The sequence below is a fragment of the Ostrinia nubilalis genome, chromosome 2 (assembly GCF_963855985.1).
Source record: "Ostrinia nubilalis chromosome 2, ilOstNubi1.1, whole genome shotgun sequence".
Taxonomy (NCBI): domain Eukaryota; kingdom Metazoa; phylum Arthropoda; class Insecta; order Lepidoptera; family Crambidae; genus Ostrinia; species Ostrinia nubilalis.
The window spans coordinates 4,392,225-4,536,403 of NC_087089.1; the positions used below are offsets into that span (position 1 = coordinate 4,392,225).

The 144,179-nt window shown below is 35.6% G+C and overlaps 9 protein-coding genes across 11 annotated transcripts; 3 read left to right on the forward strand and 6 right to left on the reverse strand.

Moving 5' to 3' along the window:
• Positions 1 to 14,208: 14,208 nt before the first annotated feature.
• Positions 14,209 to 15,778, reverse strand: LOC135086147 (lipase 3-like). Its single transcript, XM_063980953.1, has one exon. It carries the CDS (start codon positions 15,769 to 15,771, stop codon positions 14,503 to 14,505), a length of 1,269 nt encoding a protein of 422 aa, XP_063837023.1. The 5' UTR covers positions 15,772 to 15,778; the 3' UTR covers positions 14,209 to 14,502.
• A 5,285-nt stretch (positions 15,779 to 21,063) lies between these two features.
• On the forward strand, positions 21,064 to 21,546 carry LOC135078242 (uncharacterized). The gene has a single exon (XM_063972846.1). The coding sequence runs from the start codon at positions 21,064 to 21,066 to the stop codon at positions 21,544 to 21,546; it is 483 nt and encodes a 160-aa protein (XP_063828916.1).
• Positions 21,547 to 32,222: 10,676 nt separating this feature from the next.
• Positions 32,223 to 47,469, forward strand: LOC135080287 (protein obstructor-E). 3 transcript variants are annotated; one of them, XM_063974980.1, is made up of 5 exons: positions 32,223 to 32,341; positions 41,640 to 41,849; positions 42,830 to 43,018; positions 44,030 to 44,240; positions 46,840 to 47,469. In XM_063974980.1, exons 1-5 carry the CDS (start codon positions 32,296 to 32,298, stop codon positions 46,892 to 46,894), a joined length of 711 nt encoding a protein of 236 aa, XP_063831050.1. In that variant the 5' UTR covers positions 32,223 to 32,295; the 3' UTR covers positions 46,895 to 47,469. The 3 variants fall into 3 exon arrangements, with proteins under 3 accessions (XP_063831050.1, XP_063831049.1, XP_063831047.1); XM_063974979.1 differs by lacking the exon at positions 46,840 to 47,469 and adding an exon at positions 45,541 to 46,262 and having other exon boundaries at positions 44,033 to 44,240; XM_063974977.1 differs by lacking the exon at positions 46,840 to 47,469 and adding an exon at positions 45,541 to 46,262 and having other exon boundaries at positions 32,224 to 32,341.
• A 42-nt stretch (positions 47,470 to 47,511) lies between these two features.
• LOC135080319 (SH3 domain-binding protein 2) lies at positions 47,512 to 49,603 on the reverse strand. The gene is made up of 3 exons (XM_063974982.1): positions 49,468 to 49,603; positions 48,095 to 48,425; positions 47,512 to 47,814 (listed from the first exon to the last, which is right to left on the reverse strand). The coding sequence occupies exons 1-3, from the start codon at positions 49,588 to 49,590 to the stop codon at positions 47,723 to 47,725; spliced, it is 546 nt and encodes a 181-aa protein (XP_063831052.1). The 5' UTR covers positions 49,591 to 49,603; the 3' UTR covers positions 47,512 to 47,722.
• LOC135078252 (uncharacterized) lies at positions 49,590 to 54,766 on the reverse strand. The gene is made up of 4 exons (XM_063972854.1): positions 54,602 to 54,766; positions 52,237 to 52,361; positions 50,515 to 50,811; positions 49,590 to 49,607 (listed from the first exon to the last, which is right to left on the reverse strand). Exons 1-4 carry the CDS (start codon positions 54,699 to 54,701, stop codon positions 49,590 to 49,592), a joined length of 540 nt encoding a protein of 179 aa, XP_063828924.1. The 5' UTR covers positions 54,702 to 54,766.
• A 5,652-nt stretch (positions 54,767 to 60,418) lies between these two features.
• LOC135086156 (protein obstructor-E-like) lies at positions 60,419 to 68,188 on the forward strand. Its single transcript, XM_063980964.1, has 6 exons — positions 60,419 to 60,595; positions 63,353 to 63,512; positions 64,721 to 64,839; positions 66,662 to 66,862; positions 67,392 to 67,587; positions 67,993 to 68,188. The coding sequence occupies exons 1-6, from the start codon at positions 60,550 to 60,552 to the stop codon at positions 68,144 to 68,146; spliced, it is 876 nt and encodes a 291-aa protein (XP_063837034.1). The 5' UTR covers positions 60,419 to 60,549; the 3' UTR covers positions 68,147 to 68,188.
• A 1,813-nt stretch (positions 68,189 to 70,001) lies between these two features.
• LOC135086167 (protein obstructor-E) lies at positions 70,002 to 92,558 on the reverse strand. The gene is made up of 5 exons (XM_063980976.1): positions 92,450 to 92,558; positions 82,401 to 82,459; positions 81,059 to 81,221; positions 71,336 to 71,530; positions 70,002 to 70,780 (listed from the first exon to the last, which is right to left on the reverse strand). Exons 1-5 carry the CDS (start codon positions 92,493 to 92,495, stop codon positions 70,563 to 70,565), a joined length of 681 nt encoding a protein of 226 aa, XP_063837046.1. The 5' UTR covers positions 92,496 to 92,558; the 3' UTR covers positions 70,002 to 70,562.
• Positions 92,559 to 97,778: 5,220 nt separating this feature from the next.
• Positions 97,779 to 106,123, reverse strand: LOC135080333 (protein obstructor-E-like). The gene is made up of 7 exons (XM_063974987.1): positions 105,987 to 106,123; positions 103,191 to 103,277; positions 100,657 to 100,770; positions 99,937 to 100,001; positions 99,395 to 99,533; positions 98,638 to 98,851; positions 97,779 to 97,918 (listed from the first exon to the last, which is right to left on the reverse strand). The coding sequence occupies exons 1-7, from the start codon at positions 106,027 to 106,029 to the stop codon at positions 97,861 to 97,863; spliced, it is 720 nt and encodes a 239-aa protein (XP_063831057.1). The 5' UTR covers positions 106,030 to 106,123; the 3' UTR covers positions 97,779 to 97,860.
• Positions 106,124 to 120,078: 13,955 nt separating this feature from the next.
• LOC135080343 (protein obstructor-E-like) lies at positions 120,079 to 136,834 on the reverse strand. Its single transcript, XM_063974998.1, has 5 exons — positions 136,696 to 136,834; positions 124,682 to 124,876; positions 121,548 to 121,751; positions 120,706 to 120,919; positions 120,079 to 120,206 (listed from the first exon to the last, which is right to left on the reverse strand). The coding sequence occupies exons 1-5, from the start codon at positions 136,736 to 136,738 to the stop codon at positions 120,149 to 120,151; spliced, it is 714 nt and encodes a 237-aa protein (XP_063831068.1). The 5' UTR covers positions 136,739 to 136,834; the 3' UTR covers positions 120,079 to 120,148.
• Positions 136,835 to 144,179: the final 7,345 nt, after the last annotated feature.

The following is a 144,179-nucleotide window of genomic DNA, read 5'->3' on the forward strand; positions in this document are numbered from 1 at the left end:
GATGATGACTGTGTTCGGACGCTATTTAATTGCATTCCACATAATTACCAAGGTAAATGTCATTACCGAACTCGTAGTAAAGGTTGCTCCAACGAACGGAATGTCGTGGTCACCAGGTGGATTGAGCACTAATTATTACATCATCGATTTAGGCAGCTTTTAGTCAAATGCCTTTGGAGATTCGAATTAGATATTCCAAAATAAATCATAAGGTATACCTATTGTTCTACTACGAGTATACGACCATGTTTATTTTTATAGAGATAACCTGGAGGGCTATTTATGCATTTCAAACGTCACAAAAAGTATTCTCCTCAATCAGTTTTTAGGTTTTTATGTTGGTTTACTTTCCCTTCTTTTCTTTTATCTAATTCTTCCCAATATTTCCTGGTTTTTCCTCATGAACTACGTTTCCTTACCTTTTTTTGAGAAAATTATGCATTATTTTTGGCTCGTGAAACATGCTAAAATCAATACGCATGACTCATGTAGATTTGTGCAGATTTAAATGAAAACTAATCAGGTGTTTCTGCTGAGATTCTTTTCCAAGATAACATGCAGCTTGTTATTTGTTATCAGTGATCACTAGTCTATTGTATTCGGTCATTGATCTAGGGCAAACCACGTGACTGGATTGTAATGCAATCTAGTTTTCCCATATACACATCTAATGGTTATTTAGTTACGATAGTTACAATTTTAAATTAAATTTTCGCTGAACGAAAATGTACGTTTCTCTTAGGTTTGTCATCAATATCCACAAAAGCTGCTATTACTGAGTGTTACTAACAACTATGGAGAATGCAATAAGACATGAGTCACATTAAATAATGTTCTAACAAGATATTTAGTTCCTAGTGCATGGAATAATTAAAGTTACATTCCATTCATTGTATCACAGTAATTTCGGTTCATATTGACTCAACAACACACTAATAATGATCTTATTGAGTCAATACTCTAAATTACTATTGACTTACTGTTCCTTGCTTTGCCTTGAAATCAGTCAGTAAATTCTACAGAATGACCAATTTGCAAAGTAATAATATGTTCAGTTCTTCATAAATTCCGATACTCTTCAGTCATGAAATTTTACAACACCTACCTATTTTACATTAATCCAAAATGACAATGACACTGACCTTGTTCCCGAATATAAAGTAAATAAATAAAAAAGTAGGTCTTCCTATGTCGTAGTGCAATCCGATGCGCCACCATACGAGTAGTATATCGAGTATCGAACATCGCCAGCAGATTAAATAAATTATTAGGTGTTAAATCAGTCATCCATCCAAATGACCAGGGGCTATTCCTGAGTAATATTTTATCCGTGTATCTCCTTATACATTATTCGCAGAGGCGCTATAAACCAATAGATAGGTAGCGTCAATAATGATAATTTATATTAATCCTAGTACAAACAGAAATGAGTTAGATTCTAACTTTCAATCTAGATAAAGAACTACACAACTAGGTCTTAATTGTCAGTTTATTATTTATATCCACTCTGTCATCGAATACTTATCGAATTCAATAAATCACAGTTTATCTGCGACAGATCGACCGGTTTGACAACTCACTCTTAACTTGTGGACCATAAAACATTATCGCCAACTTATTTTTGGACAAAATAATTTACCCACCTGTAAGAAAACCTATTAAATTAACATTTTAACTTCTTGTCCCTTTAAATCGAGGTCACCTGTGAGTATACCTGGAGTTAACATACTAATTTGTTTGGTGAATCATTACAAACAGGGTGTAAAGTTAATAATGATTGTTATACTTAGGCTGAGTTGCACCACCTAACTTTAACATTTAACGGTAACTATGACGATAACCGGTGCATTTTGTATGGAGTTTGACAGATTTTTGACGTTTGAAAAAGTCAAAGTAAGATGGTGTAACTCAGCCTTAATCTTTATTTACAACAAAATGCAGGTAGAACACAATACGAATTAAAGATCTTGAATTAATTACAATAGTAAATAAAATAGGAATCGCTTTAAAAGTTAGGAATATTACTTATGTTAATTTTCCTAACTTACTTAATATTCTTAATAAGAAAATAATAGTAACTACTTTCAGTAGTTTCCTTCCACCCTGTATAAGTAGGTATACGTATAGTAATATGAATGAACCGGACCGGACAATCCAACGACATAGTTGTGTATCGTTAAAATGTACGTTACATGGAATCATTTAGTTCCGCAATTGGCTGTATTGTATTATATTTAACGAATTCTCGTTATTTTATGAATGTCGGCCGTTTGGTGTAGTGGTTCAGAACGGACTACTATGCCGAGAGGTCCCGGGTTCGATTCCCGGCCGGGCAGAAATTGAAATGATGAATTTTAATTTCTGTGACGGGTCTGGGTGTGACTATGTATATTATGTATGTATTTAAAAAAAAAAAGTATATAAGTAGTATATCCGTTAAGCTAGCACCCATAACACAAGCATTAAGTTGCTTACTTTGGGGCTAGCTGGCGCTGTGTGAAATTGTCCAATGATTTATTTATTTATTATTTAATTCTTTTATTGCATAAGCATCCGTAAACATGATTTTCCAAGTTTTCCTCCTTTTCAATGTGTGACGTCATCGTTCTCAATATCCCTGAGCATGTACAGTTAGCTTCAAAAGAAATTAACAATCTTGCAAATGAATAGAGCCAACTAACATTTACTCCGTGTTGTGTATGTAAGTAATGAAGTGAAAAAGCTTATCCTTTTTTACAAAGCTACCGCGATTTTAGAAGATTTTTTCACAATATTTTACATCTATTTTGCTATTTTTGTTGCTGACTGTACTGAGCGCCTGCTGGGCATGCCAAAACATGATTTAACACATAAAGTGGGTCACTCTTTTTGCACAACATAAAAGTCCATGTGTTTTCTTTGAAATTTGTTTCGCAATAGTATTGTGATCAATGTAAGTCAGTAAAAGGTTTTTCGCATGTAAATTTTTTGTGAATCAGTAAGATGAGACCATCCTGTTACTTGGAACTGCCAACAGAAGATGATCATATGTACCTATTCTTTTTCTGAAATTGTATTGGAACTGACTGATCTCTACAAAGAAAAATGGGAGTTCAAATCAGTCGAACTTAATACATAATAAGGTCTCTCACTCTTAGGATCAGTTTAGCAGTGCTAGATACTAGTGAAGAACTGTTGGAATTTGACCAGCAGAAATGGCTTCTCTTAGTAAAAGGTTTTATAATAGGCTAGTTTCCTAAAAAAAATTTTTTTTGTCCGTCATTTATAGTATAAAAAATATTGGACACGTATATTTTTAATTGTCAATCAAACAAATAATTACAAAGTTATAGTGCGTTGAAGTTCCGCGCGACGTCACAAAGTGCTGCACTTTTACGCACTCACTGACGTCACGGGCCTTTTCTTTAGAACTTTGGAACGCTTTATCTCTTTACATTTTCATTAGTTTTAAAAAGTGAAAAATACGTGTTGAGTAGTTTTTGATAAGCTAACTGACGGACTAATTAAAACTCTTGCTTTTTTACCCAGGAAACATCCCTATTGTTTTTATTGCCAGTTGCCACTTTACTTTTGTCAAATATAACTCCATTATCAGTGCTCCTAGTACATCAGCTTCGACATATCCTCTTATCTACAGCTTCCGTTCTACTTACCTTCTGTCTTTTTTAATTCTTAGAAGCAAATCATGTCAGAGTCCAAGGGTACGAGTAAGTGCCACAAATAGATCTTATTTAAATTGTCCTGCCTTATTGACGCACTTTATAATTAGTAGAATAGTCGTTGAGTCGGCGCAGTCCACTCACGCGCACAGAACTCGGGCTCTGTATGCGGCGCGCGCGCCGGTGCAATGACTCCGCGGTGGCACAGATTTCTTCGGCGTCTAGACAAGCGACTTGCCTACGGATCGCTTTTGTAATAAATACCATTTTCCTGTAAAAAGAAATAAGATTTATCCTTTCAGGAGAATGGTTTGAGGTAGCGACTCAAAAAAGAGTCAACATTTTGGCTTAACTGGTTCAGGCAGCAGATTTCAGTAACAAACATTGTTTACAGTGGGAAAACGATAAGTAAGTCTATTAAATGGATGACTTTTATTAACGTTTTTATTGCATTGCAGTAAATAATATAAATTGAACCTGGGAACTGCTTTCAAGGCGATGTACCGCGCTACTAAGCCATAAAGACCTCATTTAATGGATATTATATCTAAAATGCAACTGTAGATAATTTTGGTGTTCATAATAAAATTATCCTCCTTTTTTATTATATGTAAAGGTCAATTTCATAATATGTAGTTTTAAATAAATAAAAATATGAATATTCAAGACAAGTCCATAATGTGATATCCCACGAATCTACGCAAAGCGAGCTATTGTGTGTGATCGCATTGTCTCCTTCAGGGTTGTCAAAGTATCTATGTATGTCAATGTATCGACAATCTGTATAATTCAGGTTCACTCGCTCGTTTCAGCCAAATAACGTCCACTGTTGGACAAAGGCTACCCCAAAATATTTTCACGACTACAGTACTGCGCAGCCCGCATCCAGGTACTTCTCGCGACCTTCACCAGATCTTCGGTCCACCTTGTTTGTAGCAATACCTTGGTAATGTGTTGAATACCTGAGGCTGAGGCGTCAAAAATATTATGAATTTGGGGGCACCGAAGACGAAGACGAGAGACGACGAGAAAATATTAATTTTATACAGCATGGATTCAGTCCTGTGAATGGTCTAAAATATACATTTAACCAATTGAAGGCTCGAACGCTGCTTATTATTTAATCAAGTTTTGAACATCGTTATGATTTTTCTGCAAAGAATACTCTGGACTCTCCCTTTTGCTAACCCTGATCTACCACCGCCTAGCATTGATGAGTAACAGCATCCTTGAGTTCCGATGCAACTCCTGCATACATTAGCACATCGTAGGTATTGCAGATGCCATTGTTGTCGAACAATACGTTTGTACACCCACGCGCTTTCTGCCGTCTTATATGAGGGCGTTTTGGGCGGGTGTTAACACCTTTGACGCTGAGAACTCTTTTTGGACAGTCTTCTTAGAATCATTGAATGCTTACAGCGTGTATTACTATTTAATCGAAGGCCTAGAGCGGTTCATGTAATGTTATGTAACCGCAAAATATGGTTTCACCACTTATTTCAGAGAAGACGCGTGGTGGATCTCAATTTTTTTAAGCGAATTAACCGGATATTACTTTTAGATTTTTGAGATTGAGACTTTTCCTCTATACATATATTAACTAGTTAGTCTAGTTTTTTCCTGTTCTAATAACATAGAATACTTCGATAGAAATCGTTTATCGATCGATCGTTAACTTCGATATCAAACTAGACTACCTATATGATGAGTACTATCATAGACGCGTGCTTATCCTATCATTTAACTTCTCATCCTCATGCTACTCACTATGCAAGCATAATCCAGCACAAGATGTTTCAAAACATATCGACTCATACATACAAATATCTGTTCAGTGCAATACTTGGCATCGTCTTGAGCTATAACTTATCGAACGTTGGACAAGCGCATTCTAAGCTCGCAATGCAGCTGGCCTTGGCTCTATGATGTCATGATGTCTCTAGGAAGCTGGTTGACCACTGATCAGCCGCTCACGAATTGGAGCACAGACTTTTGATAAACAAGCAAATTCAACTATAATACAAAGTAAGATAGAATAGATTTGAATGAAGATAATATGGTAATACGGGTGACGAAAGGAATGCAAAGATTTGCAGTCAAATTGGTCCAGAGCTTATCGTAAGGTATTTTGCTAGGTTAGGTGTATGATTCAATAACAGCAATTTGAAGTTTGATATTGAGGTACAAAATCAATGTTAATATTTTATAGACATATCATACTGATGGTGCGAAGGTGATTGTGTAAGAATAGGTACAGAATTTTATTCATGATATCATCAAATAAACATAGTGAATCCATTGCTTCTACATACTAGGTAGATAGGTATAGGTACTAGTAATATTTTTATGTTCATTTTATCCTCACGTCGTACGTACATTGTATATTTATATTCTGCTAATATGTTTGTCATAAAACTATTACCATTAATGTGTGAAAAGCTCATTCGAGCTTTAGCTCATTGCCTACATCAAATCATAAATACCTACACAATGTTTGCATTATGGCCGTGTCGAAACAAAGTTTGCAGAGGCGAAAGATTATGAAAATATAAATAATTTAATATTACGTTTGCATTACAAATAGATGCCATGCTGAACCTAAATACCAGACAGTGGAATCATCGGTTACTGAGGCAGTGGGTTGATGTCTAAGATTAATTGAAAAGAGACAGGCAATTTCGCGGTTTAAGCTCTCAACTTTGAGATGAGTCAAGATATTAATATTTAATAGTCCTTAAGTAATAACTACAAGTCTATCCAACTTTATTTTATCGCAATACACTGAGAAGTTATGGGCAACTGTGAGTATTGTATATTTATGGTTGATGATGGTATGGTATGGCGATAACGGTATTGTAGTGTGGCGAATCAATTTAATCATAGGGGACTTGTAGCTTCGATTAATTTCGTTACATTTTTCTTGAAATCCTCATCTCTCCTTTTATTTTATTTCATGTTTTTTTTCTAATAATATGTTAAGTATGATGAAACGTCACTATACATCGTAAGCTGTCAACGCAAGTCGTAACTCTACTTTTACAAAACTGACAATCGACTTTGCGGCGCATATTTATTTATTTAAATTTAGTGCATTCATAAAACACATCGTTGGTAGGCAAAATGCACGCTGTGACACTTGCATCTTTAATCTGCGATTCTCCTCGTGATGTAACGTTGCGCAGACGCAACACGCCGCCTCAAGCTTTCTCGAATATGATCGCACCCGCACTTTTGTTCTACAGTTGGCGGGCGTGAAATCGACACACTACCACTGAATATTATAGTTGTCACAGCTTGTTGTGACAGGGTGACGAATCGGTGTAGAGTAGCTGGACGTAACCGAGTTTGTGGTACCGTTGCGCTTTATGGAGGCCTAAACTCTATGGCGAACGTTAAGCAGGTCGACGACAATGTTGAGATTTTTGACCTTTGTAAATGAATATTTTTTGCTGTTGTAGTAAAAAAGAGTGTGCTGATTCTTTCTTGAGACTTCTCAATGTCGTTATTCAGATGATTTCACAGATAAGCTCAGTAAGTAAGTACAGATTTCACACAGCAATTAAGTCCAAATATTATTTTTATTTCCTTCTAAAACAGATGACATTAAATTCAACAATAACTATATCTAAATAGCTAAACGTAATTTTATTTATTTACACTATTAAACTACCTTTGATGCAGTTTACAACTTTGTGCTAGTAATCTAAGGGTAGGTATATACCTAATGCACTCGTATGATACACAATAATAAAAAACTACGAGGCATATAAATTATATAATTTTATGGAATAATTTTGGTAGATTTAAGATGAATGAGTAATGTTAGTTGCAGCACTTATTTATCAAAAAGTGAAGACATTTATAATTACGAGATTTAATTTATAGACAAAATATACAAATGAGTACTGCGTATATGACATGTTTTTATTCGATCGGTGATTTGTCAAGTAATTACCAAATTTTATGACTTTTAACCAAGGTCTGATTCTTAATTATAAATGTAAGTCGGTCAGATATTTGCATAAAGAAGCATCATAAGTTGATATTAATGAATAATAAATATTAGGCCATTTTTATCAGTCTTACGTTTTGCCTGGTTAAAAAAAATTAAATTGCAAGGTAAAAAATCTAAATAATATATTATAACTGTCAAAGGTGACTGATTGACTGACTGACTGACATAGTGATAATTATATCAACGCACAGCCCACACCACTCGACGGATCGGGCTGGAAATTTGGCATGCAGGTAGATGTTATGACGTAGGCATCCGCTAAGATAGAATTTTACGAAACTCCACCCCTAAGGGGGTAAAACGGGATCCACGTGTACGAAGTCGCGGGCGGCCGCTGTATAAGGTTGGATGACCTAACGCTCTATAATGGTTCTATAAGGTTGGATGACCTAAAAACATCGATTTGAAGTGAGTAATACTGACATAGATGTAATATTTATGTACTAACATGAACAAATCAACAAACACCTATTCGGAACATACGGTGATGTATGGGCTTCTGAAGTTATGTAAGGGTGCGGGGACGCACGTAAGTATAGACACGGTCGGCGACCTCTCGCATTTTTGCTAACCAAATTATGAGCTTTAGAATGTGCGACTAAAGTACACAAACAGTTTTTAATAATGGATGTATTTCAATAAAAAACCCCAGGGAGAAGGATTATTACGAGCTAAAGATATTTCATTTGTACTTACTTACTTAGCATTATATTTTAGATTCATTTCCTTGTAAACCATGAACGAAAGATGAAGAATAAGTGTAAACTAAATGTAAGGCAACTAGAAAAATAGACTATGTATTTACAAATGTAATCCTTTTGTTGGAAAACACAATAATTTTTACTTTTTAAAATGTAGAGACTGAATTCCTAGGGTTGAGGCTATAAATTATAAATGAACCTATAACACTAACATCATACTCTGAATATTGAAATTAACACATTTGTTATAGGAATCTTCGAATCGATTTAACGTCGTGTCAAAGTCGTGTCGTCGAATCTAAAAGAACCATTCCAGTAAACTTTCGTAGAGTTCCGTGGATGAGATGCTATCGCCAATACATACATTAGGTTGAATACTAATGCCTTCAAAACCAATACGATGGGCCAACGCATTACGTAATACATCTCTGCGGGATTGTATGGAATATAAATCGAACAAAGGTTATTTAATTTGGCATAAAATGGCAAGTTTATGCGTATTGTATAATATTTGTATATTTTACATAAAATATTAGTATGTCTTACGCCCTTCTATGCTCCTTTAAGTACGATCAGTTTTGTAGCTTCACATGCAACTGAAATGACTTAAAATGACACATTTTTGTACCATATCAATAATGTATTTGAAAGAAAGAAAAATCATTTAGGTATTTAGTCCAAAATCCTTAGACTACAACGTTAATTTGTTTAATTTGAACCAAAATGGGAACCACTCAGCAGATATAAGATACTAATGACTTAATATGCCTTATCGTGTCATTCGAAACATTTTCTTCGGATATTTGCTTTTATATGAAACCATTACACAAGTCTATAATTTTACTATTTTCGGTGGCCCTACCATACAAATGATTACCCTTCGTAAGTTCTTGAATTAGTTTACGTAATTGGCGTTGTTTATTTGGTAATTCGGAGAAATGCTATTCTTAAGATTTGGCATTCCGGTTTCGAACGTTCGGAGAATTATTACGAGCTTTTTATTCAAATTTGCGAGAGACGAGAAAGTGAATTGCGCCCGCCCAAGAATTTTCAGGTACCAAGTTATACATCAACTATTCGCTATAATATTTCTTGGAGAAATTAATTAATTCATCAATTTATTCAAACTTTAAAATAGGTCCTGTACTCGTATGCTCTAAGCCCAATACTTACAGGGTTGAGTTTGGTTGCCATTGGAATCTCTTGCACCATTTTCTTTTTCCAGCATGACCTATCTAAGTATCTATGCCCACCGATTCTACACACAATATTGTCTCGAAGTGGGAGTACATTTTATATGAGTGTAGTAGATACTATTCGTCTGAGTTGAAGACATAAAAATAGATTTTTATCCATACTATTAGGTCAATTAATAAGTCCACAGACTTTCACGATTAAATTCGGCGTAGCAATAAACTACCGTTGGGCGGTCAAGTGCGCGTATTGGCAGGCTGTGCACACGCCGCTTCCGTTACACTGGTCTGATATAACTATGACATTTTGCCCATAGGGACCGCAAGTGTGCCGGCTTAGTGGGCCACGCAATGCGGGCACTCGATTATGGCGGCTGACATATATTCCAGCTACCGCGTGTGTCTAAATCTAACTAATAGAAGATCTTGGTAAGTCATGAACTAAGAAGTTTTTCAGGATTCTGTCTGTACTATTAAGTAAAAAGAAAAATTGAAAATCAAAAATAAACTATTATATTCCAGTCATTTTAATACCAACGTTTATCAAAAAGTGAAATCGTGAGACAGTTTGATCTCTGCCATACTAAATTTTTAGCATCTACGAGTTTAAGATGCTAGATTACGAGATTGTTAAATTTTATTGGCGCGGCCTAGTAAAATCCGAGTGGTAATAGGCTTTTAGGAAGCTCTTCCACATGTCTAACCAATACAGCCTTTCACTGCTACGGAAAATGTAGACTGCTGAGAAGACTTCAGGAATATTTTATTAGCATCTATTATTAAGGTTTATCTACAATTTAAGGTAGCCAATTAGCCATAACCATATAAATTCCACAAAAACAATTGCCCAACTAAAACATAAAAGTTATTTTAGTACTCGAGGTCTTTAAAACCGTGCAACCACTTATCCCGCGACTCTAGAATATTTCCGTAACACTATTATGCATAGTGCACCTCGCACGCATTGTAATGTTAACAGTAAAAATTCGTAACGGTCTCTTGAAACGTTTTATCAACATTGTTCCCGCATCGGAACAATTTGGGGACCTTGGACGGATCATACATATTCAGGAGCGCTCCGTATTTCACAAAGGTGCCACGGTAATTTGATTCATGATGTGTTCCAGTCCGTTAGCTAATAGACATATTCCGATGGCATTTAATGAGTTGCGTAGACGGTGGTTCCAGTTTTTAATGTGTTTAGGTAACACGATTGGCACATCATCGCCGGATATGTTGATCGGCGAATCGAGACGGCTCAGAGAGACGTCATATTAGTGCGTAAACGCACGTCAAAATGCCAGCAAAATATTTTCAGATTCAGTTTCATTCAGTGATAATCGTAAATGATAATGATTTTCTATGTTTACTCATGGACAGGTTAGGTTAGGCAATAACGCAACATTGTGATTGAATTACGAGTAATACCTAATTTCAGTAATTGATTAAAGAGAGATTTAAATAAAGGTTTTTTTACCATATGTAAATTAGTTGATACTAGAACTCCTAGCCTGTTTTCTGAATAATCTATTCGCCCAAAAGTACCCTTTATTTAAGAAACTAAATACGAGACTGATTTTCATACATCATTGAGATGGATACGTGTAAGATTACTAACGTTACAGTTTTTCTTTATTTATTTTACTCTATGTTTTGTTTATTATGTCTCCTACTCGATCTTTTACTAAACTGTCTACTCTAGGACAATAAAAATATTCTCATGCACTATTAGGCCCTGCGCCTGATACGATGTGATTGTAAAGTAGCCGCTCTTTACTAACACCATGCATACAATGGAAGGTATTACACTGAATAGGTATATTTACTGATACTAAACTTGACCCACTGCGGCTTGCATGTTTCGGACATGCGCATAAAATAATTAAATATTCTTGGACATAATACACTGCGCCTTATGTCCCAAACTGAGCAGAGCTTAGCAAGTTATCGGATATAAACATACAAAAAAATTCAAAGTAAATGATTTTGATGTTTAGCTGCATATTATTATTCTATGCAAAAAAAAGAGACTCCATAAGAGCATTTTGACGATTTACAAGCTAAATGTAGTTAATTAGTTACTCCATGACAAATCAAATTTTTTATTTTATTTCGTTCACTCCTATTCTTTGTATGTTGCCCGGTTGGTAGCGGCCTGCGTCCAGCGCCTTCCTGATGTCGTCGGTCCACCTTGTGGGTGGACCAACCTGGCAACATGGAAAGCATTGGGGGGCCTATGTTCAGCAGTGGACGTCCTATGGCTGAAATGATGATGATGATGACTCCTATTCTTCCCGTGAGTGTCGTAAGATCTGATTAAGTGACAAATATGCAAAAATATGGACTCTCTCAATCTGGCCGGCGCGCCGCGGCGAAGGGAGTTCATGTCCTCCATTTTCCTGTGCAGCTGTGGTACCTGAATAAATTAGAGAGGATGCAGTCATGCTCTTCATTCTCCTGCAGTGAAGAAATGACCTGATAATGAGAAATCACTAATCAGGATTTGTTGATTAAGTCGCACGATCACGTGTTTATTAGTTTTATTACTTTACCGAAGCCACCGACCCGGTAACCTACCGGCACATGTCGTGGCATACTTAATTAATAGAATGTCAGATCCAATTATATTCGGACGACGCCGACGCTGCGAGGGTTCATCTAGTGAAACATTATTGTAGTTTATAAAGTTGTAAATGCTATTTTGCTACGAAAATGTATGATCTGATGGGCTGTCCACTGTTCACGTTGGTCTTGGTTAACATTTTGGTAGTTTCCTTATGTAGAGTGCTTTAAGCTGTCGCTAATTGTCATTACCATGTATTGTACGAGTAGATATGCATTGTAAATTGTTACTTATTCGCACGAAGGGATTTGTATGTGCTGGGGACAATTAGATAAGTAGTGCAAGTATGCACTACTTTATTTTTTGTAGCTTTTGCTCGAGGCTTCACGAATTCACGATAGTAGGGATCATCCAAGACCTGTAGTTCTAATTTAACGTTGTTATTTACGTTTTGGATAATTTATTCAATATAGAATGCTAAATTATAAAAGACTGATTAATTAATAGACTATTATGCTCAATTAACTTCTATTATTAGGTATTCAAATATTCATAAATAATGCAGAATTCGACACGCAAAATTATAACGTGATTTGACATACAATAAAATATGTATTGAATTGTTGAAAATATACAAGTTATTACTGTTAAAATATTTTTTTTAATGTCAAGGTCCATTAAAAGCTGCCTTTAAATTTTGTGTTTAAATATATTTTTTTATTGTTCTCAATCTTGTTGCTACCTACTACTTTTAATAATAGCTAAATATCATGGAATTATTAAATAACATCGAGGTGGTAACCAAATCTGCTACTTCTAATTAAAATTGATGTTTTTATGCATAACAAGGCAGGTGACCACAATCGCACCTGGTGTTAAGTGGGATGCAGTGCAGTGTAGGATGGTACATACGAGTATCTACCCTGTAAGTGCCTATTCACTCTCGCCTTGAAAAGGCTCGGATTGTAGTCTTCGGGAAAGACAGCAGCAACAAAGTTTATCAACCCTACAAAAATTACAATGTCAGTGTTTGTTGTCAGCACAAATTGTAATATTTTTGAAATTGTATACAGCCGAAAGATATGTCAAATCTCTCATAATTTCGTACCTGTTACACAGTACAAAGGCGCGAAAAGACGTTCGTTGATGCGTTGTTTATTGTGTGTTCAAAAAAACTTGCCTCTTAATTAGCCATTATAATTACTCGGAAGAATGCAGCGTGATCAGTTTCACTTGCATTGTCGCCACTAATAGGATGGAATCAGTCTAGTCGAGGTACATGCAGTAGACTCAATACTAATATGTACGTTTAGACTTTTGAACATTGTGACACTTTAAGTAGATGCGATTTTAGCGACTGAGTTTCTTCCGCCACCTCTTCTAAACACTAGCCCATATGTGGTCCCGAAGTAGTGGTAGGGTAAGCTATATTTGGGAAGTGTATAAGTGCCCTGGAAAACGCCTATGTACTGAATAAACTATTTCATTATTTCATTTCATTTCATTTGCATCAAAAATTTATAGTCTTATGTGCTGATGACTGTAACTAATGTCAAATGATTAGTAGAATCTTGAAGTTCAATTAGACGGGCCAGCTGGCCTAGTGTCTAGTCTACACACACTATCAGTGATGATGATATCAATATTACTGTTATTCCTTCCTTCGTTAATTATGTTAATTAATATTAATTTAATGTCACTATTATCATTACTGATAGAGTCTGGTCCGCTATTATTACAACAAACTTCAAACAAATATTCAAGATCTCGATAAGTGATTCATTAAATGATAGTCGCGCTATATTTAAAGGAAAAATACATAGGAAAAACACAGGAGTGTTTTGAGATTTGAGGAATTAAATTAATAAAATGCAAGTTCCTTTTTTAATTTCATTTACTTCTTTTTTAAAATAACTTATACTTAGTTAACTTTGTAAATATGTATAATTTGAGCTTAATTTGTGACACATTCCTCTGGAATATATTAACAGTTAGGTATATTAGGTATATGTATGTCATAAGAGTGGGTATTAAATGAACTAAAATGATAATTGGCTAGACAATTAATTAACCTGCCTTATATTAAATAACGATTGTTCAAAAATAAATAAATATTTCTATTAAGGTATCATTAGTGCTGAAAATAGACGCGCTTAAATTAGATATCGTTTAATAATAAGAGGTAATATGGCTACGATTTGGTTCTACCAACCAAACTATAAGTTAAGAAACAAATTAAGTAAAGGTTCATTTCAATACATACCTGTGGTAATGAGATTTTACCTGTAGTTTACGAGGAATGACATAATTACGTGAAATATAGTGTGGTAATATAATTCACCAGCATGTTCATCAATGGAACTGATCGCTAAGTATTGTATTGTTCTAAATAGTCCAATATTTTAGGTACCACGTACTTCAGCGATCTCACATCCCAAATGTGATTGTGGTGACTCCATTTTGGTTCCGGCACCACGTAATTTTCTACTAAATTAGGCAATTTTGAGCTTAAAGTTGCAACGTCTTTCAAAGACGAAAGCCAGTCGTTTTTACCTGATATCAGCACAACTGGCGATGTGATATTAGACACATTATACTCTGGCGGTTGTGTTTGCTTATACCTCTTCAAATTTCCATCTTTACCCTCATCGAAACGTTTGAATTTCCTAGAAAGAATTAACTGCCCGTAATGAGCTAATGATTTTGAAGAGGAGCCACTTAATAAGTGACCGAAACTGATGGACAATACTTTGGAGTCGATCGTCCCTTGTTCGTAACCAGTGGATAATGCCAAGGCCGCACCGCACGTAGGTTCCGGCGCAGCTTGGCATAACACTTCCAGAACTAAATGCTCCAGTTGGTGCATTGCAAGTAATTCTACCAGGCCGACTGCATCCAAAACCTCTTTTAAAAAGTCCACATTTTGCGCTAGAGCCCTTAAAATCGGACTGTAAATGTTTGTCATCCACGCTACAGGGGCCAATTGGAGAGATAGCTGAACTTTCTGATTGTACTCAGGCCTTAAAGATGCCATGGCAAAAAAGTCTGTTGTGCCTTGAGAGTGGCCCGCGTAAAAGACTCTTGGTCTATTCGTCACTTTCAAAATGTAGTCTATGGCTGCTGGAACGTCAAACATTCCGATTTCGTCGAACGAATAGTTCCAGAACGCTATATCCTTGTCGGGATCTAGTGTAATATGCTTACGGGAGTATCGGTTTCCTCTACTGTTGACTGCCCACACATCGTAGCAGTTTGAAGCCAAAATATAACCGAGTCCTAACTTTTCTCCAGCAAGAATCCACACGTCTGATGTATCTAAAATTCCATGCATTAATAAAATGGGGTAGCGTTTGAGATTTCCTGTGCATTTGGGTAGTATCCTGAAGCATTTGAGGATGTATCCATCGTCTGTTGTGATTTTGTGTTCCTCGGTTTGATATCCGTTTTTAGTAGTAAGTTCAGTGAAGTTCAGGTAGATTTCTTCCGCATATCCTAGGGCCATTTTGAGTTCGCGTGCTTCGGGCAAGGCGTACGAGAGCGGGCGGGTTGCTGGAGTAAGTTTCGACGTCCCGACATGGTTCTCTGGTAGTACTAAAAGTAACAAGTATAACACCACAACACAATTGGTCACTTCCATCTACAATGCCTACTTTATACACGGAAAGTTCAAAAACGTATGTTTTCATTGTAAACAAGAATCTACTTTTATAATATTCGATTGACCTCATGTTTAAGGTCTCAAAGCAGCCCTCAGAGTTAATCGGTTGAAGTACTGTCCGTAGAATACGTAGCAATCGTAAAAATATTTATGTGTGAATCAAATATTTATTATGCACGAATAATGAGGATATAATTTTATTGAACGCAATACAGTTTCATAGCACAGGCTATTGATTTAGGTTATCAGGTGAATTTGGTCAAGATCATACTATTATTACTCATTACAATAGAATCTGTATATTCCTTTGCTGACTTATCAGTCAAATAGTTCGTGACACCCAAAGTAGCCAATAATTTAGCAGCACGTCCTTGTTACAATTGAAATATGGTTGTGTTATCAACTTTTTGGCCACTTTGGGTGTCAGGAAATATTTGACGCTGACTGTATTTAACATTGACTTTGAAAAGGATAACCTGTAACATAATAACGATCACAAATTATTATTTATCTATAGATCATCTTAGGCTGAGTTGCACCACTTAACTTTGACCGTAACTTTGACGATAACAACCGGTGGTTTTTGTATGGATTTTGACAGATTTTTGACGTTTGTCAAAGTTAAAGTAAGATGGTGCAACCCAGCCTTATTGTTCACGTCATTGTGAAGAGCAGCTAAGGTCGGAATAAATTGTCTATATTGAATTGCTAAGTCGAATTATTACCTAATTATCATAAATACATACATATACCTACTTACATAGGTACATAAATGTGATATTTGAATGATCAAGGCAGTATGGGAGGTGTACCTATTTGTATCTTCCCATATAAAATAGGCTTGGGTCTAAAAAGATCTCAAAGGGTAATCTTCTTTCCTATTGTAGGATGATTTGCATATAGTTATACCAGTATTGTCAGGTTATATTATAATCTGAATAATTATATTGTATCTTTACGATATTATGTGATATTTAAGCTTTAATATCTATTAATATCCAGTTAATAAAGACTGTAGACACCTTTAATTATTTCCAAATTCTTAAGCACCTAAATATTTCCAAAGTCAGAACCTGACGTAGTTCATGTTGTTTAGCTACCGATCCACCAATCTTCAGCTTGAGCTTCAATAAACACTGCCCAAATCTTTAGGGTGGTACTTAAAGGGTATACCAAAATATGCCTACTGTTATCATTATGATTAGATCATCAAATCCCAAAAATTATTATTTAAAGACATAAATTTTAAAATTTGGGAAATTAAAATTTCAAAAGATGGACATGTCTTCTTCATATTTTTTTAAAATATGAAATTCTCTAAAAATTATAATAATAATATTCTTTGAAACCCAGAGTAGGCATCGCGTTTGACCCGCACTACCGGATTTTTCCGTGTCCGATGAATAAGGTTCAATGTCAAGCGCACACGCAGACGACACTGTTAAAATTATTGCTTCTTCTCAGCACTGGCCCATTTATTGTCCCGAAGCAGTGGTAGGGTTAATATTGGGACGTGTAAAAGCGCTTTTTTAAAGCCTATTTGCAAAAATAAATGAATTTTATGAATTTTTAATTTTATTGTGACGTCATCTTCTACTTAATTATTTCATTTAGGGTCTAACAGTATCAAAAATGAGGCCAAGAGTCTCACAATGTGGACAAAATTAACGCCATTGTAAAAATGAGATATTGTTCCCATTGATATTTTCAAAATGGAACATTGGCTGAGTTGCACCACCTAACTTTAACCGTAACTGTAATGATAACGGGTGCTTTTTGTATGGAGTTTGATAGATTTTTGACGTTTGTTAAAGCGAAAGTAAGATGGGGGCAACCCAGCCATTGACTAATAATGTAGGGACCTTGGGCCTTATAGCTTTATAGCTCTAGGTGCGACTTTAGTCACCCACTACAGTAAAATTGAAATAAAACAATTTAAAAATAAATATTTTTTTCGATAGTAACGCAATTTCATTTTAATTTCTAAGCTAAGTGTGGTCGTTTTCTAAGAGATTAAATTCAATATTGAAGAAGTAATCTAGGCTCTAGAAAATTACCTTTCCTGTATTTTTAAGTACATAGGTATTCTAACGTTCTTGAATATTAAATACGAGTACATGGATGCGTCAACGGGAAGGAAGGAAGCAACTTCGTCATTGAATATAATTGAAAAGATTAAGTATAACGTACGGAAAAACTGCATTATATTACTTTTTTATGCACATAACCACTGGATTTATACAGCTACGGGTCAAGATGATGAGCAGTTGCAGTTACACGCTCTTCCTAAAAAGATATAATTTTCAAGGTAGACAATAAATCGTTCTTCTTCATGTCGTGTCGACAACAAACCTACACAGTGTCAGCCCAAAACTCCGCTACAAGAGTGGCGTTATCAGAAGCATTCATTAAATCTTTGTTTGGGCACGCAGGGCACGACATCATGGTGCCTCATCGACTGGACATTTTTCATTCACACGTTTATTCCTTTTACCTATATTTTGATGTGTTTCGAAGTAACCATAAATAGATTTAATACCTTATTCACCTGATAAAAATATAGTAAAAATAATTATAGGAAAAGGTCAAAAATGTTGCATCGTCTTCACACTCAGCATCTGTTGCGTGCAGGCCTCGGATGCGCGCCGCCATAAGCGTTTATCGCGACAAGCGACACCAAAGCACTAGTTATTAAAATAATGATCTAAGTACTTGAGTGATACCGTTAAATGTCTTCAGAAGCTGGATAAGCACATCTATTATCGTGTGATCTTAATCCTAAAGCACGAATGATCTTTTATCAGACAATCAGATAGACAAGATATAACGGCCTATCCATGACAGACAAGTAAAAGTACACTTAAAACACTTCCATGCAATTAGTGCAATGTTATTTACTTTCAAAAGTTCAGTGCTCATTACAGCATCATTAAAACTTTTCGATTAATGATTACGGATTAGCCGTGATTATTATTTCATCACGTGCCGCAGAGCCGCGTAGGTCAGTAACCACAGACGCGCTCTTTCACTAGTGACCTTTGCGCTGGCGCATCCTCGCAAATGTCAGATTATTGAGTAATTATACTCAACTGAGCACTCCCAATACGACACTGACGAAATCCTCTTGTGTCACATTACCTAGTTATCTAAGGATGAGCAACGGATTATAAGACTTTTTTGAGTTTAGAGAGTTGGTGCGATGTAAAGTTTCGGAAAATTGTTTATTTTCCAATATTAAGGAAGCAGGTATCTACAAGAGTAGAATATAAGAACATTAGGAGTAATATTAAAAAATATGTACAGTTGATGGCAAATCAAACGTCACATTTTATACTTAGTAGGGCATACATAAAATGCTACGTCTTTACAAGTTTGTAAGTTAAATGTAAATATTTAGAATCGCATACCTATCTGAATTCAAAAACAGACTTAAAAGTAGATTGCGTTTGCATTAGATAACTTTTGATTTTGCAAGCTCATGTTTCATCAAAGAGTCAAACTGAAATCGATTTGGTATTTGCCTTAATTTGTTATGGTCATTAAGTCAACATTATAGCAATGTAGAATCACCTCAATTTGATGACGTTTTATTTGTATATTGTATGGTCTCGTCTTGGCAAAATTTTCATGAAAATGTTTTTCTTTGGATATCAGTTTTCCCGACTACAGTTTATGCTAATAAACGTAATGGATCTAAGTGTAACAAGGTGTCAAATCAACCACACATGAGGCCCTGCGACCACAGGCGATGTGACCACGCGTACCGTGAGACCACAAGCGCAATGGTTCATTGACTTTACACCTCCCTAATTGTCATGATAGGTAAATAGGACATAGAATGCAGGGTGTGCACACTTGCAAACATAATGTTACATAAAATCTAGGATATAATTTTATTTTATTAGATATGTGGTCCTGGCGCCTCAGAACAAGGAGAGCCGACCCCAAATAATGGGAAAAAGGGCTAGGGAAAAGAATAAGAAGATATTTTGTGGTCTTAACTAAGATGAGTTTGACCGTTACACAGAAAGCAGTCCCATATGAATGAGAGATCTTGGTTAACTGGACGTCTGTTTTGAAAACGATATAACCGTATGAAGTACAGTGCCGTATTATCCATAAGGCACTTTAGGCCAGTGCCTAGGGGCCCACTATGACCAGGGGCCCAGCACTTCCGATTAAAAAATGAAAAAAAAAGTCAAAGATTATTTTTATGCAACAAAATTCAAACCACCTCTAAACTTCTCCTTATTTTGGTTTACACATTCAATCGTCATATTTCGATATTGTGGAACCTAAATCATTTTCCGCGTTGGCATTACTGCTTTGGTTTACATGACAGATGGACAGTCGACGCAATTCTGAGGTTTAAAAGACTGCGGAGGCTAGGTAGAGGGGTGAGGGTGTGTCATTCGATATAGCCAACGCTTTCAATACCATCCCTCATTCCACCATACTCTAGGCACTTCAACATCACAGAGTGCCTCAGTACCTTCGAGCGCTGCTGGCCGATTACTTATTCAGCCAGCTCAAACGGCGCGGCGTAGCCAGCGGGGTTCCGCAAGGTTCGGTGCTCGGTCCACTCTTGTGGAACCTAGGCTTCAACTGGCTCCTCCGGGGCGTCCTTCTCGCGGGCATGAGTGTCATATGCTATGCGGATGACACATTAGTCGCTCGCAGAATACGCCACCTCGGCCTGAAAGTCGCGCTGGAGAAAACTGAGGCCCTCTTCTTTCCGGGGCCTCGCCAGCGCGCCCCTCCCGACGCCCACATTGTGGTTGAGGACGTTAGGATCGACGTCAAAGGCCAGATGAAATATCGGGGCCTCACGCTTGAAGGGAGGTGGCATTTTAGCCCGCACTTCAGCGGGCTAGCGCCACGCCTCCTCAAGGCAGCCGGCGCACTGAGTTGGCTCCTCCCGAATTTGGGAGGGCCACAAACGAGGTGTCGTCGACTTTATGCCGGCGTTCTGAGGAGCATGGCGCTGTATGGCGCCCCAATCTGGGCGGACGCACTCCACAAGAGGGAGAATGCTGCCCTTCTGCGCAGGCTCCAGCGGGCCATAGCGCAGAGGGTCACAAGGACCTATCGCACGGTAGGGCACGCTGCGGCTTGCGTCCTCGCTGATACTTCTCCTTGGGAGCTAGAAGCTGGGGTCTTGTCTGTCATCTATCACTGGATGGCAGACCAGAAGGCGCGTGGAAAGCGCCCGGCCCCGGAGCGGTGCGGTGCCGTCAGGCTGGAAGACCGCGAGATCATGATCGAGAAGATATGACTCGCGCAAAGTTTGGCCGCCGCACTCTGGACGCCATTGGTCCTGTTCTGGACCAATGGTTGGTACGACCGCACGGGTTCCTCACGTTCCGTCTGGCGCAGGAGCTGACCGGGCATGGCTGCTTCGGTTCGTACCTGCATAGAATCGGGCGAGTGGAATCCCCGCTGTGCCACAAATGCGGCGCGGCGGATGACACGGTGCAGCACCCTCGCGGTCTGCACAGGCTGGGAGGAGCAGCAGTCCTCACTGCAGTCGTGGGCCGGGATCTTTCGCTTCCGAGCCTGGTCAACGCCATGCTGGGAAGTGAAGGATGCTGGAAGGCGGTCGCCTCCTTTTGCGAAGAGGTCATCCTTCAGAAGGAGGCAGCAGAGCGCGAGCGGGAGAACGATCCTTTCGCCTCATCGCTCCGTAGGCGGAGAAAAGGGTGGAGAAGGCGGTTGTACGACCGTTCTACTCTGCCCCCAGGTGGCGGCCAGTAGGCCGGAGGTGCGGTGCCCACACTTGTCACATCCGTCTGACGGGAACGGCTTGGCGTTTCGGGCTATTCCCGTCGGACCCCCACAAAGGGGGCGTGTAGGGTCCGCCGTGTAGGCGAGCTGTCGCCGGTGGTATCGCGGAAGTCTAAGGCTACGGCCGGATACTCGCGACACCCCCACTTGGGTGATCACGGAACGCCGCGGAGGTACTTTTAGTGGGTATACCCCGTCCTTTTCAGGACGGAGCTGCGCCCTTTTTAGGGCACCGGGAGTCCCACGCACCACCTTGTCCCCCGGCAGTGGTGACGGTGCGCAAAGCATTTCCTCCAAAGCGACAAAAAAGGGGGGCCCGAAACGAGCTGTGCCTAGGGGCCCCTAGATGGTTAATCCGGCCCTGATGAAGTATGAGGCACAGTTATAAACTAGTTACGGAATAGTCGTTACGTTTCTGACAATTCCTAAATTATTCTAGACATTATTTATAGATGTAATAATATATTGATTATGATGGACTGAGAGTATGGTTACAAAACATGCTTAGGAAACATAATTAATAACAATTTCCTAAACTACGTAATTTCCTTAAATTGGTGGTTGCAATAATGAAGTGAAATGTAATTCGTATTAGTAAATGACTCAAACCAGTTGGTTATTGACTTGTTTGAAACATTTTTAATAGTTGATCGCTTAATTAACAATAATATTTGGCAAGTTCATTTGCCAATGATGTTTATTGCAACAAAATGCATTGCCTCATCTTTACAAATATGTTGTTGACTATGTTAAAGTAATTTAGACATAAACTCAACTAATCAAATATAGGCAATTTGTTTTTGTTTTGAAAGTTTTCAAACATATTTTATTTTATAAACAATACAGTGGCCAGTATTGTTATAAATGAGCTAGACTTAGTCACAATGGTGCAGTCAATAGCATCACACTATGCCTACATTTTTGTTCAAATTGGATTCTAAACAATAAATTAGGACTCCACAGTGTTCAGCTTGATGTCTTGATGTCTTTTTAGTATAGTCAAAACATAAAAATTTTCATGAACCAATTACCGAAAAGTATTGCAGTTATATCGTCTATACCTGATTGATTACGATCTATGTTTGAAGCCTCGAAATGTTGTGTAGGCTATGACCCACTTTTCCTTCCCTTCATAATTTATAACCCACATTTCATCGTATGCAACACTATTGAAAACGTAAAATCTGAATTCATAGGGAACTGAAGTCTGCAATCCATTCTATTTCTGCAAGCCATTACTCACCGGCTCGCAATTTTTAATGCATGTATGGAATCGGCGAGACGCGAGAGGAAGTGCGTCGCCCGCGCAGCTATATCGTGCAGGGCCAGTCCATGAATACTAAATGCGAGGTTCCGTTATCAGAAACTTACTTTTGTAAGATTTATTGATAGGTGTTGAGTTTGACATCGCAATAGTAAAGTTTTAAATCTGTATGTTTAAGAATATCAGCGAAAGAAGAGTTTTCAAGACTACGAATTGTTTTCAAATCCCTCCTTCGTCTAGCTTTGTTCCGTGTTTGTGTTTTAGTGGTAAAACAGCTGTGGTAGTCAGTCGACTGGTTTGGAGGATTCGATTTCTAGATGGATAACAGAGGATACGAAGTATCATTTTGACTCAATTTAGGACTCATGATTTATTAACTTTAAAACGGATAATAAATCATAACGTTTTATTTGACTATTATTATAGTCAAACATCAAATCAATCACATTTTGTAATTACAATGATTGTATGAAGTAATCGAAATCATAGGAAAATCATTTTGTCGTACACATTCATGCATCAGATTTAATTTTGTTGTACACATTCATGCTCTACTGTGATTTGGCTCTACCGTGCCACCTGATCGAAGTATGTCAAACGTTCATTGGCAGCTAATAAAGTCTGACATGAGGGTTATTACAGCCCACTCGTAAGACAAGGAAAACAAGGGTTACTGTAAGGTCGAGGACACACTACGTATTCGCTTCGATCGATGATTCAAATATTTATGCACACACCTAATCAATTTATATAGCATGCATTAGCATGGCTTAGATTAACTACTAAGTTATTGAAAGCAAAGGTGCTTTTATTTGACCTATGTGCGGAAGTCAATCTTCCGGTTCAATAGGTGAATAAGCCAATCGACCCAATCAGTATCTCATCGATTGGTATTCTATGGAAATCAAAGTGATATTAAGGTGCAAACTATTCTTTATTCATCTATTCTATAAGGTCTGCTTATCAAATAGATGTTATGTCACCTGCCAATAAAAGATACATTTTTGCTTTATAAAATCCTTGGAGTGTCATAGGAAATTAAATAATACGTCATTACATACATGAAATATTTTTGTCAATATTGTGAGAATGTGTGATTGTGTTGCTTGCGAATACATTCATAATAGGTAACTACGGGTATTTTAGAGTCTATCGTAGGCGAAGAACCGCAATTTCTTAAGATATGGCGGACGCTTTGAAGAAAATAAAGTATTGTTAGATTTCCAATCCTAGAGCAGTCATGATTCTCTAACAACAACAAAAGGAGGATAATTCCTTTCTTGTAAATCGTGGGTCGATTTTTTATTTTGAGATATTTAGGTAGAGTCGTTTCTGTCAGTCAGACTAAATTCTTTGGCATTGAAGATCTTAGCACCGGTAATAAAACAGACGATCAAATTACACTTGTTGTTTCATATTAACCTGTCAAAGCCATTATTTCAAAGGCAAGAAAAGTAAACACAATAATTGAATGTACTGTGAAAATGTTTTGAAGTGCTCAATTGCTTGCTGCTTCCGCATACCGCGCATAGCGGCGCAGGCGCAGTGAGGCAAACGTCGCGGTGACAACCGACCTGTACATAGATTATGCATTCAACGAATAGTCGAAACTGAGTAAAAATAAGTTAGACCCGGTAGCCACCAAAGCGTTATGTCCACATTACCACTCCGCTTAGCTCTGAGGGCTTAGTGTGAGTTTACATCAAACGTCGTCACTGGTGAGCGCGTAAAAAATTATTTTAAATGTATGACGGATTGTACAGCGCCCCCAGTCGAAACTTTCAAGAACTAAAATTTTCATATATTTTTAATGCGCTCACTAGTGAGGTACGTTTGATGTAAACTCACACTAAGCCCTGTGGTTCGGAAATCTGACTAGTTATTTAAACACCTTATTATAAGCCATGGTTTGCGTTATTCGAACTTAATGAATAGACTATTCGAGTTATAACATTAACTATATTATATTTTAAACTATTATGTTGCATTTTTTACTATAAGATTATCACTTCACGGGATTTTTGCAACAAAATCTTTTTAAAACGGTAAAAGGGCAGACTGCCCGCGACCATGACTCGTGCAACCGAGTTGTAACGTCGGGACGGTAAATATATTATTTACCGTTTTAAAAAGATTTTATTGCAAAAATCCCGTGAAGTGATAACTCACTATATTGTAAAGAACTGAAGCTTGTTCAAAGAAGAAACCAGATTTAGCTGCTTGCAGCTGTTCAATTTAATTTAGGCACATTACCACTTTGATTGAGTACTGTACTTGCTTAGTGTTTGGTATCGCTGCAAGCGGCAGACCTTCGCGGCGGCCGCGGACGGTCAAAGACTTGGCGAAGTACCTCTTTGTCCGAAATATCCAAAACTTATGCATCATACCACATCAAGACTTTACACTTCAAACTTTTTTTATATTTTTTATAATCCCGTTAGCCCCCCGTACTATGTTCGTATCACGAGTGAGCTATAAACTTTGCATATGTTTGCGCTTTAAGAGATTTCTCTGTATTTGTTATTACTCTGTATTTACATGATATTTCATTCTGCAGGTCGATCACTCATCAGTCTACACTTTTATGTTACATATTAGTTACAGTAGGTAACTGTAATTTATATACATATGATGTACGCTGCTAAATACCTATCAATGGTAAATAGAGTTAAAATAGATTTGTGCTTTAAGTTGCATTGATCAAACTTTTATTAAATTAGACTTTTCTATAACTACACATACCCTCGTTTTTAAGTTTATTTTATTTATTTTATTTATTACGGTATACCAACAACATTACATACAAAGTAATTACATGAAAATCTTACATATAGAATTTATAATCTTACTTATATTATTTACTTAAGAAATATCAAGCTTAAATGCTTATAGATCATCCATGATTTATATAATAGGTAGTGAAGTTAAGTCGTGATTTATAATAGTGAAGTCAAATCGTAAAAAAATGGTTTGACATTTGCACCGCAAAAACAAGGATGTCATTCAGTCCTTTCGTAACCTTAGAAATGCCAAAACGACGAGTCTAAAATATGCTCATAAATAACACGACTAGAGAACCTAGCCTTGAAGAAGTTATACTGAAATAGCAGTAGAACTACATGCATTAGTTACAATGATTTCATAAATAACACAAAAATATAACTATTGTTTTACTAACTTCAGGTAGATAATCTAAGGATTACATATGCCTCTACCATGAGTTTACCTACCGAGCATCTCGCTATCGAGGGCGTAAAAAAATGTATGGCAAATTGTACAGCGCCTCTAGCGGTTAGTAGCTGAACCACAGCAAAACTAAAAACACTACCATGAGTTCATCTCAAATCGTTAGGTAAAAAACCTATCTAAATGAATACGATAGCGACTAAAGTTTTTTATTAAGTTTCATACAAATAACTTACCATGAGTTGCAATTTTCAAAGATGTCATCGAAAAATACCTTAGCTGTCACAGTAACGTAACTCACTGGCTTATTGACGTGTGAAAAGCAAAATAAAATTGTGGTTTTAGGTCATTTTAGGTGTTTTCTTTATTAAATTATGTCGGAAAGAAGTTTATTACGATGGAACATGTTATCAGCATGTGGGCAGACCTCCCACTAGGTGGACCGACGATCTGGTGAAGGTCGCGGGAAGAACCTGGATGCGGGCACATTGTGGAGATCCTTGGGGGAGGGAGAGGATGCTGCGTTTCCCAGAGATATGCGAGGGAATTGTGTCGTGCGAAGATGTCTAGCTGTGCTGTGAAAATGTGTGCGGGTTTCCACCAAAGCTGTGCGAGGAAAATGTATCGTATGAGGATGTGTAGCAGAGATTTGAAAATGCTCATTAGTGTTGTACAGCCTGAGCCTTTTCTACCAGAGATGTGCTGACCGAGGCGAGGTAAATGAAGCGATTCTATTGGTTCTTTACAAACACATCCTTCGCTACGCATCCTCGCACATCTCTGGTGGAAACGCAGCCTTACTAGATCATGATAGAAAGCTAATCCGACAATGAATATGTATTTTCATAAGTTGAAATTAACTTTTGTTTTTAATCAGTCTGTGTATTATGTACCTATTAGGTTTTGTGAAATAAATAGTCAATAAAAATTAATCATTTTATTTTCAACTAGCTTTTGCCCGCGGCTTCGTCCGCGTGAAATTTAGTTTGTCACAGATCGTCATAATTATAGCCTAGTTATACTGGGTTATAAACAATAATACTGTAAAGTTTCATCAAAATCCGTTCAGTAGTTTTTGCGTGAAAGAGTAACAAACATCCCGACATCCAAACTTTCGCATTTTTAATATTAAGTAGGATATCAGTAGGATATGTATTTACTTAATTATTATTACTGACGAGATTGCTACCATGTATGTTTAGTGACCATGAAAGATTAAAACAATATAATGTATTTAATTAATTATAATATCTTAAGTTTTACAATAATAAGGTAGGTATATCCATCCAGTTACCCTAGGTCTTTATTATGGATTTAATTTACAAGTAGTTATTTACAAGCACTCTGCCAGGCCTGGCTCACTCCGCGCGGTACATCCGATAATTACCTACAGCGAAGCGCCCCGCCGGCGGGTATTATATCAGTCGAGTGTCACGCGCGCGCCCGTCAGGACGCTGGCGTGCGTTGTAGTACCTAATTCTATGATCGAAGTATGTATTATTTAAAAATGGACATAAAGAGAAAGAAATATTGTGCGGCGTTCGGGTGTTTAAATTCGAAAAGAAATCTACCGGATTTATCTTTTTTTTCGCTTCCCAAAGATGCTGAAAGGTATGTTGGCCATGTAGGTAATCAATAATTCTTAGGATAGTATAGGAACCTAACCTACCATGACTACTGCTCAGAATGCGTTCGTTCGTTTCAGCCAAATGACGTCCACTGCTGGACAAAGGCCTCTCCCAAGGTTTTCCATAATGAATGCGTACTTACATACATACGTGTCATGAGGTACGTACCTCATGACATATAAGTAGATTAATTATTTTTTTCACTAGACAGCAACCCTAACAGCGTAAGAAGAGTTCAGAGGCACGCGATAGAAAGAGACAAAACTTGTAGGTGAATAAAATTGTAGGTACGTAGTGCTGTGCGAGCTGAATTCCACTGTATCGCGTCGCAGCAAGACTCGCATTTATTTAAATCGTCTTGCGGAGTAATCCTTCTGTACCTGTACTATTACTTATTCTGTGACTCTGCTCTAAATCCTTTGGCTTCAGGGAAGAACCTGGACCGCCACCAGTCCAGTGTTCCCTTGGCAGCTCTGTGTATGCGAGTTGCCTTCTTCTTGATGTTTAAAGTCACTCCACACCTTAACAAATAAACATTACAAATAATAATGACGAAATAAGATAAAAGCAATCAAAATGAATAAAGTAGTAGGTATTTATACACACTTTTCTCAATTTCTCAGTAGTTTTCGTGTCGCCGGTGGCATCAGTATTTCACGTTCGCGTGTCCGTTAGTTCTACCCACCGTTGACTATTGTTGGCTCTTTCTTGGGGCCCTTCAGTGGGCTTACTCAGATCGCCATATCTATAGAAAAACAACTTTATTGTATCTAGAAAATATAAATCTAGCACTCATATTACTGAATTTTAGCTAGGCACGTGGAAGTTATGCTGGAAAGGTTGTATTTCTCCAAAAAAAACCAGCTCAAAATTATTCGTTTAATTTCGAAATTCCTCCACTACATAGTATGTTTATTTTTACTTAACTTACCTTTCCATAAATTCTACGATCGGTTTAAACGGATAGGCGCAGGTTCTCATTTTCCTATCGTGGTTAAAATCCAATTTTTTGTGGAAAATTATTCATCAATAATCCTTCAACAAAACATGTTTTGTTATCTGTTGTCCTGACAACAGCTGCGTCAAAGTCGCAATGACAAGAAATAAACAATACAAATTTAAAATCATCATGTTAATTCAGCTTTAAGCACTGTTCTAGGACACTTAAATTTTGCAGTGTTATTTTTGACATTTTTGTTATTTCCTACTCTATCTTTTCTATAAAGTTAGAAAGGAGCGGCATTCGTTCTTTCATTCATCCATTCATAGAGTGTGAAGTTGGATACGTTAACATGTTCACCAACATAACATCACAAAACCATCGAATTATCGCTGGCGAGTAAAGTATACGGTAATTGAACTCATGGTATGATTTTAATGCAAACTTCATCGATCCACGTTTTAACTCTATCGACTGTAGTATACGAATACAAGTTTTCGATGGCAACTCATGGTAGAGGCACTGATTGTATGTGCCAAATACTATTGTGTAGAATCGCACATCGTTGAATTAGATGTAGAAGTTGATGTATGTAGTTATGCTATTCCAAAGTGGGTAGTATTTTTTCAAGCAATTATTTTCTAATTTAACATTATCACTGACCGTAAGATATTATGTAGGTTCTGTGTGGTATGACCTCTTCTTACCAACGCCTTTTAGTAGTTTGCTAAAAATTACGTTACGTATGATGTTGTAACTGATTTTTTGAACAAATAAAACTCATTATTTTGGTTTTTAAAGCCTCTACAGTCAACCATAAATTGAAGGGAACATTTTTTGGACGAGAAGAAAAACCGGCCTCACCTTTGTTGTGGTGAAACAATCGCTCATTTATGACAGTCTCGGTTATCTACCACTCGATTATCTTCGCCGATGGAGCCTTCGAAGCCGTGGACAATGTATGATGTACCTACTTCCTAATCAGAAAACGTAGAGTGTTTTTAATTACTTGCAAATTGATTACAAAATGATAATAGCTACGAATAAAGTACTAAAGATGAAAAAAGTATCTAATTCGATTGAACAACCTACCCATTGTTCTCAAGGGAGTAAAATTGAGTTGTAACATTCTACGAGTATACTCGACGTATCATTTATCGAAGACGATGAATTAAATAAGTATAAAATATAGGAGTTAACGCAACATAAGTTTAGCTTCAATTTATTTAAACTACTTTATCACATAAACTATTCTTGATTTAAAAAGTTTTGTTTGCTTACACGAATGTACTTCTGTTTTAAACACACAAATCAATTAATATCAATTTATTTATTTATCGGTTCATAAAGTACATTTTAAATACTTGTAAAGTAAACTCGGTTCCTGGTTCAAAGATGTATCACAGCAAGGTGCAAGGCATGAGCGATGAGTCACGATCTCAGAACAGATTCACTTTCCCTGTCTGTTGGCTGATCAACAACAATTTAGGGTCAACGTCCACTGGCGCAGCTGATGAGCTGGAAAACAAATGAACACTCACTCTAGATTGATCGATCATAAGATTAGATTTGGTCATAAATATCAAGGAAAGTGTGACAATACAAACAATGAAGAATTTATGAATTACTTTCTGTATATTATAGTTCAACTTTGCGACTATTTATTAACGATACGCTCTATCGTTCGTTTCAGCCGAAAATTCGTCCACTGCTAGACAAAGGCCTCCCCCAAGTATTTCCACAAAGACCGGTCCTGCGCCGCTCGCATCCAGGCACCTCCCGCGACCTTCACCAGATCGTCGGTCCACCTAGTGGGAGGCCTGCCCACGCTACGTCTTCCGGCTCGTGATACGCTCTATAAATACTCTATAATCTTGTATTTGTAATACTTGTACCTATGTCACATTTCCGTAGAGAAAATAGTAAATCTTGAAACGTGTAACAATTCTGTAATACTTTTAATGACTCCTTACTGATAGAAAATCATAAAGTACCTACATGTATTTTTTATCCCCAATATTGAGAAATTTAAATAAATACAACTTACTTGATTACTCTTGGTATTGAATTAGTAGAGTCTCTGCAAGCCTCGTATTCTACAAAAATACGATTTCATTCGCAGTAAACTTTAAACATAGCTCTTACAATCTTATAATTGTTCTACAACATGAAACGCAGACAATAATTTCATTCACACGGTGAAGTGCACCGATCTCAATGGACAGCGAGGCTTACTCGTATATTAATCGTAACTAAGATCTATTTATAACATCTTCGAAATTGTCAAGAACTCGGTCAGGGTACACTACAGGAACCAGTTTTTCAATTTTATAGATCGAGTAGCTCGTGTCGGAAAATGGTGTACGTGTCTTAGTAAAATGTTTACTGTTAATCTTAATTTGACTGTTTGTTATTGGTTTAATATACCAGGTGTTGATTTCAATCCTCATCATAACAAATTGGACATAATCAATAAGGAAATGATATAGACAGTGTAAAAATAAATATGTACAAGTCTATCACTTTCCTTGTTATCTATTGTACGCTTTTCCTTGAAATTATATTAACTGGATATTAAATATGCAAAGATACAGCAATTAACCATAGGAGTGATCCTATGGTTAATTTCTGTATCTTTGCAATATTCATCCAACGGTGGTGAAATTATATTTGATTCAGATTTGTATTAAATTTAAATGCAGCATGATTTGATTAAACAAAGTCAATAAATTGATCATGATTTCTATCTGTCTATGTATAAGTCACTGCATATTTTTGAATAATATTGACTAAATATGCTACGAAAATTCGAGAATAGACGTTTCTAGCGTTACTAAGCTAAATTTAGAACTGCTCGCATTGAGTTCGTTGATATCTAATGTATGAAAGAGTATTAATTTACTTCTGTGTTCTTCTTATAATCTACATTTTAATAACATAAACATAAAATGATGTTCAAATACATTTTACATAATCAAACCTATGTACATAAATATAATTAAAGTAATTGAGCAGAAAGTTATTCCTTGATTTAAGCTACCTGCCTGATGAAAACGAATCTAAAAAAACATAATTATTTAAAAAAAATATTGCACGCTCTGCTATCTATTATTATGGTTATAATAGTAGTTCAAATACAGAAAAATATGAAAAAGTAAAAAAAGGAGTTCGAGAGAGAGATTCGCAAAATTCTCTGAACTATTAAGTTTATCAATCAATAGCACGATGTTTTTTTCTTCAAGTAAGCAATAAATTAAGCATAGTTTATTAACTTAAATCGCTCACTTAAAAGGAAACGGACTTAATTTTTCTTACCTACTAAAAAATCTTTTGAACTCACAAATCTTTGGACTACAAGGTTCAAAGACTCGGGAACTTTGGCTGTGTTTCACCAACCTACTTTAACCGTAACTATAACAATAACTATAGAGTTTGACAGATTTTTGACGTTTGTTAAAGTTAAATCCAAGTCCCAATAAGTATTATAAGGAACACAATATCAATTGATACTAATAAAGAATCGTAGCGTAGTTTTCGGGCGCGTCGTGGTTCCCGGGAGCGCACCCTCCGCTGCGCAGGCGCCGCTTTCCACGCGCGGCTCACGCCCACCCAATATAAAAGCCTCCGTCGCCCGGTCACCCGCCCGCAGTCAGTGCTCACACATAACAGTGTCCACACGTACAAGGACTTACAGTTCAAACATGAATTCACGGTGTTTACTTGTGATAGCCGCCGCCCTCGGCGTAGGTACGTACAAACAAACATATTTAACGCGCTCGCTATTCAGTGAAAAACGTGGTACAGTGTTTCCACAACAACTTAAGTGTTGAATAGAAATTGCAGATAACGTGGTGTAATAGATTTTTGTGCGCTCGCTTATGTGCGAGGTGGCGAAATTCTAGAGCGGTCGAGAAATTTACGAGCGATGGATAAAAAATAAGTGCAACAACTTCTCGGAAAGTTGTGGAAAGCTCTGTAGCTGAGGCTTGTGGGGAATATGTGTTGCTAGTCTAGTTGGTGCTTGTGAAAGCTTGAGTTTTATGAAAGGCCTGTGAAATTTTAATTTATATTTTTAAGTAAAATTTCATATTAAATTAAATTTTAATTATAAATTATTCATATTTTTACAAGTATAAGATTTTAAGTAACTTTTAAGCCAATAAATGTCACAAACGATTAAGCATATCGTAAGTTCAAATGCAGCTGATTTATAATCGAAAGCTGCATTTGCCCGAGAACCCGTATTATCTGGGGACACTTTCACTCGAGCTTTATCACTGATTTTGCACGTCATTTTGCAATTTAATCCACCTCCAGCGGAATTACTTCCGATAAGACATTATGGGAGCTTTATATTTATGAAGGAAGAGATATTGTTCACACAAAATTGATAGCTGCACTCAATATTGCACATAGGTACATTTTATTATTTTTGTAAATTTCTATTTAGTCTATTATAATCATTAAATGATCTAATCTACTAATTATTAATTAATAACTTGTGTTGAAATGTGTTTTACTCATACTTTAAATGTGTCATTAACGCATATTTTCGTTGCATCAAACTTTGGACAATAGCATTTTTGTCATTAATGCTCATTAAGACACTTCTAAATAGCTAATTTTGGGCACAATTTCAAAATCAAAGTCATTAATTAGCATGTTTCTATCGTAACCAGCCTAGTCGGGCCCGAGTGAGTGGGTTCATATTCTAGGTTAAACTCATAATATTCCTTTCGCAACTATCGAATGGTTTAAACTGTCTCAGTGTTGAAACAATACAAGTTTAGTTGGGAAATAAATCATTATAATGAGTCAAATTTTTAAAATATTTCATTTGGTTAATAGCACATTTTAACGCAAGTTTAGGTACGTAACATAATATTTAATTACATATTTTCATAAGCTTTTCCTGTTTTGTACGATTTGCAATATGAAGCAGTTTTCAGGAAACTGAAATTTTTACTGCATTAAGAAGACCCAAATAACCAAATCGTTCAATGACCCGTGGCTAAATGTGTTCATCGTAATAATAATTGCGGTAACATAACGAGCGACTGAAAAATGTTAATGGTACATGCTATTTTCGACCTTTCTGCTTAGAAATGAGAGAAGTACAATCAAGCATACCCTGCAGGACGCTCTGTCTTTTTTCGTTAGAGCTACTCGCATAAGCCATTGTTTAGAATTTCTAACACGTACCTGATTCTCACGAAGCGCCTGTGTAGCTTGCGCAAGGGCAAATATTCAATAATGCCACTTTTCTCACATCGTACTTTGATCTATTGTAGTCTGCTAGTAAGACATTGAGTTTATTTACAATAGTGTACACAGATCTTGAACTTTCTTTTAAAGATTTATCAATGTAGTGTAAGTGAACACCCAGCTTTAGATTGTACTTAATATTCATTATGTTATTAGAGTGAGCGTGAAGGTATTCAATTATCGAGCCCCGTGATGCGTGCGCGCGTTTCACGAGAAGAAAACACGGTGAAAATCGCAGCTTCAGCGCGTGCGCTCTGATCTATGCGATTATGTGTCGATTTTTGTGTCGTAAAAAGTAGAAACTTAATAATAACGTGCCATTTGTATTTGTTGCTATTACGCTTTATGACGTGTAGCAGAAATGATTTGTAGTAATGTCTTAAGTACTAATTATGTAACTACCCATAATGGTAGTACAAGGCATAGTTGTAATTAGCGCGTTTGTATACATAATAATTCATGAGCACGCAATTTAACGTGTGCACAAAATGAGTACTATTACTTTTGAGTTAATTATGCCCAAGATGCGTTTGGTATAATTAGATGATATAATTTTCAAAATTAAATGCAGCAATGTAAAAGATTGCTAAAAATAACTTTAAGATGATATGAATAAAAAATGAAAATTACAAAGGCACTTTACCCTTTAATTGGGGTTTTAACTTCATTTGCCAACAATATTTACGAATTCCAGATTACTACGACTTTTCAATGAATATTTGGACTGATGAAATATAGTTTTCAACTTACAACCACTCAATTATGTTTACATGAAATGACATTAAAATTATTTGCATCATGATTCACCAAACTTGGCACTTTGTAATACTTAATCTTACGGTCTCTTGTCAGTTACGCCTCTCCTATTTATCAATATGGACTAATAAGGTGAAAACCTCATTCACTTCCACTTTCGTAGAGGCTATTTTAAGGTCATATTAATTATGTAAGAGGTCAGCCATAACGGAAACGCATTCGCAATTAACGATCTCGCGTACGTACAATGCAACGGAAATGTCTTTGGTACAACATCACGATAGATAAGTCGTTATACCATCCAAACAATACATCATAAATACGAGCGTCTAGGTTTTGAAGACAACCTAATTCTTATGTAATTTTTAATGAGAATGGTCTGACCGTTCGAGATACTTTTTCGTAATTATTTTTATGTATTTATTTCGTTTCGTATAAGACGCATTTTACACTCATTGTTTTTAAGGAAGTTATGCAATTACTTATCTCAATTATTTAAATTATTTACTTAGAATTTTTGATCTGATGAACTTGAAATCGCAAGAAGATGTAAGATAAATTCAGGTTTAAAAGGATCTCATGAACTTGACTCATGTTATTATTTTAGTAGACTTTTTGTGTTCCTCACCAAGTGGTTTACCCTTGAATAACATTTTCCTCTCACCTGAGGTTAAATATAACGATGAGGTCATGCAGAATCAGGATGGAATGGGCACTTTCCTGTTCAATAAAAGTACTTATCATATTATAATCAAATATTTTTGGAAAAGTTATACTAATAAACAATTAGGTTCGATGCTGATGCCAAATATTATACGAAGGAAATATTTGGCAAACCATATTTTAAAGTACTTTCAATGAGTGCCATACAAATTCTAAAAAATTAGTACTTTGCATCTTATTATCTTGACTTTTAATTCATGAATGAATGAACTGTAAGTTACAGATTCTAGATTAACCCAAGGCCAGAATCGTAAGCGATCTTCTGTGATTTGGTTCACGGATTTACATGCAAAGTTGGTTAGTATTCTGCCATTTGCACTTAGTTCTATTGGCCTCGTTACTTGTGCACTGTGCCCTTAAGGTTACAGACGGGTCGATTGTAAGTTGTAAGACTTGTAAGTTAGTCCCAGTAGATGCGGTCTCGCGGAGATTGTCTGACCTTCGGCGTGATACTCGCATGTAGGGACATTGTTTTGTTTTTAAACGTCGTTTACCGGCGCCGAGGCTGTCACTGAATACTTCTTGTAGGCTTGAATGAGGAAGTCAGTGGTCTTGAATATGACATAAAAGACATGCGAAAGAAATAATGTAAAGATTTCGATGCAAAATTTTCCTCTTAACTGTCGTAAATGAATCAGTATTTATTTAGAAACCATCAAAAGCTTTTATGATTTTAATGATTTGGGAATCATTTAAAATGTATTTGTGATAAGCTTCTAAATCAACTTCAAAAGCAATTTCAAAGTGAGTTAATTGCACTTTGAAACTTTACTGTGTCCTTTTAAACTCTATGCATGCATGTATCAAGTATTGTCATAAGTAGACATTAAAACTCCCACAAACCCATATGGTGCCAAATTGACAGTTGTGTAAGTGTTACGCGCTTGCGCACCTGTCGACGTGAATTCTTATGGCTGTTTAGCTTGTTATGTCATGTCTGTCGCGTACTACACGCACCAGTGTACACTTTAGGACAACTGTCACGTTCGTGTCTATTTTCATGGAAATGACGAGTTGAAGCGTAGTAAAGTAGAGTTCCTAAATGTCTAAATCTTGTTATTTTAAAATTGACTGCACAAAAATGCCGTAAACTCAAACACGTAGCACGAAAATAAACAAGACATAATAATTTCAGAGCGCGCCGCGAAAATGTGTAATGATTATGTACAATGCTATTTGAAGTCATTGACCTATGATCTAACAAAGAGAACTAAATTATATTTTTTTAACAAACTGTCAGCTGTCAGTTATAAAAAGTATTCTAGTTTCAAAATGCCCACATTAGGCCGTTATGAATGCGTTCAAAAACGATCCCGAACTTTCACCGAGCGTGTTCAACAATAGTTATCTAATAGTATTTTAAATGTTACGTCAGTGCTTCTCGTGTCGTGGATCACAATTAAAGAAATTACCTACACGTACATTGCGTGTTGTTTTTTGTTTAGCTTTCTTTGAAATAATGTTGGACGAGTGATCCGAAGGCGATCGTAAACAACAAATCGATCTAACTCACATTTTCATATATTTTCTTTAGTTGCATGCTGATTTTCAATTAGTGTATGAAATGGTTAAATGAATACTGCACGCCAAATCTAGTTTACTATTATTACAAGCACGCTAATTGAAATAACTAATGATGATCACCATTTAAATTATTTTAGTCTTCTTTTGTTTTACAGTGTCAAATTAGGTAAGATGATGTTAGTTAATCTAAATTTAACACATCGCGGTTACTTAAATGGTTTCGTTGTTTAATGTCGCGGTTACGTTACTTAAATTCTAGTTTAAGTGTAATTGAGTTTTATGATATTTATGTTATTAGATCAAAACATTTGGATTAATTGTGTCATGTTTACATATTTGGCCAGTTCTTAAGTTAATCAACATTAGATGTTATAAAAAAAATAAGAAATTATCGAAACTTAGATGCAATGTTTTGTGAATTCGCCATGAAGGTATTATTCAGTTAGGAGATGTTATCTACCCTAATATTACACTCATATGGTTCGTAGGTATTCATGAATCACACCTTCCCAATCATGCTAATGAGTCTATTGTAGTAATATGCTAAGTGAATCTGAGTGATAAAGGTTAGCGAGTTGCACAATACCAAGCGCATCGAGAGCGAAAGTTCGCCCACGGCCCACATTGCTGGGTCAGCCTCAACTCACACGGGTTACTTAACGATTACCTTTTTGCCTACTTAATACTTATGCAATCGATGCTTCCGATATGATAGGCTTTTATGAATATTTGACACACTTATGCAGGTTTCGGGCTGATTGCGGTTAATGGCATATCTGTAAGGGTGTTACGTCTTTGTTTGTTTGTTTGTGCGTAATCTTGGGGCGCTATTTGTGAAACAGTCCATTTTAAAATTGATTAAGTCATACTCACTAATAAAATAAACGTAAAACTCTGAGGTTGACAACCCATATTTGTTACTCTTTCACACAATGTCTGAATGGATTTTGATGAACCTTACGGTGATGTCCAAATATTTTTGACAGCCGTTATTTTAAACTAACCCTACAAAAGCCACAAATGGAGCATTTTTCATGATAATTCAAAAACTTCATGTCACTGTTTTTCCAACAATACGTTTCCCTAACCCACTAACCTCATGCATTCATACGGTTATATCTGCCTTACATCACGCGTTATGACAGCCGGTGAGAATCTATAATTATGTCATGTGCAGGCGCATACGAGTACGACCTACGCCTTGCGCAAGCGATCGGGTGACAACGGGCCGATGGGCTTGAGTGATCGATGTAGGGTGTAGGCAGAGTATTATGCTCTAGTTTGTTTTCTTTTAATCGAGGGTACTCTGTGAGGGGGCGTATATTTATTCTATATCGTTTAGAATCCTTCTTTCTGTCATCGTTCTCTTTACGACGTCCTAGCTTAGAATTCTTCTGATATTTACCACGTCATGTAGAGCACATAGTCGCTCCAATTGTCTATGTTTGGCAACGTGAAGATTAGCCGATGAGCGCACAATTACTCGGTGGTTAATGCCTAACAGGCCAGAATAATCGCTGTAATATTTTCCGAGTAATGATTACTTTAATAAGTCCGATTCTTGCTTGTTAATCGAGTTACCGTTGCGGATAGCATGTAAATGTTTTAGTAATCGAGTTCGATAATCGTCTATTATTCGGGCCGTTAAATTAATTTTAAATAAAAAAAAATATGAGCGAGTTCGCTGTTACAACCGGTAATAATGAAAGTTCATTTTTATTTAATTGTAATCACATTTCTAAAAATGCACGTGTAACTAATCGTTTTAAATGTTCAAATTGGAAATTGTCTTATAACAATTCATTTTATTGTTCACTTCACTGACAATCTCCGAACAAACGACAATTTTATAGAAAAGTCAAATGTCAGTGATCGTTCACAAGAACTAGGCTGCCTCTGAGGCACGTCAGGCATTCGGTCGACCAGTTTGCCTTGCTATTTGATTATAATAGGAAAGGTTGTCTAGACCGCAAGTAAAGCGAGCGACTCAGGATTCGACATTCCGCAAATGTGTGAAAATTTATAATGTATGCAAAACAGCGCTATTAAGTCAACAAGTTTTATTTAAATGAGTAATATGTCAGTTCTGCAATTTAAGTTATTGCATATTATCGGGTTATGCAGTTAATTTGTTATGGATGTTTTCAAAAGTGCTATAAATCTCCTGGTAAAATAAGCTGAGACAGCTTAGCAGGACATTTTCAGGATAAATTCATAATTAATAAGTATGTAATTAGCAAGCTTTTACTATAATTTTTAGCTGTGTGTATCAAAGAACATTTTGTAACCATAACCAATAGAGCAGAGCAGCCTAAAATCGATGTTCATAGCGATTGCATAAGTAATTAGCGATGTTTTCATCACCATGTGTTTAGTTTTGTAACCAATGAGTGCGATTGGATAACCAAGCCATAGGGAAGAAGTCCATGGAAGCATTTAATTGCAGTTATGAATAACGCTCGTTATAATTCCTCTATATTCAGTACTAGAGATGTGCGTATGCTACGTTATTTGTTTGATGAAAGTTTTGTTAAAAGATCGTATCTACAGGGTGTTAGGTAATTGGGTATAAGAGCCGACACTAGCCCATGTTAACATAGTCATATAAATGGAATGGTGAAGTCAGAAAATTTATAACTTCATTTTAATTTTCATACAAATCGGATTTAATAATATTTATTTTGTATAAAAATTAAAAAAAATAAAATGATGATATCAAATTTCTGACTTCACCATACCATTTATATGACCATGTTAACATGGGCTAGTGTCGGCTCATATACACATTTACCTAACACCCTGTATATTTAAAAAATCTATAAATAAATAGCTATAGTAAGACAAAAATAGATCTAGATTCAGTATTTATAAGTAACGTACTGCTTTGAACAATATAGAAAAGGTTTATGTGCCCATAAACTTTAATAAAGTTGTTCACACTGACGCAATAATCATAAAAGATTCCTTTTAAATGAAACTGTGAACATCACTAGTGGCTGTACATTCTGGAAGTGAGAGTGGCTCTTGCGCCACAGATTAGTTTCTTTCCAGTTTCTGCGGCAAATGTCACCGGCTGTGCCACTGGCATATATGTAAACATGACATAAAGTGACATAATATGCGCGCACACGCAGCTTTTACAAGTAACACGTGTTTAAAGATGTTTTTAAAGTGACGAAAGTGAATCGAATATTTTTAAAATAAGTGGAATTTTCTATTTTTAAAGAGTTTCGAGTTGTTTTCGTTAACAGAACAAGGAATCGACATTTCACATTTTTTAACTGTTAAAAATATACTTAACAAACTTTTTATACGTAGGTAAAATCAACAATGCATCTTTCTGTAACGTCGAAAACGAGCTAAATTGTATTTATTTAAGGACACTGCAGGCGACTGTCTTTGATCCAGTTATGGAAATCTAGTTTATACAGTGATTATATCTTGACACACCTTGTTACTCGTAATCGTAGCAAACCATAAATAAATGTATACTTCCGTAAAGTCGACAAAATGCAGTTTACCCCAGATAATCGGGTAATTTGGAAATGTGTCTAATTGAACTTATCGCGAAATGAATTACATTTTATGCAAATAAAAGCACTTAGTTCTTACAACATCTGAGGTTAAATTGTTGATAAATAAAGTCAGCATACCAAATTACCTCGATGACAAGATTTATGTAAAAGTTATTTTACTCAGATAACTTTTTGTCTTACAGTACCTAGCTGATTTCTAGAGCGTACAATATTAGTGTTAAGTTTACAATTTGCCTTTTACTAATCGTTATTATGCTTACGTTGTTCTATTTCTTTTCCAAAGTGTTCAACATAATTGCATCGATAGTTTTTGACAGTCAATTCTGAATTCGGTAAAAAATCAATCATAACATTCCATCTTTCACCATTTTCCCGAACAACTCAAGCAAAACGCAATAAAGAAAGTGGTGAACACGTTCAGCGACAATTATACAAAACCACGAATGTGCCAACTGCGGTGACAGCTTGCCCAAGCGCATTCCGAAGAAAGAGCGGCCCTGCCCGCGACCGGTCTTGCAAAACCCCACCCGGGCTTAGCAAACTGAGTTTTGTAATTTTAATTAAAATTCAAGAGGACTCGTGCTCTGATGTGTTGTTTCCTTCTTTATTCAACGTTGACAAATGTCATTGTGCAGCCAAATTACGCCGTGAAGCGGAAAAAGTGAGATTGCGATGAAATGTTTAATACTCGAAGCGAATTATCTTAGTTTTGCATTATGCACAAGAGAAACTTAAAAAATAAAATAACAAATTGTTGGTAATATAATATAGGTAGTTGGGTAACATAAGGATAAAACGAACTCTACTATTTCTTTTGATATACGGATGAAATAATAATTCATTTTAAAAGCTCGTATTTGAAGCATTGGTGAATTGGTAATAGCAACCAATTTTGAAATGACTATAATTGATAGGAATTTGCAGTATTACACAGGCCTATTAAATGTTTCAATGGCAATTGCCGAAAACGCGTGTGAAGCAACGTTGAAATTGATGTTAGAAATAAAATCGATTTGCATTTCACGGTCTCAAGGCAATCTTTTGAGCTTCTGTTCAAGTTTTCACACGAATTAGGTGTATTATTTCACAATGAATCACGGTTATACGATCCACATAAGTGGTTATAAATTAGTCTAATACGCGAGCTCACAAAAATGTTTTATACCCACAAATCTTCGCACCACATTCAACTTTCCTTTGTTTTGATCCTTCCCAATTCTGACCAGTTATTTTTTCTCCAGCTGCGGCGCAGGAGTCGTTCAAATGCCCAGACGACTTCGGCTTCTACCCCCACCACATCTCTTGCGACAAATACTGGAAGTGTGACAACGGTGTCGCTGAACTGAAGACGTGCGGCAACGGTCTGGCTTTCGACAACAGCGACACCAAATACCTCACTGAAAACTGCGACTACCTCCACAATGTTGAGTGCGGAGACAGGACACAGCTTGGTGAGTTACCCCATATATCTTCGTGTTATCATGTCCTGAGTCCTATTGTTCCTCTGAAGTGTGGACTAAAACAGGAGATAACTTGAGGTTAAACTTTTGGAGGTCGGTAAGATCTATTAAGAAGTTAACTCACGATTCCTTTGTAAAAATAACATTGAAATCCCTGGATTTACCCTAAACACACTTAAAACATAAACCTATCGAAAGCTTATGCTTGAGCACTAATCTTAGATTCTCACAGGATCATGACTTCGTGATGCATGCTCTTAGATTCTACATTCTAAAATATCCAACATCCTTTATAAAAACGATCCGACCAATACAGGTCTTAAATGCTAAATATTCTTCCAAAGAGTCTAAAACATAAAAAACAATAATATGTAAAATTGTAGAATGTCTAGATCGTTAATGATGATAGCATTCTCGTTGGTAACAACGAAGAATATTTTGTGGTCAAGGTGACAATTTGCATAATATACTTCGCGAAGCAAGACCAGGATGTGTTAGAAGGTCACAAGACCAATACAACAGAATCTATTCACATTTGCGACGGAGAACGGATTTATAGCTGTGACATATGTAAAGCGATTACATATACATAAAGGTTCACCTTGAACTAGAACCGCTTTTTGGTTTTCCCATCGATGGTCATTAATATCTGCCATTTTTGCCATAAAAAGATTACGACCAACGAGTATTCTTGGAAGTTTAGACCTTTAGATTTATGACAGATCTTATTGGTTAGTTTTTTATGCAAACTAGTTTGAAGTTGAGCAAAAAATGCATTTCTCATGAAGTCGGTATTGTTTTCGACAAAAAATCTAATGAATAACATCCGTTGCAATTTTAAGTTTCTACTAGATTGTCGGTCGAGTTAGGTGTTTATGCAATGATTTCATTTTTCGACATCGTGCTCATATTTTCCTTTACTTTAAATTCTCGAAACTTTTACCAACACTAACCAAATCTCTTAATTCCAGAGCCCCCAATTTCCACCCCTCACTGCCAGCGGCTATACGGTATCTTCGCCGACGAAGCCAAATGCGACGTCTTCTGGAACTGCTGGAACGGAGAGGCTTCCCGCTACCAGTGCAGCCCCGGACTCGCCTACGACAGGGAGTCCCGCGTGTGCATGTGGGCTGACCAGGTCCCTGAGTGCAAGAACGAGGGTACGTAACGGAGTAATATTGTCAATGATTACGGCCATAATCTGCCTAAAGTTTTTTTTAAGATAAAGCGATCACTTTTTAAATAAGTTCGAAATTTAAGAGTTTATCCTTATTGCTGTTCGAATTTTAAGAGTTCATCCAGGCCTGTTCATCTCCGCGAGTTTACATCGAAAACAAAACACGCACGATTGCCCCCTACAAGAGTACTATTCGACAAGGCCTCACATACGAGCGAACATTGACTCACGCACGCGTATTCTTGTGTATGATGGAAAAAAATAAAGAAAATGGTGTACTAAATACTGTGCAGTATTTAACTGCCTAAATAATAATAAAAACACAGAATGTACTTTTTTAAGTTGCCTGAAGACACTGAGAGGTAAATAAGTAGTTAATATTATTCATGATAATTCATGCTAAATCATGTATTTCCTCCGCCATTTTCTGCAGATTGGCACCTCACGTCACATCATTTTACCGAAGTCAGCCCTATAGCTTCGGCGCAGTACCGATCACTGACGTTTGTCAACAAAACTTCTGACAAACTTGCTTGACTCTTGAGACAAGCTAAATTACACCATATTGTTAATGACATTGAGCATACATTTTTTTAAATACCTTCGCGAAGTAAAACTTCTGTACGTAGTACTTATTATTATTCTGTGGTTCATCCTTTAATGCTGTTCGAATTTGAAGTGTTCGTTAGAGAACTCATTTGTTTTTTATCAATTAAAAATATTTAAACTTTGAAGTTACTATTCAGATAAGAACTTAGTTTGTATCAAGGAAGTTAGTATGATAACTTGAGAAGAAAATGTGTTAATCTGTGTCTATTGGCATGTACTTTACTTTAAGTCGTCATCACCACAAACTGTCTTGAAGATCTACATTCCTGCACAAACAACTTTGAGCACACACTCCGCTCATTTCTCTCCGACTGCTCACCGCTGTTCTGGTCTGGTTTCTCCTTCCGACCTCTTCACTCACGTAACCTTTTTTGGTGTTTCCCAGAAGTAGCGAACGGTTTCTCTTGCCCTGCTCCCGGTGAAGTGTCCAATGCTGGCTCCTTCAGCCGTCACGCCCACCCTGAAGACTGCCGCAAGTACTACATCTGTATGGAGGGAGTAGCCCGCGAATACGGATGCCCCATCGGAACCGTCTTCAAGATCGGAGACTCCGACGGCACTGGTAACTGCGAAGACCCCGAAGATGTTCCCGGATGGTGAGTTCTCTTCCTTATTTATCACATTCTCTTCTTTAATTGGATGCTTTTGGGAACAATAAGTACCTTTGTATAAAGGTACTGTGGATATCCTTGAAAAGAATTCAAACCTCTTTCCGCAACTATACAAGTAATACTGACACAACAACTTAAACAGTTCTCTTCCAAACTCACTGGTTGGATATCACTTATTCCGTGGTGTTTGATCAGCTTATGTAGTACGTTAACACTTTCGCCGCGTCTACTGAAATGCCTTACCGTCGCGATATTCACTGCTGAATATATGCCTTTAGCACGCCACTCTGCGAGCTTTAAACCTCAATATTACACTTCAGCAATGCTACTGTACAAAATGGTATTTCAGTACGACGAAGCGTATATTAATCTACTCATAAATTGTAATAATAAGTCCCTGTAACCACTCCCACACAACGTTGTCCCTGTGACTAACACTACTTCTGCACTATACGAATAGAAACACCGCACGTAAGTGTCATAGGCGCGCAGTAGTGTAATTGTAGGTAGATAGATCTCGCCCACCTAGATAACAGGCGGCAAGTATGCGGTTCGGAGCCTTGCGCTTACGACATATTTGGGTCAGCACTGAAATTAACATGACTTAAGGTAATTCTACGCTTGCACAGTGATACGACCGTGGTCATTGCCGACCGGTGTAACGGATGCATAACATATGGTAATAGCCGTTTGTGTACGTAACAGTACTTTTTAGACGCTGATTTTTCATGCCTCGCTTTTCAGACGAACTGTTCACGTAAACAGTTAGTTTGAATCTGATTTCGGTTGTACACGTCAGCAACGCTGGCCGACTGATGTTATCAATGGCTGTCTTTGTGAATACAACAATGCAAAAGCCAGTTTTACACATACTTTAGATAAAACTAGTTCTAGATCCGAAACAATGAGGAGACTTTCAAAATCGTTGTCTCCGGTTCATGGTCTGTCTGCCTTGAACAATCACATTCGGTCCAACGAGATCCACCCGATCAAGTTTCGAACGAAGGTCGACAACAAAGTTTCAATTTTCTTAAAGTTTTTGCACGGCATATAGCGCTCCGAACCATTCGAGAAAAACAAACGTTAGATAACATTACCAGAAAAGCGAACGGATATTATCTGGTTTCAAGGCAGTTTACTAGTTACACAATTCTCTTAGTCAGTACTACAACTTAGTAAAAGTTGCTAGAAATTTTAATATGTCCGCGAGCTAGATAATGATAAGAACGTAGAGTTAAGAGCTTAGTATGATGAGGCAGGCAGTAAGGAACCCCTACATTTTCAGCGAGGACTACTACGGAGACCTGGATCTGAAGACGATCCGCAAGAGCGAGCTCCTGGCGGGATACAACCAGGACGGGCCCCGCGCCAACAAGCCCCAGCTCAAAGCCCGCCCCCAAAAGGAGAACTAAGCCCTTCCCCCACCTTAACCTTTAATACTCACATCGTTCTACAAAACAAAACTTTTTCGCACCGAAAGCAACAACACTAACGTAAATAACACTGGCATGTTTTAAAAATGTTCCTTTTGGTGCGCGAAGATTTTGTTCCAGGTTCAAATTTCAAATTCGAATTTGGTTAGGAGTATGTATTCGTTTCTAGTTGCCAAATACTTTTTCGTTGTAGCCTTTTTTAAAGCAGTTTCAAGAGGCAGGTTAGAAAATTAGTAGAAAATCGTACAGCGATAGAAATATTTATTTTTTAATATTGTATCATAGTTTTGATAGTTTCCTATGAATCAGAATTAGTTTTACCCCGACAGTTACAGTTGTGTATATTAGTTTTGTACCTTAAATAGGGAGTACATATTGAACAGGTTTGCATTTAAAGCTCGTAGCTCTGTGTAAAAGTAGAAAATCGTTGTTCCATTGATTCCCAACACCCATCACTTGTAAATATTTTTGTACTGAATTATTTCGCTGCGACTGAGTGTTGTTGTTTGATAGAAACTGTAATACTTAAGTTTTATTTTTAGTGATAAAATAAACAAAAATATAAAAATTTAAAGTTGTGTTTATTCTGTAAGTAGTGCTGCACTATTGCACAGTTGTCCTAACACCTTCTGTCACATCTTTTCCTTTTCGATTGCATTCACTTTCTAATAACAAATAATCTTCTTGGTTCTGTCTTCAAATAATTTTCTTCTAATAAACTGTAAGCGGTTCAGTAACAGTCGATGGACTGTGACGGCGAATCCGCTTTCCTTGGGTTAACCAGGTATGTTACCTTTTTATAACAATAATTGAATAATATACTAGTAAAACTAATAATATACTAGTGCTCGTAACTGGTTCTTCAATAATTTACAATTTAAAAATTGTTAACTACGATTATGCAAGCAGAAAAAATTTAATGCAATTAATTCTAATTTATTTGGATTAAATGCACTAATAATAATTTAATTTAATTTATTAACAATACGTAACTAGAATTTAACTTATTAAAGTAAATTATAGGTTTTTTTGTTAAAATTAAATCATCGGATGACTTGAACTACCTAATCTTTTTTTAATGATTTAAAAAAAATGCTTTGCCCGAATCTTTTTAGTTAATAGATGCTAAAATTAGTGTAAAAATTTTACAGCGAGGATTACTACGGCGATGTAGACCTGAAGGCTCTGAAGAAGTTGGGATATTGAATGACAAGGAGCGGCTCCAAAGGCAGACTGAATATCAACCCTTTTGACTTGATTTAAAGTCCAATCTAAAGCAGCAATGTTATTATTTATTTTACTACTACTTTTGTTTAATACAACCCGCCTAAAGACAGATAGATAAAGTTTGAAATAAAATAGGTTAACGTTAGATGATTAAAAATGTTACTAGCTGGAAAGAAATAATAATTGTCGAGAAAGAATTAATTTATTTTTAAAAGTTCATAAAAGGAATGATCTGTCTGAAGAGGCGCTCGTTTGATAGCGATCAGTCTTCGAATCGCTCGAAATATATTCTAAAGTCAATTTTAAATGTTGTTTAACAAGTATTGTCAAAATTGCCATTTTTCTTAAACTAAAATGTTCATTTTACTTTACTTGAGTCTACTTTGAATATTTTTGGATAAATTGCTGTTGCCAAAAACTTCAGAGGTTACTTTGACGTGGCACCAACGTTTGTGGTTGGTGCAACGTCGAAATGTATGTTGTTTAGTCATAATTAGGTAAGCTAGTGGTAAGGCTTTTATGTGGATTTATGTAAATAAAGTTCTTATAATTTACGCGTTCATTTATTTTTAGATATTAGGGAAATAAACAAAAGGTAATTTATTAAATTTTATTGCATTTCTTCGTCTATTACATTCAGACTTGGCAAGAATAATATAAATGCTTGGAAGATGACACATTTTTAGAAATTATATCACACATGCATTAAATAAATGTACAAAAATGAAGATTAAATGGCATCATGGCATTTCTTAGTTAATCTAAAATCATAATTGCACGAGATTACTTATTATCACAGGGTTCTCTTCATTGTGAGGAGTTGACTTCTGGTATATTGTTCAGCTTTAGGTAGCGGATAGCATCTTGAGGAGACATTATGGCCACTGGCGTTGCGAAGTCTGAAAAACATAGATATTTATGTTAAAAAGACTAATAGAATACTAGCTAAAGAAATAAAAAAAGGACAACAATAAATTAGGAACAAATTTCAATAGCCCAACAAAAAAGAAGCTATCATTATCAATATTATTAATTTAGTCGCAGTAACCGCACAAGTCTAATTTCCCAATGGCAAATTGAGGATTTAGTCTACTCCCTACGTTGATCAGTAGAAGTAGAAGATATTATAATCATACTTATTACAATATTACATCCTAACTGTACGAAAATAAAACTTACTGTGACTATTGTAGATAGAATTCTGCATGAAAATAGCATTTCCATCTGACAAGTTAGGATTAAACTGGAATCCTGGAGCGTCAGTCTCCTGGGGTGCAGGTCTGGTCCAAGATCCACCAGGGAACTGGCCGATCTGAGGAATAGTGGGTAGATTGGCTAGGGAAGGCTTATCAGGCCGAGGGAACAAGAGAGGCTTGGTGGTGAGAGACGGTGGCTCAGAGGCAGCTGGTGCGGAAGTAGATGGCGCTGGAGGCTGCGGTGGACCAGGTGGTATGAAGGTAGATGAGCTGGAGCAGTCTACTAGAGCTGGGTAGTCGCAGACGCCGAATTTCTGAAAAAATAACCCGATAGGTTTTGAACTCTGAAATAAACTGAACTTTGACCAAGTCTTAGATCAAAAACTGATATATAATTGTAGGTAATTCATAACTTCAACTTTGGATTGGCAGATTAATCCGACTGTTCAGAAAAACAACTTCAAAATAATAAGGTATAAACCTGTGTAATTAAAATAAATAAATAAATAAATAAAAATAAATAAATAAATGGTGGTAAGCTAGTCGACCAGCAGAAAGACGTTGAATTTGACAAATGTATTGCTATTGAATTATTTGACTCCTTTTGTATGTAAAATTAAAATGATAATTTTATTTTATTTTTATTCAATCAGAAAGCACAGCTCTTAAAATAATTACATTAAACGTTAATAAAGTAAAATAATTACATTAAAAGTTAATAAAGTAAATAAAAAAAATAACAATGGACAATATGAATGCTTAATGGGCACTATCCTGCAGCTGACCTCAATTAATGGCCATAAAGAATGCGGATGACAATAATGTGTATTCTTAAAGTTTCGAGGTTGACAGGACGCTCGAACTCTCCGATATGTAATTCATATTCATTTGGGAGATCTCGCTTACCATAATTTTTGTCACGGTGAACAACTTTTTCGGATCGGATCGATGGACAAATACTTTTTTGAAATGTATGACGATGATTTTGATAATGATTGCGATTAAAATTACAATTTAACATACAAAAAATTATAAATTAAATGTGTGATTGCTAGATGAATAAAGATTCTTAATCTCATATCAAAATAACAGACACCTAAAATAGCAAAGTGAAGGAAGTACTTATTTCATACGGTAATGAAAGTATCAATCGTTTATTTAGGTATTCATAATATGCTTTCGTGTGCGAATTATAGTTCTAGCGTTTCAAAAATTCGTGCTCTGTTCTTTTGGCATTCAAAACAGCGGATGTGTAATATAGTGCAGTAGTTATTTTACTCTAGATTAAGCTACTCTGTATTTTTAATGTGTTTTGACATCGATAGTTTTATTTTCTATTTACATACTGATACATACCGGACTGTAGGCCAAATCTGCAGGGCACTGGAACTTCACTGGTTTGCGGTTGACGCACACGAAGAACTCATTGCAGTTCAACTCGTTGCGGAAGGTCTCGAAGTCGGTCTTACATTGCGGCATTACGGGGTTGGGGATCGCTGGAATTTAAGGATTTGACATAAGTAAAACATAAAGCTGTGTTTTTACTGAGAGAACAAAACATCCTTTAGATTGTTTGTCATGTAAGGATATAGAGTAAATTAAAGGTAAAAAAAAATTAAACAAGACCTACATAAAAGTAAGTAATTATTTTGGAGAATCATATTAAAATTTTGTTGACAGTGTTACTGCTGCGCTTTACCTCACCATAGGTCTTCTTCATCACACTTTATATTATTTGAAAATGATGATGCAAAAACCTTGCAATCTAGATATCTAACTTTCATTGATCATAACATCCTGTGCTGTCAATTCTACTAATTTTAAACTTAGAGAGAGGTGTTAAAACTTAGCACTTCAAAGTTCAAATGTCTGTCATCTCTACGAAGATTGTCTTGACATAAACTTTTCAAGTTGCTTAGCATGCATAATGTGAAAATAAAGGTCAATGTATTATGCAACTATTTGGACGACCAGATCGTTTTACATAACTCTCTTGGCATTTCCATTTATCTGACGACATCTTAAAGATAGCATTCTTCTTTACACAATGCTAAAAATTAAGTACCTATAAAGTATTATGCACCATCAATACAATTATTTATTTATAGAATGAAAGGATGATTCTAAAAGTTCATCGAAAATAAACATTTAAGATGCCACAGTACGTCCCGTGAGTGTTGTTCATTCATTTTAGAAATAATGACAAATAGTAGGAGGCAATTGCACTTAAAAGCTCCTACACTTATATTTACGCCCTCAAAGATGAGTCAGGATTGCAGTTTATTTAATGCATACTGCTGGACGAATTTGCAAGATGAGAAAGAAGTAAGCTAATGGTAAATATGATTTGTAAGAGAGCTTCAGAGGTAAGCTAATGGAAAATTGTTGTTTACACTCACCCACAGACCTTTCGTTGCACTGCACCATATCAGCATAGTCACAGAACCCTTCGCTAGAGAACATTAGCCCTTCAGGGCATTCCAGCTCATACGCCCACCCATCCCAACAACTCAAGAAGCTGTTGCAACTGCTAGGCGACGGTATCTGCGACCGGCGGCCCGCACACAGAGGGTTAAAGTTGGGTCCCCTCTTCGAGATCGTTAACCTGTTCTGGTACACTGGATCCTTGTTAACCTGTTGGATCACGTCTTCGGAGACAGGTATCATGTAGGCGGCGGCCGACGCGTTCATAAGTAATGGCTGGAAGAAGATTAATGGGTTAAGATAGGACTCTGCCTTGAGTAATTACAACGTTAATACCTTGTTATGTTTGACTTATAAGTAAAGTAATGATGTATTACTTGGCAAGTAGTTGATACCGGAGACATAAATACGTATTAAAAAGTCACCTTAGTAAAAATAATAATAGGATAATTATAATAAGGTATGATAATAATATGGACCTTTGCCAAAACCAAACTTGTGACTATTCAGATCGGTCTAGTTTGGTGCAGGTTTGCATTCTTAGTGACCAATTAGATTTAAACGTATTTTTAACATGAATATAGTTACCAATATTTTTAACAATAAGATAAAAGATAGCAATAAATCGAAGAATGCTACTCAAAGCTAAGCCAGCAAAAAGTTATTGGTTAATGTCTTTCAAACAACCTTTGTATAAGGAAAACTATTTACAATAACTTATTTATTTTTCGTTTATCTATGAGCTAGGTACAATAAAAGTATGATGTGCAAAAAGAGTGACATTACCACAGGTTTTGTAGGTAACATGTCGGGCTACTCACAATTATATCACAGCATAAAACATGGCATTACACTCGTAACCAGCTCGACTACAGCTTACATTACGGATGCACGGCTCTATGTAATAATTATGCAATTTCCTTCGGCGTATCTACTGTCAAATCTCGGGAAATAATGATATGTCCATGCAAAAAAATGCTAGTTGCTTTACGAAAGAAAAACACATGGAAGCAGGCTGTCTGGTGTTAAGATTCACGCTTTGGACGTAATTGTCTCCTAGAGTTATTGAATCATACAAACTCTTATAAGACATTATTCAAAGAATTTAATTCAAAGTAGGTGGTCATTTTGAGTTAAAAGACGATCTCAAATTCACACAGAAGAATTTGTCTCCCAAATGTTATAAATCATAAGATATTATAGATTAAAAGATATAGGATATTCGAAAAAGATGCAAAAAGGTGTACTTCTAGATGCAGGATTATTTCTATACTTTTTTCGTTCACTGCAGCTGACAGATCAAATACAAGTATTTATAGCGATCTGCCAGTTCAACAGAAATAGTATAAACAGATTGTAATCTTAGATATCTGAGAAATCCTTTACTTAAATAAACATCTTGATTTCAAGTGCAAATGGTATAACATTCTATTTTTATAAGGGGTTTGTTTTGTCCGGCTTCCGTTTACAATGCAAATATTTACGCAATATGCATAATTTCTTGATATAAATTCAGACCAGACCATAGAATAACATTCGAAATGATGAGATATTTTGACTGTGGGTAACTAGAATATGTACACTGCAAACTGTCCTATCTATAGGTAGCAAATGTTGGCATTGAAACTGGATACTTGAGATGGGGAGATCTTTGTCCAACAGTGGGACAGATATATTTTTACAAAGAAAGTATATACTTACACGCAAGAAATTGAAGAAGTACTCCAGAAAATTGGTTTGCTCCGGCCTGAGAGAGGCGTATCGAGCCAGCATCTGCATGTAGGGGTTCGAAAATGTCTTCATCAGGTTGCCATTGACGTCGAAAACTAAAAAATAATAATTATTAAGTTATTAATATTATTAGTAGGTAAGAAACTGAAATCTAGATTCCATAGATTATCTGTGTTCTAGTAGTAGTTTAGAAGTAGACTTAATTTTCAGGTGTGGCACATATTAGTTCATTTGTGCATTTTACTTCAGTTTCATCATCATCATCTCAGCCATAGGATGTCCACTGCTGAACATAGGCCTCCCCCAATGCTTTCCATCTTGCCCGGTTGGTAGCGGTCTGCGTCCAACGCAAAATTACTTCAGTATCTATTTTAATCACGATTGTCAAAAAAAAAGATCTCGTGCTCCGAAGGTCACCTCAAACCGTTTGTCCGAAAGTTAATGTGAAAAACCTAAAATGTCTGACAAGTTGTTACAGGCCGCAAGATAGAAAACCTCGCAGATCGATCAAAGTGATTTTAAAAATAATCACCAGTCTCTATCAGTCAATTAATCTTTATCACATACTGTATTGGAACTGTAGGATTCTCAACAAGAACATTATCGTGCATTTATTGTTGCAAAAGGATCATATCGAATGAGATACATTATCGTAGAGATAAAATAAATCTCAGTTGCAATAAAGATACAATTGTTTATTTTTAGAGAGTTTAGATAGTACTTTCTCTGTACGATTTTAGAAAGCCGACAAAGGATGGATAGTACGAGTAGAGTACACCATGAAAAACTGATAAATAAAAAATACAAAACTTTGTAGTAACAAATTTTTCGCGCATATCTTAGAAATCAATGTAAATAAGATATAACTTGTGCAGAGGACAGTTGGAGTTGTTTTGGATAAAATAAAATAAATTGTTTGTTGGTTGTAATTAATTGTTCAAATACAGAATAAATATAGTTATATTTTTTCTAGCTATTCAAGCAAGTTAACCTGAGCTAAATGTACTTCTTGCGCTACATCTGAGAAATAATTTTTTTAGGAAAAAAAACTGTATCCACTAGCTCGCAGATACGTTCCGGTTGAAAAGCAAATCAACCAAAAAGGTTTTGTAATAACCAAGATTCATCCATTTGCAGGCATTACAGATGCGCTGACAGATGAATGCGGAGTATACTTATTTATTAGACTGTACACCCGTACGGACAAGCTTACTCTCATCGTGTGACGTGAAAGGATTTATTGCTAAGGCTCTACTACACTTTTGTCGATGAAAATATTAAAATATTTAAAATTTTAAAACAATTAACAGAAACAGAATATCTTTAGTAGGTACTTTTAACCTAACATTATTTATAATGTGCAAAATAGTTATAAATCAATATCATTATTATCAAACATGATTATCAAACATAATAATCTTATCAGTCTCTACAACCAAAGGAAAAGCCCTTTGGTTGCAAAATAGTCTTCCTAGCAATAGCATGCCTAAGTTGTAATAGTATTACAATAATGTATCACACCTAAGTTTTATCTCAAAGATAACTTAAATTTAACGAATGAGATGGTAAAAAATCATAACAACTTTTTTCCAACTTTTTACACAAAAAATACGTTAAATTATTTGTTAAAACAAAAATACAAAGGCTCAAACTTTCAGTATCCTTTCAGTTTATACAGTCATAAAATAAAAATGATTGGATAGCTTCAACTAACATCTAAAAAGTGTATATCAGTCTTAATTTTGTAACCTGCATATCCCCATAAGTCTCAGCATGAAACAAGTGTGGGAGCGTCGACCGAGGGTGGCGAACGTTGGCTCCATAAATACAAATCAAGAGTCAAAATCTCTGGTTCGCTTCCCGGAAGAGTCAATGCTTTACATGCACCATTAATAAACTGAGATTATGTTTCAGTCAGTTTCAAATTGATTGAAGACCGCATCAGTAAAATGTTTCATGCCAATTTGTTAATGTTACATATCACGTGGAGTCAGCTTTACTGTATCGTATCGTATATTAAAAATATCAAGTCTATTAAGTTCTTTTATTTATTTATTACTCAACTGAAATGCTTTAAGAGCTTTGAAACTACAAAGCTTTTTAAATTAATACTCTTTTTTATTACTTAACTTAACTTACGTAATATGGTTTGCAATGGGGTTTTGGCTTAATCATGATTATAATTGACGTAAAAACAATATAGGAATTTTCTGTTTTCTGAATATCTGTTTCAAAATGCACTATTTTTAATTTCAGGATTAACTTTCAGGAAAATTTTTAATTACTTGATAACTATTTCCACCTTATTTCCTAAATAAAAATAAGCACTACTCACACAACATCGCCCTTTTCTGCCTCGCGCCCGTTTCAGTCGAATTGTCATCTGCGCGTCCGCACACCGCGAGGACAAATATCAACACAACTATCTTGATCATTGCGGGAAGGATCTACCTACTACACCCGTGGACACTGTTCAAGCGTAGGGCAATGTCAGGGATCCTGCACGCCCTAGCTTATATACCGGCCGCACGCAACTGCCCTATAACTACCTACGTTTCTAGTTTAAGCGAGGATGCCAAAGGAAGCCTAAAAGGATATGCTTGTTCCACAGTGAGTGCAAATAAATGGCAGCCACAATAAAAAGTTTTATGATAGTTTTATGATTTTCTGGACCGTTTTTGTTCTGATCGTAAAATGACTTTGTTGGTCATAGCAGCTTTGGACGAGGTTGTCACAATTGGTATTAGGGTTATTGGAATAATAACATAGATGTTTGTACAGTCTTCAATTGTGAGGTCATGGGCAATGTAGTTGGCATGAAATGCTTCTGATAAGTTTTTGGTTTTCAAATTTTTTGCTAATCCTGTTATATCTTCCCAATTAGGTTAATAATTATTAACTCTTTGTTTCTGAGTACCTAATAAATAACCGTCTTAAAAGACAACATTAACCTATGCTTGACTTCTTCATCCGGCTAACCCTCCGGCTTAACGTGCTAATTTAATAGTCTTATTTTCAAAATATTTCCTAGAGAAATATTCACTGTTTTTCCAGCTGCTTTGCAAGAGGTCCCTTCGTCTTCAAATATCCAATTTATTTCCCTCGGAAGCCGTCAGTCAACGCGACTTTATTTACAATTGAAGAAACGTTTATTTACAATATTCCCGTGCACATTTCCCCTATCGTCCATCTCTGCGCCTGCGCCTGTTAGCTTAGATCTTGATGCCGGGCCCGCATTAATCATAGTGCCGTAGCTGGATCTAGGTTTTGATGTTTTATTATGCTAGCGATTGCGCCTGAAGTCTAGGGATAGACTACGCCTAGGCTTGGTATCGATAAGTCTAATTTATATTGTGAAGGCGACAGCACTAAGTTATATGTTTGTTATTGGAACATCGGCTTTATTTCAGCTGCATAAGGTGAGGTAGGTACCTCGAAGTTTAGCTAAACGTGCTTCTGCAGTTAAGAAAATATATCTACTACAGAAGTACGTTTTTTTTTTTACTTACCAGAGGCAAGTGGAGGATTTAACTCACATGTATTATGTTAATCGAGTAAATTAATTTGTAAATTCTAAATCATAATTTTATTGTAACTAACATTCATGAAGACTAATATGATAAAACGGGGGTCTTTATCGATAACACTCAAATCATCCTAAGCTCATCTCTATTATCTAGTCTGGATGCCGCTTTGTATGCGCATCACACGGTTTTCATACAATAATCCCGCGCTTATCGTTTTTCATACACTGTACGGGCTCGTGATGGGACGTCAATTATAAAAGCTATAACTAAAACAACACAAAAACGTCCAGCTAATGAGGTACGATTATTCTAATTATGTCGTTTTTATCACATTTCTAAGTAATAACATTATCTTATCGCCATCTTATGTTCAGTCCACATCTTGAAATAGGCTTTTTCAATTACATAGGTATTATTATTTAATTTGAACTACTTTAAGTTAGCCCTGCCCTGGCCTATATGATAAAATACGTCAACTTAGTTTCCATTGCAGAAAAAAGAGTACTTTTAAAATGTTCCATTTGCCATACAGAATTTATAGGCCCCTAAGGCATTTATTTATTTGAAAAAGACGTTTTAACTTGGAAGTGTCGTAAGGTGGAAGATTTTTATGTTCTGTGTCAAAATTATAACTGACAGTGTGAGAAGATAGGTTATGTTTTGAATGTTTGAAAAAGGAAAATGCTTACGTTACATCGTTACATACATATAACACGTATTGTCATCGTGAAACGCTCAAAAATTCTATAGACCAAAATTTATGCAGTAGGGGCTTTATAAATGAAGCTCGGTGACGATGAATTACAATTAATGAGGTGGAGTAAGAAAGTATGGCTTTTCTGTAAAGGTCAACACTTAATGGTGTAGAATTCTTTGACTGGGAATCCCATTTTATGGCAGAATACAATGGTATTCAGCTTTTTGTAGAGATATGCGGATTCTATAAAGATAGTACATGAAAGCTTTACCTTGTATTATACTTTGTCTGCGATAAAATATTTTTTCAGTTTTCTTAAATAACAAGAGGAAAGGGTATAATTATGTACTATTTGATAAAAAAAACTTAACAATCTGGGTATTTTTTACTGAATCCAGTAATTCGATCGAAAATCGAGACACAGTAGAGATCCATTGGTACCGCGGGCTCATGCGCCCACTTAGTTTCTACGAGATAATAAGTAGGTATTATTATATTTTTTACTGTTAAAACATTTTGTTACATTGTACATCATTTATTTTAAATTTTATTTACATTAATGTTCATTTTAATCTGTGTTCTTTGCAAGTAAATCGACCGTTTAGCAATCAGTCATCTCATTTATTGTAATTGTATGATATTTTTTCCCTGCTTCCTGATTATTGACACTTAAGATCATCTTGATGAGATTGGCTGTCGAATTAATGATCGTTCCCTTATTGATAATGTTAACCCGTTACAAGCGTTTTCTTAATGGATTGAATGACTAAGGTATTTTTGGTGACCGCCTGAGTTGCTCAAAGTTTGGAGTTTGAATTCTACCGTAGGTACATGTTAGTTAACGTTCAGGTTGATATCCGTACCTATCTATTTACGTACCTATGTTTATCTGTCATGTAATAATAATTGTGTTTAATAATGAATTTTTAATTACAGGGATATTTGATCAGACATATGCAAATATATTTTTGCAAATAGGACGTCCCTCAGTAACTTATTGAACTATTAGTACTTGTCGTAGCAGTCTTCTGATTAATATAAATAGATTTGTATTAATCATCATAAAAGGCGCGAAGTATGAGCGATATTCTCGTAATTTATCGTCATTTACTCCTTCAATTCCCGGTCACTGTAGCCGGGCCGGGTGCGTGGGATTCCCTATATTCAACTTGACTTTTTATTTAATTACGTCGGCCTACGCGCCGCCCAACACTCGTTTAATTATTCTGCTAAATGTTTGTCGCCGTAGGAAAAGGAAATGTTTGTTGACTACGTAATTACTATCTCTGGAATGTGCATAAAATTTGTGAACTTATGTAGTTTAATTAGTTGTGTAAATAACTACGTGGACGTGAACATCTTTATTTGTCGTATATTTTTTTAAACATTGTTTTAGCGTCAGAGGATTATTTGTACGATTTTTCGACTTGGATCGCTTTATTTATAAGTCTTTTTGTTTACTCACTATCAAGTCTTTTAAGGTAAAGGACAAATGTTATTTTCGGGTTGATTATCGTTTAAAAGTTTTCTATAGAATGTCTATAGTCCAAAGGGTTATAATTGTTATATTATGCATCTTTATGTTTGACAGAAGAGAATTTTTAAAAGGCTTACAATTATGATGTAACATAAATAATCTGCATTAGCATAATAACAAATCTTCTTAAAATTGTGTGTATTAGCGTAGTTACTAAATGAAAATCATATTACAATGTACAGTCGCGAGCTTAGCACCAATCACATTATGCTTGCCTGATGTGCTATATTGAATGTACTTAAATCAGTGACATTTAACATTAATTGTTATTTATTGCAATCTGTCACATAGTTGCTCTTACCATAGGAATGTTAAAATCAATCACACTCATATTGACTGATATACTTCAATCTATGCAATAAAATTAATACTGCACTAAAGGCAATTGAAGCTCGTTATTGTATTATTAATGCAATACATATTGTTAATTATGAAAAATCTAAAACGTTAAAATAGCGGTATCGTTATAGCCAATGAGATGCTGTCATAGTGACATTGACAATACGTCAATGTCACACGAGAATCAAACGTCAGAATAGAGGGACGCGCGGGACGACTCCGCGCGCTTTTGTGCTAAGTGATGAATTGTATCTAAATGAAGGCAATATAATGTGAAAGATGAGTATCCAGTGTTTTATTTATGAGAATAGATCGACCGGCCTCTAATAATATGTATAAGTGGTAGAATTTCCAAAAATTCTTGTACCATCCAATATACTCGTAGTCTTTATAATAACGTAAACTAGCTGATAAGCTCCACTCCACGAGTGTACAAGAAAGGATTTTCATGATTATTATTACGAGTAGGTAATTCTTACTCTGGAAAAAAAAATCATTTCTCTCGTAAATATCTCCGTTACCATGTCTATTAGTGAACCAACTGCACCCACCTCTACTGTGCCTCAGCCAATAAAGAACACATGTTTAGCATAATTACAATAATTAAGACCGTATGCGAGTACACAATCTGAATACGATCTGTGACGGAGAGAAACCATGTATCACAGATGCTCACTTTCTAGCGCATGCGCCAAATGCAGAAAGTAATATCTTAACACGCAATTGGTTGATGATTATGTAAAATAAAGACATTAAATCCCTTAAAAATAATAGACAATAAGTAAATAATTAAGCTAAATGTAGCTACATAATTACTACCGGAATGGTTGAGTTTCTGTGGTATTGTAAGGATTCCGGCGAAGTTACTTTCAGCCGTAATCAACTTTGCATCAATTGAGATGCAGGCCAAAAGTTTCTCGGTTGTGTGTAAAAAAGTCAGTCCTAAGAATGATTTTAAGTTATTTCCCATTTACACAAAAGCTCGTAAATTGTGATAGAGTAATGAAAATCTGGTATTTTTATACAGGGTGTCCCAAAAAGTAGTGTCAAGCTGAAACCCAGAGGTAGAGCAATAGAAAGGTGATTTGGATAGCCGTAATGATGCTCTACCTCTGGGCTTCGGCTTAACACTACTTTTTGGGACACCCTATATAACAAATAAATTCGTATATACGAGTATTCTGATAAGGCATATCAAGGTCTTTAATGTCTTTAAACCAGTCTTCAATAACTTTGCAATAATATCTGCTGTAAACCTAGAAACGTTTATGCATTTTAGAGTTGCTGATTTTAAAGTGTCTAGTTTCTTTAAACTAATTTCACTGTATCAATTATAATTTTAAATTTCTGTGATGTGTTAATTTATACTAGGTTTATATCTTTATGATTTATGTAATTTTAGATTTAGATGGTTGTACATTTCGTGAGTCATAATTACTTAGTAATTAACATTACCTACTATTAGATTCAAATTAGATGGATGGGACAATTACCCTCTTTGTTTGAAAATAAAATGATGGCAAAATAAACTATCAGTGTGATTGAGATTTTGGATAACAGATATTCAGCAACAATATGATTAGAGACTATACTTTTTTTTTCTTGAATTGCCCTTACGTTGTGGACTATGATTTCTTACCTTGATTGCTAAGTAACAAGTAATTTAAATGTAACCTAAATTACTTCAAATTATGAGCTAAACTAACAAATAAATTAAGCCAACCTAAATTTTCCTATGTGGCAATAATAGCACAACGAATTAATAGCCGACTTGTTGCTGCAATATATTGACGCAAACGTCAAATATTTTCGCGCGAAATAACTTTTTAATTAAAACAATTAAGTAGCAATAAGCATCTAATTGTTCATCGTAATTCATGTAACTAGTTTAGCTGGCTAACGCTAATATTCTTGCGCTGCACGTTCAACAATAACAGGATCGTTTGGATTGTGGTGAGGGACAGAGATGGCAAGATTTGTGTGGTGGTAGTTGGAGAGAGACGGCCGGTTCGGCTAACCTTTCGCTCGACCGCGTAGTGGCTAAGAGCAGACAGCCAAATGAGTAGTTGCCAGTGTTACATAGAGTGTGGCGCGGGCTCCATTCAAGCCTGGATAGTTTAGGAAAGTCACACAAGTGACTCGGTTTAGATAAGTGATAAGGAAGTGTACGTAGTCGACGCAAGATGGCGCACAGGTCTTGCGTGGGAGTTGTCCTCCTATGTTTAGTAGGTGAGTTGACAGTCTTACAATTTATAACATTAAAAATTAATTATAACTTTAAAATATTTTGAATAATAACAGGTGTTTACAATTTATTTTTTCTACAATAAGTAAGGATAATATTGTAATTCCAACCCAAAGCTTTTTTATTTAATATTGAATGGTAAATACTCGTAATTTTCCTTTAAATACTTCAGTTCTCATGGCGTTCTTCAGTATTCATGGGTCAATGAATACAACGTTCTTATGTATAAACCTCACTATCAATTAACCTCTTAAAGACATCCTATCGTCTTTTATTGCTTATTTTATGTCATCAATATATGTATATGTTCATCTACATATTTATATGTATATGCAAACAGTTGCGCGACCCGCCCGCTCTTTAGCATTCGGGCGCGGATTGCGCTATAAATGTCAAGGAAGTGTCTGACCTTGCGCCGGCGCACTATTTCAGACTGGATAAGGCTTTCTCTTTTGAAATATTGACATGTATTGATGTCTAAGTTTAGAAAAGATAGCCAATCACGTATTATTTCAATGATTTTATTAGCTAACTCTTTCATACTTATGGCACTTTATGAATTATTATACTATTATTAACACGTTATGAAAATAGTTTTAAGCCTTCTCTAAGCAATAAAAATACTTCAACAGAGTCTGAATGATTAAATTATAACCATAAATAGAAATTACGCGTACGCGTCGCACGCTAATACAAAAGACATCAACGCGTTAGCAATAAATCTTGCTTAGTTTTCTTACGATCGTAAATAAATTGTTTTCAAATGATAAATAAGTAGCTTGCATTGTTTTATGTATCATGTTTCATTAAAAGATTTGTGATTTTATTGAAGAGTTAGAAGATATTCATCATCATCATCATTTCAGCCATAAGACGTCCACTGCGGAACATAGAGGATATTAACATTGTTTAATTCTTTATGTTTAGTAATGTTATTTACATAATGTAACAAAATAAGTAGCCATGTAAGTGCATACATTACGTACATTATTCAAAAGCAAATTTTGGCAACTTTCATTCAGCATAAAGCTACGCGTTAAGTAACAGAGAAATCGGCGCAAGTTGCTTCACACCAACTTCTTATCTTGCAGTTATCAATTGTCTAACACTTTTTAAGTGTATTGTTTACAATTTAAATATGAAGGTTGCAATTTATGGACTATGAACATGTAAAAGTAACTTGCTGAAGGTTTGGCGAATGTTTATAAATAATAACTTAAAAAATAATACCTGCTTTATGTTAGTAGTAATGATTCGTTATAATATGAATTCATTAAACTTACTAGAATACTTAAATAAATAGGAAACAACTAGGCCTTATTCTTGTACATATTTACCATCAGGCGAACTTAAACTCGGACTTTATCCTATGTAAAGATATATCAGCAGTACAGTACCTATATTAAGAAAATAATTAAAAATAACTACCTAGACTATAAGAAGAAAACAACTTGACTTACAATTAATTATAGACGCTACCGTTACTTTATTAAACGTAACATAAAAACTAATGGTTAATTATTTCAAGGTGCCTAATTGAACAACTTTGAGTATGCCAATGTCAGTCTTACATGGTTTTAATTAAACCAAAACTAGGTCTAACGTACTGGAAGTAAACCTGCGCTTGCACACGCGAAAAGTAGTTCGCATTGGGCCACAGACTTCCTGAAAGCTCAATGTCGAGGAAGGCCGTCGGTAAATGCACTTTAGCAAGGCTTTCTTTAAAACTACTCGTACGACATTAACTAGTTAAAAAATAGGATTGACTGTTCAACGTAATAATAATTGAATTTATTTATTTATTTATTTATTTATTTATTTATTTATTTATTTATTTATTTATTTATTTATTTATTTATTTATTTATTTATTTATTTATTTATATTAGGAAGACCAGGGTTTACATAATTGATTATTTTACAATTAATAACACTTGATAACCACTTATAGGTCCCCACAGATAGAATTGTGGTGGATATTTAAAGAAATTATAAAAAACAGATATAATTAATATGGTACACGATACACCTAATGTTGTATTGAAGAGATAGCAATTTAACCATATTTGGACTTCCCGTTACCTCATATTTATAATAAAAAAACATGATATTAAAAAAAAAAACTACTGGATAGGCTTGAAAAAACGCTCGCTCAGCAGCCGCCTAAGCGCTGGTATGCTAGTATAGAATAAATCAATATCTAGTTCCTTACTCAATCTGTTAAATTTGTCGCCAGCACGCCATATAAAGCTATTCTGTCTATAGTTAGTGGTCGCCTTCGGGAGAAAAATAAGTGGATTAAATCTCATGGGCCTTAGAGGCGCCCTCAGATATATTTCAGATTTATTTCGCATTCATTATCATATGTATATTTTTTCATCATGAAATATAATAACAAGAATCTCTTACATACAGATATTCGTGATATTCTACATTGTCAAACCTAAAATCGTAATAAGTTTACATGTGTACGGAACTATTCCCACCTCTCGTTCCCACCACTGCAACTCCTGTGTAGCCAGGATCTACAGCTTGACCGTCACAAAAAGCCAACCAACGAAGGAATCTTTACTTGTGTAGTGTCTCGCTACTGTTCGTTTTTTCAAATATTTTGATAGACATTACAACTATCATTATGCATAGACAGACACACAAGTAAATCTCACTCGCCTACGTGAGTTGCAATAACTACTCGTATGTATCTGTTGGAAATATATTTAATTAATTTATTTAACTTTACAGTTATAGCCTCATCAGCAGTGCCAAAGGTATCCCGCAAGAAGCCAGCAAACCCTCCGCCGCGGCCCGCCGCTGTCGACCCAGACGCGGAGATCACCAACTCCTGCCCTGACGACGGCTTCTTCGCTGATGCTGAGCAGTGCGACAAATACTATGAGTGCAGGTAAGATATCGCTTGAGCCGAAAGACGTCCACTGCTGGACAAAGGCCTCCCCCAAGGATTTCCACAAAGACTGGTCCTGCGCCGCTCGCATTCAGGCACCTCCCGCGACCTTCACCAGATCGTCTGTCCACCTAGTGGGAGGCCTGCCCACGCTACGTCTTCCGGCTCGTGGTCGCCACTCAAGAACTTTCCTGCCCTAGAGGCCATCAGCTTTACGAGCTATGTGCCCCGCCCACTGCCACTTGATTTTAGCGATTCTGCGGGCTATGATCTCTTCATTTCTGCAGGTAAGATATACTCATATGTATACAAAATTGACTTGTTTCGATGCAAACATAAAGTAAAAAGATCGGACCAATTTTGATAACTAGTAAAGTGTAAACGAGGCGTTATTTATAAGTTAAAATCGTTTCTTAAGACTAAATCTACAGGAAATACAAGCCAAATTACGTCTCTAGGTCTTCCTTTGTGCTAACATTGGGCATAAAGGTATTTGCATTAAGTGAGCCCTGCTTTGAAGCTGAAAGGTGCTTCACAGGCACACTTTTGATAAGATAAATTAATAATTATATCCATACCTTTAGGTATAAACAGTGGTCATCAAACTGTATTTAGTTCTTAGATCATAGTTTATTTTTACATAGGATTGGACAGTTAGATTGTTCTTTGCTATGTACACATGCTAACACTCTACCAACAAATAACGTGTTGAACATTTTAAATGCTATATCGGTAAACTGCAGTGTCAACGAACGGACAAGGATAATCTTGACTAAATTCGGGACACGTAATGCAAATAGAATGTCGAATGCTTGAGTTTTATTTGATTTGGACAAGTGGTTACTTAGCGCCAGTGATTTGTGATTTTATTTTTGCACATGCTTCGAAAATAATTACGGTATTCTTGTAAAAGTCTGGTCGTTATGCTTATATTATACTTTTTTTGTCATTATTATCATAGTACACCTGTCAAAATTAAGAAAATAAGTTAATGCACCTAACTACATATAATGTAATGTTTATTGTAAATGTAAGCCTTTTTAGCACAAATTCTTAACGCATTTTTTATTTGTCCAAATTATCATTTGGACAAACAACAACAGTGGTATTCCACTTCATCCTGAAGAAAATGGAAAGAGCATCAATATTTATTTATTTTTAACAATACTTCTAAAGAGTTACTTACGTTATTGTTTTAATTATTTCAGACAAGGAGAAATCATTGAGAAACTGTGCCCCGATGGTATGGTGTTCTACGACTACAGCCCGGAGGAGGAGAAATGCGACTTGCCATTCAACATTGACTGCTCCCAGAGGCCTAAATTACGTGAGTCACTTTTAAATACTTATTGCTAATATTAGATATTAATTAATTATACAGGATATTTAACGTCACTCTTTACAAAAACATTATGGGTATCTGGAGAGTACTAATAGTTCCTTAAATGGTTACCTGCATACATAGCACAATGCCTAACTCAAAATATAGATAAATTTTATTTTAATTCAAATTATACGAGTGTACTCTGAGATAGTTGAAATCTGTACTAGCGGGCCATATAACTTAAGCTGGATGAATCAGTTGCACTAACTAAACTGGATATCTTACTGCAAAGTTATTTTACCTAAATTTATATACATATTGTTAAGTGTTTCAGTAAATATCTAAAGAAAAAATATCTTACTTAACTAGAGTTTCACTGAAAGAATTCAGATTGGCAAAGGTGATCCAATTACACCACTACAGCTGCCTATTTCCTTGCCCTCGATTGGTAATTTAGAGTAACTGCCTTTTAAACATAATACATTAATGTAGCATTTAATGTATTTGCCAAATATTATTGATTGTTCGTTTTTAGTACCTGGTCTACTTACATTTAGTATTTTGTATTCTGTAATTGATCAATATGTAATTGGCGCCGGAATCACGTCTAGAGAATTTTTAAAAGCCAGCCAGTCAGTACACGTGACGGCTTTCGCACGTGTTTCTTGGTTAGGTACGGAAAATTTAAACAACTTGTAGTTAATAGAAATCCTGTCATTAATTTGCACAGGTTGTCAGTAACATGCTGTTAAACTAATTTGATCAATTGAAATCGTAGGTGTGATGAGTGTGACGTAGGTAGGATATCTACACGATTAATGAAGATTAGCTCACATTTTTATACAGGTGCCAGGATATCGATGTTACAAAAGTTTGTTCCTTCGTTAATTTTGATCCAGAATTGTTTAAGTATATCCTAGCATCCACATTTTAAACATGTTAAAACTCTGGACGTCATTTGTTTCTTGATAAACAAACACAACTTGAAGACGACGTCTTTGTTTGTTGTATTGAAATACAACAAAAATAGGTATAGAATAACAACAAAAACTTAGTATGTATCAGCTAACCATTGAAGTGACAATCAAACATCGTATATTAAAATGAAGGCAACCCTGTTTGTCGCATCAGTAGAATACATAACATAATACAGCGAGGGCCGGCACGGCTCGGAACAACTTTCCATTCTCAAGGGAAAAACGGCCTTGAGGGACCGAAGACTCATTTTATATCGTGTCAGAGCCGCTTTTGTAGACGGGAAATTATATGTAAATAGCGGTGATGTTGAGACCTGTAATGTACCTACATGTTACGCCATATATGGCTCGGAAATACGAGTAGTACCTAGTCCGTTTATGAGATGTCTAAAAATGTTAATTGATGGCGAAGGCATTGTACTCATTATTGTTTGATAATAATGATTTACTTATATTACCTCAAATAACGATTTGCTCTCAGAAACTTCCTGGATTTTCGAAGGGCAAATAATTATCTCCAAATTAGTAAAAACTGTGTGATTATATTGTAGCTTCTTAAAAAAAGTCGGTAAAAGAGTTGGGATTTCTCCAGACGCCCTAAGAAACAACTTGAATTTCTTGATGAGTTCAAATATTGGGATTTAACGAATAGTACTTCAGATGGCAGCCCAAACTGGTTAGTCTGATCAATCCACGTTAGAGGCCTATAATAGGCACAGAAAATCGGCCACCAAGGTGATGATGATACAATAAATGGTACATGTAAATAATAATAATAAATAAGAAGTAAAATTATAACATTATTTATAAATAATAATATTAACTGAAGTTCTGTTGCCCCTTTCCAGAAACGCCCCTATCCACTCTCCACTGCCCGCGTCTGAACGGCTACTTCTCCCACGAGGACCCCAAGGAGTGCGGCAAGTTCTACTACTGCGTGGATGGCAAGTTCAACATGATCACCTGCCCCGACGGCCTGGTGTACAACGATAAGACCGGCATCTGCACCTGGCCTGATGAGGCTAAGAAAAAGGGCTGTGGCGCTGCTGGTAAGTCTTTTATGTCTTTTTATACAAGATTACTTTCAGTCTGCAGTAAACTGACTCAAAGTTTACCTTTAAGTCGGTTTTACTTTTTAGGAAGAGCATTTCTTAGTTATTTAGCATTAAGAATTGCATCTCAAACTAAATTAAAATAGAGCATTTCTTCATTTTCCTTTTTAACATCAGCCTTGTGACTTCCTCGATAATTTGTTCACCTCTGGTGAATTATATTGCTAATCCTTTAGTAAGTGATAGATAGCTACATGTGTATGTAGTATATTTATTCTTTTAGAGATGCCAATTTTGATATTTTTGCACAATGACTCACCATCATCTACACTCAAAAATAGATACAGGCCTGGTTCAAAAATACTCGTATTATAAAGATTGCATCCACTCACAATCTAACTTGAACTAAAATCTGGGTTTCAATATCTTTTCACATTACGGTCCTTAATCTAAACCTATTTGAGATCTAAACAACAAACAAAGACAATTAGGAACCTAAACTAAACTAAATACTTCTTCCCGACAGAGGTGTTTGACTTCGATTGCCCAGCGGTCAACGAGACCTTCGGCCTGACGCACCCGCGGTACCCCGACCCTGAAGACTGTCAGTTCTTCTACGTGTGTATCAACGGCAACACGCCCCGCCGGTCCGGCTGCAAGCTGGGTCAGGCCTTCGATGATGTCCACAAGAAGTGCGAGTGGGCAAGGAAGGTGCCTGAGTGGTGAGTATTGTCAATTAGTTTTGAAGAGAACATTGCCTTTACTGGTTGGGCTTTATCAGCGATCTGTATGTTGATACGACTATTTACTCAAGAGTTTTAGCGGTGGAACAGTCCCGCAAATATTTGCAGTGGGACATATTCATATCATCAAAATACCATTTCGGTCATTGCCTTAATTAAGTTAATCATTGAGTACGAGTATATTGAACTTTACTGTGAAAGTGACATTAAATTATTTTGATCTTAGTCCCTTTTAAATTATTTAAAAAAAAAACTTAAAAAAAAACTAACTTTTAACTAATGATTCAGTAACTGACAAGGGCCATCTAGCTCATGGAATCGTAATTATTCTTGAAGCTACTTTCACTGAAAACTTAACAAAAAAAAAACATTATTTCTTTACAGCGCCGACTGGTACAAGGGCCAGCTGACCGACGCCGAGCTAGACGCTTTGGAGAACCCGCCCACCGCCAAGCCTAAGACGAGCGGCTCGCAAACATCCCGCCGCAAGCCCATGCGCCCGCATAAGGGCAAGTCGGCGCCGGAGCCCGAGGAATAGGCTGATGTAGGTTAATAAATAAAGCTAGTCTTAAGGTATAAATGTCTTTTCTTTACCTACCTAAGCGTAAGCACGTTTTGGTCAAATGCTGTCAAATATAAAGGGCTCTTAGACATGTCTAAGTGGCAATGGGCAGGGCACATAGTACGCAGAACTGACGGCCGATGGGGCAGCAAGGTTCTGGAATAGAGGTCGCGTATCAGAAAACACAGCGTGGGACGTCCACCCACAAGGTGGACCGACGACATTATAAAGGTAGCAGGAAAGCGCTGGAAGCAGGCCGCTTACCAAACGGGTAACATGGAAAGCATTGGGGGAGGCCTATGTTCAGCAGTGGACGTCCTATTGCTGAGATGATGATTATGAGACATGTCCAAATATAGCTTACCCTACCACCACTTCGGGACAATAATCAGCTGGTGCTGAAAGTGGTGGAAGATAGCTGTGATAGCGTTGCTTCCAAAAATTGCTTTGACTAAGAAAGCCTTTCCACCGCCAAGCCCAAGACGAGCGGCTCGCAAACATCCCGCCGCAAGCCCATGCGCCCACACAAGGGCAAGGCGGCGCCGGAGCCCGAGGAATAGGCTGATGTAGGTTAATAAATAAAGCTAGTCTTAAGGTATAAAAGTCTTTTCTTTACCTATCTAAGCGTAAGCACGTTTTGGTCAAATGCTGTCAAATATAAAGGGCTCTTAGACATGTCCAAGTGGCAATGGGCAGGGCACATAGTACGCAGAACTGACGGCCGATGGGGCAGCAAGGTTCTGGAATAGAGGTCGCGTATCAGAAAACACAGCGTGGGACGTCCACCCACAAGGTGGACTGACGACATCATAAAGGTAGCAGGAAAGCGCTGGAAGCAGGCCGCTACCAACCGGGTAACATGGAAAGCATTGGGGGAGGCCTATGTTCAGCAGTGGACGTCCTATTGCTGAGATGATGATTATGAGACATGTCCAAATATAGCTTACCCTACCACCACTTCGGGACAATAATCAGCTGGTGCTGAAAGTGGTGGAAGATAGCTGTGATAGCGTTGCTTCCAAAAATTGCTTTGACTAAGAAAGCCTTTCCACCGCCAAGCCCAAGACGAACGGCTCGCAAACATCCCGCCGCAAGCCCATGATGGCCCGGACAAGGGCAAGACGGCGCCGGAGCCCGAGGAATAGGCTGATGTAGGTTAATAAATAAAGCTAGTCTTAAGGTATAAATGTCTTTTCTTTACCTACCCAAACTCGTTTTGGTCAATTGCGTGCCCTTAGACTTGTCCAAATATAGCTTTTTCTACCACCACTTCATCCGAGAAAAGGTTGATGTAGTTAGGTTAATAAATAAAACTAGTCTTTCCTTTACCCACCCAAAGCAATGCCCAGATTGCAAGTTGGAAACATGAGCCCTTCTGCTGTCAAATTTAAACTCTTTATTAATATAGTCATGTGTGTCCCTCTGTCCCTGTCAGGGCACTACACACGTCCCAAATATTGCTTAGCCTACCACCACTTCCGGACATTATTTTCAAATTAGAATGGTTTAAAGACTGAGATAATAATCGACTATAATAATATGATCTTCGTATTAGGCTATGGATGTGTAATTAAAAAGTTAACGTAATTTAAGAGCTCCGAAAAACAAAACTTTAGATATTAATGATAATAAGCACCATTTAAGCTTCTGTGATTTCATACAGTTATTCAGTATAATTGGTAATACTTTTTTCTAGCATGTAGGCTATGCTAGAAAAATAATTTACATGGACGTCACCTAAATTAGGCAAACTGCTAGTGCTGGAAAATCAGTGTCTCATGATGTACTACTTAATTGCCTATATCTTAAAGTTAGAAAAGTACAACACCTCTTACTTTATTTATATTATTTAATCTTTCAAACATATCAAATCTTATTTACATTCTCATATTTTTGTAACAGGTATTTACAGAGATATGAAACATATATAATTATACTTACATGGTACTGTGACTTTACATAATGTAACAAAAATATGTGTTTATTTCTACGGTAACTAATATCACGCTCGAATCGATTGTATTTGGCAACGTAGGTACATACATATCGAGTTTACATACATTGGTTTAGGTATAGCGATTTGATTGAAATTCACGAGTTAGTTAATAAATAGATTTCGGTGGAAGAATATTTCGGATTTGCTTTCAGAAGATTTAAATTAGATACATATATAATTACATCATACCAGTATCACAAAACGAAAACAGTTGTGTTTGACTGAATATACAAACTTATAGTTGTTAAAAAAATAAAAAATGAGAAACCTGATAATAAAAAATATCTAGGAACATTAACATGTGTTTTGATGTGGATAAAACTTCATTCTATTTTAGACTTAATTTCTAAAACCTCACAGTTTCGTTTTCGTCTTGCGATACAAACGTTGTCTCCATCAGTGTCCGCAGTGCGGCACCAGCTCTGGGTCTTCACAGGTGAGGTTCTGGTCGTCGAAGACCTTGCCTTCTTCGCAGGTGATCAGACGGGGCTGGCCTTCCACACATGTGATCAGTCTATGGCAGTCCCCAGGTACAGGGAAGCGGGGGAATGGCCAGAACTTGGCAGCCTGCGTGTTCGAAGGCACCTTGGTGGGGCATTTGAAGCCGACGACCGCTGTTGAAATAAATAATGTTAAATTAATTAGAAAAAAATTAGACAGTTCAAATATTTTATATAATTTACACACGAGAATTTCGATAATAGGCAAACAAAAAAGTGTATCAGAACTGACTTCCAACGAATAGTTTCAGACAGTTTTTTATTCATATTTACCACCTACATTTTTCATAACTTTCTACAGACACCACTTTTGTTTAAACTAACAGTTGTTATGGTGATTAGATAAGTAATTATAGTGGCATTAAACATTAAATGAATTCGGTTCAATTTCAATAAACTGATAGTTTGTTATAAACACGTAAAAACTGATCACGTGATGAACACGTGATAAGAAGTGGTCTTTTCGCTATAAACTTTTATCCGTAATGCGCGGACTGTCATGGGTCGCGCGACCTGTCATTAGCCTATGATTGTGCCGGCGATGGCGAACTACACGCGTTGGTGTGGTTGAAGCTTATAGGGGAAGCAAAAATCGAAATCGACTGATAAACTTGAACATGACTAGCAAACTAAGTGAATGGTCTCTAAAAGCTATATTTGACCGTTTACCTTCAGGGTTGCAGAAAGGTTGCAGCAGGTCAGGCCAGTTGCAGCCGTGGATCCTCTCGTCGTACACCAGGCCGGGGGTGCAGGGCTCCTGTTCGGGGATCCCGAAGGCGCACTTGATGTAGCTGGTGGAACACTCGGCGCTGTCTGGGTAGATACCGAACTGGTATTCGCAACCGGGGGTCGAGTAGGGGGTCACTGGAAATAATGATTTGGATTTTAGAATAATTTAAGTGTCTAATGCCCGTTTTCACCATCAATCCTTAATTTTTAAGTGACCCCTATGGTAACATTTATCAGGAATTTTGTTTTCATAGGGTCACTTAAAAATTAGGAATTGATGGTGAAAACGGGTTTAAATGTTATAACAGTATTAATAACAAAACTATAAATAATATTGTTCTATGCCTCCTTTGTTTTATGTGCATTATTTATTACAAATTATAACACTTGTTTCAAGTTGAAACTTTCAACTCTATCATAAAGGACATTGTCAGAAACCGCCTAAAAAACCGCCCAAAAACATTAACCCATCATAATTATTTTCTATTTTTTTTAATACATTAAGCACCCTTTCATTCTAATGGACACTTAAGCATTGAAAAATTAAATAAATAAGTCTTTTAACGTTTATTCTATAATACTATTACAACTTCCGGACGTTTTGGTGCGTGGCATGGTCTAAAACCTATCAAGTTCCATTATTTTTGCCGATAAAATCTGTACGAGGCATTACCGTACTTTATTGCTGGGAGTCCATGTATAGTGATGTTCCTGCGGCCATCATAGACAATAAAATATCGATTTTGAAAATAAAATAAATCGATTAGAAGACTAGATTTGCGTTAAAAGCTAAAAAGATATTGACACTATTACAAGAAGCTATCTAAAGTGTCCAACTGGTCGAAGGTCGTAAATAAAATGAAAATAATTAGGACCATAAACTGATATTCATGGTATCATAACTGTAAAAGTGTCAGAATCCGATGTTGAATCCAATGCCAGTTGAAGTGAGAGAAACATATATCAACCTAGTATAGTTGCCAGTCTCTTATAATCTATGCCAATGAGGGTTTTCGCGATTGAAAAATCCGCGAGATGGCAATACGTATACGCGAGGTCCAAATGCTGCATGATTGGTGGATTTTGACATATCTGTCAATGTCATGTCAAAAATAACCAATCATGCAGCATTTGGACCTCACGTCTACGTATTGACATCTCGCGGATTTTTCAATCGCGAAAACCCTCATTCATAGCGCATGTATAAGAATATAAATAGACCAAATGAACTTTTATAGATTGTGAAAGAGAAGATAAAGATTTTATTATTTTTATTAAAATTGCCACGAGGTAGTTTTTCAGTAGAAACCAGGATTGGATAATCGCTACAGGCAAGTATCAGAACATTTTATAAATATTTTTAATCGATTATATCCTTGTGAATCGTTTTAATAAATTGTCATTTTACTTTTTCAATTAAAACTTTTTCAATCCCTAGTCTTGTCAAACTGTCATAATGTCAACAAATTATAAATGTCACGTCAGTTGACTCAATTTCAGTCTTCTGTGCGTTTATTGTATTTTTATTTCAATTAAATAGTGCTAAAGGGTTAGTAAAAGTGAAGTGTGAAGTGAAAGCCTTTTTTCAGAAAGAAAACCAATGTGGTGCCCTTATTATTCATACTGTTTGAAAGTTACAAGTCAGTGATACAGAGTTGCCGCCATTATAACTCCGTAGTGATACCATACCAAAGAAGAAGTTTTCCTAAACACTTGTGTTATTTTTATATGTGATCAAATAAAAAGGATTAATTCTACTGCTCAAATGGAATAACTTATCCCAAGAGACCGAATATAAAAAAAACCTCTCCATAGAAATTATCACCATCACGAGAATGTGAATTTTTTTGAGAATTTGATATTGGTCCTGTAAGAAAAGTAGTTGTATTTCAGTAGTAGAATCAACCCTTCTTGTTTCATCAGCAAGAGTAACTATAAAAACGCCCTGTAGGTAGGTATTATTAAGCTGAAGAGTTTGTTTAGTGTCAAAGACTGTCACACAGTGTAACTTAAATTGGCATATTATGATAATGAACATAAAAACTTAAATAAATATTTATGTTAATATTTTTTCTATTTATTTATTATCCCAAAGCTTCACAGTGACAGCTGAAACAGCAATACTGTTGTAAAACTAAACTTAGAACAAACTGTTACAAATATTTTACAAATTAAAATAAAACCGCACGTTGCTTTACTTTCTCGTATAGGTAATAAATGTAATTAATGGCTAGATTATTAATGTTACTTTGTTACCCTCAATAGTGAGGAGATCTTATAAAATGGTAACCCTGATTTTCATTGTCATTCAAGTGCTCTTTCTTCGCATAGGCTTCTGTGATTTGGCCAAGGGCCACACACATTGCGATAACATTATGCGACATTGATTTGACAGCAGCGGAGTGAAGTCTTGCGACTATGCAAAATGATACCCTGTAATCGTAGCGCATATAGACATAGACGGGGCGGGGCACATAGCTCGTAGAGCTGATGGCCGCTGGGGCAGGAAAGTTCTTGAGTGGCGACCACGAGCCAAAAGACGTAGCGTGGGCAGGCCTCCCACTAGGTGGACCGACGATCTGGTCAAGGTCGCGGGAGGTGCCTGTATGCGAGCGGTGCAGGATCGGTCTTCGTGGAAATCCTTGGGGGAGGCCTTTGTCCAGCAGTGGACGTCTTTTCGGCTGAAACGAACGAACGAACGATACGTATTACCGCTATTTACCAGACATTACTATTTATTGCATACTCGCCGGATTACACGTAGGAGCACTCGCGTTACAGCTTCGGCCTTGCATTATTATAAGCCTTTTTCGAACTTCCTCCGTGAGGATATCCCCGCCGAATTCTATGATGAACCTATCAAAAGTCATATTCTGCAATGTCAACCCACCACAAGGTGGACCGACGACCTGATAAAGGTAGCGGGAAGGCGCTGGATGCAGGCCGCTACCAACCGTGCGATGTGGAAGTCATTGGGGGAGGCCTATGTTCAGTAGTGGACGTCCTGTGGCTGAAATGATGATGATGATGATGAAATGAATGAAAATGACAAATCTTCGAACGTGTATAATACCGTGCCAAAGTAATCATATAATTTTGGCACCTTAATAACTATTGCCGTTTTTGTTGTAAAGATCATGCAGCGCTACTTGCGGATATTATTGGAAAGAAAACTATGTGGGCTCTAGATCTGAAGCCGCTTTAACGAACACGAAGTGCTCATACAATGCGGCGTATTTTCTTCCAGTCTTTAGTCAGGAACTTAGTCGAATTAAAACCCCGGTTGAACGTGATATAGCCGCACTAGAATACGATGCTTTTTTGCATAATCGCAAGACTTCGTTCCGGTGTCGACCGAATGTTATCATGATGTATGTGGCCCAGGGGTTACTGTAGCCGCTAAGGTTTGAAACTTCTTGCTTAAAATATTGTAGTCTTTGGCATAGACTACGACGGTAGGCATGGAGATAGGAGTTTGTTATCTCGTGTCAGATGTAAATGGTGAAAAGAAAACTCATGATTCGTGTTATTTTTATGCAATATGTAGGTTTTTTATAAAAGTGGAATCCCGAGTGATCTGCAAAACCCATTCTATTATTATATACGATTCGGCTTCGATATCTATAATACAATAGGAGTTTATTTCATGTGTCAGATGACAAGGGTGGAAACAACCTACGATTCATGTTGTTTATTTACGTGCAATATGTGGGCATATTATAAAAGTGGAATGCCGAGTTGTATTTCTAAAACGTGTTCTATTATTTTATACTATTTGGCTGCGACTCGGCGTGACGACAATACAAAACATTTTTCGCGAATCGGTGTTCATACATTCACACAATACATTAGACGCCATGTTGTCATAAACGACATATTATAAAATCGCTGTGATTTAATATTCTTAATCATTAATTTTATGGCAAGTGTCCATCAGGAATCATTGTTCTTACACACAGAATCATATTATTTCGCTTTCGGGTAGTAATATGTCAAAATTGTTGGTTCTTAGGCGAACAATGTATGGAGAACGAACATTGTCCTTTGTTATTTACCTATGTTATTTACCTATGTTCCACAAATAAACGAATTAGATTTGAAAAAAAAAAAAAAAAAAAAAAATTTTGCCGTGTTAGGTTTACATACTGGAATTCAAGGTTTTGTAATACGGACCTAATAATTATAATCGCTTATTTAATATAATACTATTTTATATAGGTACTTTCTGTTTGAGCCATAATTCATAAAAATGCATGTTTATTGTTGTTAGAAAATAATTCACCTTTACTGTTTAATTATAACATTGCATGAGCATTAAATAAGGTTTTACGCTGGTTAAGCAACAAAGGACAATGTTCGTTCTCCATACATTGTTCGCCTAAAGAACCAACAATTTTGACATATTACTACCCGAAAGCGAAATAATACGATTCTGTGTGTAAGAACAATGATTCCTGATGGACACTTGCCATAAAATTAATGATTAAGAATATTAAATCACAGCGATTTTATAATATGTCGTTTATGACAACCATGGACCTATAAAAAAAGGCGGACGGAACTCGCGCTACAACAAAACTGTGACGCAAAATTTTGGCGTTTGTCTATTGTGTGAGTGAATTTAGGGATGCCATGTTAGCCAAAACATTTTACCCATTTATTTTAAGAAAAACATAGATCGGCAGATGTTACTTGGAAATGTAGACAGAATTATTCCGTGCCATTTTAAAAGGATGAAAGGTGAATTCGTTGAGGTAGGCGCGAAATTTTCAATGTTCATCTTACATTGTTTGCAAGTCAGTGTGTCAGGGTATGTACATAATGTTGATCAAAAATGATTCACGCAGTTACAAATTACGAATCTTGTGTACATTATAATCATAATCTTATGCATCATCAATATATTATTATTATATCTGATAGATTTTTTTTAACATACAACCTCACACTGACTTGCAATCAATGTAAGAAAATTTGAATTTCGCAGTTCCACATTTTTGGGAAGGATCAAATTTGCCTATGAAAATATATCCCATTAAAACACAATTATTATGATAAATTATTTTATTTCCATAGTATGCGTAATACCTACATAACTAAAAAGTCCTAAAATTATTATTAATTTCCCATATTTCGGGTAATTTTCCCACGTAAATAACTGAGAACACTGGTCTTTGACGTATTATTTTTTCGAGTGAATGACGTTTGATTTCAATTAATTTCAATATTTTAATGTCGGGAAATAAGTGATTGGATTATTATTTTGCCTGTGAAATGTGATTCCTTAATTTTTGTTTGTTCGAACAGAACGGTTTTTACACAATTTCATCACACAAGACATGTCGTATTCGTGTTGTTTTTTCGCTGCTTAAATGTGTCAACTGTGTGAAGTTTGCACTCGAAGTGGTGTATCAGGGTGTGAATGTGTGCGTGCCGGCCTGTACGTACAGGCAAGCTGGTGTATCCTAATGTCACAGTATTTTGTTGATGAGAATCCGTCCGACTTTTTTTATAGGTCCATGATGACAACATGGCGTCTAATGTATTGTGTGAATGTATGAACACCGATTCGCGAAAAATGTTTTGTATTGTCGTCACGCCGAGTCGCAGCCAAATAGTATAAAATAATAGAACAAGTTTTAGAAATACAACTCGGCATTCCACTTTTACAATATGCCCACATATTGCACGTAAATAAACAACATGAATCGTAGGTTGTTTCCACCCTTGTCATCTGACACATGAAATAAACTCCTATTGTATTATAGATATCGAAGCCGAATCGTATATAATAATAGAATGGGTTTTGGAGATCACTCGGGGTTCCACTTTTATAAAATACCTACATATTACATAAAAATACCACGAATCATGAGTTTTCTTTTCACCATTTACATCTGACACGAGATAACAAACTCCTATCTCCATGACTACCATCGTAGTCTATGCCAAAGACTACAATATTTTAAGCAAGAAGTTTCAAACCTTAGCGGCTACGGTAACCCCTGGGCCACATACATCATGATAACATTCGGTCGACACCGGAACGAAGTCTTGCGATTATGCAAAAAAGCATCGTATTCTAGTGCGGCTATATCACGTTCAACCGGGGTTTTAATTCGACTAAAGTCCTGACTAAAGACTGGAAGAAAATACGCCGCATTGTATGAGCACTTCGTGTTCGTTAAAGCGGCTTCAGATCTAGAGCCCACATAGTTTTCTTTCCAATAATATCCGCAAGTAGCGCTGCATGATCTTTACAACAAAAACGGCAATAGTTATTAAGGTGCCAAAATTATATGATTACTTTGGCACGGTATTATACACGTGCGAAGATTTGTCATTTTCATTCATTTCTTCATCATCATCATCATTTCAGCCACAGGACGTCCACTACTGAACATAGGCCTCCCCCAATGACTTCCACATCGCACGGTTGGTAGCGGCCTGCATCCAGCGCCTTCCCGCTACCTTTATCAGGTCGTCGGGCCACCTTGTGGTGGGTTGACATTGCAGAATATGACTTTTGATAGGTTCATCATAGAATTCGGCGGGGATATCCTCACGGAGGAAGTTCGTAAAAGGGCGGAACAAGATCTTATAATAATGCAAGGCCGAAGCTGTTACGCGCGTGCTCCTACGTGTAATCCGGCGAGTATGCAATAAATAGTAATGTCTGGTAAATAGTGGTAATACGTATCGTTCGTTCGTTCGTTTCAGCCGAAAAGACGTCCACTGCTGGACAAAGGCCTCCCCCAAGGATTTCCACGAAGACCGATCCTGCACCGCTCGCATACAGGCACCTCCCGCGACCTTCACCAGATCGTCGGTCCACCTAGTGGGAGGCCTGCCCACGCTACGTCTTTCGGCTCGTGGTCGCCACTCAAGAACTTTCCTGCCCCAGCGGCCATCAGCTCTACGAGCTATGTGCCCCGCCCAGTCTATGTCTGTATGCGCTACGATTACAGGGTATCATTTTGCATAGTCGCAAGACTTCACTCCGCTGCTGTCAAATCAATGTCGCATAATGTTATCGCAATGTGTGTGGCCCTTGGCCAAATCACAGAAGCCTATGCGAAGAAAGAGCACTTGAATGACAATAAAAATCAGGGTTACCATTTTATAAGATTTCCTCACTATTGAGGGTAACAAAGTAACATTAATAATCTAGCCATTAATTACATTTATTACCTATACGAGAAAGTAAAGCAACATGCGGTTTTATTTTAATTTGTAAAATATTAAACCCCTCATATTTGTAACAGTTTGTTCCAAGTTTAGTTTTACTGTTTTGTTAACAGTATTGCTGTTTCAGCTGTCACTGTGAAGCTTTGGGAAAATAAATAAATAGAAAAAATATTAACATAAATATTTATTTAAGTTTTTATGTTCATTATCATAATATGCCAATTTAAGTTACACTGTGTGACAGTCTTTGACACTAAACAAACTCTTCAGCTTAATAATACCCACCTACAGGGCGTTTTTATAGTTACTCTTGCTGATGAAACAAGAAGGGTTGATTCTACTACTGAAATACAACTACTTTTCTTACAGGACCAATATCAAATTCTCAAAAAAATTCACATCCTCGTGATGGTGATAATTTCTATGGAGAGGTTTTTTTTATATTCGGTCTCTTGGGATAAGTTATTCCATTTGAGCAGTAGAATTAATCCTTTTTATTCGATCACATATAAAAACAACACAAGTGTTTAGGAAAACTTCTTCTTTGGTATGGTATCACTACGGAGTTATAATGTCGGCAACTCTGTATCACTGACTTGTAACTTTCAAACAGCATGAATAATAAGGGCACCACATTGGTTTTCTTTCTGAAAAAAGGCTTTCAGTTTTAGTACTAACCCTTTAGCACTATTTCATTGAAATAAAAATACAATAAACGCACAGAAGACTGAAATTGAGTCAACTGACGTGACATTTATAATTTGTTGACATTATGACAGTTTGACAAGACTAGGGATTGAAAAAGTTTTAATTGAAAAAGTAAAATGACAATTTATTAAAACGATTCACATGGATATAATCGATTAAAAATATTTATAAAATGTTCTGATACTTGCCCGTAGCGATTATCCAATCCTGGTTTCTACTGAAAAACTACCTCGTGGCAAGATTTTAATAAAATAATAAAATCTTTATCTTCTCTTTCACAATCTATAAAAGTTCATTTGGTCTATTATTATACATGTGCTATGAATGAGGGTTTTCGCGATTGAAAAATCCGCGAGATGGCAATACGTAGACGCGAGGTCCAAATGCTGCATGATTGGTGGATATCTGTCAATGTCATGTCAAAAATAACCAATCATGCAGCATTTGGACCTCACGTCTACGTATTGCCATCTGGCGGATTTTTCAATCGCGAAAACCCTCATTGGCATAGATTATGAGAGACTGGCAACTATACTAGGTTGATATCAGGTGATCCGTCTGCTCATTTGCCTCCTGTCACATAAAAAAAATATATATATGTTTCTCACACTTCAACTGGCATTGGATTCAACATCGGATTCTGACACTTTTACAGTTATGATACCATGAATATCAGTTTATGGTCCTAATTATTTTTATTTTATTTACGACCTTCGACCAGTTGGACACTTTAGATATCTTCTTGTAATAGTGTCAAACTGTCAATATCTTTTTAGCTTTTAACGCAAATCTAGTCTTCAAAGCAGTTTAATCGATTTATTTTATTTTCAAAATCGATATTTTATTGTCTATGATGGCCGCAGGAACATCACTATACATGGACTCCCAGCAATAAAGTACGGTAATGCCTCGTACAGATTTTATCGGCAAAAATTATGGAACTTGATAGGTTTTAGACCATGCCACGCACCAAAACGTCCGGAAGTTGTAATAGTATTATAGAATAAACGTTAAAAGACTTATTTATTTAATTTTTCAATGCTTAAGTGTCCATTAGAATGAAAGGGTGCTTAATGTATTAAAAAAAATAGAAAATAATTATGATGGGTTAATGTTTTTGGGCGGTTTTTTAGGCGGTTTCTGACAATGTCCTTTCGCTTTTTTAATAATTATTGTTAGCTGTATGTACTTGTACCTAATAGCCTTATAATCTGCTTTTATTTTACGTAACTATGTTCTATTATTACGTGTATTTCTCACAATTAAATAAGTATTAAATAAAATACATACAGCCGAACATATAACCTCCTCCTTTTTTGAAGTCGGTTAAAAAGGAAACTTAACACAATTTTCTACTTTCCTCGACTCCAGTAAATGGGTGTTATCGAAGACTAGGCCGTTCTTACAGTTCCACGGATGAGTGCAATATTCTTGTCATCTCGAGCTTCGCATGACATATTTTTAAATCATTCGTTTCAGCACTTTCAGCCAAATAACGTCAACTGCTGGGCAAAGGCCCTCCCCAAGGATTTCAACACGACCGATTCTGCACCGCCCGCATCCAGGCACCTCCCGCAACCTTCACCAGATCGTCGGTTCACCTAGTGGGGGGCATGCCCACATTACGTCTTCCAGCCCGTGGTCGCCACTCGAGAACTTTTCTGCCCCATCAGCCATCAGCTCTGCGAGCTATGTGTCCCGCCCACTGCCACTTGATTTTAGCAATTCTACGGGATATGTCTGATGTAGTAAATGATGTCAACTTACAATCAGCCTTCCTGGTGCCGCAGTCGACGGCCCAGTTGTAGTTGCAGTGGTTGTGGACGGCGCCCTTCCCGTCGAAGAGCAGGCCGTTCTCGCAGGTCTCCACCGTCAGCGTGCCGTTGGTACACAGGAAGAACTGGTCGCAGAGCTCGGGGTGCGCGTACGCCTGGAAATTAGTGAAGATTATTTTAAATTAAATGCTGGCTCTTTCCTTGCAAGTATTGCAATCCGGTGAAGAAATGCAGCCAGCATCCTCGCCTCTTTGCCTCGCGGACACATTTTTATTTTTGAGTAATAAATAAGTTTATATTTTTTTTGTTTAGAGTTAAGTTTGCGTTAGTTTTAAAAATTTCTATTTGTTGTAAATAAAGATAAATATACTCAATTATGAAAATATTTAGGAATTTTCATGTGAGCAATACACTATCGTTGATATGAAAATCCGCTCCTGCAAGGGGGTGAAATGGGGGATTGAAGTAATTTGGCGCATCTAACATCCGTATGAATGATCTCGCAAGGGATCCGTATGAATGATTTCAAGTTATTCATAATATTAGAGTTAGGTATGGAAAAAACATGAAATGTTATTACAAGAATTGAAGTAATAAAGGGTGAGTAAATTTTTCACTTTAGTAAAACGACCATGTACCGCCTTATATTTTGACCAAGTTGCACAGTTTGTGAAGTAGAGTCAGAAGCTTTACTCTCTTTATGTGTCTTTGCAACATTTTATATGAAATATTTCGTAATTTAGTGCAGCCACTTTTATTTTGCTGTTAACTTCGTCAAGTCTACTTAATTTTATTTATTGTGTGATTGTCAGTAATTTGTACAAGTTTATTGATAGGAAATAAATTAAGTGACAGGGTTATGCCAGTACTGTCTACTGTTGCGGTTGACCTCAAGGGCACATTTAACGCAGAGGTAATTAGAACGGCGGTGCACTGTCATTTCGCACTTTTGAATGAATGTCATGCACAATATGTACGTGTCCGACAGACCTTGTTGAAAGAAATACAGTTGCAATCGACTGACATTTAAAATGATCTAAAAATTCTGAGAATAACATTTTAACTTATTTTGACCAGACTGATGAGATTTTTAACCTTACTTCACACACATTCAGGTGTTAGTTATCGAAAAAGAGAGCAAAATAGCGAAGAAGAATGAAGATTCGGGATAATTTCTTTTAAACCCCAAAATAAGCTACAGAAAGTTTTCCGCTTTAACTATAAGAAAGATAGCGTTTCAACTAGGTACCTATAATTTAAAATACGTCGGCATTTTATAATAAATTTTGCTATTGTTGACAAATTTAAACTAATTGCAATTTTGTTTTACTTACTTGAACACCATGTTGCTCAGGGCACGCCGGCGCGTGCTCGAGGAGGATGCCTGCGTTTGCTGAAAAATAAAACAAAAGAATATTAATAATAATAAGTGAAAGTATGTTTATGTTTACGGAAACATTTAACTATTCCACCTCAATGATCATAAGGCATTCCAAAAACTAAAACACTTGGTTAACACCAAGTTATCGTAACTTATTTAACAAGACGGGTTACGAAACGCACGAGAAATTATGTTTTTTTACACTTATAATATTTATAGAGTACATACCTAATTGATAATTAAAAAAAGGGAAATTAAAGTTTACTTAACTCCGATTTTTAATGCTCGTTTAATATTTAAAAGAAATAGTTTATTACAATGTTTCAATAAATTAGCTTAACGAGTATATTATGCATATAATACGTTATATGTGTCACCGTAAAATTGTGAATTCCGTCAGATTATAATCTGACGTAGTTATATTACAATCTAACCTAACCTAACCCACTGTTAGTTTACAATCTAACGCGTTATATTATGAACTGACAGAGTTCACAATTTCACGTTGACATGTGCATCACAGCTCATGTACAGGATTACAAGTTTTTTTTTAAGGAAACACAAATAATCCAGTACACCATGTTGTGCTTTAAAATTGTTTCATTTCCCTTCCTTTTACCTAATCCCACCCTGTCGTGGCTAAACGCAATCAGTGAGAGCCAAAGAGGAAAAAAAAAGTAAAATCAAAATCAAAATTATTTTTATTTTTTAGACTAATTAAATTAGTACTTACAAATCTTCAAATGCTCTAAAGGAGTGCCAGTGTACCAGTGCTTCGAGACAAACATTTGGCAAGTACAGTACAGTGTCAACTACCCTTTTGGAGTTGTCAAAGCGTGACCCAATTATTAAGGTTGGTTTCGTTCTAGCGCCGCGCGTGCACCAGTGTAATCTGCCTCATGAGCCGTGACGACCGTCGGTCCATTGGGCAACCCCCTGAGGTCGTTGGGCGCCAATTAGCGATTGTTTCTCTGAGGTAATCGTTGGAAACGTTTATTGCAGTGCGATGCATTGTTGATTAATGTGCTGATCGTAATGGTAGATAATAGCAACTTCATTTAGCGCCTTTTTATGCTAAATTATGACTGACATATTTAAGAATAATGGGATTGCTAAAGTGCTAAAAGCTTTGGTAAAAAAAACTTTGAAACAAGCACGCGAGAATCAGAAGCAATTTAGAATTATTGTATACTAGCTTTCCGCCCGCGGCTTCGCCCGCGTGGAATTTAGTCTGTCATAGAAAAACTTTATCGTGCTCGTTCTTGTTTCAAAAACCGGGATAAAAACTATCCTATGTCCTTTCCCGGGACTCAAACTATCTCTGTGCCAAATTTCATAAAAATCGGTTCAGTGGTTTAGGCGTGAAAGCAAGACAGACAGACAGACGGAGTTACTTTCGTATTTTTAATATTAGTATAGATTTGGCGTGACTATTATTATATCAAAACCTAATAAACAAGTACGACTAGTAAAACGATTCATGTCATATCGATCACACAATGGAATTAATTAAATCGATTACGTTTATCGAGCACTACCGCGGTTAGAGACGTTGAACCGCGAGTCGTCGTCACTTAATCATGTTTATCTCTGAAGCGACGTTAGGGCTGATAAAAAGAGATTAAAGACTTGTGTTAAAAAAGTTCAGAAACTTTCAATTTGACAACATAAACTAAGAAATATTTATTTAAACCTCACAAACATGCTCAGTCATCAAAAGTGTGCTTGTTTTGAACATTATTAAGTATTCGTTTATAACATGTTGCTTAAGATTTTTAGTGTTGGCAAAATGTTTCAGACCTCGTTCCACCTGATATAGCTTTGTTTTAATTTTTTGTAGGGTAGGTACATTCATGACATTTTCTAATATTTTTTAAAGATAATTCCTGTATAGTCTACACCTCTTTACCTACTACGACCACCTCCCCTGTACATCATAAACATTACATTGTACATTGTTTGGAATCGATAATGTTAAAACTTTGTAGTTGTCAGTCTTCAGTCAGTCAGTGCCAGTAGGTAAGTGAGCGGGAGTGTTAGGGAGTTCCACCCTTTATGGGGGGTTTTACAGTTAAATCTAGTGAAAGCTCTTATCAGCTTTATCAGTAATTATTTTTGCGCAAGATCCTTTATTCTTGCAGTTGCCAGCCCTCAAGCGAGTTCTCGAGCGTGAGTGAGGCAACTCACGACTGAATGTCGGCCGTTGAATCGACCACTTTTACTTTTGTTACTACCGCACAATAGACGGAGACGCTCGCTTCGAGCACAGCCAAGAACACTGAAGGAATTAAGGTCTTTTGCCCACATTCTAATGGTAAATTCACCCTAATTACAACTTCAATAGAGACCACAGTTTTGTTTAATGTCTGTACAACTTTTAGTCGTGTATTCCAGCTGAGTAGTAAAGGACCACCCAATCTTTCCGTAAATGTCGTAACAGGCGGTTAAAGGAGAATAAAGCGAGTATCATAATTGGCCTACAAAATCTACTAAAAACATTGTTATTACAGATTGATATTGTGCTGTGTACTATCCTTAAATAAATAAATAAAAATAAATCAGGCCGTTTCTACCCATCTGGCCAGTATGGGGAGTGTATATCAAATCCTCCATTTGTCTCTATCCTACACCTATAGTACATTTGAGATCGTCCTCGTGCAGTAGGTGTGCTAAATGATTGTTGTGGTAATTGATTAGACGTAAAGCAATAATCATAAAATATATTTAAATGCAATTAAAGCAAATGCAATATTTCAGCGAATTCGAAAACCGCAGAGACTTCATTTCAATTATAATAACTCACATTTATATTAAGCACCAACATTGTTATTCCATACTAAACTGCCCATTTAACTTACGATGTTACTATATTGTTACGATATGTTAATTACAAACTTAATTTATTACAGGTTAATATGCGGTTTCGTTGATGCATTTGTTTATAATTTAGACAAGTTCTTAATTTACTTGCTTAGCAAACCAGAACTAGTTTATTATTATAATTTAGTAATTACGTTTTACTTTTCTTTGCACCTATAATGTAGGTGTTATACTCTTTCATTGGACCAATTGCACTTTTTACCATGATGGCAATATGAAAGGATATTTTTCACTTGCAGTTAAAAAACAGTATTTTCTCAGTTTATTAGTGTTAATGTGTCATGAAACTGTAAACATATTATAAATTATTGCGCTACCTATGTTTCCAAAGGCGCGGTGATAAAATATAGTTTTTAGCTAATGTACGAACTGGCAGTTACTCAACGTTTAATGTGAGAGATCTAGTTCAATCTTCGTAATAACATACTCGCTGATTGCCGCTAAGCAATGAATATAGCCATTTGAACTGTTTCACGCTCATCTATAATAACAAGTTATATGTTTCTAGCTTATTACACTTTTGTATTTAGTTTAAGCTCTTCACCAATTTAATGCAAAATAATATAAGCCTCTAAATAAATATTAAACTATAACATTTGGATTTTTAAAGAAATTCTTCATTCAAGAGACCTTGCAATAACTTTTATACTCGTACTTCAACTGGTTTTAAATATTATGCGTTTTGTTTGTACACACACTTAATATTTGTACGAGTAGGTGTAATACATAATAATAGAAATACATATGTACCTTTATTAATGAATATTAATCAACTGATTTGTGAGCTACCAGTTTTGTATTAGTCATGAATGAGTACCTACATGCAAATTATGTATTTAAATAATTTGTAAAACTTAATCATATCCGTAATCACTACAAAACTGTACCTGTTAGTGAATATTTTTATGAATATTCATTATATAAGTACCAAAATTCGTGCACATTCAAAGTTATTATTTAGTTTCATATAGGTATTTAACTATGAATGTGAACGAATTTTGGTATTATAATAATCCTTATAGCGACGTCTATTGGTATAAAATAGAACTAATAGTTATCAAAGGTCACTCAATCAATTTTCTACTAACCTTACGCGTTTGAGATATTCTCATTCTGGGCGATCGGGCAATAGAACCAAGCGAAAGTAGTAACTAGTGGTCAGCCTTGATGCGTTCGCGCAGCTACGAGCGATTTTATCAGACACTTAATGGCTGGTTTAGATAGCAGATATCTAGCGAATACACGTCAAAACAAAAGAATTAGAAGTGTTTAAGTTAGAAGTAGTGGGGCTATTGTTATGATTAACCATTTGATTTGATGACTAACTGTTTACTAGATTTCTTTTAATACTCTGCTCAGGTTAATACTAAATAACTGCAACTTGATAGAGTCGATGTTTGTTATCAGTATATCACAAGATAGAGACAATTTCATGTAAAATTATTAGTAATACTAATTTTAGGGTTTAATAAGAATTTGTTGAAATATAACATTCCTAGGTAGATATTGTTCTGTAAAGTAATAATGTGTTGATTTAAGCAGTTTCTTCATCACTTTGAGAAACTCTTGGAATTGCAACCATATTCAAGTAACTGCGCAGTAATTTTCTTAGTACCTACTTATCTTATTAAGTACAGGCAGTCAATCCACAAATTGTTGGTTTCGAGTCCAAGAGTGGCTATAGAGCCACCGATTTATAGAAATCAAGTTTCACGATAACATTTTAGGCATAAATATTACATTAGGCTATTCTAAATTACAGATGGTCTGTCTTTTTCACAATCATCAGAATGTGTAAAGAAAAACAGCCAATAAGTCGTGTTCAAACAACCTGCGCCTGCGCTTAGAAGATGCTTCCGATTGCGCAACTCCTAGATTTCTCCGCGTTCCGACATTTTGCAATCGTGTTATCTAAAGGATGCCTTATCAGACATTCGGAAGCCTTTGACCGGTCAGAACTTCTTGGAAAATTGGTTCCGTTATGTAACATACACCCGTATTCACAAACTATGCTTGCATAAGTGAAGCAGCAACACTATGCGAAGTCGAACGCACAGCATTGAATAGAGCTCTGTGATTGGTTAGTTGAGTGTCACTCCGCCACTCAAGTATTGTCTATGAATAGGTTTTTGGGACCCTGTGCGTCCACGCGCACTGTGAGACCTCATAGTAATGTTTGTGAATACGGGCGTTAGTCTATATCGCGACTGTGCATTTTAGAACTATTAGATTCTATATTTATTTTATCGGCAAAGTGTATTGCTTCCAGACAGTAAATGTTAAACCATAACATACAAACATACGTTAAAAAAAGAAAACCATAATTAATCAGTAATGGAAGTCATCGTATAGACACAGATAGAACAGAAACAGAAAAAGAAAGAAATATACAAAATATACGGCACAATTTAAGCAGTGTTATCGCTGTAAAGTGCGATTTGTTTATAAACTGGTGATGGTGTTAGCGAAAATTGCAAGTTGTCAAAGATTGTTCTTAAAAACGTTCTCATGATGAATGGATGTTATGTAAACCAGCGTAAGTAACATTTTAGGTAATCATCGGTACGTACTACGTAGAGAAACTAGTAGGCCGTGTTAATAGCAACAGGTAAACAATCAAACAAATATAGTTGAATAAGATTTACACCGCACTGTTTACGACTCTATTTATACCATATCATTGCCCAAACGTTACCTAAAACTATTTATAATTGCAAGGCGAAAAAATGTTAAGGGTGTGGATCAGAACTATATTTCAGTTATACATTAATTTCCCCATAAATTTTTACTTCTGTATCCAATAAATAATTCACTTGCTTTAACCATTTACAGGTCTATATTTTTGAAATATCCGAAAAGGAATAAAATATTAAATTGAATTGAAAAGAATTACAGCATGAAACGAACGTAATATAACGTTCAGTTAGGTTCAATTATATGGTGCTTAATTTACAACCTTGCTTGCCAGTTTTTACTTCCCGGTCTAATTGCTGTTTGCCTATTATCAATAATCTCATAATATACTATTTCCGATTTGCAATAATTTGTGCCAGTTAACGCCTATGTAGTTATTTCAAAAGGGTTAGTAGTAGTTTCGCACGATTTTCCGACTCTTTTTTGAACTAGTAGTATGCGATTACTAGTTCTCAAAGGGGTCGATTCGCACCCGTTTTTAATACTTTTGATACAGCCGGGCGAAACGCCTACTAAAAAAAAAATATTATTGAAAGGGGACGTTTCGCACATTCGAGCGAAGGAAAATCGTTCGAAACTACTACTAACCCTTTCAAAACCTTTGTCTTAATCTGTTCAAAAATAGAGTTTAAATTTACTCAATTTTTCATGAAAAACTTATAGGTTTGCAGGCTAGGACATATTACAATGATAATGAGATGCCAGTGTTTAGCTTTATATTATCCTGCTGTCCATAAAATATGAGGTTCATTAAAGATAATAAACATGGCTAAACACACACATTGACATTCTCACTGTGATATACAATATCATCTTGCCCCTGCGCATTACAAAACAACGGAACTGGATAATTCATCTTGATTAGATTTTGTTGTGTGATTGGAAAAATCATACGCCTCCAAACTATGTATGCTTGAAATTATTAGAGTTTTGAGCAAAATCTGTAATAAGCACCACAGCAATTAACGTGGACTGCGTCATTTTGAAAAAGAAACTCTCACAAGCCATGTAACAAACTTAAAGCCGCATTTTCACAGACGAGCCGCTAGTAAAAAACAAATCAAAGGTCCATCAAAGTAAAAGTCTATGGCGAATTTTTGACCGATTACGCCAGTCAAAACAATGGTCGCACCTGCAGTGAGATAACGGGGTGAACGTAACGCGAGGCGCGACAAATCCAGGGCCGTAGTTGGAGTTCAATTCAAGATAGAGTAGCGGCTTTAAAGCCGTCGTACTCGTCGAGTAATTTATTTAATGAGGTGTCGCGTAGCTAAAAATGAATTTAATGTAGAGCCAAGATTCAAATTCACATTTTTTTTTATGTGACAGGAGGCAAACGAGCAGGCGGATCACCTGATGGTAAGTGATTACCGTTGCCCATAGACACCCGCAGACCCAGAGGCGTTACAGGTGCGTTGCCGGCCTTTAAGGTGAAGATAGGCTCTCTTCTTGAAAGTTTGCAGGTCTTATCCGTCCGGAAGCACCGCAGACGACAGTCCATTCCACAGTTTGGTTGTACGGGACAGGAATTCAATCAATTTGTGAAGTATCACAAGCTTTACCTCTACCTTAGTCAAAATATGTGGTCTGGTCGTTTCGCTATCGTCACATAGGTGGAAGATGAAAAAAATAATCACCATTAATTACTACATAATTCTTGTAGTAACGAAATTGCCAAGCCACATATTTTGAATACATTGGATGCCAAATACTTTAATGGCCCATATTGTGCCACCCTAGCTACGGCCCTGGACACGATGATCGACTCGTGCGCAATTGCGCAACTCGCGAATGGGATGATCTACTCGAGAGTCGATGAAAATGGAAGTGTTTTGTGTATTTTGTAGAGTATCTGCTAGATTTAGTTTTCAAATGCGAAGTTTCAGTTTGTGGATTGCGAAATAAAGTAGCTAGTAACAAATTAGTCAGAGAAGTTTGACATTATTGTTTACATATTTACACAGTGTCTGAATTACAATACGTTTAGAGTTTTGGCTGACAACCAGAACCTCCTGTCAATACTACTAAGCAGTAGGAAAAGGTCCTTATAAAACAATAATAAAAATTATAGCTTTTATATTTAAATCGAAAGACCTTGAAAAATAAAAATTTGCTTAACATGCATGGGTAATAAATTAAAGTTGTCAAATTATAATGTTTGAATTATTTTTAAGGCAACGTTAATGTGTATTTTTGTTTTAATTGCATGTGTGGGAATTTTAATGAAGGACCTTTTAAGATTTAGAAGATACATACTAAAAAAAAAACAAAGTTTTGATAAGCCTCCATAATTAGATAATGAGTCATAAGGAACAAGTTTGGTACATAAATGTTATTTATATTTAGCGAAACGACCCAGCCACATTTCGAGTAAGGTGTTCTACACCTGACGTTGGGGCGTGTAGAACTAGAATATTGGCTCTACATAAGATTTAATACCTTTTGGTCAGTTTGAGTCGTATGGTCTCGTCTTCGCAACATTTTACATACACATATTCTAGTGGGATTTCTTTTTCATGATGTCTTAGCATAATTTAGCACTCTATATTTGGGACTGTAACAAGGAAAAGGATCTTGTAGAAGCGTTAGAACATAAATCTTTTTTACAAGTGGTTTCCTGTTTCAAATGGTATTAATTAAAAGTATAATGATGATTAACTCTTTATCACTTATAAATCAGGCCAGTGAGTCAATGTTCCATTTAAGCAATTTAAAGTTGAAAAAACTTTACGTTATCTTGTTTTAAGTTGCTTCTATGATTGCCTACTTGATTCTTATTATGAAATTAATTATGAAATTACACACTAAAATGCCTATAAATACACGTCTAATTAAATGAGTGAGTAACTGGTAGATAGAGACAATATTCATACACAATTTAATCGGTTATGTAAATGTCATTTAGTTCATTCAGTGTGGCATAATAAATAACAAATGAACAATATTTATTGTTGACGTTAATAAAATGACACATTTCACTATATCATTACTTCTGCTTGAGCCAATAAAAGCGGTCAGAACATTTCAACAAAATTTGTAAATTAAAAGTTCACGTTTTCGAAACCAAAAAACTTGTAACGGACTTAAACATATCAATCTGGTCCAAAATGTTTTTTTAAATGTCGCAGTGGTCGGCAACAGGGCCTTGACTACAATTCCGGCCACCTTTCAAATCGTTGGGCAACGATTGGGAATAGCTCTATTTACAACAATTAATATCGAAAGGATATAATTAGTTTTGTAATTCGCGTTAATACCAAGGTATTATGTTCTACTTACACTCGTATGAGTAGCTTGGACGAAGAAGACGTATTCAGACAAATAAAGATCTAAACTTTTCATCAGTTTATGTAATTGTGTGCTATTTTAATATACTGTCACAATCCTAATTTGAATATTAGGATACTACTCAGTAACTGCAGCAATTTCAGTTTTAAAGCAATATAATAAAAAATGCATGATCAATGTTAAGCACACGTCTATTATTAATGTAATCTTTAACAATTACTTTAAAAACATAAAATACGACAATTGTTAGTAAATAAATACGTAATTAAAAACCGATTGGTAAATAATAAATTAATTTCAACACTACCCGTTGAAAATCCAACTCGAACTCTAAAATTAACAACAAGCGGAAATGTAAGGCTGTCAATTATTTCAATTAGCTCTCCTACATACATATTTGATACATATAAATAATCATTTAACTTATAATCGAACGTTAGTAGCGTTTCCTTTCATAAAATATAAGTTTTTTATTTACAAAAACATTAATTCTGACTCTATATCCAACGCTAATCCTATCTGGTAATAATTAATTATGTATTTCTAGCATGTCTAGTCTTAGAAACCAGATTGTCAAGTTTTGGTTTTGGTATTACATAAAGATAATTACCAAATACGATACATAATGCGAGATTTTGGTGATACAATAACCCGTTGTGGCGGTTAAATTATTACGAAAACTTAAAAAAAGCAAGTTCTTTGATAGGTAATAAATCATCATTATGAGCTTTGTATGTTTTTGATATGACCTTAACAATGTGTCATGTGGAACGACGCAAGCAAATAGGATAAAGCTTTTAAAATATTTTGAGTTAGGTACAAAGTGCAATTTGAAGTAACTTAAAAAACTCCAGCTGATAGAAATAACTCATACCCTTAGCCCTTAAATCTACTATGAAAAGACATGTTTGATATCTTCAATGATATTACTACATTCGTTACTTCGAATTAATTGTTATCAATCCATTCAATATCCACTTGCAGCCTTCGTAAATGAAAACCTCACATTCAAGCTCCTGCATAACCAATCCAATACATTTTCTTAACCCACTTGTTACGCTAGTTTTATCATAAATATTTTCATCATACATATCTTAAGTTATACTAAACTCTATCTACACTAAGAAAACTGTATCTTACCGAAAGCAACGCAAGCGGCGAACGACAATAAACTTGCACTATACATTATAGAGTCGCGACGTGTGCGCGTGGTAGACTTGCCGGCAGCACTGGGGTTCGACTCGACGGCTCACGCAGCGGCCGTAGCGACCCGTATGTATAACGCTGGTCTGCTTTTGTACCAGGTAGATCGACAGTAAACGATATACTTGGACAGTTTAAAAGGAATGTAGTCCCAAACTAAGTTTGTACCATAGTTTATGCCTGTTAAAGGTATTATTTTTAACATCCAAGTTTTGTCATACTCGGATATCAAACTCGCTACTTCTAACAAGTTAATAAATAAATAAATACTTATTTATTTTCCAAAAAAAGAAAGGAGATACCTACATTATTCTTGACGAAATAACAATGTAAGCTATATGCACTAGATACTAACCTATTTAAATTATTTGCCAGTGAGACCCAAACTAAGCAGTGTAGCTTGTATCTTGAGTTTCAGTTGAGTTCTTATTCACTGCTTCAAATCTATAGATTGGGAACTATACTATTTGCTCATTTCTTTTTGGATCCTACAGTTGGGCAGTTTAGTTTTTACTGAAACTATGTCAACCATTGCTCCGATCACTTTGTCGTTGATTTTGGTGTCACTGGAAGGGCAGGACTTTAGTACAAGCTTTAGGGCTAACATGTTATGTTTAGTGTACATTTTGACAAATTTTTTCTGCATATTTTTTTTACCTTTACTGTATTTTTAGTTTTTGCTGTAATTGTTTTACTTTGCATTAAATAAGGAAACCTAATTAGAAGGATTCTATTAGCAGCACGAAATAAATTTATTGACGTGCGTAAAAATACGTCCGCCTTATAAATATCGCAAAGGTATCGAGTTCAAGCCTGCGACGTATTACGAAAATGGCCATATACTTACCCGACGTGATTTGTATGACAATTGTCATTTGGTCACAAACCAGAATAGAAAGGACACGTGTAAAGTCAATGCACATAAAACCTTGGATACAGGAGGGACAATTGGAGAGCGATGTTTCGGAACATGCAGCTTAATTTCGGAACATGTAGCTTAATTTTTTAAAGATTACTTGTAATTTGTGGACGGACTAATTACTCCGTCTAATCTCTCCAACTAATGCTTATTACTGACTAAGATTCACTATAATATTTAATTTTCAAGAGTTGATAGAGATCGCAATAGTTTACCCTATATTATTAGTCCTCAGACACTGAAACTGTTGGGCTATGGTCACCTTAAATCACCTTGAGATAGACCTACGAGTATTGGAACCCCATTGTTCACAACAGTGCCCTTGATTTGAGCATTTTTACCATTAATAGAATACACGTATCGGGATAATTTTTCTTCGTGTCAACGTTTTCTATTTCTTTAAAATACAATCATACCTACAATCCATCGGCCTTAAAATGTCATAGTGGGCTGTAACGCATGTGACATTTTAATTTAAAACAATCTCTATTATGATCTCTACTGCAATACGACTATCTCACTTGCTTGTTACTCTATCGAATTAGTAGTCTATTTGACACTAAGCTGATCGATAGCATGGTAATCGAGTGAGCATAAATCACATTGATGTTTGACATAACTGGTTTGGATTTCCTATAATTTTGGGCGTCAAGGGTACATGCATGAGTTTTGGAATATGAATTTTAGTAAATTACTCGAGGTGTAAACATGCTTAAGCACTAATCCCATTTTTTGATAACGGGTATTACAAGCATCAAAACACAATTATTATTCATGTTGATACTAATGTCACACTTATTAGACGCTAGTGTAAGTAGTGGAACACGAACTCGCGTGACGATAGTTGATGCGTGCGCTTGTCCACCCGCGCACTATTGCAACTCCTTATTTATTTAACACTAGGACAGACGTATCTATAGCCCTTAATAGGAAAAATTCAATGAAAAAAGAACGTTCAGTTTTCCAAATTTAGAAATTTTGGAAAATATTTTGCAGTTTTCCTTTTCGTACAAAACTTTTCTGAGGAATAACACAACAAAAGGTTCATAATCTAGGTCTAGGTCTAGCCGTTCTTGGATTTAAGCGAACTGAAATAAATGATTTGTGCAGGAAACAGCTGTATAATGTTCTGTGGAAATCATCAATAAGGGTTTAACAAAACTTGTCTGTGAAAAATTACTAATAAAAGAAGCTAGCTTATTTTTTCTTATTAATTATTAGATATCTAGGCTTAATTTAATCTATCATGTCTACTTTATGAGAAGTTTTTATGAAACAAAATCATAATGAGAGCTAATTAATATAAGTTTTAAGTAAACTTTATGTTTTGTTTGTAAACATATCTTAATTTAATTGAGTTAGGCCTTTTTGCGTGTAAATAAATCAAATTAAGTTTTTGCTCATTATCTAGATTTTGATTGGAATAAGTAAAACGCACTATGTCTAGGCTCATTAAGATAATGAAAGATGTTTTACATTCTTGTATCTTTTTTGTTATATATTTATTATTATTCTGTGTATAGTGCATATTTGAAGCACACTGGTTTCGCCAATGTCGAGTGTTTAAAGAAACACGGGGGACTTTCTTTTGTTATATCCTGTTTTATTTTCACAAAGAAGTTTATGTCAAACTGTCTACCTATCTGTAGTCGCGTAAATCGTGTATCAATTTTGGCTGTAACTTTGTAAGTGCTTAGTAATCTTGATACTAACTTAGTAATAAATAAAGATATGGTCAAATTGTAAAATCAAAGCAGCCGCCGTATTGCGCTTTTAGCCACGAGCTTACAAACCCAAAGCTGTCGTTATCTAGTATCAGTCACTTGCGTTATGCACTGTTGTAAAACCGCATTGGACGTGCAGCTACGAAAAATGGATAAGGCAACGAAATAAAAACGAATAATAACTTGTTTACTGATAGAAGTTAGGGAGCGCTAAGTAAGCTCTCGCTTTTTATCCACCATAACCTATTGGAGACTTTTATCTTCTTAAGGGCATCGACAGGTTACAGTTTTGTTGTTTTGTATAGATGAGAATCGACTCATGAAAAAACAGAAAGCAGCAATATAATGCTTTTTTGGTCGTAGCCATCAAAAAAATATTATTTTTCCAATCTTCCTACAAAATGTGGGACTCCCTATAAACCTCATTCTCATAGAACCTCTTTTTTTCGAAGTCTGAAAAATTTACAATAAAATGTTGTTGCCAAGACGTATTTAATAATCAGAACAAGACGTCTCACTCATTTGCTTGATGTGTTATTTCTGTATATTATTATGTTGAAGTACACAAGAAAATTTAATGTTCAACAAACTAAAATCGACGTCGAACCGCAGACAGCAAACATGTGTCACTGCACTTTCTAACAAGGAGGAAAAGTGATAGCAAAATGGTTTTTACGTGATCAAGATGAAACATTGTAAATTAGTTGGTGATATCTTGATGAAATGATCGGAAGAATGTTAAGAAGAAAACTTTCTCTCTTTTCCCTTACAATGTTCTATTAAATACATTACTTAATTAAGCAGCTAAGCAGCAACTTATATTTCTTGCAAGCTGTGTATACCTTTAAGCGATAGTGCAATTAGCTTAATATTTTGCGTATGTTTTAACATATTGTGTATTGTTGTGCCTATCGTTGGTGTACCTAATAAATAAATAAATAAATAAAAAGTACACCTAATTCAAATACCAATTACCCAGATAAGTAACGAGGTTGTAGTTAAGCAGCTTCTTTATTAAAATTGTATTCAAACTCAGATCTCTCTTTAATATATTCGAAATCACATTACTCATATCGAAGGCTATTTATATCTATCAAATCAAGATACAGCCTGTCAAAATACAGGGTGGTACCGACAGTGATTGACAAGCGAACAAAGTAGGTACTGGCGCGTCACATATTTAATTTGTTCTCATTGTACGCACAAACTAGTTAGTCCAGCTTTCTTACATCAACGAGGGCGGGTCTGGCGTTGCGCAAGTATTACAATTATTATACAGTCTACACACTTTACATTTCTGTTGTAAAATAGCACCTTTTGCAACTGGTTAAGAGACTATAGTTTAGCTTGATATGCTGTCGTCTGTACATAATTGGACCGCAATCCGATTGTGACCTATACTCGGTCCTGTCGGTTACTCGCTTCAATGAGATTTTGTTCATAACGTACCTATCGAAAAAGTTAATCAGGAGCTCGGTCGCTTTTTTGAGACCAAATGGCGCCTTTGTTTTGTTATCAGTAGGAACCTACTCAAAATCTCAGAAGATATAATTTTCGGTGGGTCTTGTATCGATGTCATGATAAGCAGATATTATTTAAAAACGTAATTTTGTGTGTATAAATACTAGATTAGAGGTTGCCCTCTTTTTAGTATCCCGTGGAAGTACGTTTAATACCATAATACGCTTTTTTTATTACCCTATGCAGTAAGTTGTATGGGGGGATGCAGTAAGCCTTCCCGTAGAACGACTCCTTTGCTCGGTCCCTCCCCGTGAGTAGCGGCAGATGCCGTGAAACCAATTACTGCACCACGATGACAAACCGAAGATTACCCTAAATATTGTGAGTTACGTCCCTATTTCATTATTTCTTTTTATCTATTAGTTCGTTAATTAAAAATAGGCATGTACAAGAGTTATTTACCTAGTACCTATATATTTTCCTTACATAAAATAAATATTGCCAAATAGGCACACGTACGTAATGTGTAAGGAAATTAAAACAAGATCAACTTTCTACAACAAAATTAACCAAAAACGTATATGACTGATGTAAGTAAGACAAGACTTGCATTATTTGATTAACGTGCATTGTAACTTAATGAAATTACATGGTTATTAAACTTAAATACCAATTTACCTAATAAGTAAGTACAAATATTTTGCATGTTTATAATATCACTCTGCTAATTAAGTACATATTAATAATGCAATGAATGATAAATTAGAACTGTATCCAGAAGAATATTCATAGCTCATTCTTCTTGTTGGGCTTAAATACAAGTAAGTGCTATAGCTGTCCACCATAACGTCGCTTCATAGACGCGTATTCATTGTTTTACGTTGGGCGTACGCTTGCTTTTAAATTTTCTATAAAATATTATGTATATTTTATTTAAATGTGATACACCTACTTATTTATTTATTTATTCACACTCTTCATAAAGATGAAGATTTATTAATGAACAAATAGGAAAATGTTATTTAAATCTCTAGGTGACTTCTAGACATTTAAAAAGCTTTTTTTTTATTTATTCTTTGTCCATGCAACATTTGTCGAAATAATTTTATAGAAGCAGAGGCAAGAATCAATTTTATTGGGTAGGATAGTAAAGAAAAGGCGATTAAAATAATAATTATTTTACATTTTATTACATAAAATATAGTCTAGTTCAGTAACTTAAACTTAAATTATTATGACACCCTTCACGCTTTCTTCGGCAATTTGTTCTTGTCCAGGGGTTGACCGTCGTAGTAGTTTTCACTGAAAAATAAGAGAAAAACATAAGTTACATTCGGAATTCCGATATTGTACTTTTCTTACTTTCTTTATTTTTAAGGGGAGGGTGCCCGTTTTCACTATCAATCCCTAAGTGACCCCTATGAAAACAAAATTCCTGCTATGTTACCATAGTGGTCACTTAAAAATTTGGGATTGATGGTGAATACAGGCATTAGTGTAGTTGGTCTAAACCTATTGCTCGTATTATTAATCTCTAACCAATAAATTAACTAAAAAAGCTATGTGGTTCTAACATTAAATATCACGGTTTTACAACATCTTTGTAAAAGGATGTTATCACCATCATTATGATTTTATGCCAAATCCCAAGCTTTTTCCATCCAGCTTGTATCAGCTATATCTTCTTAAGGTTATCGTTCCATCGAGCTAGTGTTCGTTCCTAACTAGATACCAGTCATCAAATCTGACTGGGAATGAGTGTTTTCGCGTATGAAAAATCCGCCAGATGGCAATACGTAGACGCGAGGTTCAAATGCTGCATGATTGGTTATTTTTGACATGATATTGACAGATATGTCAAAATCCACCAATCACGCAGCAGTCAGACCCCACATCCACGTCCCGCCATCTTGCGGATCTTTCATACGCGAAAACCCTCATTGAACTCTAACTGTTACTTTGCTGTAATTTGATTCCAGTTAATACTCGTATTAATATTTCTAAAAAATAAGATGTCTTACCATCCCTGAACCTTCTCAGGGTCGTCACAAGTGAACGTGTCCTCGTTGTAGACCTTGCCCGATGGACAGCTGCCCTTCTGCGGCTGGACGCCGTTCCTGCAGATGTAGAACTTCTGGCAGTCTTCGGGGTGGGGGTAGGTGGGGTGGGGCAGAGCGCGGCCGTTGGGGCCCATCACCTCGCCTTCGGGGCAGGAGAAACCGTCGTCTAAGACATCTGTTGGGGACAAAAAGGTCAATAAGTGTTATTTCTCCTGTTCGGTGTTTCTTTACGAGGTCGAATCAGAAATGAGGAGATCCGTAAACGAACTAAAGTCGCTGACATAGCCCGACGGATTAGCAAGCTAAAGTGGCAATGGGCAGGGCACATAGTACGCAGAACTGACGGTCGATGAAGCAGCGAGATTCTGGAGTGGAGGCCGCGTACGGGAAAACGCAGCGTGTGACGTCCACCCACAAGATGGTCCGTGGACATCATAAAGGTAGCAGGAAGGCGCTGGACGCAGCTCGCTACCAATAGATCAACATAGAAAACATTGGGGGAGGCCTATGTTCAGCAGTGGATGTCCTATTGCTGAAATGATGAAGTGTTATTTAAATAAGATACGGTTGTGTAAACCCTGATAAAGGTAGCAGGAAAGCGCTGGATGCAGGCCGCTACCATCCGTGCGAAGTGGAAGTCATTGGGTAGGCCTATGTTTGACAGTGGACGTCCTGTGGCTGAAATGATGATGATGATTATGGCTAAAATTATGGTTACCCTTGGTGATCTGGTCACAGCGGCGGTTTACTGCATCCTTCCAGTCGCAGTTGGAGGTCTCCTCGTCAAAGTAGAGGCCGGGGGGGCAGGGGTGCTCGTTGGGGATGCCGTCTGAGCAGTAGTAGAATTTGTCGCAAGCCTGAAAATTGGAAGTGTAAAGATTATTAGGTTTTCAGTCAATCATCGTATAAATAAATGCATATAAATATCATATGTATCAATTCATGCTGTTTGTTTCCTTAATTAATAAAGAAAAATAAAAATAAAATAAAGAGAAAGTTTAGTATTTGACAATGGACAGGTTTTTTTTCAGGCACTGTGATTTTCTTATTAACTGACTTATAGGTACCTAACTGATAACTAGGGGTGACTTATTATGACTACGTCTGGTGCCTTCTTCTTAGGTCGTGGCATATGTTTTTAGAAATGCTGGTAGTGCCTAAAGGATAAATAGACATGTAAAAGCACATTCATGTAGTATGTTTGTAAAGAAACATGTCATGTTCACAGTTGCTAAAAACCATTTAAAGAGTTTGACATACCTGAGGGTCAGGGTGCTTGAAGTAGCCATTCTGTCGCGGGCAACCTTTAGTGGGCTGGGGCTCCTCTGAAAAAAAAAAACATTTTGATGAATACCAGAACAATAATATTATGTCAGCAGGAACAAAAAACAAGCAAAAAACACAGACCAAAAAAATAAGATCGTCTAAAAGTAATGAAGCATAGGGAAAATAAACTCGTTAATATTAAGATTTATTATTATTATTATTATTATCCTTAGACATTTTACACTGCGCTTCTAGTCCCAAACTAAGCAAAGCTTGTACTATGGGTACTAGACAACGGATATAAACATACTTAAATACTTTTTTTTTTTTTTGTAAATACATACTTATTATACATAGAAAACACCCAGTCCAATACAAACAAATATGTTCATGCACACAAATGTTTGTACTGTGCGGGAATCGAACCCGCTACCTCCGGAATAGTAGTCCGTTTCGAACCACTACACCAAACGGCCGACAAATATATATTTGTAATAATATATTTGTCTGGTTCCATGATGACCTATCTTCAATGGGTTTATTTTTAGATCATGTTAGTCTAGTTTTTTACTCGAGCTTTTTATAATCGTCTCAATACCCACATCAAATATTTGTGGGTATTTTTACAGAAGGTTCTATTCGTGTCGTGGCAAGGTTAATGGGTATATATTTTTGTCTGGGATTACTAAACATGGACGTTATAAGGAACCTTACGTAGTTCTTTTCTGTCGCCACAGTCGACATTGGAGGGGATGTCGCATCGTTCCTTGGTAGGGTTCTCATCGGAGAACACTAGGCCGTCGGGACACAGTTTTGCTTCAGCTTTGCCTGAAACGATAGAAGTAGGTATGTTAAAATAAAAAGGAAATCTGAATGAAAAATAAAACCCCTCTGTGATTTTGTTTACAATTTATCAACTGTTAATGAAAGAGTCCTTAAAAAACATTCTATCAAGATATATTACGTGAGTCCGTATAAATAGTTTTATTTGAGGCATGGAATCGTTTTATATTCCAAATCTGACATTCTCCAACTTTAGAGCGATACTCAGTGCATAAGATATACCATCTTACTCCAAACTAGATATCACCTAGAAGCTGTTACCACCCTATGGGTATTTTTCCACTAGCCACTAGTTAGAAAACTAGTTTTCTTCTACATCCGTTAGTGATTATCACAACGGTAAGACTATGATGGATGCAAAAGTCACTAAACTTAAAGATATGCCTTTTTCCATTGTGATGGCAGAGTCCAGGCATCCGATAATTAAGACTGAATTCAATCTTAATTCTCTCAAGTTTCATAATATTCTAAATATGCCTTTTTCCACTGTGATGGCAGTCTAGACATGCTAATAGCACAACCAATAACTGTTCTAGAAAGATGACATTTCAGCATCATTAACTGTAACCATAATTAATTTAAAACTTGTTTTATAAGTTGTGATGCGACACAAAATAACCGGTTACATAAATTCCATGGATGTTCTCTGCAAATACTAAAATATTTTCTTAACAGCATTCACTTACCGGCACACCGGTTTCATGTAAACAGACACAATGGTAAAAAAACCGTTGAGTGCCCAGTTAATGGGCAATTTGAATATTCATAGCACAAAACGGAACCTTAAGTTGGGTCTAATTGCATCATGAGTGCATATGTGGTCAATGCGATTAAGGTCAAGTAGGATCATTATGATTATTCCCGTCTGAAGGCCTTTATAAATCCTTTTTGTTTACTGTTACTAGCACACAAGGGCATATAGGTAGCCTAAGGTTTAATAGTGGTTGAAAATATGAACAAGGACAATCTTTACAAGTTCAATATTCAAATTACATTTTTTTATAAACTTTATAGAAGTTACCATTTTTGGTTTTTAATATCTCCAACTTTCTTAATGCCAGATTGATTGGCCAATAAATGTATCAAATGCCTTTACACCACAAATGCAGAAGACTGACGAACGAATAGTTCGTAATAATATTAGCACATAGACAAACATAATGCAGAATTTAGTTAGCAATTGTATGCAATAACATATTTATAATTCTTGTGGCATGATCGGGCGGTACCGGCGTGCGCACGACCCGATCTTGCGGCTTGGATCCGATGTTACATAACCTTGGGATCCCACCGAGGTGTATCAACAATATTGGATAATTTATGAGACTTCAAATAACAGATATCTTGAATGCTACCTTAGCTACCTTACCTAAGTCTGTCATCATAACAACAATGTAAACACCATTTTTATATTTCAGCAAGTAAGATAGCAGTTCTTCTTTGGTTGAGGATTACGGGTGAAACTCGAGATGCAGGCCAACAGAAAAAAATATATCGTACACCAATGTAAACAATTACTTATACATATTATGTTCTTTAACAATAAAAGCTAGCAATGGCTCAGCCATTTATTACCGTAAGCGATGAATGCGCAAATTAATTAAGTCTTCTTTTGTTTTAATTAAGCTCAACTTATTTAGGAGATGAAAATCTGCTTTCAATTTCTTTTAACGCTCTTTGTGTCTGCAATTATCGAAAACTATGTGTAATTTTTTGTTGTTAAAATATTTGGTCCATTGTACTTACACAAAACCTGAGAATTTTCACAGTCTATTTCCTATTATAATAGCGCTGGCATGACTTGGAAACAATAAAAACTGTTATGTACTCGATTAGGTGCAACGACGAAATTAATTTCAAGAAATTCCACTAAGTACATATTTTGTTTCTAATTTAAGAACGCTTGTGTGTTTAAAGTAGTGTGCTTCAATAATAACATGCAATATATTTACTTTGCATCATTTATTTTTAATTGCCAGTTAGCAAATTTCATTACAAAACTTATTCGTGGTTACGTTAACGTTTGTAGCTGTTTATTTTGATATATTAAGTAACTTTATTTGTCTATCCTGAATATTCTTTCATATAATATAATAACTTCATAATAACTTTGAGTTACAGACTTTTTTTCAGTAGTCTCAACATAAGATTGAGAACAAAAGCTTCTTATCAATGAAAGGCAGATACTTCTCCATAGATTTTGACATTTATGAGATTTTATGGCAGAATTACGAGTATGACTCTATCATTATTTTGCACGTAATCATATGTAGTTTGGTGAGTGATCCTATTTATAAATTCACATGTCACCATACATTTCCTTATGATCAGTTTCATTATAATAATTGCACTTAGTTATATAAGCTGTGCATGCGCATACAATATGACCTTTACTCCATACTGACCTTTCACACACTTGTAATAGAGGTCACATTGGTAAGAGTCCGAGAAGTATCCATTCTTCTCAGGGCAGCTGAATTCTTGAGCAGTGACTGAAAGCAAGAAAATGGTTATTAAAATAAAGTATCACTACAGTACATAGTATAAAACAAAGTCGCTTTCCGCTGTCTGTCCCTATGTATGCTTAGATCTTCAGAACCACGCAACGGATTTTGATGCGGTTTTTTTAAATAGATAGAATGACTCAAGAGGAAGGTTTATAGATAGGTATAAAACATGCATATTATAGAAGAGAAAAGCCGGGAAATTTGTAATAGAACTAAAAGTATCTAGTAAAGTCCTTAGATATTTATCGGATTGCAATAGTGTAGGGTGTGCCAAAAGAGGCCAAGGTATAGCAATATTATAACGAAATAATTTGAAATTGAAATAAGGGTGTCCGTCTGAGCGTGCATAATGACTTTTCAGATTACAAAATAAAACTTCCGGTATTTTTTGACGAAATTTAACAACTTATTCTTAATTTACAGCAATCTGTTTCGAATTAAATTCTAACCATACAAAAGTTTAAGCAAACGTAAATATTATGAAAGCTCCATTTAGTTAGGTAGGTAAATAAATCATGTGGCTAATTGTTTAAGGAGTGACTAAAGATTGTTAAATAAATATGTGTACAGCACTTTGAACTGACAAATATCAGACTTTAAATCGCAATACTGACTACAATTCAGTGCTAGCATGTTCCACATTGAACTATTTAACCAGCTTATAAAGCGTGTCTCTCGCTACCATGTTCCATTGGCCAACCACACAAAGTGTCGTGTTACAATCAACACAATTGCAAGTTGCTCTTGACCATTGATTACGTCATCGATAACAGGCAATAATGTTGCCACAATTGCAAATTCAGTCAACTTCAAAAATGCAACTCAAAATCACGAGTCACCGATTTACGTATATGCTTTCCTTAAAGTGTCTCAGTTATGAAACGAAATATTGTCCCCACGAGTACCTAATTTACGAACTTATCATAAAGTAGTTTAAATGCGGTTTTACTACTACCTTTTACAGGATTCGTTAATTAAAACATGCTCTCTTTAAAAAGTTATAAATATCTACGTTTAAGTGTAAGAAGTTGGCATATTGACACACTTCCTGATCAACTTTTATTTTAAAAACAACGATTTGTTACTTCTCATTAATGTAAGTAGTCTATGCAAATTAAGAACTTTGACTTTACGAAGACTATTTTTACATTCAAGGATTACAACATAATATATCTTAAAGATTGATAAATATAATTTAAATTGAGCAAAAACCATCGATTAAGAGCTGAGTCTAAAGAAGAAGAAAGAAGTCAAGTAACTTCTAACTTGCCAAAGAAACATTTTCACCGAGTGCAACTACACTTCATTGAATCGCAGCTTTCGTGCGCTGCAGCCAAATAACAATTAATCGCCGAAAATTATGTAAACAGTGCGTTTTTGTCGCGATACCGTTTAGTACGTGGGGTGAATTCAAAAGGTGGCAACTCGTTGAATGGGCAAATTGGCCTTGCATCACATACATTAGGCAAATCCACTGGAACGATAGGACGCGTGAGTGAAAGGAGGACGAGGTATAGAACGGCGGTTGATCAGCCCCGATGTATGGATTATAGTTTTAAAACAATTGAAGTATTGTATCGATTTAAGGGATTTTAAAAATCTACGATTAATTTGTAAGTCCAAGAGTCAGAAGTTCCGTTCGAAATAGACAACTCTTATTGTTCCTTTTACAAAACTCATTTTTACAATTCTTATTTTATACTAAAGTTTCTTAATAAATTGCGGTAAAAAATAACGTAATTAATGCATGTGCTTATGAATAATGTCACAATTTTACTGTTTTGTTTTGTTAATAAACCCATAATAACGGTAAATTGGAGACATTTGCAATTATTTTAAAAATAGCCATAATCTTGAGCCTATATGTGTTTATGTCAGCTATTTTAAGCTCTAGGGAACACTGGTTCCGTGAGCTTAAACATGAAATTAATATCCGGTAGCCTTTTAAAATTCCACGACGATATAAGCTATTTTCAAATTAGCTTTAGTCTACAATCATCATAGCATTTTATGAAGCAATTAATATGCCGATAAAATATTATGTAATCATCAAAGGCTCGAATGATTGGCTAAAAACGTGTAACTGGAGACAATGCTAATTCAACTGTTTTCGTCCAAGCTTGCGAAAATTACTTGGCGTGCTTTTATTCAAGTTCAAAATTCCAGTTAAAGGTCAGTTTAATTTCACCAAGAAATTACGAGCAGGAATAATAAACAAGGTCGCAAGCAGCTATTTCGTAGACGAATTATATGAAGGTAGACAACATAAATGTTAAATGAATTTAAATTACCTACTTTGAAACAATTGTAGTTATTAACGTATTACTCAATCAAATAAGACATTAATTATAGAACTGAAATTATTTTTCAGGAATTTATGTAGGTACTAAGTTTCCGCCTACGGAAGTATACAATGCCAGATATCCTATTGCAAGTAAAGAAACAAATAAATATCACGTACTGAATTTATCATTTCCTAATCATATTTTAAATGTATTCTTCCATAATCGTAAATATTATTCAAAAATTCACAACGCATAACAGATTACGTTTTGTACTTTATGCATCTTGGCTTCTACCCCTTTTAACCAACTTTATTAAAATTAACAAAACATTATCAAAAGTAGGTAGTTGTCACGCAACTTCAAATTCTTTGCAATCGTTTAATCTAACGAGTAAAAGTAATTCACTTACCTAATCCTAAGGTCAGGGCGACAGCAAGAAGTAGGCTTTTCATTTTTTCGTCAAGTTATAAACTATAAATAAAATAAATAAAACTGTCCCGGTGTACGTGCGACTCCGGCCGAAGGTTGCAGCGCATTGCCGGCGTTGCCGCTGCGCCCATTGTGGCTGCGTGTGCGCAACTTACTACAAAACGTTCGGGGAATAAGCGTGCGGAGGGGTGGTGAAAGTTGGAAAGTGATATGGAAATTATATGAAGTAAGTAATGTAACTAATTAATTTACACATTAAGATTCTAAATAATTTATTGCACAGGAATAATCTAAATTAACTTTAAAAGCTTTGTTAATTCGCGTAGTCCTCAGAAAATTTTATGCACCTATACCATTAATGAAGGAAAAGTGTACTATCTACATTTTCTACATAGCTAGAATATACAACTAAAAGTGAGCTTTGAATTAGTAATTTTATAAACTTTGTTTTCTTGTTTTAAGTATAAAAGCTTTTTTGAATCATTCACATTATTCTGTACGATATACATATCTTTAACTGTCACGTCGTCTCAAATCTCAACAACATGATAACAGAAGTATGAACTAACCAAATTGCTATTTGTATCTATTTATTAATTCAAAGCCTTACACATAGGACAGAAACAAAAGGTGAGCTTTATGACATTTCCTCTGATTCCATGCCAGTCTAAATGTTTCCATTCTATACATACCTAGTAGGTACAATTGTATTTATTACTCGTAATATTATTCAATACAACCACAGTGTATAATAATACTGGTGGCATTGAATATTCAGTTACTCGTAATATCTAAATTAAAAAAAATAGTTGCACCCGATTTCACCGTATGTCCATTAACAAAAGTAAGTACTAAAGTCTCGAAGCTTCGCCTACGTCATGCGTGGCGGTACAGTGGTACAGTGCCGACAACTCCGAGGGCTAAAAGAGGATCACCTCGGTTTTCACATGGTCAATTTCATGGCTCGGAAAGTTGTCTGGAATGTACAGTCAACAGAAAAGGCAAACTTATCCTTATCAGTCAGTACTAAGACCTACAATCGAATGGGAGGTAGTCAAAATTAGGACATTCAGTTCCTGAAATTCTATAATTTAATAAGTGATTGTAGACTTTTGAGCTGTTCACGGATGCGGACGGACGGTCCTCGTTTTTTGGCTTTAAATGGTGCAGTAACGGAATGTTTTAATAATGACCTGAAAAAATGTGTAGCATAATTTTTCATAGTTAATTCGATATAAACCAATTATATCAGATAGGTACAACTTTGAATTGAATTTTTAAAAATATTTTTAGATGCCCTCTTTAATGTGTCAAAGGATTTTTATCCCAATACCTCAAGTTTTGATATATCAAAATTAGGCAACGTGGTGCCTACAATTAAGGTTGGGTAACAAATACCAAACAAGAACTGGTCTGGGTTAGGACTAGACTAAGGACCCGGCATTGCGTGTAAGAATACCCGATCTGTGCGAGAAATTGTGGACTGTATAAGTATAAGCATAAAGCTCTAATTTCAGCCGTCCTTAACCCTCTGTAAGTTATATAATGACCATGCGAATCATAACAATGTGAATACTGCGTTTATCTCTTCAATTAGAGACTAATTATAACATTGCAATTATATAACAAAGTGTTTATAACACTTCGTGATTGATCGCACTTGATGAAGACTCACTAGTCAAGCTCATTTTTGGCATTTCTTATTGGTTGGATAACCAGCCTTCTAGTGAATGAAATAAGAAATTACATGTTTTAAATATTTTTGCATTGAAAATACTTCTTTTATTTCTCAGGTGGCGACCGAAACCATGGGTAACATTTTGATGATTGATATTTTGGCTACTGACTAACTGAAGAATCATTTCCAAATTCTTTGTTGAAATAAAATGAAAACGGGAAGGTGTGTAACCTTAACCTCCAACCTCCTTACCTTTTAAGAAAATTTAAAGAAAGACAGACGTAACGTGAAGTAGTAAGATAAAATATTTATTTTCAAGTCCAATTGCAAAAGAAATTTCATACTTTTTACTCAACTTTAATATTGTAGCGTGTGTAAGTTGTAAAACTGAACGCGTGTGGTTTATGGCCCATATCTACGCAATGTCACGACCAAAACCTATGTTACAAAATTCAAAACTAGGTCAAATGTGCGTGTTAGCCAATTAATAATAATTATTCAAGGGTCATAATATTATACACATAATTTACTGCAGTGTTTTTGTTAATATCGTAAATATAATTAATATTTTATACCCTGATTAGTAGGTGGTATTTGGGCTACGAAAATTGTTATTTTAGTTCCTTTCAATCGTGAAAAACTTGTATCATGTTATATATCAGATAATTTATCAGAACATGTAATATTTTGACTTAACAATTTTATTTACTTTACTATTTTTAACGTGTTTCGTTTACAAGCTGTTATTTTTATATTTCAGTTCAATGTTACAGCATCAAAGCATGTTTCAAGTCCAAATAATCTCATACTGAAAAAATACTAGTGAACCGGTTCTTATGTCATTTATTTTTAATTTCAACTAGCGGCCGCCCGCGACTTCGTACGCGTGGATCCTGTTTTACCCCCTTTTCCCGAATTTTCTTTGCTATAAACCTCACGGAGCCCGAGACCTTTCCAACGAATGCAAAACCGTGGAAATCGGTTCGTGCGTTCTGGAGTTATAGCGTCAGGGAGGAAAACCCGACTTATTTTTATATAGTAGATAACCATAGGCTGAATATATCTAAAGGCAAATGAATTAAAATTGACTTCTATTGCCTAATCTGACTTTCGATCGAATAACTAGTCGGTTGAATCGTGTATGTCCTAGGGGCAACTAAGCTTTACGTTGAGAAGACCTATCATTGAATCATTCGAAATGGAAATCGCATACGAATTTACACAATTCGCACATAAACTTCACTCGCGTAATTTAAAAAATAGTGTTCCCTGAATCCACCAAATGTAAGAGAAGCCACCTGTATTTTTAATTCTATTGGAAATAAGACAAATGACATTGTTAAATGAAAATCAAAAGATAGCATGCCCTGCCATTCCACGAAACTTTTACCTAAAGCTTATGTGACAAACTCTTAATGACTTCCCGTATTTCCATTTTCTGCGTGATTCAAACAGTTAAGATTATAGTTTTAACAGCAACACTGCTTTTGAGTGATTCTGAATAAGTAGTGGAAATCAATTTCGCATAAACTTTGCTTGCGTGTACGAATTTAAGTTGTTTTTTTTTCGAATGCTTTAAAAATAAGTCTCTATTGAAGTTCAAAAAAACTTATCAATCCATCAAAGCAAACGTAATTGTTGTTGATCTGTTAGATACTTAACAGTTACGGAAGTATTATTTAAGTTCGTTATTCGTAATTTTATCAGCTCTCACAACGATATAAATTCCGTTAATTACTTATTGAAATTACTCCATGCTTTTTAACGTAAGTATGCTAATAACTTCTTACTTTACTTTCATTTTTCATTGCCTGTTACATGACTATTATTTTTATTCGATTGCTTTGTCAATTGGACGAAAATTATCGTCAGAAGAAAGTCTTGTATGTAAATAAGTAACGATATTCACGAATAAACTTTCTTTTACGTTTTATCGTTATTTTGGGACGCCATTTGAATGTCAGATGTTACAGATGTTTAATGATCCTTTCACTGATTCGTGATTACTTTCATGTAGACAGTTTCATGATAGATAGCCGATGATTTTTTTCTTTGGCTGATTGAATGTCTAAAATTGATAAGAAAGTGAATGAATCCCATCAAGTTATAAGATAATGGCCGTGTTGCACGTGTCAGTTGCAAAAAAAAGTAATTTGAAAACAAATGAAAGACTTAATTCTTATTAAAAACTAGAGTAAGACCCCAAAATGGTTTAGTATGAGACCGTGGACGCAGAGAGCATGTTACGGGGCCAACGGTTTTCAGTTAAAGTACATTTTTCGAATCATCGAGGTATTTACTATTTCTGAAGTTCAGGCTAATGTCAAGGTTATAGATTTACTCTAAGGTCCAGAATTAATGCTACAAAATAATTACGAAAAATATGGTCATGAAAGATATGATATTTAGAGTAAGTTTATTAAAAGAAAGCAAGCAAAGCCGTTACTTTAACAAACTAAACAGTTTTATCTTCGTCTTTCATCGGACAGGTTATAATTACCAATCTAATTATACATTTTATATTTCAAATCTAGATTAGAGCCAGTTTTCGGTCTGTGATCTAGGTGGCCCGTCTGCTTACTTACCATTTAATTTTAAATGCGTACCTACTTAAAAATAATCTTGTTATAATTATCGTTCTATTAACGGATAATTAAAGAACGTGACATTATCATTTGAATCTCTCACGATTCCTTTCTCAAAACAAAAAAAAAAAACAATCGGCTATAAACAGAGGTCTTCCAGTTCGCAAGGTGAGTGTTTTGGAGGCCGCAAAATTAAAAAGTTAATTTTTGATTAGACTGGACCTCAATTTAAGGTCGACGACCTTTGAGTGCGATCGTAAATGTGTATTACCCACCTACTTTCAAAATGCAACGGTCATTTCATTAACAAAGAGCTTATACAGAGTGCCTTATTAGTTAGTGATCAAACAAATAGGACTGATTGCACTGCTTGAATGCAAAATATTTCCTACAGGACTAAATCCAAATTCTCAAAAAATAGGACGTCCCCATACCAATCGGCTGATTACTTATGACAATTTGTATGAAAATGTAAATATTTTTTGGGAGAAATGAACTTTCTTCTCTTGGGAAAAGTTGTGGCATTAGAGCAGTAGAATCCATGTTTTTTGTTTGATTTCCCAACTTTAGGACACCCTGTATATTTTAACTACCATGAATAAACAAATAAATGTTTCTAACTTGCATTTTGAACTATATTTTCTCACTTTCCTGCAACAATTTAGCCATCATACGCACTCCAATCCATCATTACTAATGCTACAATGTGATTTATCAGAAGCAGCAGAGACTGGAAAGGCTTTAATAAGAACTGTGCGTGTGAGGTCCGTAACTAAAGGCAGACGTGACCTACGTGACAAGTATTGCGGGACAATGGTTAGGCTACGCGTATACATTAACCTTTTGATAAGTCGTTTCTAGAATTCAGAGCTCTATTAATAGCGTTATATGCTTGAACTTGAAAAAGATAGGTCAATTTATTATTTGGTTATTTTAAAAATAGCTCGAATCGGATGCTTCGTCTACATTTTTGAATTTGATCTTTATCTTTCAAATTTTCTTAGCAGTTTAGCATAATGCTAGTACCGAAAACGTTGACTTACTAAGAACTAAAGTTTTTTAAGTGTACCGGTATACAGTCAACCAGAGCACGACCCAGTATACAGCAGAAAACATTTTCTGTAGAGCAGTAGGTATACAATCTAATTTAACACTACAAATCTCACTCTTATTTAGAAAATTAGGAATTCTTTTTTATCTTGCAATTCTCATTTAGGTAAGTATTTCGCATATTAATTTGTTCTTATAAACGATTTTACATTAACCTAAAGTCAGTAAACTTTAGGTTAATGTAAAATCGTTTATAAGCAGTAAGTAACCTGTACAGTGAACGTACATGTTTCTACGTGCCATCCTTTCGATAACACTAAATATTCTATACAGGGTGGCCAAAACAGTGAGGTCTAAAAGAAAAATTTAGATTCCTTACATCAAGGTGTACCTAAATCACCCCCATGTATATTATACGATTGTGCTTAGTTTAGGAGATAGAGTTAATTTTGTGATATTTTAAAATTTTATGACCTAGTAGGCTTTAAACATTTTTATCTTTTTTTTGGGTTGGCTTTTTTCAGATTTATTTTTTCGACAGATTTGTTATGAATTGCAGATGTTTGAAAAAAATAATCACCTTCCTATCTTTGATACAAGATACAAAAGTTTTGCTAGAAACATTAAAATTATGCTATTATCAGAACACTATCAAATTTTCAACTTAAAAGTTTAAGCAAAAAAAAGAACTTCCATAGGTCCAAAACCATTTTAAAAACTGCGCCGTTTCCTGAACATTCATAATGATACAAAAAACATGTACTTAATAGGCCACTATTTCCTGTAATCGGTCCACTAAAGTGGTAAGTTGGAGATTCCGTTACATGTTTTTGACTTTCAAAGAGTGAATTAATATTGGGAATCCTCTAAGTTTACATTAAGTAGAAAAGATTTAGAGCAGTAACTGGACAGAACATGTTTTTATTCTCAACGAGGAAGCTCTTGCCCTTCATCACACTTGGTGGAAACTGATGATTATGCTGAAGGTGGAAGGGAACTTCAACTACAAAGGAACTATGGCTTCCTACCTCCAAATTCCGGAACACATTGTTATTTTAAGTAAGTTTTGATGAACATAAACCAAATATCCCTCCTTCTTCTTCTCACTGTAGTAGGTATTTCAAGGGTAATAGTAAAATGTAACAACTGCCTCTGTCTTCAAGTGGTAAGAGGTAAGCTTCAGAGGTCCCGGGTTTGATTCTCAGTGGAGGTGAAATTTTCTGCTCGGTTTGGTTGGTGGTAGGGTTTGATCTAAGTCTGCCTGGCTAGCAACTCTATTTTCCTAAGTCTGTCACTATAACAATAATGTTAATAGCATTACTCTATTCCGGCATTTGGAGGTAGGAAGCCATAGTTCCTCTGTAGTTGAAGTTCCCTTCCACCTTCAGCCTAATCATCAGTTTCCACCAGGTGTGATGAAGGGCAAGAGCTTCCTCGTTGAGAATAAAAACATATTCTGTCCAGTTACTGCTTTAAATCTGTGCTACGTAATGTAAACTTAGAGGATTCCCAATATTAATTCACTATAAGAAAGTCAAAAACATGTAACGGAAACTCCGACTCACCACTTTAGTGGACCGATTACAGGAAATAGTGGCCCATTAAGTACATGTTTTTTTGTATTATTATGAATGTTCAGGAAACGGCGCAGTTTTAAAAATGGTTTTGGACCTATGGAAGTTCTTTTTTTTACTTAAACTTTTAAGTTGAAAATTTGATAGTGTTCTGATAAAAGCATAATTTTAATGTTTCTAGCAAAACTTTTGTATCTTGAATCAAAGATAGGAAGGTGATTATTTTTTTCAAACATCTGCAATTCATAACAAATCTGTCGAAAAAAAGAAATGTGAAAAAAGTCAACCCAAAAAAAAGATAAAAATGTTTAAAGCCTACTAGGTCACAAAATTTGAAAATATCACAAAATTAACTCTATCTCCTAAACGATGCACAATCGTATTACATACATGGGGGTGATTTAGGTACACCTCGATGTAAGGAATCTAAATTTTTCTTTTAGACCTCACTGTTTTGGCCACCCTGTATAACCTTCATTCTAAAATTTTCAGTACTTTCGAAAGACCATCGAATTAAGTTTGGTAACATCGTTAAGTATATCCTGTTATTTGATATTTAGAATTGCAAAATGCATCTACATTGGTATGTTTCGAATATCAAAGTCGTCTGGAAATATTGAATCCTCAAAGTAACAATAACAACTCTGTAGTCCCAGATGCAGACCTAGATCCCAGCTTCGATTCCCATTAAAAGCAGAACTGCTTGTATGGTGGTAGAGCTGGGTCTGGCTACCTGACCACCATGTTACCTTAATCTGTCACCATGACATTCCGACAGTTAAAGATAAAATCACCAGTTCCTTTGTAGTTCCGGGTGAAGCTCTCTTCCACCTTGGGCCTGATTGTCACTTTCCATCTGATAAGATGCAGGACAAAATCTTTCCTTAATAGCTTCCTTAGCTTAATAAAAATCAGGCAGATATCGATAACGGTACCTACATGCGCTTAGAATTCAAACAGCAAATCAAAGCTCGCTATCATTTACTGAAACTCGCACTATGAACTACGAACGCCCCATCTGCCAAAGGTCACACAAATGTCAAACGAGCGCGAAGCTCCGAGGGAACGTATTTTTGAAAGTTTATTGTCTCTGTCTGACACAGTTACATTATAAGTAGCAAAGCTTCACGCCCCGTCTCTGTGACTAATTTTCAGATGTTGAAATTGAATTTTTCTGTTCTAAGATAACCATTGTCAGCGAGCTGGATGCTGCATTGTATAGCAACAATAGTGCATTTTAAGCAGTGTTAACACACTCTTATAACGCATTCAGGGGGTGTCTGTCAATACAAGAGTGCTAATGTAACAGCATTGTTATTAATTGAATGGGTAGTTCTACAAATCAGGGAATTTTACGGGGCTCAACCTGCAGCTCCTTAAATTACCAATTAATAGTTCTCGTTTTAGGGTATTAATAAAGTTTAACTCACATAGTACTTGGTCACTGAATTTCAACACGTTTTAATAAAAACATCCCAGACAAAAATGGCTTCAAATGGGAAAAATTCTCATTTCCCTGTGGGGTGACATTCCAGAATTCATGATGTAAATCACAATAAAAAATATATAAAAATATAATTAGTCAAAAATAACATTGTATTGAAAGTAACCATTAGTGTATCTTTCATTTAACCGATATGGATTATGTTTGAATTCCCTATTTACATAATTTTTTGATTGCTGAACAAAGGCGACACGAATTAAGTATCACTTCCCTGCCACCTATAAACACGTTAAAATCTGTAACAAAACAAAGGGTAAGCCACGTTGTCGTTCTTATGTATTTAAGTATGCAGTTAAGTTCGCCTAGTGAAACGTTTATTTCGCCCAAATCGTCAGTCAGTTAGACGCAGCTACGCTGTTATCATCGTTTGTCGTGTCTGGGCCAGACAACTTCTCACTCATCTGTTACGTATTTATAACAGTATTTTATATTATTTTAGGGCAATTATGAAACAATATTGTCAAACTCGCTTGCGTCCATTGACTGATAATATTAAATTTGATATGAAGTTTATATAATTCATGATTTTGGTAAAATACATCAAAAATCTCACTTCCCTGTGTATCATTTCCCTGGGTTTACGAAGAAAATGGAAAAGTTAATATCGACTTACCAGCAAAACTTACTGCCATATAAAGGCATTTTACAAATACACTAAGTGCAGGCAAATGCATACACTGGATACTCCATTTTGACTTGCTTGACTCTATACAAACTTTTAGCTGTTTTTGCAGTAACGTGTGCGAGCACTTCCAAATAGGCATCGTAAAATATTCTTCCATGAAAGCAAATGTTGATGACGCTAAACTGAATCTGAAACTGAGACCAGTAATGCCTGCAACACCAGTATTTTGATTCATCAGACTTGGTTGACCTTACGAGTGTACTGGGACTGAATGAACATTGATGATCCTGATGGATTGCTGGAGATGCCGAAAATAGACACTAACGAATTGTTTCCAGTCGAAGAAAAGCGTCGAGGAAAGAAGAGGAAGATAATAGAAGGAGATACGAATAGTAGGGAAAAGTCAAAGAGATCAGGTGACGGAAAAAGAAGCAACCTAAATGAGTTCCATGTTCAATTGATAGTGGACCTTTATGATGCACATGAAAGTATTTTTTATTATTTTTAGAATAAAGACTATAAACTCAAATGCATCTTTCAGTTAAATTTTCACTATCCTGTATATGTTCTCACTTCCCTGTCCATCGAAAATAGAAAAACCGCTATAAAATCAATATTTATCATAATTTTGTCTGGCCCGTTAAAAATTGGATATGTTGTAGTATATTCTCGGTCTTTAGTCACTGTTTATACTGATTACTAACAAAAACTGGAGATTCATTTTATGGTCCTAAATAATTCCACCGTGAGTAGTCTCGAGCAGAAGCTAGTCTCACTTATGTTCTTATGTAATAACATGAATGTTATTACATAAGAACATAAGTGAGACTAGCTTCTGCTCGAGACTTAAGCAGCGTGGATCGATGTCCACGATACGTTTTACTTTAAAATGAATATAATTAAAACTTTAAAAATATTTACAAATAAAAAATATGTCCTAAATCGCTGTCCAAACAACGCGACATGGTGCCCAGAACGCTGGCTGCATTTCCGCGCTGAATGGCCAAACTGATTCGTTGGCCAAGAAATGCTCCAGCTCTCCCATCACCTGTATAGTCAATCAGCCGCGCTTTTGTGTATAATTATTAATTATGATTTATGTTTAGTTGCAGTTGCAGTTGCACTGACATTTATATTTATAATCCGACTATTTGAATCTGCTAGTATATCCCAGTAAAGTATTATATCATTAATTTTGTATGGCTATATCTACTGTTAATTATGAAAAATCTAAAACGTGAAAATAACGGTATCGTTGTGGCCAATGAGATGCTGTCATAGTGACATTGACAATACGTCAATGTCACGCTAGCATCAAACGTCAGAATAGAGGGACGCGCGGAGACGACTCCGCGCGCTTTTGTGCTAAGTGATGAATTGTAATTAAAATAAGGCAATATAATGTGAAAGTTGAGTATCTAGTGTTTTATTTATGAGAATAGATCGACCGGCCTCTAATACTACTTAGGTTCAAGAACCGTCACTACAATGATATTTATTCTTTACTTCCTGGTTAAGTAAAACTTAAATATTCTGAAGCCGAGCTTTATCAGTATTATCAGGCCTGGCTCACTCCGCGCGGTACATCCGATAATTACCTACAGCGGAGCGCCCCGCCGGCGGGTATTATATCAGTCGAGTGTCACGCGCGCGCCCGTCAGGACGCTGGCGTGCGTTGTAGTACCTAATTCTATGATCGAAGTATTATTTAAAAATGGACATAAAGAGAAAGAAATATTATTGTGCGGCGTTCGGGTGTTTAAATTCGAAAAGAAATCTACCGGATTTATCTTTTTTTTCGCTTCCCAAAGATGCTGAAAGGTATGTTGTCCATGTAGGTAATCAATAATTCTTAGGATAGTATAGGAACCTAACCTACCATGACTACTGCTCAGAATGCGTTCGTTCGTTTCAGCCAATTAATGACGTCCACTGCTGGACAAAGGCCTCTCCCAAGGTTTTCCATAATGAATGCGTACTTACCTACATACGTACCTCATTACAAATAAGTAGATTAATTATTTTTTTACTAGAAACTACTAGACAGCAACCCTAACAGCGTAAGAAGAGTTCAGAGGCACGCGATAGAAAGAGACAAAACTTGTAGGTGAATAAAATTGTAGGTACGTAGTGCTGTGCGAGCTGAATTCCACTGTATCGCGTCGTAGCAAGACTCGCATTTATTTAAATAGTCTTGCGGAGTAATCCTTCTGTACCTGTACTATTACTTATTCTGTGGTATTATGAAACTACTTAGCTTTCGTGGCGGTGCGTAGGCGTTGGCGTGCCGCGTTATCGATTTTGCGTTGACGCATACAACTTCATTACGTAATATTACATGCATTTTACATGAAAAAGTGCACGCCGTGCATTATGTATTAAAGGGAGTTTTGAATAAAAATGTATGTGCCTATCCTACTAATTTTATAAATGCGAAAGGTTTGTATGGATGTCTGAATGTATGTTACACTTTCACGCAAAAACTACTGATGGATTTTGATGAAACTTTACAGTATTATTTTTCATGACCCAGAATTTTTGACGATATGCGATAAACTAAATTTCACGCGGGTGAAGCCGCGGACAAAAGCTAGTAGCACTATACGTTTGATTCAGAAACTCCACTACCTCAACTGTTTTGGTTCGTTTAATTCATTAAAATTAAGATTGACTAGTAATCATACGGTCTATTCTTTATCAGATACGAAACTTTTAGTAATTACTAGAAGTTTAGTGAGGTTTGTTTAATAATTACACTCATTTGTACGTGTTTTGGACTTCACAATTCACGAAACTGTTTCAACTAATTTTAATTTGTACTTGAGTTTTATTTTTATAAAAATAAAAGTTACTAATTCAGCAGGAATAGTGTGCCATAATATGAAATGCAGTATGTAATATAATTCAGACATGCCACATACTAATCTAGTCAAATTCAAGGGTACACCAAATTAATGGTTTTTATATTTCATTAAGGGCTATTGCAAATCGTATGATTTCATTTTATTCAGTACTAGCTGACCCGGCGAACTTTGTTCTGCCTTAATGGCAATAAATAAGCAGACTTTTTTTTTTTAATTTCGAACGGGATAAAAAGTATCCTATGTCCTTCTCCTGGCTCTAAACTACCTCCCTGACAATTTTCAGCTAAATCGGTTCAGCCGTTCTTGAGTTATAAGTGGTGTAACTAACACGACTTTCTTTTATATACAACGTGTCCCAAAATTCAAGGATAAGCCGGCGCCGCAGGTTGGACGTAGTCATGACTACTTTAGGAAAAATAAGGAAAAAAATATATCTCAATTATTTTTTAAGTTACACAATAAATTACGAAATTCTTCGAAAATTGACACCCCTTATGATATTTTACATTACCACGACCACCATTTTTCAAATATTTCTGTTTTTTTGTTTGTATCGGCAACTTAAGTAGTGCTGCTGTCCACCCCAACTCTCAAAACCTCCAGAATCCTTGCAGTTTTTACACAAAAGTTAATCAAAATATGTTATTTCCTTAAAATTTTGAACGATTTTTACTTTCACTCCACTTTGACTCATCGTTTTGTAAAAAAAAAGTATGAACACTACTGCGGCAAGTTTTTTATAAAGTTGACGAAACTATCCAAGATTCCAAAATGGTATAATACTCTAAGAAACCTAGTCGCAAAAAAGATATGCGTACCATTTTTACAAGCACTTCGCTTGTTAGTTAGTATGGGTTAAATCTTGCAACTGAATTTAAAACCAGTTCTCCTCAACCGATTGAGCTGAAATTTGGTATACTTATGTAAGTACGATGAAAATTCAATATTATGGTACCATTGAGCTGACTGGAGGTGGCCATAGGAACTTCTAAACGAAACGGCGGAATTGCATCTAGTTTGGGTTCGTTGGACTTGTCTTTTCGAGCACTTTAGTGCTAGATGATGTCCAGGATCCTGATGATGAAGTCAGTTATAATTTTCAAACGAAGTCAAGCTTGCTTTTAAAAAAGTTTTTTTTTATTACAATTTTATTTTAAACTTTTTAGTTGTTTCTCAATCTCATGGCCCAAGTGCTCGGGAAGACAAATCCGACGAACCCAAACTCGATAAGCTTCCGACGTTTCGTTTAGGAGTTCCTATGGCCAGCTTCTGCCACCTCTTGACTTCATCATCAGGACCCTGGACATCATCTAGCACTAAAGTGCTCGAAAAGACAAGTCCAACGAACCCAAACTAGATGCAATTCCGCCGTTTCGTTAAGAGTTCCTATGGCCACCTCCAGGCTCCATCCAGCTCAATGGTACCATAATATTGCATTGTCATCGTACTTACACAAGTATACCAAATTTTAGCTCTATTGGTTAAGGAGAACTGGTTTTAAATTCAGTTGCAAGATTTATCCCATACTAAGTAACAAGCGAAGTGCTTGTAAAAATGGTACGCATATCTTTTTTGCGACTAGGTTTCTTAGGGTATTATACCATTTTGGAATCTTGGATAGTTGCGTCAACTTTAAAAAAAACTTGCCGCAGTAGTGTTCATACTTTTTTTTTACAAAACGATGAGTCAAAGTGAAGTGAAAGTAAAAATCGTTGTAAATTTTAAGGAAATAACATATTTTTATTAACTTTTGTGTAAAAACTGCAAGGATTCTGGGGGTTTTAAGAGTTGGAGTGAACAGCAGCACTACTTAAGTTGCCGATATAAACAGAAAAACAGGAATATTTGAAAAATTGTTGTCGTGGTAATGTAAAATATCATAAGGGGTGTCAATTTTCGTCGAATTTCATAATTTATTGTGAAAGTTAAAAAATAATTGAGATAGATTTTTTTCCTTATTTTTCCTAAAGTAGTCATGACTATGTCCATCCTGTGGCGTCGGCTTATCCTTGAATTTTGGGACACGTTGTATATATATATATATATATATATATATAATATGATAAGCTAGACAACGACCTTATATCCTATGACTTATTCACTTAACTTTCTATACCTTTTAATCATTGTTCATTTATCTGTTTATAACATATCTTTATCACACAAATGGGGGATCAATAAAAGAGACGAAATGTTATTTAACTTATTGTATTAACTTATCAAGTCTTATATTACACTATATTAGCAGTATCACTAGAGAGTCTAAGACCTCGCTTTGGGTGCTGGCGCCGCTTCCTCGGAGTCCTTGTACCAGTCCTCGCTGTAACAAAAAAATATTATTATTACAAATTCAAACAGAAAATATCTCGTTTAAGACGAAGAACATGAAAAAATGTATTATGGTGCAAGGTAAAATATCTCTAAATTAGCTTGGGAGAGACGATAGCGATAAAATTATGTCAAGGTTAGACACACCGTCATGACATTTGTCTGAATATTGATACTTAGGGAAAAACCAATTCTGTATGTTGTTACTGAAAGACACTGACCAAGTCAAGAAGGCTAAATCAAAGACGAAGTTTTTATGTCCAAAATTAATTAAAACTATCGTTTTGATTTATTATGGTTAATTGCGGTTACCTGCACGTACTTAATTTTATGAGTACCTTTTCGTATCTATCTTTTTAATTTAGGAAGAGGAAATTATTGGCCTCTGATGGCCAGATATCACCATCACCCATAGGATGTCTATGGGTGGAGGTGATATAACGAAAGTGGTAAACTAATAGACTCTTAATAGCACAGATACTTATACTGACCATCCGCGGACATTCTCAGGGGCGTCGCACCGCTGGGTCTCCTCGTTGTACACTTCACCGGCTTGGCAGCCGAGGTCACGGGGCTCCACGCCGTTCAGGCACACGTAGAAACGCTGGCAGTCAGACGGGTGGGGGAATTTGGGGTGGGCCACGGGCAGACCCTGGGAGTCGACCTGCTGCTCTTTGGGGCACTCGAAACCATCCTTGGTCTTCTCTGGAAAGACAAATACAGTGTTAAGATCGAGAAAAATACTCTGCTTTGCAGAGATAAGAAAATTGTCACGACGATTTAGTTTATTTCTGTTATTGTTATCTTTCTATTCCCATGTCTTTTAGGTAAGGAATACAATGCCAGTTTTATTTAATTAAATCTTCACAATTTAGTAGAAATAATTCAAGTTCAAATTCTGTATTAGGTCCCTTTCTGAGCATTTATATACGTCCCTTTGCTTCCTTAGCTTGCATGACCACCATTTTTGTAACTTTGTGATTTCAATAACAGTAAAATTGTATATCTCATAGGTGTAATAATAAATGTCATATTCATCTACATTTCTTTTTGACGATGTTATAACATCACAGAAGGTATCATTTAATCAGAAAAGGAAAGACCTGTGTAAATGAACCTTGAAAACTGCGAGAAATTTTAACGATTTGTAATATGCCTTCAATACCTTGACCTAGTTCCGTTTTCATTGACATTGGTAGTCTCTTCCTTAATACAATCGTATGATTTTTAAATTAGCAGAGCTTGTAGAAGAAACAATTGAATGAGTTTCTATGATCTTAATAAAACGTGAAATTGATTTTGAATTCGAAACAATTGAATATTGTGTACTCACTCTCCTGGTTGTTGCATCCTTGTCTGCCAGCGGACTCGGGCCACACGCAGGTGCCTGAGTACTCGTCGAAGTGCAGTCCGGCGGTGCACTTGACTTCGGTGAAGTCACCCTCGATGCAGTTGAAGAAGATGTTGCACACCGATGGGTCGGGGTGGGCGAAGAAACCGTTGCGGCGGGGGCAGTTGCCGTTGGGCTTAGGGGGCTCTGTGAAAGAAAATTCACTTTTAAAACATCTGACTACTAATACTACGAGAGCTACTAAGCTAGAAAGAGCATGAAAGGGAGTCATAACACTGAGGAGCGTTCCGACCAATTTAAACCGTCACATTTTTACGAAGGTCCTCGTTCATTGAAGGTAAATGAGCACATCGTCTACATAATATTATTCCAAACGTTAACCCGATAATTTATAAGTTTTTGTGCAAACATGTTAAGCCAAATTATAATTATACCTACCGCATCCTAATTTAAACTTACTCAAGTTAGCAACCAATTTATTCTTTATGTCAACCGCATTCTGAAATCACGTGTAACCTCTACAGTCGCTATCTCAACCAGTTCGTAAGGATTCTCAGAATAAATCGCACATTATGTATACGAATGCCACCCGAGTTCAAGGTGAACCTGGTATGAAAGAACGACTTTTCCTTTTTAAGGATTCACATAAAATGTTACAACGTGATATAATTTTATTCACATGACGTTAAATTTAATGTTAACGCGTGATAATTAATTGATATTGTTATTTTTCTTAAGAAAAATGCATTCGAAAAGCCTTGAGAGGCCTAGGCCGTTTATTCTAGGAAACAGCAATTGTCAGTGGAGGAGCAGGAAGGCAATTCGCTACAGTCTCCCACCATTCAACAGTTTCTGAAAGTAACTTTAGAGAAATCGTTAAATATAGACTTTTCCGGTCACCGTTGAGTTGCCTTGAATTATAACTGTTGGATTTTTTTTTGATTCGATTTCTTTGGAATTCTGAAAGTTTCGCATTAGTAGTAATGTATAAGTGTGTAAGAGAAACTGACCGAGCCTAAAATGTAGAGAAGCTGCTCGATCTATTAAAGTGCATGTTTTTATGACATAAGTTCTGGTACAGTATTTAATGATAGAAGTTAGAAACACGTTACATTGTTCTTTTATACGTCTACATACATAATGTATAAGCTTGTAAATGGCACCGAATTGTACCCTTTTCAACAGTCAAGTCACGGCGGGGAGCGTTGCATTCCGCGCGCGTGTGCGTGTGCGCATATCCAGAAACCGGCGGTGACCAATAATCAAGAATAACAAGGCTTATGTAAACGGAGTTGGAACGTGTTTTATGTCTTTTTGAGTATGCTTCGATATATGACATACATACATACATGTATACCCATTCTTATAAGATACACCATACAAGAATGCATGGTAAATTCAGTGAACTGCTCCTGAATCGAATGTACCTACTACTACTATTTCTATTTATTTATATTAACCGGCAGACAGTGGTGACTGAGTTTGTTGCGGCGCTTCTTCTCAGCACTTGCCAAATGTTGGTCTCGAAGCGCTGGTAGGGTAAAAAGATTATGAGACATGTAGAGGCTCCTTAAGAGCAAAATGACGATTTGTAAGAACTATTTATTAGTCCAAACAAATAAAGAAATTTTGACTTTGACTTTGACTTTGATAGTTCGTTGATTTACAGTCAAAATTGAAAGGACGTTGTCGAGTGGTTAACTTACAAACGTTCAGAAAATGATATCCTAGAAAAAACTTGATTCAATTTTATAGTCTGTCCTAAGAGGCAGAGATTGAAATTCAACCAATCCAAAGTCTTCAATTTGTGCATGACATTTAATAGAATTTTGAGCTTGAGCTTCGTTCTGTAATTTGCCTCTAAAATCATGTGTATTGTCTCTGCAAAGTACAGCTAGTTTCTTAGCTAAAGTTTTCAAAATTCCTTACACGTAAAGATCTATAAATCGTGTTGCATTTAATCGAATGCGGAACATTCACAATCACGCCAATCATATCATTTACACGGCCAGTAAAACACGTTAAGTGACACAGAAGTGAATGTAACACTGTGACAAACGTAATGATTGACACACAAGTATGGGTCCTGGAGTAGGTGACCTAGAAAGCCAGTCGCGTATGACCTACGTGGTCAAAGGTGGACTACACGTTCACTAGGAAACACTCGACCTGCGGTGTCGAGTTCTGATTGACTTATAACATATAACATTTAGTTAAGTCCTCAAACAGTTATACTAATTAGAGCTACAAATTAAGCAGAGCTACAATAAGGCTGAGTTGCACCACTAAACTTATCGTAACTATAACGATAACCGGTGATTTTTGTATGGATGACAGATTTTTGACATTTGTTACAGTCAAAGTAAGATGGTGCAACCCAGGTGTGTAGACGTTATAAAACATAAGGCAATCAAAATTCTATACTTTAATTCGAAGCCGGGTGAAGACGTAACTAAGTCATTGTTAAACAGTTATTTATAACAAAGCACTTAGGTCATGGAAAGTGCATGAGAACCAGACTTTACTAATTTGAAATGAATGTTAAAATAATGAGAACTGCCTAATTAGTTGTTAATTTAAGTGTCATTGAAATGAAAGCACACTTCTGGCAATTGTCACAGTTATTAGATTACGAGCGTATAGATCTGCGATATAGTGTAAATAAATATAATTTTACTAATAATTTAATGATCTCAGAGCCATTTGGAACATCTTTGGGAAATCGTAGGTTAAAAGTCTTTATCTTGCAGATCTTCAGTGAAAAATATCTCACCCAAAATGTATTTTTCTCGGTTAGCGTTTAGGTATAAATAGGTATGCAAAAATTGGTTTTGATTGGATTAGAAGTGGGTCGCATTATTCGATTATACCATCTCAGCAAAGTATCTGACATCTAAAGCATTCATCATCATTTAGTCTCTACTACAAGAAGATGACTCTGTCTAAAGCATAAGTAAATAGAGGATTTCCACTTTGCCCGGCTGAATTTATTTACACATATGGAAGTCATTGGGGGAAGCCATGTTCAGCAGTGGATGTTCTGTAGTTCAAATGATGACGATGAAAAAGAGGATTTGACCTGCAATCTACATGCGGTTTAAGGCATTGTTACTTACGGAGTTCGGTTCTGTCACCGCAGTCTACATTGAAGGGCTGGTCGCATTTGTTGATCTTCCTAATCAGCTGGTCGAACACCAAGCCATCTGGACACAGCTTCTCTGTGGCCACTCCATCCACGCACTCGTAGAACTTGTCACATTGCCTGTCGTCTTCGTACTGGCCATCCTTGGCGGGGCACTTGAATTGGGCGCCTGGGGAAAAAGATAAATTGGTATGTTAATTTAAGTTGCTCAACCTATAAATCTAATCTTAAAGTATCAGCGAATCGATACACAATAGAAATCATTTGTTACCGTGGTCTCATGCGACCGCTTAGGCTGAATTGCACCACCTAACTTTGACCGTAGCTATAACGATAACCGATGTTTTTTGTATGGAGTGACAGATTTTTGACGTTTTTCAAAGTCAAAATAAGATGGTGCAACCCAGCCTTAGAGTTCCACGAGTTAAAACAAACTGAATTTATTGTGTGGAATCTTAATGGAACTACCAAAATACAATCCGACTGAAATAACTGCACGTGTGGAGTTTTTTTTAGCTGCAATAATATTTGTAGAATGTTAATTCGATATCAAACAACCCAATTAAGTATTTGTAGTAGTAATAGATCAATATTAATTGCGGAATACGCAACACTGCAACCCGTCCAACAGCTTTGACACACTGTTCTAGATTTGCGATTTTCACGTGCATTCGAAACGCGCATTTTTGACGCTAAACCTAAACGCTATTTACGAAATTCAAATACCACACATGTTTTTGTAATCTACGATCACGCTAAATGTACCTATTAAACGAGTTTTTGCTAAGCGTGATATTATTTCTTGATAACTAAACAAACGCCAATCAACCACCGTTGCAATAGCGTCATATAAAACAAAAGAATTAGGGACTTGAACTACAAAGATAACCCTTTGTATGTTACAAAGGTTATCATGTCATGTAATAGCAAAACGTATCATGGTATATTTGTCCCTAGTATTCACTAGGGACAAATATCATGAGCCATGTATTCACATGGCTTTATCCTCTCTTGTTAACGAGATCTTCACGCAAACGGTCTTAGATCTTGCTCTTTATTTTGAACTCTGTCAGTCACGTGACGGACTAGTTCTTCGAAAATAATGGACCGTTTAGATACAGTGAAAGTCGATTTATTAAATGGGCTTGTTAGTCGTTCGGCTGAGAGCAGGGCGGGCCTGTTTTTTTCTTGCATAAGCACGCGTTGTGTAAGAGTGAGCGTCAATATAATGTACCGTTGACATGCATTTGCATGTTCCTCCGATAGACGAGTGTTACACGATTCCTCACGAAGCCGGCTTCGTGCGTGTTTAAAGATGTTGAAGATGCGTCGATGGTTACCTAATGGAAACATGTTAGCTCTTTACAGCGTTTTGTCCCATTACCTTAGAACCTTATTTATTTATTAAGGTCTTCATGTTATGCCCTATAGACAGAGAGTAGTTTATTCTGCCTGGAATTTCAATCCAGGGCCATAGTCGTCGTGCGGTAGTTGTTCGAAGAGCACGTATATTTCAATTCTCCGTCGATTTTAGTTCAAAGTGGTAGTAAAAAGTGATCATATATCGTTTAATTTCCGAGTAATACACAGCCAATTAAGTTCCCCATTGTCTGAAAAAAACCGTTTTTCGATATTCAATGTCGTTTCGGAGTAATAGAAGAATTAAGTTTGAATTATTTTAAAAACGGCTACCGATCGCTCGTCGGCGCAATAACAACAAGCGCGCTGCCGATGAGTCACCGTCACGGCCGTCACCGCCGCCGATTCAAGCGAGCGGCTAGCCCGTGCTGCGTTTACACAGACTGGACGGTCACCGTGCTTCGTTCAAGTGTCATTTTTGTGCAAGTCAAACTGTACTCTAATTGCTGTTTGTGCTATTAAGTGGACATTTATATAGAAGAAAAATGTCTCCGAAATGCAGTATATGTACCAAATGTCGACGAAAAATCGAAAACCGACGTTTCCTGAACTGTACATTATGCAAACAAACATTTGATATTGAGTGTGCAAACGTGTCGGAGAAGCTGTTTTACCTTATGGACCATTCACGTAAATTACTATGGACATGTGAAAAGTGTAAACAAAAAAACAAACCTACAACCAGCACACCAATTGACAAGCCTCATCCACATAAAACAACAAGGACTTCTATTGCAAACAAGAAGCCTGACCAGAAGTCGGGAACGGCCGCTAAGTTGTACAATAAAGGTCTGATTCTGAAATCTGGTGCAGACAAAATAACTGCAAACAAAAAATCAGCAAACATTGAGCAAGAGTCGACTCTCAACAAACCACTGAGACGGCCATCTTTGTCTCCTTGCCGACAGCCTTCACCTGGGCTGCCAACTACTTACCTGGAGGAAATGGCCTCCCGAGAAGAAACATCAGTTATGGACATCTGTCATGTTCGAGAAGTTTCATCACCTACAGAACTACGTGAGTCTCCACTTGTGGCCCTGTCATGTGCTCCCACATCACCGCGTATTACGGGCTTAACATCCGGGAGCTCTATGCCTCACTTGTTGCCATCCACGAGCCCGACACCTACCTTGACTTCACCCACATGCGCTGAAAACCAAGGGTCTGATTATTCTGTTTTTATTACACAAAGAAGAAAAAGGAACTACCTTGAAACATCGCTACCAAATATTGAAAGTGCAGATTCTTCTTCGTCCGGGTCGGAGTCTAGTGGGCTGGCAATGAAAAGCTTGCCGGACTTATCAACACTTCAGAATCACGAAGAATTGGTAATCATGAAAAATCAAATAAGCGAACTAAAGTTGAAACTTGAAGCTACAGAGAATGAAATGAATAATCTGATGTTGGAAAACAAGACTATGGCTACAAAAATCAAAGAACAGGACCAAAAAATCAAAGACTTAATAACTATATGCTCAACTCCTTTAAATAACAAAAACAAAAATAATAAAAAATACGGAAAGAAAGATAAAGCAAAAAACCATAAATCGCATCGTAGCCTACAGGATCATGATTTAAGTGAACACAACACAAATAGTGCAGATAAAAGAAAAGATCAGGGGAGACCATTCGAGCTTAAGGAAGAGACTGAGACAGTGACAGCTATTCCAAGGAAAATAAAAGTTGTGGTAATAGCTGACCAGCAAGGACGAGGCGTACAGCGAGCATTACAACGACTTCTGAATACAAACTATATAGTGACATGCTTCTGGAAGGATGGCGCGTGCCTAGAAGAAGTTCTAAATACCTGCAAAACCGAACTGTGTAGTCTTACATTGCATGACTTTGTTGTAGTTATGGGAGGCTTAAACGACAATAACCCACTTAATTTAAAAATCACACTTTTAAAATGGTTAAGTTTAACACGACACACAAATGTTGTTATGTGTGGCCTGCCTTATAAAGCGAATTTAAGTAATTATCTTAATAGGGAAATAGAACTTATATGTAAGGGCTTCACCTATTGTACTTTTGTGAGACCTAATTATAACAGATCTCATCTTGGCTCTAAATATTTCTTGGACTTATGTTTTGGTATATTCCGAGACATTATACATGTATCCTATCGCAATCATGAACCATTCTTGACTGACTTGCGAAATCATGGGGATGTAGTGGATCACCTACAATCACCATATTCACCAAATCCATCAATATCAGAGGCATGTCCATACCATGAAACAGACCTAAGATCCGACACACTTCCTTTTTTATAAAAAATGACTCGATCTTAATCATGCACCAAAACATAGCTGGTTTTCTTAGTAAGAAAGAACTTATAGAAATAACTCTAACTGAAATGTCGGAAAATTACGAAATCCCGGACCTGATATGTCTAACTGAAACGTTTGTCAAAAGACATTGTGAGTCAAACATAAATCTCAAAGGTTACAGGTTGGGCGCTTCGTTTTGTAGGTCAACGCAAAAACGCGGAGGTTCCTGTATCTTGCACAGTAGAACACTTACAACAAAAGCCCTTCCTTTTCTGAATGAATTGGCATCTGAACTGACTTTTGAATGTTGTGGTTTAGAACTAGTAGAATATAAAATAATCCTCGTGTGTATTTACCGCACACCAACAGCAAACTTGAAAATATTTTTTAATAAACTTAATCATCTTCTTGACAAATTAAAATCATTTAAAAAACATATAATTATTACAGGGGACTGGAATATTGACACCCTAAAGAAAAATAGTTTATCGGACGAATTAATTGAAACACTTATTAGCTACAATCTGGATTTGCATATAAAAACTCCTACTCGAAGGGAGACTTGTATAGATCATTTCGCAAGCAATATCAGGGAAGCATGCGGATATACCAAATCCATATACTTATCAGACCATAATACAGCCCAATTATTGACTGTACCAGTTGAACTACGTAAACCACAGCTTGAATCTTGGTTTGAAATGAGACGTGATTACAGTATTGACAACCTGAACAAATTTAAATATGTTTTGACGAGCTACCCGTGGCGAAACCTAGTTGAATTCAGGGATGTAGATATAGACTTCACGCTAGTTCATAATGAATTGATCCTCTTGTATGATTTATGCTTTCCTCAATATAGAATTAAAATGTTTAATACAGCACATAAAAAATCTAACTGGCTAACCAAGGGCTTAAGAACATCATGTCAAACTAAAAGAAAACTACGTTTATCCTATTATAAAAAATATGCACCTAATAAAAAAAAGAAATACCGACAGTACTCTAAAATTCTTAAAAAATGTATACAATATTCCCAAAAAATTACAAATGAAAATTACGTAAATACAGCTAGAAATAAATGCAAAGCAACTTGGAATGTAATAAATAACAAAGACAATACTAATAACAAACATGATATAGACTACTTGAAGATAAATGACAAAATAATAGATAATCCCTTAGAAATAGCAAACTCTTTTAATAATCATTATATAGACTCAACTAACATTCCTTGTAACTATAGAGGTAATCCGTTGGTAATTCCTTGTAACTATAGTATTTTTGCAATTCTAATCGAGTTGAACTGTCAAGGCCGAGTGACTTTTCAATTCTAAAATTTCCGGTTCAAGAATATGGGTTAGAAATAACTTATTGTTATTTCTCTTCACAACTATTTTTTATGTAAATCATCGAGAACCTTGTTTTATTTTTATTTGCAGCAGACACCCTTGAAAAGAAGTAATATGAAATGAAGAATACAACCTTTTGAATTTTAAGTTGGATCACGTGAGACTACAGAAACATATTTTAGGTACTGTAACATTTTTAAAACTTAATTTAGATTAAGAATGCAGGCGCTTTTTCATAATAACAGTCTTTTTAAGAGCATTTGTTGTTTTAATTAGACATACTAGAATGTAACTAATTTGTAAAATGGTTCTAAAACTCCGTTACATTTTGAAAAGGTATGTCATCTTGGGAGTATTGGATTAAAATTTGATGCTACTATGATTGACAGACTACGCATGATTAATCCAGACAGTTATGCCAGCAATTCCCAACGTGGGATCAATATGCGCCCGCGGTTATCGCGGGGGCGGTATCGCAACGTTTGCGCAAGGCAGTGAAAGTGAGGTGCAGCTTGCGACACGGTGCATCGTGCATCGGTCGACATCCCAAATTAATGAAGTGGAACAAAGATGCGCTAGATCATCTCAAGATTTACTACTTAAAATCTCTGTTGTTAGTCCGTATAACCGCTTTGATAGTTTAAGGACACAGGCAAAGACGAGGGGCACAAATATGGTTTAAAAAAGTGAAAAATTATTTGACTAAGTATGGAGAGGTTTATCATTCAATTGACCAAATTTAAGTTGAAGAGCTGTAGAATTCTATTTACTGTTAAATTATCAAATGAAAAAGTAAAGAGTCAGAGTAAATCAAGAAAGAGATTACTAAAAATTCTTTTAAACAATCAAGAAGACGAAAGAATATCAACTTACACTTATCTCTAAACAAAAAAGTACGATGCGACAAAGTAAAGTAGCAAGATTTATGAAGACATTAAGTATTTATAGTCTCCAAAGTCAGGTATTTAAATCGTCTACCTCACATTCAGGTAGCGACAGGTTACGAAAATAACCCACAGATAATGTTAAGATATATGGTAGGTATTTTCCGCAAACGAGTTACCGATTATTTACCTACTGACCGACGCCCTTTATGTACTTATCAGCCGGGGTTTAAAACCGGTAACTACATAATATGGACATTGCTTCCATTTCAGGGTTAAAATGTTATTTTATTTTTGAGGAAAAGTTTTGAAATATTTTTACCCTTTTTCAAAACTACTACATACATTGGCATAACAAATCTTAACCGTTTAAAGTTACCTAAGAATACCAAATTAATAATTTTGATAGACCTGATAATAATAACTAATTGGCTTCAAAATAAAAGAATAAACACTTGCAATTCTTTACCTATTAAATCATTATTACGCATTACAAGAAATCAGTTTGCCAACTTAAGCAATTCCAGAACCTCTAATTTGATCCAACATAACAATTTAATAAAAACGTTAATGTCTACTTAGTCATTTTTATACGGCTGCAATTGCAATATTATGCCACAAGAAACATTAGATTAGAATAAGTATGATATTAAGGCTTTGTATGATTTATCATTTAAGGCGATTAGAGTCCTCAATGACCTTGGGCGTTTGACCTTCACGCCGAGCGAAACACCCGCGCACCCCGCACGAAAACTCCGATTTGACACCGATCAAAATTACACGGGCATAGGTAGATACAGAATAGAAGCTCTTTTTTCATGACATTACTGCCTATTATTTTAAACTTGAATTGATGAACCTTGATGTCGGTGTCATTTAACTCAGGCGTAAAGGTATTTAATAAAAATAACACAATCCATGTACATTTTGTACGGGATATTTTTTTTATTTTTTTTTTAAATCTAATATTTTTGTCGGTTCAGCCGTTCTCGAAATTTGAACATGTAATATGTAGGTAACTTCGGGTGGAATCTTGCAACGGCCCCATAGCAACTCCGGGATTAAACGATTTCATCGAGTTTAGGCTCGTTTGATTTGTATTTATTTATTTATATAAATATAAGTAAGTAATATTATGTAAGTAAGCTACTTTAAAAATCACGAGTACCTACAACTCTCAAAGGCAAACAGGGTCTGATGATGGAGCTGGAATGTGGCCGTAGGAATAGGCTAGTTTCTTTAAAAAAACATTTTTAGTCCGTCAATTACACTATCAAAAAATATTGGACACTAGATATTTTTATTTGTCAACAAACAAGTAATTACAAAGTTATGATGCGATGAAATTCCGCGTGACGTCACAAATCGCAACAATTTTAAGCACGCCTATCTCTTTAAATTTTCATAAGTCTAAAAAAGTGAAAAATACATTTAAAGTATTTTTTTGGTAAGTTGACCGACAGACTAATTCAAACTCTTACTTTACCCAGGAAACATCCCTATTCTTCGAAATTATTATGAGCTACATAACGAAAAATCTTTGCTACCTACTACGCCGCAGCAAATTCCGCATCATAAATAAAAAAATAAATTAAAAGAAAAAACCTTTTTTTTAAAACAAGTTTTTGTATGCTTATAATTTCAGTTTCATGACATGCTCCCAAAATTCATCATCTTATAAGAGGATTTCAGTTTTTATCGACGAAACTTTTTAATTATTATAGCCTATAGGTACGTTTCATGGTTAGGTAATTTAGGGAAGTTTATTTGCACTTAACATGAAAAATATGGTATCAATGTACTGTGTACCTATGCACCTTCAGTGGCAACAACAAGGTCTATTGAGTACCTATAGTCTACTAAAGGCATGAAATAAATTAATTTTCACCAAAAATTAAAACCAACTCCAAAACGAATCACCAAAAGGTAGGCTGTCACCAACTCCGAAAATATCAATCATGATATACAGGCATTTATTTTGTAATCAGTATCCACATCAGCTCTATAGAACAATTTATCAATACCACTTTATCTTATTTTTTTTAACTGTGGTATTTTCGCGAAGAAACATATTGAAAATCTAATTCTAAATGGCCCATTTGCGCCGAGCCTAAGTATGAAAAATAAAAATTGTTTTCTTCACGTAAATCGATTAAGTTGCTGATACTGACTCGCTCCTAATTTGGATAGGTACTGATTGCAAAGGCCTAGTAAATAAATAACGGAATATATTTTCAACTTTTACTTATCTAGTGCCTTTTTTTTGGAGTCGATTTTTTTACACTTATAGATTCTATTTAGGTAGATAATAGCGTCCGAGCATGCCTTAATTCAATCGTATCGTCTGACTGAACGTGCTCAATGAACAACTCTGACATAAAAACTATTGTCAAACAAAGACTAGGTTGCACCATCTTATTTTAAATTTGACAAAAGTCAAAAATCTGTCATACTCCATACAAAAAAACACCGGTTATCGCCAAAGCTACGGTCAAAGTTAGGTCACGTCAGGTGGTGCAACTCAGCCAAAGAAAAAATTCATTTTGATCGCTAATGTCAGTTTGCAGCGAGTGACACAACCTCCCCGTCTGAAGGCCAGCGGCCGACTGCCGCCCGCACCCCGCGAAGGCCCCCTCAACAGCAAAACGTTCGGAATTTATCAAAAGTTAAATTTATGAATGAAAGTAATGTTTGATTGAAAAACGCAACGTGTCATTTAAAGATTAAAGAATTCCTAATCTATTCGTGCAACAATCTTTTAAATTAACATAGCCGTTTTGGAGGAGTAGGGAATTTAAGTAAAAAATCGATGTCCCGTATTTATTTTTTTAATCCAAAACAAAGAGACGTAGCGAAAATTCAAACGTCACAAATGTAGTCCTTGAACTGTTGTATAACATATATTTTTTTCAACTATTTCTGTCCAGCAGTAAAAGAGGAGTAGGCTTTACAAAATGCCCATTTGACGCGGATTGAGGACTCTAATCGCCTTAATTAGTAACCGGAAAAATATGCATATTTTTGAAGTGAAATATAAAAGAAATATGAATGAAGGTGGTGAAAACTCGCCTAACATTACGCCCTAAATAACTCAAATTTTATTGTTTTACTTAATTACTTAACGAAATTTAATTAAGTAGTTTTATATAACTCTCAATTAATCGTATTTTGATTTTGATGTCGTAAATTAACATACAAAACGATAAATTATAATTACATATTATTCGGTTCATTGATATTGACGCAATTCGGTGAAAGTTTGTGAAACTGGTCCGTTTCTTATTTATTTTTTCTTATTTTGTTAACTTCTTACGCGCACTGTTTTCTTTTGCACTCAAATTGATTTAATTGCTATTAAATAATGAACGTAAAGAAGCGTTTGAGAAGTTCAATCACGCGTTTTAGGAATGCTGTTAAAGTTCCTTAAATTTCAACACAGCATCCAACAGCTAAGTGCTAAAGTGCATTGCTCTCTCTATGTTTTAAACATGGTCTCAGAACACGTAATCCTTGCAAAATCACAAAGTTTTTGCGTAAAATTTAATATCACTGTGTCAACAGAACGGCCGCAATCGATTCTTAGAAATTTTATGTGATTGTATTTTCAGGGAAATTACAATTGTAAGAGGAAATTGCAAAAACCAGCGAATGTCAATGTCGCCGTATTGAAATCGCCAGAACGCGGTCACTGTGTGAATGAACCAAAGCTGTTTGGGTTTTGTTTTGCTATTGTTATAGTTTTTTATGAACAAGAGAAACTTTCTGATTTTGTTACAATAATTTCTCTTTTTAAACTATTTTTCCGCAGTTAGAAAAAATCTAACAAAATATCAAAAGTGATATTTTGTTTTTATTGATATTTTCCAAAACTTTTGGAAAATATCAATAAAATAATAATTCTAATAGCAATTACTATCACTAATTGAGCTAATTAGCACTTCTTTATGGTGTATTGACAATGACATTTTACACTTGTAACATTCTTACATTTTTATCACCTTACTTGTAAATACTTTATCAAGTTTACTACAACTTCCGGAAACCTTTTTTGTAATTTCTTGAAATAAGTAGGTCTGAAAGTTGGCTGATGTAATATGACTTAAGTTTACATAAAAATCAAGGATTAATATCCAGCATTGAGTTAAGAAGCATTATACGTTCCTTAATTATTCTCGATTGTTATATTACGTACCAACTAATTGGTATGTTCTGTACCAACTACTAATAAATAATAGGGCGCATAACTACAAATATTGTATGCTTTATTTACTATAAGTTTTTCATTGTTTTAACTATCAGACTTATTACGTAGCTTTAGGCTAATCAGTGCTTCTACCATCGGTCGATAGCACATCATCCTCTTCTCATGAACATTATTCAAACTGATAATCTCATCTGAAGATTTCACGATATGATTATAATATGTATGCAATACAACAGGCTAGACAGTGTTTTTCAACCTTTTTCATGACACGACCCTCCTTACGAAAAATATTTTGCGACCCCCAACCGTTCGCTTATTTTTCATGCATTTTATAATGTTACAAAGATGTTATAGGGACCGAATACTTCAATCCATGCAACATTACGCATTTGCATAATTAGATTTCAGATAAATCTATCTTTAAAACTTTACTGATTTTTTTACTGAGGTAGTTTTTACGACCTCTCGCGACCCCGCTATTGAGGCTTTCAGGCGACCCACAGGTTGAAACTGGGCTAAGGCATAGAAGAACAAAAATGATCTATACATAAACACTATCTATTGTGCAAAAGCATACACACTTAGTATGTCACTGCGCAGACGCTGCGAGCGTTAATAGTAGTGATAGGTATGGCTTGCATGTGTAATGATATGGTTAGATTCTATGACCTCGTGTCAATCCTACTAATATTATAAATGCAAAAGTCTGGATGTTTGTTACTCTTTCACGCAAAATCTACTGAACGGGTTTGGATGAAACTTTACAGTGTTATTGTTTATAACCCAGAATAACATATAGGCTTTGTCACATATAGTTTATGACGATATGTGACAAACTAAATTTCATCCGAGTGAAGCCGCGGGCAAAAGCTAGTATACATATACTGCTAAGATTTAGGATATAATTTATGCGGAAATATTAGATAGTTATTGCTCATATAACAACATTATACAGCTTTTGGTTTTCAGAAAACAAACCTACCCTCTACCTTTTGATTAAATAAAAGTAGTATTTAGAGGGTAGTCATACTTTTTTGAATCTTAACGGTTACGAACCTTTTTACATGTCATTAGTAGGTAATTGTTGAAAAAATATTGCTTTTATAGTTGCTCTTTATGTTACTACGAGTACTCAAATGTAAGTTTTCTTCTTTCGAGTACTCGTATATGACTATTATAATAATCTGCAATACTACGTAACCATGACTTCCACACGAGCAAAAACATGTATGTAATGTATGTAATATGCAATTAATTAAAACACTTTTAGGTCGATATGTTTAAGTCCAATAGAATCTTGATTAATCATTACTTATCACGAGGGTAGCTCCGCTGCAATAAATAATATTTAATATTATTAGTACGAAATCTAGGTAATTAGGTTCGATAGTAACTGAATAGGTAGTAATAAGTTTTATAATTCTTTCACAATTACGATATGTACTGTAAGAAGTTGACACATAACGGCCGTTATTCACGACCTAATATGGTATACTTACGTAAGCACTAAAGCCTACTTTTTGATTTCGGTGACGTCTAATGTATTGTTAGTACATTATGAAATGAAATGGTTAGTACTTTTAAATTACACTTTAGATTCAAGATTGTTATCTAAATGAATAAAATTACACATACATTGTAATAGTTTTATCAGTGAGGGTAATTCGAGAGAAGTTACTAACGCGTTGATGTCTTTTGTACTAGACCGTTAATTTTTAAAATGTCTTCTATTCTAACCTTATTTTATGCATTATGTAAAATACTAAATTATCAAAAAAGACTTTCTTATTCACTGAAACTGAAAAACTGACTGAAATGAAATTAGGTAATTAATAAAAAATATTTTTTGTACTTACTCGCAAGAGCAGCGGCCGCAGCCAGAACGATGAACACTTTCATAGTGACCTTTTGATTGTATATTAAAAAAAATATGACTAGATAGCGGTCCGACCCCTCTGGCGACCCCGGTGCGACTGACAGACGCGAGCGACGCGCGCGCCTTTTCTTCGGCTGTCCTGCGCGCGCAAACCGGTACGAAGACTTAGGTGTGATTTAACAAATTCCATAGTCAGTGGAACAATACTAATAGACTAAGAGCTGGTAAACGCCAGACCTACGTCATTTTATTAAAGCTGAAACTTTGTCAGCGTATGCTCCCAATATAGGATAGAATGTTGGTGAATCATGAAGTTTGGGTCATCGTGGCTTTGGCAGCTATGCTAAAAAAACTGTCTGGCAAGGAGTTGGAACTGTCAAAACTGTCTGGCTGATGTGGAAACAATTTCTAATCATTGCCCAAATATTATACCTACATAAAAATCCACCGTAAAAGTTAGGCAATAATTAGAAGTAGTTTCCTCATCAGACAGACAGTTTTGACAGTTCCAACTCCTTTCCAGACAGTTTTTTTAGGATAGCTGCTAAAGCCACGATGACCCAAACTTCATGATTCACCAACATTATATCCTATATTGGGAGCATACGCTGACAAACTTTCAGCTTTTATAAAATGACGTAGGTCTGGCGTTCACTAGCTCTTAGTCTATAATTTCATTGTTTCGCGGTTGCATCGCACTAATCAGATATTGTCGCTAATAGAGGAATTTCGCGAGTCCCAACATAGATCAAAACCACAACGAATGCATTTGTATTATTTTCGAATTGTTTGTCAAATTGCATTTTTAATTAATCGATTTGAAGCTAAAAATAGTTGGAAGTACATAATTAGGTACTCTAAACTTGAACATAAAATGATATTATTAATCAATTCGAAGTATAGCAATAGTTTCATCATTAATAACAATCACACTTCTTGTGAATTTCTATTGGATTCAGTCGTATACATTTTGTATTCAGAGACGTAACTGTGCGATTCAAGAAGTAAAGACAAGGGAAGTAATGTTTATGAGCCGCCATAAGCATCTGACATGGATCACACAGCTTGAATGACAAGATAAAATAATATCAAAGTACTGTATCGTCTTTCTTTTCAGGCAAAAAAACGTTTGATTAAATCTTCTATGAAAGAGGAACTCTGATGAAGTAATATGGTTATTTTTTTGCATCACTTTGTATCTGAAAGTTAAATTGAGCCCAACGCCTTCATTCTCAATTTCGATATAAGTTAAGCAATTAATAATTATAGTGAAGAGAGCAAGAAAATGAGTCTATATCAAACGTTACATTGTCTATGGACATTAAATTTCCGGTTCCGGGGCTGTCTCCGAAGTGGAAACGGTTTTTACTCGTCTACCAAGGTTCTAAAAGTACCTACATTACAAAAAATCTAAAATTACTTTCAAGTTTACATTCATTACATTTCGTAACTGCTTCTTGGACTGGTTGCTACCAGGAAAAGATCTCAAAGTCGGTGTCAATAAATCACCTGAATGTCTCCAACTTCCTCATTGGCCCTAGAGCAATTCCAAGTATACCATCAATAAAAGCCTAATTAGAGTCATCAAACCTCTCAGTCATTCAATTAGAGCCATTAGAACTTCATAACTATGAGTTGTTTTCTATGTGTAAGCTGAGGACACGTGTCTCCAGCTGACACATCTGTATCTTCGTAAATATTTATGCTACGATAATGTATTATACCTCAAAAATTACAGTCGAATCCAAATAGTAGGCTTTCCACTTTTCAAGACTTTAGCTCAAATACTGTTAAAACCACGATCAAAAAACTATGTGCGAGCTGGAGTACCGTGTCTCCAGCTTACACATCTGTATCTTCGTAAATATTTAAGCTACATCAATGTTTTATATCTCATAAATTAAAGTCGAATAAAAAAACCCGACTTCAATTCTTTCAAAGCTTTATTTCGAACCGTTTTCGAACTACGAACCGATACGTATGTGTAAGCTGGTGACACGTAACACACGGTGGATTATTAAAACCGTATAAGTTAGAGTTGCGTTTTAAAGATCAAATAATTCGTTATAATTAAAGTACACACGAGACATAATTTCAAATCTCTAGGCCTCTTAGTTTCAGAATTAAAAGCCAAAAACTATTTTCCCGCCAAATAATTCAAATAATATGGGTCGACTGCGACGTTGCCGTTCCGTGCGTCCACTAGAGCAGTCGAATTTGAACCTAAAAACTAGTACTGTTTGAATCATTTTTATTTGTAGTTTAAATCATTTAATTTCGATTATAAGAATTTTAGACTAGGAGCCGGCTGATTTCTGTATTGATAATGAGTATTTCTCAAAAAAAATGTACATTTTGAAAAAAAAAAGTGTGCTTTGAAACAGTTCAAAAGTTTTATATTTATAAATCATCACACAAAAAAAACACACACACAATTTTGAAGGATGAATATTAATCTTTAAGATAACGAAGAATTATAGCTATAATCCTACTTATTACCAAATATTTAGATATTTTAAAAATAGTCCTTTTTTACCTTTCATACAAAAACCTGTTTGCCACCCTAGCTTTTTCATGTGTTTTTGTTTCATAAAATGCGATACGTAACTAAATTATTGTAAATTTCTTTGTATTATCGTTCTACAGTAATCGCAGTTTCTGTATCAAATTGATTTTCTATGGGGTGTCATAATGAATTGGCAATTTAAAGCAAAAAAACAAAATGAGTCGCTCTCACTACTATTTCGTTATTTACTCTTTAGTTACGATTTATTTCTACTTTCCCATGGTTTCTGAACAATTCCGTATTTATTTTACACGGACAACAATAGCTGCACTCTGAATGGCTGTTGGCCTGACGTCTCCGCCATTACATCTATCGCGAAAATTAGTGAAAACGTGTGTGTTTTGTGGGATTACTTTTTCGTAACAGGCAGTAAAATCAGCGATTTTATATAGAACGGTAAGTCTTCATTTAACCATTTTTTGTAATACGTGTGGTACGAACATTTAGTAAGCTTTTATATTTGCTGTAACAAATTTTATCAAAAAAATACTTGTTTCTGATCTCATTTTGTCTAATATTTCGTTACGTTTTTTACGAATTTCGTTACGTTACGAAAAAGTACAACATAATGCTGAGTGTATACTGTTATTACCTGACTAAGCATAGTAATATTCACTGCTTAATTTATTTCAAAAAATATAGAGCGTCAATAACAAAAGGATTGGATACTATCTGCTTTACAGAAGTGCCACCAGCAAAAAATAATCAAATCATTTAGATTACGTTTTTATGTGATTACTTCTTTTGTTTTTTTAGGAATGCCGCCAAAAACCAATGCCAAAAGGCAAAAAGCTTACCGAGAACGACTCAAAATGGATAAACATGATGGAACAAAAATAATTTTATTAAAATAGTATGAATGATTACTCCCTTATTTTATTTCTAACCCCTTAATATTACCCCGTATTTGGGTGCATACTTACAAATATTTCGAATTGAATAAAGGACATCATCCACGTTTCATATATTTTTGGTCCAAAATCAAAAGTGCCGGCCAACAAAAAAAAGTGCTGTATTCTGACAGAATACGTCTGCCTTAGCATTTGTTACTATGGCACCAAAGCCGTAGCTCCACTGTGCGTCGAGTATTTGAGATCTAAAAGTCATCGACTATTCATACATTTTTTGTTCAAAATCAAAAGTGTCGGCCAATAAAAAAAAAAGTGCTGTATTCTGACAGAATACGTCCGCCTTAGCATTTGTTACTATGGCACCAAAGCTGTAGCACCACTATGCGTCGAGTATTTGAGATCTAAAATTCATCGACGATTCATACATTTTTTGTTCAAAATCAAAAGTGTCGGCCAATAAAAATAAGTGCTGTCTTCTGACAGAATACGTCCGCCTTAGCATTTGTTACTACGGCACCAAAGCTGTAGCACCACTGTGCGTCGAGTATTTGAGATCTAAAATTCATCGACGATTCATACATTTTTTGTTCAAAATCAAAAATGTCGGCCAATAAAAAAAAAAGTGCTGTATTCTGACAGAATACGTCCGCCTTAGCATTTGTTACTGTGACACCAAAGCTGTAGCACCACTGTGCGTCGTAGTATTTGAGATCAAAGTCAGTCGTTTCATAATATTTTTAGAACTCAAATACTACGATGCACAGTGGTGCTACAGCTTTGGTGCCATATTAATAAATGCTAAGGCGGACGTATTCTATCAGAATACAGCACTTTTATTTTTTGGCCGGCACTTTTGATTTTGGACCAAAATGGATGATGTCCTTTAGAGCATTCACAATATTTCGCCAATGTATAACAAGCCTTATGGCCTTACTATTTCGTTACTACCGTTTCGTTACGTACATTTTTTTTGAGAAATACTCTAATAATAACCTATATTTTATTAATAAGAAAAAGCTAGGTAAAACAAAATTATATTTTAATATACAAGTATAATAACGAACTTGTTTCCAAAGACTCAAATATTTGTGGCGTTTCTAAACGCAACCACTTTAATTTTTATTTAAATACCGTGAAGTCCCACGATTCTGCCACGTCAAGTGGCAAAAATGGGCAACAACTATACAGGGTGGAAACGTTAAGTGATCTCACTCGATTATTTCTTAACTATACAAGATATTAAAAAACTGGTTACTGATCCTGAAAGTGCTTAATGAGCTCTTTCAAACGGTACCAATAATAAGTTACAGAATAAACTGGATCTATCTGAAAATTCAATGTTTCCAGCTTCCATACTAAATGTATGCCAGACACACAATATTAGAAGTGTAATTTTTTTAATTTAATAATAAATACTTAAAATAAACTCGTAAATTGTATTCTTATTTTAAATTATTAATGAAAAACATTGGTTTTAGGCTTTACTTGCTATAATATTGTCAAGAGATGAGTGTCATGACTGTGGTAGTACTAAATGTATGGAAGAAGGAAACATTGAATTTTTGGTTAGATCCAGTTTATTCTGTAACCTATTATTGATACCATTGGATAGAGCTTGTGAAGCACTTTTAGAATCAGTAATCAGTTTTACGATATCATTATGTAGTTTTTAAAATAATGTGACTTTACCAAATGTATGGAAGCTGGAAACATTGAAGTTTCGGATAGATCCAGTTTATTCTGTAACCTATTATTAATACCGTTTGATAGAGCTCATGAAGCACTTTCAGGATCAATAACTAGTTTATTGATATCTTGTATAGTTTAGAAATAATCGAATGAGATCACTTATCGTTTCCACCCTGTATTTTGCTCTATGGTTACAAACAGATTTTGCATGACATTGACAGATATATCGATACCTCTGGGCTCAAAGGTCGTAAAGGACAAAATACCGAAAATGAGTTATTTATACAGTTTTACTCAGAATTTAATTCTCTATCGATCTGTATATTTAGTTTGTCGAAATTCTCAAAAAAAGTGCCTTTACGACCCATCATTTTTGATAAGCTAAACAGAAATCATCGTGAAAATTGGGATGTAAATACCATTTGATTTTTTAGTACAGTTACCATGGTAGTAAAGAACAAGTAAACACAATTGTTTGGGCGTATAATGTACATGAAGTATATCTATTGTCCTATACAACCTAACATTTTCATACCAAAGTCTAAATAAATTGTCCTTTACGCCCTTAGATTATCTAAACAAATATTTTTAAAATCTACAAAGAGAAGATATTAAAATAACTGATAAGGTTAATTTTATAGACGTTTCTTATTGTATTTAAGTTGGTGCGTTTGGAACAAACGAAAGAACTAAAAAAATCATCAAAAATATATAATAAAACTATTTTAGAGTGAATTTATGTGATTGTACAATATTGAATGATGACATCTATCTACATCGGGTAAAGTAATGTTGCTTTTTATTATTTCTCATATTTGAAGAAACTACGTATTTGTTAGGTAAAAGATCATTAAAGATGATTTAAGAAAATGAAAACATGTTATAGCATGCTTTTGTGATTTTTATGATGACTATCCTAACTTAATTAAGTTAGAACAGTCACAAGTCTTCACAAAAATTTAAAAAATTAAAAGGCTAAATTTGTTAAAATATTATGAGAAAGAAAGTCACCTTATATAGTACCTTAAGGTGTCATTATTTTCTATGCACAAATCACACAAATGCTACACTTATCAATTGTTTTTAATGATTTCCTAGTAATTTTGACTAACGCCCTTGGTCAAAACCACTTTTACTGTAGGTACTAACAATTATAATAAATCAGTATAGTTTCTAAAGTTATTTGGATCAGCTAATAAAGTATAACTAGTAGGAAAAATATGTACGCTTAACATAGGAAAATATAGTGTCAGTTGAGACTTAATGTACTAAAAAGCGTGAATGCACTTTTATTCGAAGTTATATTTTTATTGTTAAAATAATTGGCTTTTAAAAACGGTATTATGTAGGAGTAAAGTAAGTGGATGTACTTTACTGGAATGAAAAACTTCCTACTTGTAATCTTACTTACCTAACCTTTCTTTTGTACCAAGTACAATGACATAATTTCAAGCTATTATGAATAACAATGTTTAATCTATTTAGAATTTAGAATAATTATAGTTTGGTTTTCGTTTGTCCTTAATAATTATATCCTATCTGCATTATCATAAGGTCAACTGGTTGACAAACTGCCCTATGGAATTAAGTCCGCCAATTGTAGTTTTTCGAAACAATAATAATGATTAAATAAATAAATAAAATTAAATTGGTTCCGGCTTTTCGTATAAAGTAGACATTATTATGAAGTTTTATTTAAAAACGTCATAATATTTATTTTATAAATTCGCTCTTATATCGGAAATGGTATTTTCTAGTTCGAAGATACCAAAACTTCTGCATGCTTAAATAATAGTTTCATAAATTGTGTGCATCAAATTATGAAGCTACGAAAAATCATATTATTTCATTTAAATTACCATAATTGATTAAAAATATGTGAAGAAATGGTATATCACATATCAAATACCATAAAACATTAAATATTTAAGCTGAATTATCAATTTACCCTTGCTTAATACCTTACCTGGGTGTTCCGTTACGACCTATGAAAACCTATAAAACTATGTAAATTGTCATTTATTACCTTGGTTTTGTAGTTTTGTAAAATAAAAATAGACTTACGTCCTGAGTAACTTGCCTAGGACGAATATTTGAGGGGTGTAAAGGTCTTTTTATTGTAATTTTGAGGGCGTAAAGGAAATCTATCTCAGTAAATACAGCCCTAGTCCAGTTTTTCAATACCTCCTCGGAAAATGCTGTGAATTCTAAGCACTTTCTTCCTAGGTCATATTTTAATAGCTCAAAAAACAAAAAAGTTACTGTCGAATAAAAAAATAAAAAATCGTTTTTTGCTTCTCCTGAAAAGTCGTACTTTGTCCTTTACGACCTTTGAGCCCAGAGGTATCGATATGTCAA

Bases quoted from the DNA above. Each gene is read 5' to 3' on its own strand.
- LOC135086147 (XM_063980953.1), bottom strand. From the start codon at position 15,771: ATGGAAGTGACCAATTGTGTTGTGGTGTTATACTTGTTACTTTTAGTA.
- LOC135078242 (XM_063972846.1), top strand. From the start codon at position 21,064: ATGACTCGCGCAAAGTTTGGCCGCCGCACTCTGGACGCCATTGGTCCT.
- LOC135080287 (XM_063974977.1), top strand. From the start codon at position 32,296: ATGAATTCACGGTGTTTACTTGTGATAGCCGCCGCCCTCGGCGTAG. The intron at 41,850-42,829 runs GTGAGTTACCCC...TCTTAATTCCAG, and splicing joins CGGAGACAGGACACAGCTTG to AGCCCCCAATTTCCACCCCT. The intron at 44,241-45,540 runs GTGAGTTCTCTT...CTACATTTTCAG, and splicing joins CCCGAAGATGTTCCCGGATG to CGAGGACTACTACGGAGACC.
- LOC135080319 (XM_063974982.1), bottom strand. From the start codon at position 49,590: ATGCCGCAATGTAAGACCGACTTCGAGACCTTCCGCAACGAGTTGAAC. The intron at 48,426-49,467 runs GTATGTATCAGT...TTATTTTTTCAG, and splicing joins CAGATTTGGCCTACAGTCCG to AAATTCGGCGTCTGCGACTA. The intron at 47,815-48,094 runs GTAAGTTTTATT...TATGTTTTTCAG, and splicing joins TTCTATCTACAATAGTCACA to ACTTCGCAACGCCAGTGGCC.
- LOC135078252 (XM_063972854.1), bottom strand. From the start codon at position 54,701: ATGATCAAGATAGTTGTGTTGATATTTGTCCTCGCGGTGTGCGGACGC. The intron at 52,362-54,601 runs GTGAGTAGTGCT...ATTATTTTTTAG, and splicing joins GCAGAAAAGGGCGATGTTGT to TTTTCGACGTCAATGGCAAC. The intron at 50,812-52,236 runs GTAAGTATATAC...ATCTTCTTCCAG, and splicing joins ACTTCTTCAATTTCTTGCGT to CCATTACTTATGAACGCGTC.
- LOC135086156 (XM_063980964.1), top strand. From the start codon at position 60,550: ATGGCGCACAGGTCTTGCGTGGGAGTTGTCCTCCTATGTTTAGTAG. The intron at 66,863-67,391 runs GTAAGTCTTTTA...TCTTCCCGACAG, and splicing joins AAAGGGCTGTGGCGCTGCTG to AGGTGTTTGACTTCGATTGC. The intron at 67,588-67,992 runs GTGAGTATTGTC...ATTTCTTTACAG, and splicing joins GCAAGGAAGGTGCCTGAGTG to CGCCGACTGGTACAAGGGCC.
- LOC135086167 (XM_063980976.1), bottom strand. From the start codon at position 92,495: ATGTATAGTGCAAGTTTATTGTCGTTCGCCGCTTGCGTTGCTTTCG. The intron at 71,531-81,058 runs GTAAGTTGACAT...CATTATTTCCAG, and splicing joins CGGCACCAGGAAGGCTGATT to TGACCCCCTACTCGACCCCC. The intron at 70,781-71,335 runs GTAAACGGTCAA...TTATTTCAACAG, and splicing joins ACCTTTCTGCAACCCTGAAG to CGGTCGTCGGCTTCAAATGC.
- LOC135080333 (XM_063974987.1), bottom strand. From the start codon at position 106,029: ATGAAAAGCCTACTTCTTGCTGTCGCCCTGACCTTAGGATTAG. The intron at 100,002-100,656 runs GTAAGGTTCCTT...TTTTTTTTTCAG, and splicing joins TGGCGACAGAAAAGAACTAC to AGGAGCCCCAGCCCACTAAA. The intron at 97,919-98,637 runs GTAAGACATCTT...CTTATTTTTCAG, and splicing joins CCTGAGAAGGTTCAGGGATG to TGAAAACTACTACGACGGTC.
- LOC135080343 (XM_063974998.1), bottom strand. From the start codon at position 136,738: ATGAAAGTGTTCATCGTTCTGGCTGCGGCCGCTGCTCTTGCGA. The intron at 121,752-124,681 runs GTAAGTAACAAT...TTTCTTTCACAG, and splicing joins CGGTGACAGAACCGAACTCC to AGCCCCCTAAGCCCAACGGC. The intron at 120,207-120,705 runs GTCAGTATAAGT...TTTTTGTTACAG, and splicing joins CCTGAGAATGTCCGCGGATG to CGAGGACTGGTACAAGGACT.